The sequence below is a fragment of the Neolamprologus brichardi genome, chromosome 10 (assembly GCF_056152115.1).
Source record: "Neolamprologus brichardi isolate AB-2024 chromosome 10, ASM5615211v1, whole genome shotgun sequence".
Classification (NCBI taxonomy): Eukaryota; Metazoa; Chordata; class Actinopteri; order Cichliformes; family Cichlidae; genus Neolamprologus; species Neolamprologus brichardi.
Window position 1 is genome coordinate 7,150,859 of NC_142113.1, and position 144,179 is coordinate 7,295,037.

Genomic DNA, 144,179 nt, shown 5'->3' on the forward strand with positions numbered 1-144,179 from the left:
AACATAAGCTCATGGCCTTCATTTGATTGGCCATTCTTGCAGGAAGTGAGAAGAACTGGGATGTACCATTGACTGTAGAAAACATGGACGACGCGACAGCTCCCCAAAAATTAAGCCAAAACGTCTCTATCGCCCCCTGGTGTCTGGCTGCAGTATAGGTCATAAACCCCGCCTCCTCCATGCTAGCGGATGGGACTGGGGTCAGACTAAAATAAATTAATTCTCCTTAGATAATTTTTTTCCAAAGATTCTTTCTTTTGTTATCAATAGTTCTCATCACGCTGATTGATGTCCAAGGAGTCTCCTTTCCAATAAGTTTGATTCCAAAATCCTACCGCGGTGATGTTAAATTGGGGTGCAGACAGCTGCAGTCACGGAGAAACTTGCATATCTCTGTTCGCGAATAGCAGATAGTGCGTAGGCTCTGAGAGGAGGGCCAGCGTTTACGCTACGAAAACACGACCGAGTGTTTTAACCTGACAGCCTGAGGTGTTCTTCAGAAAACTGGACTACCCGACAGAAGGACCCGACTGTTTCGGTAAGTTAAACGTGTTAAAGTTAAGTTAAAGCTAATCCGTAACTACCGTCCTTAGCTAGCTCCTGAGACCTAGCTAGCTAAAATGAGCACTCGGCTGTCAGGGTTAGTTTAGCTGTGCAGGTGAATGAATTTACTAAAGAAATCAAGAGAAACGCTCCGGGCTACTCAGTCACTAATTACTGTTGCTGTACTTTTATTACAAGTATTATACTGTAAAAGCAACAGGCTGCACCCTGCTTCAGCTCCTGTGCAGAGCTAAATATTAAATATGTGCAAACAACAGCATGTTTTCAGTCTCTTGGCACATCTGTAAAGACAGTAACAATTTTTTTTAAAAGCTTGTACTTAAGTAACTCCTCATTAATCAGGAACTATGGACTAAAGTACTGTAGTGTACTGTAATACTGAAAAAAAATGTAAGAGAAGAACTTCAGATCCTGAGTGTGTGAGGACAGAAGAATCAGCTTTATTTCAATATTGAGGGATAAAATTTATATCTGAGTTTGATGGTTCTGTTCTCTTTGTGATTACAGGAGCTGCCCTCAGATTCAGACCTCAGCACCACCCAGTGACAGCAGACAGATCACCCAACATGTTCACATGTTAACTGCAAAATGAACTGATGAAAACAGTGCAAAGGTTAAAGTACCACACGTGCTGTAGTGAAAGCTGCAGCTTTATTGATAAAGTTAAAGACAAAAAAACAAAAGGATTAATCACTCATGTAACTGTGTCACTATATATCAGCATTAACAGGATCTCAGTTTGGTGTTTCATAAAGCTGCTGATCTCAGACCTGCACAGCTTCCGTTTTAAACACTTGATGTACTCGGCTGCATGAAGAACATATGAGATTTTCTCTAACACAATTAAATAAAACCTGATGAAGGTCAAAGGTCGTCACTTGCATGTTTAACTACAAACTTGTCATCTGGAATTTTTTCACAGTTTTTTTTACACATAGTGTGTTATTTACCATAAAGTGATTCAGAGTTATTCATACCAGAGTAACCAGAGAGGATCACATATTTTTAAATATATAACTTTCTACAGGATTGAATATAATATCTTTATGTAAAAGTCCAGAGCCTTTGGGGAGTATCTCAGTATTTATAACATTACACAAACCAAAGGTCTCATCACAGTGTTCATGAAATGCTGGGTTTATCCATCTCCTGGGGCGGGCCTACGGAGGAGGGCTGAAGATTTCCCTGTGAGGGAGCTGCTGGTGAAGATCATGAGTCCTGCTTGATCAATGCGATGAGCTTCGGTCTTCCTGGTGTTTCTTAAATGATGCCTCTTACAGCGGGTCAACAGAACTTCTGGCACAGGACAGCTGTGATGAAACAAAGGGAAGAAGTTTCTCCAAACCTCTGGACCCAGGAAACCCAGCTTGGTCCTGATGGTCTCCCTCACTAGTTTCTCTCCAGGGTGAATGTAGCTGTTGATATAATATGGACTCTATTATTAAATGAAAAGAACAAATTAGACTACATTACTGAGAGGTTCTGCTGATGTTTTTAAAGTCTCCATGTTACCAGGCTGTAGAGATTTAAACAGTTTTAGATCCATTACACTAACAGTCTTATGTTAAAATCTCAAAGGACAGCATTATATTTTTGATATTAACAGTAACTCTGGGCCTCTGTAGAGTGTGCAGCTGATCTAATCGCTGTCTAAAAATGGATAAAAAAAACACAAGTGTTGAACACTATTAAGAGTAGCAGGTGTGTAGCATCGCTAACTAGCTGGCAACAAGCCTCCGACACAGTGCGTATGCTAGCGGCTAATCTAACTAACGAATTAACAACAGAGTGATTTTAGAACTATAAGATACGGAAGCGTAGAGCTGCCACCCAGGCAAAAGAAAAATTGAAGTGTATCACGTTATAACGTGAAAAGTTTATTGTTCTAACAAGATACTTTTCCTGTTTGTACAATATACTATCATGTTTGTACAATATACTTTTCACGTTTGAACAACATAATATCACGTTATTACGATATACATAATCATCACGTTCGTACAATATAATTATTATATTGTACGAACGTGATGATTATGTATATTGTACAAACATGATAGTATATTGTACAAACAGGAAAAGTATCTTGTTAGAACAATAAACTTTTCACGTTATAACATGATACACTTCTATTTTTCTTTTGCCTGGGTGGCAGCTCTACGCTTCCGTAATAAGATGATAAGCTGTGTGTCTTTTTTATAACAGTGACATGGTTGTATTTACCTTAATTAAACGAGTCGTCAGTCGCGGTAAACCAGCAAAACAACTCGAACAGCCGGGCTACGTAAAAAGTGTAGGGGGGCGTGTTTGCGGTCACGTCCAGCGGGTGTGTGGGCGGGAGAGTTACACAGTCGCTCCACCTCAAGTCACTACTGCGCAGACTCTGGCTCCAAATTTGCAAGATGGCAGCCTCCACAAGCGGGATATTTTGGCTTCATTTTTGCACAATGGTAGGAGGCGGGGTCGAGTCGTCCATGTTTTCTACAGTCAATGGGATGTACCAGTCGGTGTTTTTTGGGAGTTCTCTGCATAACCCATTGTACAAGGCCACTATGTCAATTCAAAGATTCGAAGATATTTGCAGTTTCTTGCACTTTGATGACAAGAGGACCAGAGCCTAAACAAACCACATGGCAGCTTTCTGCTACATATGGGGCCTGTTCCTGGTCAACTGCAGGCAGAAATTCATCCCCACGTGATTGTGTTATAGTGGATGAACTTGCGCCTTTTAGAGGGAAGGACCCAGCTTCTGCAGTATATGCCGAGCAAGCATATAAAAGTGATACAAGCAATACAAAAACTGCAGTTCCTTAAAATTAATAAAACTAAATAAATAAAAATGCAAAGGGCCTCATGAGGAATACCTGAAATATAAAAATATTTCAACTCTTTGTTTTGAAGTACTAAGTTTATAGCAAAATGCACTGATCTTATTTGGAGTGTAGGTATTGGTAGGTTGTGCATCCAAGGGTTAAAACATTGTTTTAGTAAATTGGTTATATGAAATGCCAATTTTCTCCTTTTACCATTTCATAAATTGTCACTTAAAAAGCAAAAAAAAAAAAAAAAAAAAAGGGAAAGTTGAAGTGTATTGGTTAGAAATGTTGAGCCCATTCTGTAGATTCATGTTCCATAGTGGTAAATTAACAGGGAGGATACTTTCCATGGCTTGACCCTACCTACAGGTAAGCCACAGGAATTTCTAGTTTCGTTTCACATTTGACAAAGATAATCCTGAGAATTTTGCAAATTATTCAATAGAGCATTAAGACAGTGCCCACCCCACCCCAAGATATTTACAGATCCTGCTTTGAGATAAATTAGAGTTTCCAGTTGCAAGTTAAAAGTTCATGTACAACACATTAGGGTTGCAAGATTAATTTATTGTCAAGGCAGTTACATCTCCATACACAAAATACTTTGACATTTGAAGACTCTGCTCAATCATGCCAACTACAAGTTGTTCCCTTGCACCTGTGTTACAAACAATGGCCATAAATGACATCTCTGAACCCTGTTTTTAGGTCATTAAATTTCACTCCTGCATTTTACTTGTTCTAGGAGGGTTACTTTATTAGAAAACACGTCAGGTAAGCAGCTGGTATTGCTTAATGTTTAGTCGACCTCCTCAATGGTTGGTCCAGAGGATCCACCACCAGGAGCGGCACCACCGGCTCCAGGGAAGCCACCAGGCATGCCCTCTGGCATTCCTCCAGGCATACCTCCAGCACTCTGGTACAGCTTGGTAATGATTGGGTTGCACACCTTCTCCAGCTCCTTCTGTTGATGCTCATACTCGTCCTTCTCAGCAGTCTACAAAATATAGATAATGTATAAGCCCTTCACAGCAATCTATACTATTGTGATTTTTTTCTGGTGTGTGCTTGGGGGTGGGGTTACCTGGTTCTTATCCAGCCAGCTGATGACCTCATTGCACTTGTCCAAGATCTTCTGCTTGTCATCATCGCTGATCTTGCCGGCCAGCTTCTCATCCTCCACAGTGGACTTCATGTTGAAAGCATACGACTCCAGGCCGTTCTTAGCAGCCACTTTGTCACGTTGAACATCATCTTCTGCCTTGTACTTCTCTGCTTCCTGGACCATGCGTTCAATATCCTCCTTGCTGAGCCGACCTTTAAGGACAGCAAAGAGTCACAAGTTGTACCAGAATTTTGATGGTGATCAATCAAAACTCATCAATCAAAACCCACCTTTGTCATTGGTGATGGTAATCTTGTTTTCCTTGCCAGTGCTCTTATCAACAGCAGAGACATTCATGATGCCATTGGCATCAATGTCAAATGTCACTTCAATCTGGGGAACGCCTCGAGGAGCAGGAGGGATTCCAGTTAGCTCAAATTTGCCCAGCAAATTGTTGTCCTTTGTCATGGCACGCTCACCCTCATAAACCTGTTGAAATAGAGGCCAATAATTTTTCCACTCCACATCTACACAAATGCTAATATCTAACAACATGAGTCTCAATCTCTAGTGGAATGTGAATGGCAGAAATGAACATAACTGCAATTAAAAGGCCAAGATAAATAAGGCTACACTGACCTGGATGAGCACACCAGGCTGGTTATCAGAGTAAGTGGTGAAGGTCTGGGTTTGCTTGGTAGGAATTGTGGTGTTACGTTTAATCAGGACAGTCATAACACCTCCAGCAGTCTCGATACCCAGAGACAAAGGTGTAACATCCAGAAGGAGAAGGTCTTGCACATTCTCAGACTTGTCACCAGACAGGATGGCAGCCTGGACAGCTAAAACCAAAGAAAATTATTTCAAGATAAAAACTAAATTCAGATTATAATAGGGCAGCTATCATCAGTAGTTTTTTTTCACCACTGAAAACTTACCAGCTCCATAGGCCACAGCTTCATCTGGATTAATGCTCTTGTTGAGCTCCTTTCCATTGAAGAAATCCTGGAGAAGTTTCTGGATCTTCGGGATACGGGTGGAGCCACCAACCAATACAATGTCATGAATCTGCCCTTTATCCATCTTGGCATCGCGGAGTGACTTCTCCACAGGATCCAGGGTGCCACGGAAGAGGTCAGCATTGAGCTCCTCAAATCGAGCCCTTGTGATGGAGGTGTAGAAGTCAACTCCTTCATACAAAGAGTCGATTTCAATACTGGCCTGGGTGCTGGAAGACAGGGTGCGCTTTGCCCTCTCGCAAGCAGTGCGCAGACGACGGACAGCCCTCTTGTTGTCACTGATGTCCTTTTTGTACTTGCGCTTGAACTCTGCAATGAAGTGGTTGACCATGCGGTTATCAAAGTCCTCCCCACCAAGATGAGTATCACCAGCAGTGGATTTGACCTCAAAGATGCCATCCTCAATGGTCAAGATGGATACATCGAAGGTGCCACCACCAAGATCAAAGATGAGAACATTCCTCTCTGATCCAACCTGAAAACAGATTTGATAGTGCTTCAGAACAGACAGTTAACAAAAAAGTAGTATAATCCAGAATAAATTTTTACCCATTTACCTTTTTGTCCAACCCATAAGCAATGGCAGCTGCAGTGGGCTCATTGATGATGCGCAGAACATTAAGGCCAGAGATAGTGCCAGCATCCTTTGTGGCCTGACGCTGAGAGTCATTGAAGTAAGCGGGCACTGTGATTACAGCATTGTTGACAGTCTGAAATGTAAAAAAAAAAAAAAGGACATTAAATTACGAGTCATGTGAAAACTTGCAACTGTATTCCACAGAGGTAAATTCAGAGCATACTTTTCCGAGGTAGGCTTCAGCAATCTCCTTCATCTTTGTCAGCACCATGGAGGAAATCTCCTCTGGGTAGAATGATTTTGTTTCACCCTTGTACTCAACTTGAACTTTAGGGCGACTATTGTCATTGATGACATTAAATGGCCAGTGCTTCATGTCTGACTGCACAACTGTATCGTCAAACCTCCGGCCAATAAGACGTTTGGCATCTGAAAGAGAAAGTTATATTTTGTTTTTTTAAAAGATGCAATACACTTCTGCAATACTCTTATCATTCTTCCCTCAAATCCACAAGTCTCAAGACTGGTCTTTAACAGAGATGAGTTGCTTCAAGACAAGCTCATGGGTGGTAATACTGAGGTACTAACTTAATTTGGTTGATGAATACCAATTTTTTCAAGGTAGGACGGACTTTTACTATTAAGTAAAATTTTAACCCTTACCGAAGACTGTGTTTGTGGGGTTCATGGCAACCTGATTCTTGGCTGCGTCGCCGATCAACCTCTCGGTATCTGTGAAGGCCACATAACTGGGTGTGGTCCTGTTGCCCTGGTCATTGGCAATAATTTCAACTTTGCCATGCTGGAACACACCAACACAGGAGTAGGTGGTCCCAAGATCAATACCAACTGCTGGTCCCTTTGACATGTTTCCTAAAGAAATGCAAGAACAGTGTTACATTTATGTTTGTCTTCTAGTCATCTGTAACTTTTTTACTTCAATCCTTTATAACATGCTTAATGTCAAAGTAACTCAAGTGAACAACTACATTTTACCCAATTATTCAATTTAAGGCAATTTAGACTAACATAACTAGAATGCACAACAAAAACGTATGGTTTTAGTTGATTTGCTTTAATTATCCTTTGAGTTTAATTTAGAGTTGTCTTTTAAATTTATATTGATTATATTAATTTGATTAAGAGCTTTTATTTTCCCGCTTGGCCATAAAACATTAAGCATTTTAACAACGTTATTGGGCTAACAAATCCCAATTCCAACAACCCACCCACTTACAGAAAAAAATGAAAAGGAACCCGCCTTGAACGAGCGTGGCTCATGGCCAAGCAATAGCCATGCGTCAGTCATAAATCACGTGCACAGCAAACTGGTACAACCGGAAATCTAAAAGCTAGAGTGCTTTGATGCTAAAACTGTTGTATTAAAATGTGTATAAAGCACAAGAAAATATTTAAAGAATTAAATCTGAAACGATTTACAACACATTTTACTTTTGCTCTAGAGTAAAAAAAAAAAAAAAAAAAAAAAAAAAAAAAAAAAAAGACAACAAAAAACCGGAAGCCTGTATATTCCGGGTATCCGGGTAGCTTAACAGTTGTTCGAGAACATTCTCGAACGCGTCAGGATTTCTCCACCCCCCCTCCGCCATTATATAGCCTTAATGCAGCATTTGAGCCGATGATTACGCCTCGATAACAAGGATATGAATACCTTCACCTTCATAATTCACTATGCGATACATATTTGTTAAGAAAATAACCGTCAAGCATTTAACACGAGGAGAAAATTCAGCATTCCCCAGTGAACATGCACATCAGTCATACATAAAGCAAATCCTGCCAGCAAATTCAACTAATATACTAGAACCTTTTGCTAACACCAATGTATTTCAGAATGACTTACCGAGTTACTGAACTGAAGTTGATTGTGGGTATTGTTGGGCTGGAATGGACTAGCGCCACGGTGACTCAACCCTGCCGGTATGAGAAGCGAAAGGAGGGTGAATCTTTAGCCGAACCCTTTATATCACCGGCACAGCATCCAATCGGCGCAGTCACTGAGTCTTTCCTCATCGGTTCACCAATGAGGCTTTGGTGAACCGATGACGCGAGACACAATCCATCCCACTTCCTGCTTTATTGTGACTGTTTCATAATGGTTGTGAATACCCGCATGCCATAAGATGGAAGCTTTGTCTGAAGTGTAGAAGGCAAATCATCTCTCTCTTTCTTTTTTTTTTTAGATTTTACCGTTAAGTATGTCAGTCATGTTCGGTGCTTGATTTGGCTTCTGTTTTTTGTAAGCTACATAAAGCTCTTTAAGTTCATGCATAATTGATATATTATGGAGCTATTTTTAAAAATATGCATATTATACATAGACCTTAGTGTTATATTACCGTATTAATGCTCGACACGTTTTCAGAGACAAAGCCACAGAGTGCTGATAATATGTATATGATATGAATGTTTCCCATAGCCTGTTATCTATGCTCAAAAACAATATATTATAGCAAAATATAATTTATTGCTACATGTTCAACCCAAACATACAAAATATATACATACAAGGCAACATATATGCTATATTCACACAGTATATATTACAGATATCATGTTGCCACATTTGATCCTGTGTAGACATTCAAACAGTTCATTAGGAACACCTGCAGACATGCTTATTCTTGCTGTTGCTGGTCATCCGCCAGTCATATAGCAGCAGTGCTATCTACTATTGTAAATACAGGTCAGGAGCTTTACATATAATGTTCATATAAAACAAAAACATGGCATGACTGATGATGTAAGAAGGGGGGGAAATTAACTTGTTGTCAATTGTTAGACTGAATGGACCTCAACAGTTCAGGTTATGTATCGGTGTGGGGAAATGTTTTCCTTTGTCTGACCATGAGCATATGTTTATGAGATCTTCTACTGACCATTTCACACAGGAAATCTAACCTTCATGAACATAACAGTGAGTTCAGTGGACTTCAGTAGCTGTAGCAATGTAACAGAATGAAAACAAGGATAAATGTACAGTAGACAAATGATGTGACAAATAATGTCAACATAATGTAGATACTTTAAGTCATTTTTTTCAACATCTTGTGGCATTCATGGCACCAAGAATTGATGCTGCTGAAGATCAAAGGTAGGTTCTACCTACCATAAGTAAGCACATATTCCTAACAATAATAAGTGAATGATTGCCCTGTATTCTGCCATGCAAGTGCAGAAAAAAATGGAAAATTGCTGATATCATGAAAACTGTGTTTCCAAGACAGTTATAGCGATGTCTCCTTCGCATCACATTTGGCTAAAGTTTGTGCTGTAGTTTGATGTTGAGAAGTCGTTGCTGTGATCACAGCTGTGTTTTGCACTGAAGTCATCGTCTTCGCTGGTTCTTCAACAACATACTGTGTGAAGGCTGTATTGAAGAGGCCTGTAACAATAAAGAATACCAATAAATATCCCATTTTCTCTTTTAAGACAGGATAATGCAGTTTTTACAGTGTACTGGGCAAAATGTGTCAATGAAAGCACTCCCTGACCATTAACTGGGATTCAAAATACGTAAAGGTTAAATGGAATTTTGAGTTTGAGTTCCCTAAGTACGTGAACTTTACCCTCTGGTTGACAAGTGTGCTGTTTCTCTAAGCTGCTAACATGACCCTAGTCATGTTTTAGCAAAAGCTACATTTTATAATATTCACATTTAAACAGAAGGTATAATACAGTCATAGATGCGAACAACCATCTAATTAAAAGGTTTTGTACCTCTTCTCCGTTGTGCTTGTGAGGTCTTTTCTTCATGGCTGGATTTAGATTTACTGCTCTCCTCTGATGGATTAGATTCTTCATTTTCTGTAACAATAAAAACTGTCAAATCTTTTGTAAGATAAATAAAAATACATTTAGATAACAATTCTTGAAAGTACAACACACTTGCTGCAAGAATGTATGATTTTTAGCCAGACTATAGTCAAGTAAAATTGTAAATAACAGCAACTTTAGTCTGACATTAAACAGAAAACGTGACCTGCCTACCTCTTTTCCAGGCAATGTGTGCTCTCCTCAGCTTGATAGCAAAAAAAATGACGACCACTAGAAGGCCACAGATCAGGCATGTCACTAGCAAGACCAGCAATGATGAATTTTCTTGGTCTTTTCTATGCATGTTTAAGCCAAAATTCCCTGGAAATAGAGGAAAACCCCAAACCTTAAGGATTTTAAAACACATGGTGTTCTCTGTGATTCTCAGAGAAGAGGAACTATTATTTTAACTATTCAAGCTGAGTGTAAATGTACCTGTTGTGTTACTGTCCATGTTATCAATGGTGATGTTCTCTGTGGTTTCAGGGGAATATGTCCAGCCTTTAAAGGTGTAGTAAAGAAAAGAGGTACAATAATTAACACAGACTCTATGAAGCTACTACAGTCCAGGTCTATTATGTTTTTCAAATGGAACCATTTTTTGTAGTTTTCCAGAGTAACCAATAGGTGGCATCAAACACACATATTTGAAGAACCTGTTGGGCCTACTGCCTCAATGATGGTGTCATTGCTTACCCTGTTTGAACACGATAGGACTTTTTTTTTAAATTAATTTTTAGTGTTTGTTTTTTTTTTTTTTACAGTAGTTTTCTGAATATATAAAGCTCAGGTAAAATGCGAAAATGGAAGACAAATAACTGTTTTGCACACATTCTGCTTAAATTTTAATATTACACTGAATTTACTGTGTGAGTAAATTCACACATATATAGTGCATTTCTAACCAATTACATGTCAGTAGTGTTCAAGGTTTGAAACACTGAAGACAGAAGACGTAAACTGCTTTTTTTGGAGCATATCTGACGATCAGAGCAGATATGCTCTCGGAACAGTTTTTGTTTGCCCACAGAGCTGCAGCCTCCCAATCAGTGAATACATCTAACATGACAGAGTTTCATATAGCTCGAGCTCTCCATTGCAGGAAACACATCTGGTGTTATATCAACCACAGTAGTGGTTAAGAGACATTTTAGACATTGTATGAGATTGCTCTTGTTTCCACCCCATAGGCTCACAGTTAGTGTAATATGCTAAACACACAATACTAAGCAGTAACAAAGAGATGTATTGTAGGCTAATTTCTCCACTAAAGTTCACTTTCCTTTTTAGTGGATCGAGGGATTTAAGTTTCATTTAAAATATGATGTATGGCATAACTTAAAATGTAAAATGGTGTTTTATTCATTTTGAACTAAATAAAATGTATTTCTTTTTAAAACTTCCATTTCTCCACTACTTTCTTTTGTGTCCCTAAGCTCATCCTAAGGTGTGTTATCTAATATGAAACCTTATGTTTCTTGAAATCCACGGGGCATAAAAAACAAATAAAAATGCAGACAGTTTCCACTCACCACTAGTGCTAAGATGTGGGTCTGTAGGGCCTGTAACAGGGATCTGAGGAGATCTAGTGATAGACATCTCTGGGTCACTGGTGGAAGCCTGCAGACTGGAGGGAACCGTTGAGCTCTCTGATAAGGGCTTGTTCTCATTTCTTGTGGTGGAGTACACTGCTGTTCTATTATGTCTGATCCACATGGTTGTTGTCCCTGGCACTTGTGTTGATCCTTTAACAGTATGTGGACTGACTGTGGATGTGTGGTGGGATCCTTTTGCTGTGACAGAAATTGGACTTGTGTTACTACTGAGTAGAAACAACACTCAATTCAGAGAAAGTTAAAATTCATGATGTCATGAAAACTATCTGCAAATCACACTTCATTTTTATTAGAATAGAGGAAACTAGATTTTTTTTTAACAACACAGAATGAGGAAATTACATGGATTTGCCATTTTTTTGTTTTTATTTTTGGTCAGACAGTTTCACAGTCTGGTCCTATGGACTGTTTTGTGGCGCAGTTCATGAGTTAAAAACCCCCAGTGCTTTCCCTGTTCTGTGACGACACAACTACACAGTCACTGTTCCTCAAATTGAACATTTTATGTAGAAGTTCTTCACTGTACACAAGTCATGGATAATAAAAGGGATGATTTTACTCTTTTAATGTTTAAAACTGTTGCTATAATGTGGTGGTGTTGATAAACTAAATGAATGAAATATACTCACAGTCTTGTCTAATTTTTACAAAGTTCATCAGATGTTTTGATTTCAATGCAGGGTGACGAACAAGACACTTCACAGCAACTCTTTTCTGTACTGAGAGAATTTCAATCATCCCAGTGGAGATGTATTTTTTAGCTTCCTGTTGGAATTGGTTACGAGCTGTAAAATGGGATAGATGTCATTAGCATCAATTGCATCAACTTACACCATCACAAATGCAACACTTGATCAAATCAACCCTTTGTAACGTAAACTACTCTTCTGTGGAATTCAAAATAAAATTCAAAATCCCCCTTGTTTAAAGTCTTTTTTTTAAACATTTGAATGTTGTTCAGTCTCATCATAGTAGCAAAGATTCCAGAAAGTGTGGGTCATGCTATCATCATCACATGAGCCCACTCACTGGTTGCTGTCACTAATTTTAATACACCTACAAATGTCTAAATTCCACAACGTAAGTGTTAACACCCATGTTAACCTAACCCTAACCCATCCATCCACTCTTAACTGCTGTGGTTGTAAGCACAGTAGTTAAGTTTTAGGAAGAATACATTGCATTTATTTATGAAAGAATCAACCTTTCCTAGTATCAAATAAATTTACTTTTTGTGCTTATTCCTAGTTAACTTAACAATTTTTCTAACTAACACCTCAAACTATCATTCTCACTTTCTTCCAACTTACCAAGAAATTCTGACCCATCGTCGATTTTCCAAGAAATCTGAGGAGCAAAGTGGTTCCCCACAGCAGTGCATTTTATGACAGTCTTTCCTTCATGCTTTGTTTTTGACATTTTGGGATAACCTTCAAAAGAATCACAAAAGACAAAGTTTTATGAAACAAGATCAACACAGTGGTAATTGTTTTGGTAATTAGTATAACTGTCAAAGTCTGATCCCATCCCTAGTAAAGATGTGAAAAGAAAGTAAAAAGAAAGACGTAAGATAATATTTACCCAACACTGTCACCTCCACTATCTTCTCTTTTATTTGGTCTCCATAATGAGAACATGTGTAATTGCCTCCATCGTTAAATTTGACACTGGAAACACTGATGGAGAATTTTGACTCAGACAGTGTGTCGATTCTGTAGCGTTTGTCCTTTAAGGCTGGAAACAATTTTTTTAAAAGTTATTTAATGTTTGCCTTTCACCAAAGGTTGTTTGAATTTTGGCCCAAACATTTGCCAAGTTTTTGTTTTTACATTCATTAGTGTGACTGAATATGCCATTTTCACCTTGATTGCGATTGAAGAACATAACAAATCCTTCAGGGTTTTTCCAGTCCACATTGGTCTTGTCAGCATTGGTAACAGGACAGCTTAAGCTGAGTTTCTCACCTTCCATGACCGTCACATGTTGCAATACTGCAAGCGAAACTGCAATCAAATAAAAGGAAGTTTGACTTTATTAAAGTTTCTTTGAGAACGAAATGTGCATAACACATTTCCTAACATGGTAAAAACAAGTGAGTAACCATCTGCTGAAATTAAAAAGTCAGTGACACAGATGTCCAAGTTAAGTTTTAAACAGTTCAGTTAAACTTTTCACAGTCTGACTCATCTGCCACCACCTCTGCCACTGGCCTGTCACTGTGTATATAGTTGTGTGGAGGAGGTGTGACAGGAAAAAAATGCTGTTCATTGCAGCTACAAAATAAGCAGCCCCCCTGTTATACATCTAATGCATTTCTGTTCTAACAGGAAGTAATGTGGTCAGTGCTTTCAAGGTGAAAGAGAAAGTAGCGTGGGTGTGAGGAAAAAGTATATATTTGCTGTAGGTTGTTCATGGGGCCTTTGGGGGCTTTTTCTTTTCTGTGGGTTTCAAATAACACACGGAAAACACATTTGTTGGGGGCACACTGACACCACCGCAGAGGTCATAAAGCTATTTTTGCAGTTTGTGTGCTAGTCATGCCATTACATCAACTGACAACCACCAATATTTGTATTGATGACTTTTCATCAGTACAGTCATTTTTATGTCTCTCTAGGCTTTGGTTGTCTCTGTTTCTTTTTCAATTTTATTTGTATTGCCTGATCAATACAGAAAATGTAATTTCTCAGTAAGTTCTTAATGCTAACTAAAATATACACATTGTATACTGTGTATGTTATGTTGTTTGCTCTTATGCAAAGCTAAAGCCAGTCTCATTTGTCTATTTTGTCTCATTGTAAGGTTTTCATCTGTATCATTCCATTACTGACAACTATTAAAGGGCCAGTCTACATATATACTCTATGTCATAGAAGAAACTGTCCTAAAGAACTTTCATTTTATGTCAGTCATTTAACAGAGTTGAGAAGTTGTGAACTGGTTCAACATACAACCCCAGTTCCAACAATGCCAGGGTACTGTAACATGTAAATAAAACACAATGCAACAATTTGACACCACAAACCCTCATCTTATTTACAACAGAACAAAAACAATAACATATTAAAACTGAGAAAATCTATCATTTTAATAAAAAAAATACAACTCTCTTAAGAGCTGTCCATAAACATAGGAGGACTTAAGGGAGCAGTTACTGGACTTTGGGGGAGGAATGTTATCCTGTTCTTGTATGACAGGATTATAGCTACTCCTGCGACTTCTTTGTTGTATTTTTTGTTTCACGATATGCTACATGTTCTCAACAGGTGAAAGGTCAGGATCCAGGTAGGCCAGTTCACCCAGACCTCCTCCTATGAAGCCAAGCTGTTTTACATGCTTTTAAAAGCACTAATGGTGTCTTACCAGATGTGGTACGCATAGGGACTAATGTATTGCACGGTAGAGCTTTAACCTGCATTCATGGCAAACACAAATACAGTGATAGGAATTGTTCCTAAGTAATGTTGCTCCCATCAAATTCAAAATGAGTTTATTATTTACATGAAATTGTACAAAGTTTCAGTATAAACAATTGATATGTTTTCTATGTTCTACTGTGCATACAATATGGGTTTAGGAGATTTCCAAATTACTGCATTCAGTTTATATTTACAATTTATGCAGCATCCCAACTTTCTAGGTTCAGTTGATGTGAACACGAGCAAACAGAAATCCAAATGCAAATTCCTTTAATGCATAACTAATGCAACAGAGTCTTTTACTGAAAATTGAAGCACTTTCTGTGTGAAATATGAGAGCTTGTAATTGTACCATAATTTTCTCTATATAATAAATCATCTAAATGTAAAAGATCACAAACAGCCTCAGAAGGAAGTTGTTTACTCCAAGGCATAGTCATCCTCACTGTGTTCATTTGCTTTTTCCAGTCATGTAGGTTACGATCCTATTTCAGCACTTATCAGATCAAACACTGCCAAAGAGTGTAAAAAGTCAAACACTCACCCTCAATGTACAGCACAAAGACGCTAAGCACAAGTTTTAGTTCCATCTCTGTCACGAAGAAACACACTGACTCTGGTGCACTTCCTCATCACTCATCTATATGTACTCTACTACGGGACCTTCCATGACATCACAGCTCTGTGGTTTCCCCTAACTTTTTGATTTGAGAGATTCTCATGTGACTCCTTACAGTAGAAGTGCAAGCTGACCATTATTGCATTTTATTCCTGTTTGTAGTTTTGCTGCCCAACATGAGTTGAATGTTGAATTTACAACTTATCTATCTTGTGGATGGCTGTCGTTCATCAGAGCATGAATGTTACATAGAACGTGTGAATGAGACATGTTGTAAAAAGTGCTTTGAGTGTTTAAATAGAGTAGAAGAGCACTATATAAGGATCACTCCAGTTACCATTTATAGTAAAAGACCTGAGACAAAATTATACTTCCTTATTTTCCAAAATTATATTAATTCTGGAATTAGTAACTCTAGAAACAGTGGAGAAGCTTTATCAACCAAGTAGCCAGCTAGTACCTAACATTAGTAACTGTGGTTTGACCACAGTTACTAAACTTCAGGTTGAATTGCCACTGCAGTTTTAACTCACACATCAACAAGATTAACAACTTGCCACCAATTTGTGGCTTACTAAGAGGAAATGGCTACTTTCTAAACAAAAGATGTTTGAGCTGGAAACTTGTGTCAGGTGGGTACCGAGGGGAAAATGAAAGCCATAGCCCTCATGGTTTTATGATGTTTTCCGCTGTAGATTTGACACAAACATTTACTGAATTTAGTCAGATCAAAAATGTGGTATTGCAGTAATCCGGTCGTTAAGTGATGACGTGACAAATCCTACATCCGGGCCTAAAGTAGTCTGCGTTTAATATGGCTTCTGTGTTGTTAACATGTTTAATGTTATGTATTTTCTTCTATTTAATCTCAAAAAGCTCCTAAAACAGTCAGTGATCACTGTTGACCTCCCTCGGCTTTTATTATCGCTAATCATTTATTTAAGCTCAGTTTTTAAAACCTTGGGCTGTAACTACAGCCCAGCCCATGCAGCAGTGTATGAATGACTAACCTCATATTGTGGATGGATTATCTCAGTTGTTCTCCTGGCTGAAGTTTGGTCCTTTTACAGCATCCTGCCATGCGATTACATTTGTTCCTGACCACCGAGAACACTCACGTTAACTTTTATCGAGTGGAAAAAAAGGTTAGCTTGTTTATATTATGCTAACATAGCTCTGTCGCTAGCGGTCATGTAGCACATCATTATATACCAGCTAGCCAATCTTCAGTAACCTTACAAACGTCACTGCTGTTTAGTTTTCTGTCTTCATTTATGTTGGAAGTGATAACAGAGCTGTACGTTTTAATTTGTTTCCAAAACCCCGCAGACCTGGAGCGGAGTTTAGGCCCAGACACGGCTAGTGACGTCAGACTTAACGACAGGATTAGGTGCCATTACAGTCTCCAGAAGAAAATGGAAGAATAATTTAAAAGCAAAAGCAGAAACATACTTGTACTCACTAACTATATATAGAAGTGGAAACAAACCTGTATGAATTTCTTTTGGGGAGGTTTTACTATGTGTCATATAAGTCAGGTTGCTTAAAATGTTATATCAAGCAGTAACTTAAAACATTTATCATGTTCTGTTCACTTGTATGTGAACACAGAAATTAAATGCCTCTTACCCACTCTTAAAAGAACAACAGGAGAGGAATGGTCTTAGGGTCAGTCATCAAGTATGTTAAATCCTGAAAGACAAAAAAGTTAACTGGAGCCAGGGCAATTATAAAGGACCACCTCCATCCTAACCACCACCTCTTCAACATCCTGCCCTCTGGAAAAAGGATCAGATCCATCAGGTGCAAAACCAACAGACTAAAGAACAGCTTTTTCCCGTGGGCTGTCAGAACTCTTAATGCAAACTAAGAGTGTGTAAAGACTTCCCCAACGCATCCACCCTGACACTGCTTTTGATCATCTATGTGCAATATCTCAGTCTTACCATGTTCTGTGCAATATCTTTGGCTCATGTGCAATTATTTTGGTCCCAGTCTGTTTCAATGTTTCCTACACATACACCATGTATATAGTTCCACTCACATATGTATACATATACACTGTTTTTTATTTTATTCTATTTATTTAATTATTTACTTATTTTCTGCCTTCGTTGTATATTGGTTTCTCTTCTTCTTACTTTAGCACCTTTGTGGTTCAGCTACCCAATTTTGCTGTGCAAGAAACTGCACAATGACAATAAAAAGCTCTAAGTCTCTAAGTCTATTTCAATCATATCTTGTCATCAGATCCTGCTGATTTGAGGATGCCTGTAAGTTTTCACATGTCACATATGATTCATTAAATTTGACTGATTTTCTGTTTCTGTATGGGTTTAAACTAATAAAAGATCTATGGTGTGCATATAAATATAAATTTAAAGTATTTGTATGTTATTAAAATACATTTTCATTGCAATGAACTAGTGTGATTAAACATAATGTTTGTTGAAAATTGAAAAAGCATTTAAATTTTGCATTATAGAATATTTGCATCGAATTTTTGACAAATACGAATTTTAGAGCATCCAATTTGTCTTTCTTTTTTTTTATTCCACTATTTCTGTTTCATTTGCATGATCTTCATGTGAGTATGTAATTTTCAACCATGTACAAGAAAAAAAAAGTATGGTGTCCACTAGGGGGGTTTTTTATGGAAAAAGTAGGATGAGGTGAAGAAACTGTGATGGCCTATCTAATGTAACCTTATTTGTGAGGTCAACTATAATACCTGGTGAACAAGGCAAAAGCAGACAGCAACCACTTTGCATAAATAGAAACTTCTTCAAGAATACTGGTCCATGTTTTCCAGGAATTTCACATTTAAAATATATATGTTTCACTGGAATTTTACACTGTCAATTTAGAGTTTGTGGTCCTTAAATTAAATTGTGCGATTGATCTTTCTGAGTTAAATTCGGTAATCATTTCAAACCATCGACATGTCTATTCGATTCCATTCCTATAAGACTGTTCAAAGAAGTCTTACCAATAATTAATGCTTCAGTCTTGCTTCAGATATGATCGGCCTACCTCTATTAATGGGCCTCAGTGCAGCATTCAGTACTGTTAGCCATAATATTTTATTACAGAGATTAGACCATGCCATAGACATTAAAGGTAATGCAACACAGTGGTTTAAAACAAATCCATCGTATAGACCATAAGTGTCAAACTCTGGCCCGCGGGCCAAATTTGGCCCGCAGCCTAATTACATTTGGTCCACGAAGCCATACCAAATTACTATTAGAGCTGGCCTACTGGTATTATACAGCTAATATATATATATATATATATATATTGTTTAGTATTAAGCTTCGCTTGTTCCATATTCAGTTTTTCAGCAAAACGTGTTTGAGTCCATAGGAAAAGATTCATTCTTATATCTGGAGGAATAAATATATTTCAATAAATATTAATGTTCCAGTTTTGAATTTTGGCCGACTGTGTATTTGAGTTTGACACCCCTGGTATAGACCCACAAAGCAAACTGGAGCTGGCTTTGTCCTTGTATTTTGTTTTTATTTTTATTTTTTTCTCTGTGGGCAGGTGTGCTAGGGGTGGAGCTACTGCAAGTGAGGTGCTCACCTAGCTGTGTGGGATCACTCTCATTAAGATGGCAGCTGGCACAGCAGTTCTCCGCCCGATCACTACAACCTCCGTGATAACACTGTCTCATTTTCATGCCTAAACTAGTTTTTCTTTGTGAGTTTTCCAGTCATTTGATCCCCTCAGTTCCTGCATGCATTTTTCGATTTATACAGGAACCACTCAGTCACATAGGTGCTGTTAGTTCTTTCTTTCTATTACAATGTTATTCCTGTGATTTCCTTAGAGCACCCACAGCAAAGACTACATATTTTTATATTGGATTAATTTTGCTACTTTCTTTTTAATGCTATTATGCACATTATGCTATCATAAAATCTTGTAATGTAACTTTAGCTTTGTCCCAAAACCTAGACTGCATCCTTCGGAGGCTGCATTTGTAGACCGATTACATCACAGCCAGGCGACGAAGGCTGTCCCAATTCTAAGGCTGCTCCAAACGCGGCTGACAAATGCGTCCTTCATTTCCCCAAATTTGAAGGATGGGTCAGGTGTATCCATGGCCCAACCTTTCCCAGAATTCATAGCGTGGCCCAGCCAATTCCACTTTCCAACATGGCAGCATCTACTTAGTTTTAATATTATTCTTTCTGGGTCACAAAATAAACTTTTAAGATATTTTCAGCCGAAAATGTAGCTGTGTGAACTTCAAATACCTGCTCGGTTTATCAAGACATCACATGTTTGCAAAAGGGCTCCGACGTTTTCGGAGACGTATGTTACCCACCAGCAAACATTTTGCGAGATTCCGAGTTCATCTTCATTTTTTTTCTCCCATGTTCTTTGCGGGGCTCCATACAGAATAGACAAGCCTGCATAAAATCAACTTCATTAAGTAAAAACGATAAAAAGCCCTCAGATGGCTCCAATCCAAGAACATCAGACACTTACCTATTCTATTATACCAGCAATCACCTTAGAGGTGACAATGGCTGTCATTGTTGAAAATTCAAGGAAATCAACAGATTCCCATTGAAATAAATATTCCAAAATGAACTTCTATTAGTGTTTGCTGTTAACCCTCTCAGGCTCAAATTAAACTTTTTGTTGCTAATGCACAACCAAGTCCTGCAGTGGTACTTCTGAGTAAAAAAAACCTCATAAAACATGTATGTGGGGTAATCAGGTTGTTAGTTTTTAACTGTTGCAAATCTGCAACGCCTGCCTCGAGAGGGTTAAAACAGAAAATAGAAATAAAAAACCTAACACTACTACTTAAATAATTTTTCCAATAAGGAATGGCTTGTTTGCATTAAAGGCCTTTATCAGCCCCTGCTGGTATAATACATCTTATGAGCTTTTTAACTGTGTCAGAACATTCCTGTCCAAAGGGGCAGCAGTTGGAATTGATCTTGGGACCACCTACTCCTGTGCTGGTGTATTCCAACATGGCATAGTTGAAATCCTTGACAATGATCAGAGCAACAAGACTACATACAGCTATGTGGCCTTTACAGGTACTGAGAGGCTGATTGAAGATTTGGTAAGGTCACATCAAGGTGGATTTATATGGATTTTGAATTATTAATTCTTCCAAATGACAAAGATGAAGGAGATTGCTATCCAGAGTACATCAAAGTGTCTACTTAAAACATTTTTTTTCTCTTTTTTCAGTCTGTGTCAATTGCTGTAATGTTGTGCACAGTACCTGAATACTATAAGGACTCTCAATGTCAAGCAACAAAAGATGATGGAACTATGTTTGACCTAAATGTTTAGAGAACAATGACTATAGAAAACATGGACGACCTAACAGCTCCCCAATAATAAAGCCAAAATATCTCTATCTCCACCTGGTGCCTGGGGGCGGTATAGATTATAAGCTCGGTGTTAGGATGCCTGGGTCATTGACCCAGGGTTTTGAGTTTATTATATTATTTATCATTTCTAGTCTTTGGTTTCTTTGTTAGAGTTCTGTCTTATGGTTTATGTCTCTGTGTAATCCTTAGTTGCTGTCTCCCCTGTCTGCTATATGCCCGTGTCCAGTCAGTTGCTGTGTCCCAATTCGGGGTATGCACGCTTGAAGTACGCATTTTAAGTGCGGTTACGTCACCGCCACGCGACGACGGCTGTCCCAATTCGAAGTGTACTTGAAATGCATACTCCAAATGCGCCGTCGATTTCCCCAAATATCAAGCGTGGTCCGGTGCACGCTTCGTGGTCCCATATATCCCACAATTCATAGCGCGGCGGTGGGTGTGGATAATTTTGCCGCAAAATACGGCAGAAGGGAGCGGCCAAGAGTGAACTGTCAAAAGCAAGTACTGAATATGACGTCACTTATTCATGTGCGAATGTTTAATAACGAAGAACATTAAAACATTGCTGTTGGCCACATGTCGGCAAAGTTATGTGACACTAGTGATGTTTGTACTTTCAGCATTAACTTGGTTTTAAAGCCTCTACTTCTAAATATACATATAGTCGACCTTAATCTTACAGAGAATCTGATGATTTTATGGATAATTAAAGTCAGTCATATATCCACAAACACAACGAGCTGACAGTCAGTGATATAGATTATATATATATATATATATATATATATATATCATAATAATCTGACAATACTATAATATTGGCCATATTATATTTACATTACCATAGTGAGATGACTTTAGTCTCATGAACAACATTAACTAATTATTATTTACTAGCTAATCTTAAATGACTGTTCAGTACAGAAATGAAGCCCTTGAATCATGTTTTACAGTCCTGTGGTCTCAGCCTCAGATACTCAACTAATCAAAGTGATGTCATGACAAAAATGATTGACCAACAAAACAATTTTCTCCTTCATTTCTGTCAAACAAAGCTGTATGTAGCGTGTCTCGCGGTTAGTATCATGGTTGCTAGGCAACCTGAACAGCGCGACGAAGCATATACCGTCCCATTTCACAAGCCTCTCACTTCCGCACTTCTCGTACTTATAGTACGCACCGTACGTAGTACGCGTAGTGTGCGTACTTCAAGCGTGCATACCCCGAATTGGGACACAGCAAGTGTCTGTGTCTGCCCTGGTCCCACGTCTCTGTTCCCTCTGTTGTAGTGCCTGCCTGTGAGTCTGTTGCTGTGTCCCAATTCGGGGTATGCACGCTTGAAGTACGCATTTTAAGTGCGGTTACGTCACCGCCACGCGACGACGGCTGTCCCAATTCGAAGTGTACTTGAAATGCATACTCCAAATGCGCCGTCGATTTCCCCAAATATCAAGCGTGGTCCGGTGCACGCTTCGTGGTCCCATATATCCCACAATTCATAGCGCGGCGGTGGGTGTGGATAATTTTGCCGCAAAATACGGCAGAAGGGAGCGGCCGAAAAGTGAACTGTCAAAAGTAAGTACTGAATATGACGTCACTTATTCATGTGCGAATGTTTAATAACGAAGAACATTAAAACATTGCTGTTGGCCACATGTCGGCAAAGTTGTGTGACACTAGTGATATTTGTACTTTCAGCATTAACTTGGTTTTAAAGCCTCTACTTGTAAATATACATATAGTCGACCTTAATCTTACAGAGAATCTGATGATTTTATGGATAATTAAAGTCAGTCATATATCCACAAACACAACAAGCTGAAAGTCAGTGATATATATATATATATACATATATATAATCTGACAATACTATAATATTGGCCATATTATATTTACATTACCATAGTGAGATGACTTTAGTCTCATGAACAACATTAACTAATTGTTATTTACTAGCTAATCTTAAATGACTGTTCAGTACAGAAATGAAGCCCTTGAATCATGTTTTACAGTCCTGTGGTCTCAGCCTCAGATACTCAACTAATCAAAGTGATGTCATGACAAAAATGATTGACCAACAAAACATTTTTCTCCTTCATTTCTGTCAAACAAAGCTGTATGTAACGTGTCTCGCGGTTAGTATCATGGTTGCTAGGCAACCTGAACAGCGCGACGAAGCATATACCGTCCCATTTCACAAGCCTCTCACTTCCGCACTTCCCGTACTTATAGTACGCACCGTATGTAGTACGCGTAGTGCGCGTACTTCAAGCGTGCATACCCCGAATTGGGACACAGCATGTGTCTGTAAGTTCAGTCTGTGTTATGTTTCCTGTTTTACTTTGAAAGTCTGTGTCTCATGTAAATGCGTCTGGTTTGCTTCCTTTGTCTCGTTAGGCCTGATTTGCCCCAGCTGTGTTTCCCTCCTGTTGCCCATTCCCTGATTGCTCCCTCTATGTATTTAAGCCCTGTGTTTCAGTTTGTTTGTGTTGTGATCTACCCTCATCTTGCTGTGTGTTCTGGCTGCTTAAGCTTATTTTGTATTCGTAGTTTTGTTACCCTTTTGAGTTCAGCATTAAAGCTGTTTTGAGTTCACGTTTCATTTCTGTGAGTCTCCATTTTGGGTCCACCATTCCTGTCTGCACACAGCCGTCACATGACAGAAGATTGTGACCAGAACATGGACCCCGCAGACCTTTTCACTTCAGAGTCAGACGCTGAAATGGAAAGGCTGGTTAAATTGCTGGACCGCATATCCCAGTCCGACAGCCTACGGGCTATTTCTGTGGGACTGAGCACAGTGAAAGCAATGGTGAAAATCAGCCCCCAGCTTCAGCAGTTTGCTTCGGATGCCAATCTGGGCAGCACCATCACTGCATGGAGGGAGCAGGTCAGGGCACGTGAGCTTGCCCTCTCTCTCACCACGCCAATGCAGCAGCGGTCTGAGCTCGCCGTAAAGCAGCTTCCACAGCGGTCACCACAGCGGGACAGAGTTTCCGCGCCGCTGCCACGGACTTTCTCTCCCTCCCCACACCAGCGGGGATCTCGTTCACCTATCCATTCGCCTGCCTTTTTCCTAGCGGCTATGTGGTCGGAGGATCAGGAGGAGGTCTCCATTTCTTCACTGGTTCCTGTTCCTTCATCCCGAAGGAAACGGCGCTGTCGCCAGCGCCACTCCTCTCCTCAGTCATCTGTTCTGCAACCTGGTCCTGCTGGAGGGTCCGAGGGGCCCGTCCGGCCTTCATCTGTTGTTCCCGCTGGGGGTTCTGGAGAACCGCACCAGCCTTTGTCTCTGCATGAGGGACCGAGGGGCCCGTTTAGCTTCCTGTTCTTGCTGGAGAGTCCGAGGGGCCCGTCTGGCCTTGGTCTGTTATTCCTGCTGGGGGTTCTGGAGAACCGCTCCAGCCGTCTCCTGTCTCCGCTGGAGGGTCCGAGAGGCCTGTCCAGCCTTTGTCGCCTGCAGCGCCACCATCTGCGGCTGCCACGCCGTCGCCTGCAGCGCCACCATCTGTTTCGTTGCCGGCGGTTGCCATGCTGCCATCTGGTCCTGCTTCGTCTCTGCCTGAGGCCTTTGCACGAGCTGGTTCCGCTTTGTCTACACTGGAGGTCTCCGGCCTGCTCGTCCTCGCCCTCTCCGGCCTGCTCGTCCTCGCCCTCTCCGGCCTGCTCGTCCTCGCCCTCTCCGGCCTGCTCGTCCTCGCCCTCTCCGGCCACTTTCCAGGCCGTTGGCTGGACATCATCGCTGTCGCAGCCAGCCTCCGGACTTGCTGCATCGCCGCCGCTGCCCTCTGCGTGGCCGGCCTCCAGACCTCCTTCGCTTGCCTCGCTGCCGTTGCTTTTTGCACGGTCGGCTTCCTGAACTGCCCAGGTTTGTACTTTTGTGCTGTCAACCTCCAGGCTGGCCCCTGAACTTTTTCGGAACTGTTTTCCTGGCCGCCTGCACCTTTTTGTCAACCTTTTCTTGTTTGTTTGTTTGTTTGTTTTCTGGGCTCCAGTATTTGCTGTTTTTGATTTCTAGCTCCTTATGTTTAATTTGTTTCGTTTTTGTTTTCCTTTCCGTGAGTCTGCATTTTGGGTCCACCATTTCTGCCTTCACACAGCCGTCACATGACACTCGGCAGATGGAAATGGGGTAAACTAAAACAGTAAAGTTATCCTCAAATAAATATTTCTGCTAATATTAGTAGTTCTCATCATGCTGATTAAATGACAAAAAGACTTGAGGCCCTGGCACACTTTCTTGTAAGTTAAATGTGTGTTTGTAAGCTAATCAGTTGTTAACATTTTTAGCTAGCTAGCTAAGAATGATCAGGGAAAGCCATGTTTGGCAGCTATACCGTGCACATGAATGGATTTATCTTGACTAAAGAAATCACTCTGAGGTTGTATGTTCATTAAAGTCAGTGATGTAGTTTGGACATTAGAAGTGAGAATTAGAGCCAATAGCAGATGGAAATGCACTGGTATTTATATATAGTCCTTTTTGACTTTTTACACCACTTTATTCTGAATGCAGGGTCAACTTAGAGTACAGTATCTTGGCCAGGTCATTGTGGATGATTGCGGTCCTGAACACTTCAGGGAGAGCAATGTTGACATCCATCACACCTCCAGCAGGACTGGAGGTCATTGTAGATGGATAGCAAACTGAAAGTTCTTTCCTCCAGTGGCGCTGAGGGTAAAGAGCTGATGTAAAACCTGTGATTCAGTGGGTCAGACTGTCAATGTCCTCTCCATGTGGACTACAGTCTGTGGTTTCAAAGGGGTTCTTTAGCCTCTGTTTGGAGGGGGCGGCCCAAGATAAGATTCATGCTGAGTTTCTCAAGTCTTTGGATGTTGTGGGGGTACAGGGTGTGCCAAGGTACTGGAGGAGAGTGTTAGCATTCTAAAAACATTTGTTGGTGGTAGATACTATGAGGAAAGGGTTCACTGATTTGATTATCAGGTTGTTCATTTTTGTCTTTTGAACTTTGATGTTGTGTTTTGCACCTCAAGGTTACACAGTGTACTTCATTTAGTGGCATTAATATTAAGCTTTTCTAGTCAGACCAGGAGCAATTTGGAGTTCACTACTGTGCTCAAGAACACACTAAATGCAGCTGTTGAATCCAATCCTCTTTCTCAGTTCTTATTTTTCAGCTTTGCCATTTCTTTCCTCAAATCCTCTCCTTGCACCAGAGATCTCAGTGGAGGTTGAGACATGAGGTGAGACAAGTTGAGGCTACTTTAAATTAAATAAAATGTAATTAAATTCACAGCATAGTAAACTCACAAGGAGCAAATCATTTTTCTTTGAACTTGTACTTGTTGATATCAAAAATAAGCTCAGGTGCTTCTTGTGTATTCTGAGCAGGCTGGTGTTGGTTTCATTGTGTTATTAGCAGCAACTGTGACCTGTTTTGTTTAACTGCATGTAAGTAATCACATCTGTGCTGTACTTGAATCTAATCTGGCCAACTGTGGTTAGTTTTATGCATCATTTTTTTTTATTTTTTTTTTTATATTGATTATTTTAAATTGTTTGTATTTTACTGTTCTTTTTGGGTTTTTTTTTTTTTTTTTTTTTTTACTATTTTATTGTTGTATTACAAATATAAGTATATTAGTAATATAAATTACTAATCTCACTAAACCTCACCTTTTGTAAGGTGAAAGTAAAATGTGTACAAGCTGTGCAAAAAAAAAAAAAAGACGTTCACACTTTAACAAGTCAGACTTAAGTTCCCCACGAAGAAATCAGAGACAAATGAAACACTATATTAAAACATAACAGAGAGGTCCAGTGAATTAAGACATTCAGTGTAAGGCCTGATTCTAATGGAATTTATTCTCTTCATTCTCCAGTGCTGGTGCAAAAATTAAGAATTTGGCAAAGTAAACCATTGAACATGAGGGGGTTCACTAACCACTAACCCTTCCTACTTTGAATTCATTTTTGTATGATTTGGTGTTTATGCAGTATCTCAGAATAAAAATAAAAAAAATAACTGTAAATTCAGACATGTCAGATTATGCTGAAAAGAATTTTACCAAACAAGGGAAGGTAAATAGTTTTTAATGGTAAAATGAAAAGTAGTCAAAAATGGCCAGTTGTACCCTGGGCTCCATTACCTTTTCATTGGTGAAAAATGTGCTGATGACAGTGCAGATTTATGACACTTTGTGTAAATTTAAGTATGTAACCATCTGATTTTTTTTTTTCTAATGAAAAATAGTGTGAAGCTGAAATTAAACTTGTATTTCTAACTGACTGACCTCGTGTTGTGTAGCTGTCTGTAATATACTTATTGGGCTATACATTTTTAGGCAAGGCAAGTTTATTTATATAGCACAATTCAACAACAAGGTAATTCAAAGTGCTTTACAGAGACATTAAAAAACAAAAACAATTAAAAAGCATGATTTAAAATTGATTAAAACAGTAAATTAACAGTAGACAAAATCAGAACAGTAGATAAAATCAGTAGTTAAAATGTAAGTTTTGAAATTTAAGCTTACAAGTGTGGATTTGGTGTTTTATTCAAATGCAGCTGGGAATAGGTGAGTCTTCAACCGGGATTTAAATAAACTGAGTGTTTCAGCTGATCTGAGGCTTTCTGGGAGTTTGTTCCAGATATATGGAGCATAAAAGCTGAATGCAGCTTCTCCGTGTCTGGTTCTGACCTTGGGAACTGATAAAAAACCAGATCCAGATGACCTGAGGGATCTGGAAAGTTCATACTGGGTCAGGAGGTCGCTGATGTATTTTGGTCCTCATTCAGAGCTTTATAGACCAGCATCAGAACTTTAAAGTCTATCCTCTGACGGACAGGCAGCCAGTGTAAAGACCTCAGGTGGTCCACTTGTTTGGTCTTAGTGAGGACTTGAGCAGCAGAGTTCTGAATGAGCTGTAGTTGTCTGACTGATTTTTTTTTTTTTTGGTTAGACCTGTAAAGATGCTGTTACAGTAATCAAGCCTACTAGAGATGAATGCATGGACTAGTTTTTCCAGGTCCTGTTGAGACATCAGATCTTTTATCCTTGATATATTCTTGAGGTGATAGTAAGCTGATTTTGTTATTGTCTTAATGTGTTTTTCTAAGTTTAGGTCTGCATCCATCACTACACCCAAATTTCTCACCTTGTTTGTGGTTTTTAGGTGTATAGATTGAAGTTCTCTGGTGACCTGTAATCGTTTTTCTTTGGCACCAAAGACTATTACTTCAGGGTTTTTTTTATGTAACATAAACTTTTAATTATGTGGTCTAAAGAAAATGAGAAAGTTACATAGTGTTTATTGCTGCATTTGATGTATTTCAACCATATTAAATACATATTACAAAATGTAATGCCTGCTTATGTGTAAAACAATGGCCTTTATCTTACCGTGCCATTACACAAGTAAATAACATAGCTCTTTCCTGCTTTTTGCGCCCCCTTCTCTTATGGGTTTTGCTCACGAGAGCCTTTTCTGTGGCCCGGGATTACTTTTGCCGGCTCAGGCAGTTTCTCCGTCGCGTTGACTAAATCCTCAACACAGCACAGCTCAAAATACCGCCTCCTGCACAGTCTCCTATTTATAGCATGGCTATGTAAATCTAAGCGTGCCGATCCTTCTTTAGGATTGGGCCATTGCTCATCCGAGGACCTGCATTGCTAAAGGATGTGGTGTGCCATTGGTTCGTGGAGTTCAGTTCCTTTCGTCCAATCGGAGAACGCTTTCTGGTTTATAGCGCTATATTCACGAATGCATTACGTAAAGCTCTAAGGGCGTCATTGTACGGTTGTTATACTGTTTCCACGTCGTCAATAGCCACATTATCAAGGATGTCTGGCAGAGGAAAGACCGGAGGCAAAGCCCGAGCAAAGGCCAAGTCCCGCTCCTCTCGAGCCGGACTCCAGTTCCCGGTGGGTCGAGTCCACAGGCTGCTGCGCAAAGGAAACTACGCGGAGCGGGTCGGCGCCGGGGCTCCAGTGTACCTTGCGGCCGTGCTGGAGTATCTGACTGCTGAGATCCTGGAGCTCGCAGGGAATGCGGCCAGGGACAACAAGAAGACCAGAATCATTCCCCGGCACCTCCAGCTGGCAGTACGAAACGACGAGGAGCTCAACAAGCTGCTGGGGGGAGTGACCATCGCCCAAGGAGGAGTGCTGCCCAACATTCAGGCTGTCCTCCTTCCCAAGAAGACGGAGAAACCGACCAAGAGCAAGTAAAAAACAGACAAAACAAACTGCCTAGAGGTCTGGATTCAGCCGGGACAAAAGGTTCCCCGTGGGGCCTGCCACTTTTTTTTTTTAAATATTTTTTTTTTTTATAAACAACCTTTCAAACGGGGATGGTGTTGCTGTTTCTGCGTTATAACTTACAGTATCGGGACATTTTTATTGACTGTTGCGTTTTTTGGCTCTGGAAAATGGAGGCACTCTGCGGGCTGGGTGGTGATGACGGCCGTAGGGGGAAAAAAATCCATTCTTAAAGTGGACCAAGTATGGGCCGGAACATGGTTTAGTTTCGCAATGCTGCTACGTGCAAATGTGTTTTATTGTTTATGTCATGGTGTTTCAATAAAGAAATCTGTTAAGTCTTTATTTTTGTTGTTTTGCTGTTCGTCTCTTCGATGGAACAAACAAACGACAGCTGAGCAGAAATGGCCTCTCTGGCTGTGGTGTTGTGTTCATGGGTACTAAGTATTTTTTTTTTCTCTCTCTTCATTTAGATTCTTCCTTTCACAAAAGAGATTGGCCTTCAGTGGAACAATGCGAGGTGTTTACAAGATTTCACATTGACTCATATGTCAAAGTAGGTTGCTATGAATTTGAGTTCACATTACTGTAATAAACTAAAAATTTTGTTCTTTTATGATTATGAACATTTTCTCCCGATTTAAACGGAAGATGTAAATTTCTTGACCCTCGCGTGTATGCTGTTGTTCATTAACAAATACACATAGTACACTTGCACTTTGTGCCAGTATTAGTTATGCAAGGGCCATTTGAATTGAAAGTGAATGCATTTTCTCAATAATACGTACAATAATTTCAATGTTTGATTTTAAAATAACCAAAAATGAGAATCAGAAGGATCCTGTAGTTAGCCATATGCTGTTTACAAACGCTTGGCACGGAGTTTTTAGCTGTTTCATTGCAGCAGGGTATATGTTAACTGTTATTTGACTCAATATTATTGTCATTAGTATTCATGGAAAACATTTAATGTTATTACCAACATATAAGCTTACAAATATAATTAATGTTTATTACACAACACACAAATTAAGAAATGAAACCTGCGGAAACACCTGCCTTTAATCTTCAGGGTCCAAACATTTCATAAACTGCACATATAGATGTTTTCTTTGTGGTGAGTCATATATTACACATTCAATACAACAGCCAACCAACATAGTGTGTTGGAAAATGGTTACAGTTACATGCTGACAACAACACTACTGTGACTGATATTGACATACCAGCAATATTTGATGGTTTCCTAAATATGCCATAAGCCACAGATATGCATAATTCAAGAAAATAAGAGACCACCAGAATTTTCTGTCTGCATATTCTTTTAGCAGATAACCATAAATATTAAAATGAATTGAAGTGAAAACCACGAACAAACACAATATTAATTTGAGCTTTTAATTAGTTCCATATCCATTCATATCTGCTTGGCTTTCTTCCAGTCAGCTGATGACCTCATTGCCCTTGTCTAAGATCTTCTGCTTGTCAGCTGAAGCGCAACAAAGATTGTGTCTCGCGACACAGGATGTGATGTGAAAATCGCTACGTGACACAAGAGCATAAAACCAGCCTTGGAGTGGGTACGGCAGTGTACTCTGGGCATTGGTCTGAAGTGTAAGACTTTCTATGTGGTTTTGACAAATCAGAGCCACAAACCTGACCTGTAGTCTGTTTCCCACCTGATAAAGATCCTGGAGAGAATTATCCTCAGACACCTCCAACCTCTGGTGAATTTCATTTACTGTCCTGGTATTTGTGTGGGTCATACTTTGTGGAAAAAACAACAAAAAATGGCATTGCACAAAGTGTGGAACTGGAACAAAAAAACTGCCCTGGGATTTCTGGCCACCAGGGGTGATTTATATATATTCTTAAACCCCTCAGCCAGCCTCAGTTCTTAATGTAATAATCCTAATGACAGGAAGATTCATGTCACCTTTCACTTTGTTTTAGTTTTTGAATGAGCAGCCTCAATAATTACAAACCAAGCCACTTTTAAAATCTTTTCCTTAATTTAGTTGTAAAGGTACATATATTAAACACACACAGTATGGTAAATCAGGGACTATGCAGTTCAACCCCAGTTCAGCCTTACTAAGACACTTACAAAAACTGAGGAACATATACATTACTCTTCAAAGTGTCTTAAAATTACAAACAAAAATATTTTTATTAACAGTTTAGGAATACAGGAATTGTTTCCATCTCCCATTCCAAATTTTATTCTTGGTTCCACCCTGATTTCTTTTGCATTATTCAGAGTACAGAGAAGATATAGCAGACCCAAACCCCTTACCCCCATGTTCTAACAGGAAAAATGGTGCAAACATGTACACCACACTGTTATGTCCCAGTAAACAAAAAACTAAACACTTCCACTAGCAGCTTATATGAAGACTCTGAAAGCACTCAGTGTGACTGGCATCATAAAACAACATTGAAGCACTTTTCAAAAGCTTTATTAGCATCAGTAGAAAACGTCTTTGAAATCCAGCCATATCACGACAGCAGGAGGCAGATGCGTGAACTCACTGTTGAACTGTTAAATCATCACCATTTGGGAGCTCAGTATTTATCTTGTTTTGTCTGCACACACGGGGGCAGTCCACTATCAAAACTAAGGGCCACATAAAGGACACTACCATGTGAATATCTGTAAGTGCTGCTGGTGGATAACATGTTAATGTTGGAACATTTACCAATAAATAAAATGTCCATTGAGTAGCAGAATTTTAGGAAAAATGTTTAAAAAAAAAAAAAAGAAAAAAAAAGAAAGAAATAAGCCAGTTGTCCCTGAAGGGCAGGATCCCACCCTCTGCACATTACACTGGATGTTTCTGATAACATTGGCTTCAGAATTTTAGCTGAAAAACATAGGGGCTTCCTCTACAATATGTGTAGTTAAAGTTTCAATAAATTAACACGTTTTTCATTCTTATAGTTTTACATATGCTTAATATACTAGATGACACTTTTGACAGCAATTTAAAGGGCCAAAGGAATTATGGGTTGGTGTAAAAACAAGAACACTGTATCCGCGGTGACTGTAACCAAAACTGTTAAGTGCTGCACTAACTTGGTTTGTATATCCACCAACTTAAAACATCAAATATTGTCATTAAATTTATTGTAAACTAGCCAAACAGCTCCCTCTGGATTAGCATTGATAAGATAATGGTGGTGGATATGAAAAGGCATTTTGTCAGGAAGAATGCAGTCTGGGGCTTGATTCATGTGAAACTACTTCTCATTTATAGAATCCATGAAGATGAAACACTCAAGTGGAGACAAGGAGCAGAAAAATGTCCAGTTCCTATTCACCGTGTGTCCAGAGGTTCAACAAATGAGTCAACGAGACAAAAAAAAAAAAAAAAAAAAAAAAAACAGTCTGAGAGAGAAGCTGAACATTTAGACACTGTCAATAAATATTTTTTCTTCTACAGTTCCAGCTGTTATAATTCATCCTCTATGTGGTTTTCAGGTTGGGTTCTCTCCAGTTTTTCTGGAAAAAAGGACAGAGATCGGAACCATAAATATGCAAAGCAGTAAAAGCTCCACTATGACTATGTTCTCTCTGCAAGCTGCAGATACAGTGGTGAGTGAGTGAAATTATATTTTTAGGTGTTGAAGTCTGCCGGAGGTGTCTCAAGCCAGTCGATAGATATAGTCTCACCAGCGGGTCCTACTCGGGAGACGCCCACCTCAGCTTGGTTCTTGGTCAAAGTTTGTATACATGTGGTCACAGGTGGATCATTAGTTAATCAACTACATTTGATTAGGAGGATCTGACTGCTACTTTGGCTTCCAGTTTCTATGGAAGCAGTAAGATTGTCAAACCATTAATTGGCTCCATTAACTAACACTAATTAACAGGTGTGGTGTACAAACCTGTAGTTGCGGATTCTTCTTTAGGTTGTGATTGGCTGTCGATAGTACTCTCAGTGGATGGGGTTTCATCAGATGGTATCTCTTCTGAACTTCCTGTATCTAAATTTAAGAAAAAAAAGATATATTGAAGTTCTTTTAATACACTTGTAATTCGTTTATCAGAATAATGGGGAAAGAATGTGTGTTTTTCTGTTTGACCCACCACTCTTGGTGTCTGTGCTTTCCTCTATAGGAGGGCTGACATTTTCTTCAGCTGTGCTGTTAGCCTTGCTGCTTTTATCTGTGCTTGTACTGTTTTTGGCTTTGGGTTTAGGCTTGGCAAACTTGGCCTTGTTAAACAAGTAGTTGACCTCTCGCTCAAGAAGAGTCCGTTTGGACTCGATGTCTTTGGACAACAAGACCGGTCGCTCTTTTGGAGAGCGTTTCTCCTGCTCTGCTGTTGTCTCGTTCTTCCACACCTAAAGTAAGCAGAGATGACTTCACACACGAAGCTCAGTTATAAACATTGCGACAAATTCAGCCCATGTGAACAGGCATGTAAAGTCTGGGCAAGAAACCCTGGATTTCTCTCAAGAGGAAAGGCTTTTCAGATACACAGGCTTTCAGGCAAGAAAAAGCTTGTCACCACCTACCATTGTTTCATTGATGACTTTTTCTAGCATGTTTAGCTCGACGTCAGTAAAGATCTGATCATCTTCTGGGATCAGCCTCGCACTCCTTTAAGAGAACAAAAACTCAGTCAACGACTGGCTCATGACTAACTTTACATTTCCTTCCTTCTAACCACTTACTTTAAGAAGAAACTGGAGCTATTGAGCAGGCTTTCCAGGCGGGCCAGGTGCTCCGGCCACTTGCGTCGTTCGTCAACCCTGAAAAACATGTCCTTGCACAGGCTCTTCAGCTGAAAGAGTTTTTCTCTCAGCTGTTTGGTGGTGGCAGCATAGCCATCCTCATCCATCCACTCAGACACCTCTTTCAGCTTGGCTGAGATCTGTTCCTGCTCCTCCTCGGTTACCACCTGCTGGTAATCCTCCTGGTACAGCTTGTCCTGGAAAAAGAGCATACTGAACCTTACATGGGGAAATTTAATTTCTTATTTTGTTGTATATTTGTTTTTAACTTTGAAATTTTCACTCTAGTCCTAGTTCCCGGTTGCTTCAGAGCAGGGGTGTCAAACGTACAGCCCGGGTGCCACATAGTTTCATATGTCAATTATTAATCGCTGGTATACAAGTCTTTAGGTCTGCTGAGAATCCATGCAGGTGGGGGTGGGACTTTATTTTGATGGACACACCATGTGCCCAGTCACACTCAAAGTCAGACTGGGATCATACCATTATGTGAAAGAAGGAGGGGCAGACATTCTGAAGACAGCAAGTATAGTAGTACCAGCCAGCTACACAGAGAGACGGGGAGCCAGATTTAAATGCAAGCGTGTTGGGAAAAAGTGAAGAAACAAGCAAAAAACATAAAATTAGCAGCATCTGGTTGCATGTCAATGATACCGAGTGCCTGAGTGTCTAAGTGAGTCTTCATAGGCCTGAATGTGCGCTTGAAGTTATTTGGAATTCCTAACTTGCGTGATCTGTGCTCACTGCACACAGACACAAATGGACTTGTAACTGTATTTACAGTTTTTCATAATGATTAAAACTTCCCATATGGCCATTCACACTAAACAAAGTAATTGAGCAATAAACAATTAACTTATATTAATTGTTTAACTCTCTATATATTTAAATATAGACGTGTGGTATCCACAGAAACTTCAGAATCTCAGCAACAAAACCATTTCAACAACCACCAACCAGGTAAAACAGCAAACGATTAAAGAGCAGGAGATTCCATAAAAAGATGTAAACACGAAGCACATGTCTGTTTACCGGTGCTGTAAGCTGACATCACACAGATTCTGAAACTGCAGGTTTCATCATTCTTAGACCAAAATTCACTGAACCAGCAGCAAAGAAAGACCTGAGGATTCCAATTTGGCATAATTTGTGAAACACTGCTTGCAAAAGCTATGTCTCTAATAAAACCTTTCTAACTTTGTGAAAAACAGACTAGAAATTTCAAGGTTTTTTTTTTTTTTCCCCACAACTACAGTTTCAAAAAAACAAAAAACAAAACAAAGCTGGGCAGCCTCTGGGCAGTGAGCTACCAGAACGTTTTCATGCTGGCATTTTTCTTCCTTTGTCACAGCAGCTTTTTCTTCATTATGCAGAAAAACAATTAAACATGTAACTTCTTTACACTGACAGTGACGAGAGTTTCACTGGTCCGGCCTGCTTAAGATCAAAGTGAGCTACATGTGGCCCACCATGTAAAATGAGTCTGACACCTATGCTTTAGGGTTAATACAGAAACTTGAAACAACCTCTTGTGTACATTCATGCATGTGTCTGATTTCTCACTTAATGCTTTATTTTTAAGAGTGCCTATTCCTTGTGCTTTACTTTTAGTTTTGCTTCCCTGTCAGCCATATGTCCCTCTCCCCCGCTGTCACACGTTCTATGTATTTAGAGTCTTGTCCTTTGTCTGAATGCCAGTTCATGTGGACCCACTGTGTTGTTTCTATAGATTATAATTCTGCCTGCCTGTATTCGTGTCCTGTATTTGAGCTCTCACTCCTCACACTCCACCTAATGACTGTACACTCTGCCCAGAATGGACCCAGTGGACGCAGCATCCGAGGAGTTTCAAAATCAGTTCCTCATTCTCCTGGGAAGGTGGCTATGTTCCTTCTGCATGGGCTGCAAGGAAGAAGTGGGGCAAAGAATTAGCATCCTGCTACGCTCCTGCCCCCAGCAGTTATTGCCAAAATGGTAAGAGGAATTTGTCTTCTTTCTTTTATCCCTGTTGCTGTAAGAGCGGCCCTGGACTCAAGCTTTGCCATTGTCAGCCATCACCTTCACATCTCAAAAGACACAACAGCACTCTGCTTGGCATGTTAAAACCCATCTATTTGTTTATCATGACACCGTCTTAGTCTATTGTTTAACTTCTTTTTTTAAAGTTTTTGTTTACCTTATGTTTTTATTTTGTTGTAAGGTGACCTTGAGGTTAATAAGGCTACCACAAACGATTAGTTGACTAGTCGCCTTATTTTTGCGATTTGTCGACTAATCAGATAATCAATTGGACATAAAACGTACAGCTTATTGCACCAGCATGCATCTGCTCTTATATAACTATCATCAGCTTACAGCGTGAAGTGTTTAAGGTATGTGCTAACTAAAAATAAAGACAAGATGATAGTTTATTAAACTTTTAATGAAATTTGCAGTGGAATTTAATAAACTCAGCCATCTGCTCCTTGCTATCTTAAATATAACAGGACACTGGAGTAAATTCTCTACCATCTCACATTTCTTTTTAATCGCTTTTCTGTTTGACATTTATTCAGCTGTGTGAAAACTATAACTTTAATCTCAGCCAAACCAATTTACTCAGGAACAAATAAAACACTGAAAAAACACCAAACAATAACATTTATTTAAGTGACTTATATATCATGTTTAACCTGTGTAGCAAAAGACAGCGTGGGGTCTGAAAAAGATGTGCCGCTGTTCTCGCCGGCTCTAGCGAGCCTCGACTCCGTTGGAGGAGTCTACGAATTTGGACAGCCTTCGTCGCATCGCTGTGACGTAATAGGCCTTGGGAGGATGCAGCTTATAAATTTGGACACCCCTACTGTGTCTAAATTTAGGGGCCACATCCTTCGGCTTCAAACGAGACATCACATATTTGCAAAAATGTTCCGACGTTTTTGGAGATGTCTGTTACCCACCAGCTCAATAGCTAGCCGGGGCGAGAACAGCAAACTCCCGGCACATCGTTTTTAAACTCCCCGCGGTCTTTCGCTACTCAGGTTAAACATGAAATATAAGTCACTTAGATAACCTAAAAATGTTATTTTTTGGCTTTTTTCAATGTTTTATTTGTTTGTGAGTAAATCGGTTTGGCTGAGGTTACAGCTGAACAAACGTTAAACGGAAAACTGATTAAACAGAAGTGTGAGATGATCGAGAATTTACGCAAATGTCCTGTTATATTTTAGATAGCAAGGAGCAGACGGCTGAGTTTATTAACCCTTTAAAGCTGGTCGGAGCGGGCACACTCCGTTTTGCATAACTATTTTTAAATCCCGGTAGCACTGCAACCACGTAAGCTAGCGCAATAATCGTTTTTGCATATGAAACCGGAGGAGTTGCACTTACATCTTATGCTTGTCCTAGGTCACAGTTTCCTTCCACATATAGCTTTGCAAAAACTGCATAAAAAGCACTTGCAGCCAGAGATGGGCAGTAACGCGTTACTTGTAACAAGTTACTGTAATCCGATTACTTTTTTGAGTAACGAGTAAAGTAAGGGATTACTATTGCAAAAACGGTAATTAGATTACTGTTACTTTCCCGTAAGCACGCTGCGTTACTGCGTTACTAAAACTGTGATTTTCTTGCGAGAGTGTCTCATGACAATGACGTAAGCGAGTGCGACGTTAGTGGCAACAGCTGTGCGCAGATCAACAATGGATAATATATAGAGTGCGGGAGAGAGTATGAGCGTGCAGCGTTTAAAGCGTGGTAGTACTGACCTTACTTTGAGTTTGATTCCATAAAAAGTGACAAAAACATTAGCGTCCGTAGCGTAGTTTTTTGCTTGATGCATAAAGTTAAAAGATTAAAACTAATAAAACAAGTTTTAAAAAGAGACATTTCCATTTGATTACATTTTGTATGATGAATTATGCAGAAAAAGTAGAATTGGGCTGCAAGATCTATTGCTTTATCACCTCTTCAGGTTGTAAATCGTGTTTCTAAAAAGTAACTAAGTAACTAAGTAATTAATTACTTTTGAAAATAAGTAATCAGTAAAGTAACGGGATTACTTTTTTGGGGAAGTAATCAATAATTACTTACTGATTACTTTTTTCAAGTAACTTGACCAACACTGCTTGCAGCAACAAAAACATAATATTCCAGAAACACTCTTTGCCGATCCGATCAGCTGTTTGTAACACTTCCTACGTCCATCAGCGCGAACTATCGCATGTCCGCCATGACCTGCCCGAAACCAGAAGTGACATCATTTTGTGGAAATGTAGTTTTTTTACCATCGGGGCCTTATGAGCCTATACTGATGTTTTTAAAAATTATGTTTGACTTTATGACTTTCTGTGTCGTTTCTGGGATGCTTAGGACTCATATTGCACTGCTGGAAATAGTTTATTTTGATGCATATGCTGTTTTTTTGCAAATTTGCATTATAATATTTATTTTAGTTTTTCCTGCAGTATATAAAAATTGGTGTATTTCAAAAATAAAACTATGAAGACACTCAAAATAAATTTCCTGTGGTGGGAAACTATTTTGTGCAACTTTTTTGTATTTACAGTTTTGAGGGATAAGCCTCTTAAATTTCTCTAACTAGAAATATATGTTAAAAAAACCAAAACAATTTTACATTTTTTTGTAGTTTATGTAATTACTATGCACTTAATGCAGACATATTATTAAAATTTGGGCTATAATGGTTGCATTGATGTATATCAACTTGAAATGCTCCCAAAAATGGCACTACAACATGTAAAAATATAATATAAGCTCTGGCGGACTTGGTTCTATGGTAGGTCTTAAAGGGTTAAGCTCCACCGAGACAGCTGGTGACGCATATCTGAAGGCTAGTAGTGGTGGGCGGATTGATCCAAATTGATCCAAATATCGATACCAAGTCGGCATAGGTATCAGATCAATACTAGCCCGTTGATTCTTTACTTTAAGTTCCGCTCTTGTTTGTAATGCTGTTGTTTTGGCAAAGACAAAACAGCCAGGTCGCCGGACTCGCCGCTTCTGTGTCAGCACAGAGCAGGCACTCTTTGCTCCCCCTCCCCTCTCTTATGTTTAGATGTTGCGCCGTCACGTGACGTGACTTATTTCTTTAAAAAAAGAAAAGAAAAAAAAAAAGAGATGATATTCATTTTCTATTTATTACAAACTTTGGTTAAAACCCAGGACATAATTAGGACAAAGTTCCCTCTAGTTTTTCATGTGTCTGAATGAACACACAAACTCCTTGGACCACTGTGAGCACAGCAGACGTGTGCACTGTGGTCACGCCAGCATCGAATCCATCCAAGTTGCATGGTTTATTAAAATAATCAAATTACAGCATTTATGTTAGACTACTTTTAATTAACTGCTTTATCCCACTTACAAGAAAAATTAAAAAAATCTTGTTCATGACCTGTGTAGTATGTTAACACTATTGGAAGTAAAAAAATAACTTGAACTCCAATTTTGAAAACACAACTTTCTTTCTTTTCTTTTTATAAAGCTCTGACTTGTATTATGAGTATGAGTCTGTGGTCTGGGAGAGAGTCCTGCAACTCTGTCTGCAAAATACAGTAAATAATGACCAATGTTGGGCAATTAATTATATAGTTACTTCTTCAAAAAAGTAACTGAGTTATGCAAACAACAAAGTTTTTTGCAGCTGTTCACCTAAAAATGCAGCCAAGGCGTTTTTTTAAATAAACATTTCAAACTATTTACAGAACAATCAGGTGTTCTGCATCAAATTTGATGCCACACAAATTATTTGTGCCACTCCAAAAAATAATTTCTGTCCACTATGAGATAAAGGAGAACATCAGCCTCATACCTGCAGGCCTGACAACAGGACACGTATCACTCGTGAAACACGTGTAACATTCAGTAGTCGACTCGTTGTTCTGACACACACAACAAAACTATTGACTACACTACTATGGCGTTATTTTTGTGCCACTATTCTGAGCGGACGTAAAAAAAGTTTGCAGGTGCAAGTGTTGTATTTTGAGGAGAAATTTATTTTGAGCGAAGAAAAGCTGAATTTGAGTGAACAAAATTCATTCCTGCGTGCAAAAAAATCTATTTCAGTGTTTGCTATTATCCACACACACACACACACACACACACGCACACACACACACACACACACACACACACAAAATAGCAGCCCCTCTCGCTCAGTTTTTGCATGTGCTCATTCGCATTGTGTTGCTCGCGCTCTCAACGTGTTGCTCACGCTCTCAACATTTCTGCCCGTGTGCGCTCAACATTTCTGCCCGTGCGTGCTCAACTCTTTCTCTACACCCTTATATTTTTGTCACAAAACCAGCCAATCACAGACTTGGATGCAAAAAAAATCTGATTGGGTGTTCTGGTCTCCAATCAGCTCGAAATGACGAAATGCAATATCCCAGAATTTTGTCCAAAACTCAAACGAGGCAGTGGCAGAGGAACGCGGAGTGGCTGGATTTGAAATATTACTCTTTCTGGGTCACAAAATAAACTTTTAAGATATTTTCATGCGAGAATGGTGCTGTGTAAATTTCAAATACCTGCTCGATTCATCAAGACATCACATATTTGCATAAGTGCTCTAACGTTTTCGGAGATGCCTGTGCGCTCAGAATAGTGGCACAAAAATAACGCCATACACTACACACTAGATTTGCGCTAAATGTCGCAAATCTCTCACATCTCAAAACACCGCCGCAACTCCTAAAACTTCCCCCCTTCCTAAACAACTAAATGCCATGTTGCGATATCATTTTTTGATTGGTCGACATGGTACATTTTGTCTGTTATTACACTCTTAAGTCCTAGTACTTATTCCCACATCTTTCAAGATCTTACAATGCTTCAAACAATGCGTCGACTATTAAATTAGTCGTCAACGATTTTGATAGCCGACGTAATTGTGACTAGTCGACTAATTGTGGCAGCCCTAGTCTTTAAAGGTGCCTATAAATAAAATGTATTATTATTATTCACCTGTTGCCTCCAGCTCATTTTTTCACATCTCTGCAAGCTGCTGGTGCTCCGTCACTAATTCATTAACAGTTCCTCACCACAGCCCTTTACCACAGTCACTCAGTCGTGGCCTTCTTTCAAATGAGGCTCCGGTAATTAGAACAGGTTTTCTGCATCCTCGCTGCTTACAACTCACCAGCCTCAGAGTTTCATAGCCACACCCCTGCACTCAAACCCTGCCTATCAACAAGCCATTCACCTCACCACTAACCAGCTCTTCACCACCACTGCTGCCTGCCTCCCAATCTAGAGAGTGATGTTCCCAACAGCAGAAGCAAAACCATCAGCCCATGAACTACAACATCACTTCCAGCGAGCTTTCTTCAGCCCTTCCGGACTTAGCTCAGTATCAGCAGGTCCAAAAGCTAACAGGCTTTCAGCCTCCATGTCGCCATTCCCCAACACAAAAAAGTTTGGAATCAAAGTTGCTGGGTGATGGCCAGGGAGAGGGAGGGCTGGGGCATTTCTGTGTGAATGTCAGATAGAAAACACTTGCAGTAAATAAATAAACATAAACAGGTACACACAGGATGTTCGTGTTGTTTACCTGTGTCTCAAATATAAACGCTTCCAAGCTGTTGAGTGTTTTCTCTCGTTCCTGTTTGGCCAGATCTCGGTCTGTCAAATCCTGCAGTCTGAAATCACACAAAGACTCCTTTAGCTGAGAAAACCAGGAAACCAAAACAGAAAATAAATGAAAATCAAGCTGTACTTTTTCTTAGAGGATGTCAGGTCATCGGCCGTGGGATCAACAATGTCATTGATAAGGAGTTCCAGTGTGATTTCTTCAGAGATTTTGCTCTTTTTCTGATGTCTGGCCTTCTTCTCCACCTCAGTGTTTACAGATTTGTCTCCGTCTTTTTCCTCCTTTGCCGGGAGACAGATGGGTAATATCAATAACAGCTTTGTGAAGGCTAATCTCTCATGAATATACATTTTCACCAAACACCACACAAAATTTTAAAAAGGTGCACAGGCAGATAAATGTCAGCATTTGAATTCAGACCGAGGCATTTCACAGAATATTATAAATGAAGCTCTTACCTTGGCCTCGGTCGTGCTTCCTGCCTCTTTGGCTTTTTCTTGGTTTTTGTCTTCACTTGAATTTTTCTCTGAATCACTGGGTTTCTCGTTGGTAGCCTTGTCTTTGTGATTCTCATCCTTGCCGTCCTCATCCTTGCTGTCCTTCCCAGATTCTGGAGGTACTTCCTCCTCATCCTAGGCACAACAAATCAAGAGCCAATGCCATGCCGACCCTTTGCTCAGTGTTGGACAACCATGTATGTTCTTTATATAATGGTAAAGTTAAATCACACTTGGCAAGAATGTATTAAAATTCCTAGACCAGCATGTATTGCTTTTGATAGGTGACATTACCTGAACAGGTTCTGTTACATTTGGAGCAGGTTCTGACGATCCTCCTCCAAACAAAGTGGAAATGGTGTTACCGAGTTCTGGAAGACAGCAAATGGTTCCCTCGGTTAAATACAACAACTCACACGCTCTACAATATAGGCCATCACAAAAGTACATACGATGTCCAATCAATCAAAACGAGCAGAACTTCCTGTGTGCTGCATAACAGAAGTAGTGAAACATAAGTGAGTGGGGAAAAAAAAGGAGTTAATGATGGACAAGAGCAGTGAGTCGCCAAGGAACGAGGGTTCTCATCTACAGGTGTTTGCAGTTATTCTATAACAGACTTTAGGTCATTCAATAAAAGTAAACGTATTAATTTTTTATCTTAACATCAAAAATATTTAAGATGATCAACTTTTTAATTAAAAATGACCTGGCTGCTGGACTGCATAAACTCCTCTGCTATGACTGCAACTGATAAAGCTGGTCTTAGAGCTAATAATTTTGAACAGTTACTGTTACTGACACCAAAGGAGTTCGAGTTGTGACTAAATACTAGCTATCACATTAGCATAATGACCAAATAAGGCAGGAAGCAGAAAGTAAAGGGCACAGAGCCTTAATCAACTTATGTGCTAAACATCAGCAAGAATCCAACAATTTAACTTCTCTGTCAAGCTACATTTTGCTACTTTGTAGTAGAGAGCTTTTTATGTAACAGCGTCAGATGCTTGTGTCAGCTTTAACTGGATGTCTGGCTGCAGTCAAAGTTTCATCACAAGATATCAGTCTGGGGTTAGTCCCCTCATGTTAGCAGTATGAGTTGAGAATGGATTCAAGCACTGGCTCATGTTTGCAAGAAACCTACTAGTTAATGTTGATTCCTCCTCTTTCTCCTCTACCACGGTCTCAAAGACAGACTCCACCTGTGTATGAAAATGACATTTTTTTAAAACATTGTTTTGCTTAAATATCACACAAAGGTGTTTGAAAAGTTTTTCCATGAACACTAAAAGCTGTTATGTGAGCATGGAACGTCAATCCTCCCATGTTTGGATTTCACATTTGGAATCCAATGTTTTGGCTTGAAATTCATCAATCCTAATTACCAACATTACAGCCAAAAATTAAAAAAAGGAAATCCACATGCACAGTTATCTTCTTTTAATAGTAGTTGCAAATGATAGTACAGTAGGGAAATGCTTTGTTGAAACTCTGCCAGGAGGAGAAGGCAGAACTTGAATAAGTGACTGTCGTGATGCAGCTCATGTTAATTTAACTGACCCGGTCTAGCAGGAGCACTCCACTTTCATCCATGTTGAAGTGGGCTTTAATTCCTTTCGACTCTGCATCTGCATGCTTCTGAAAACTGCTCCCCACTCCAGACAGCTTGACTGTGGTCAGGTTCAGAGAGCCGAACACACTGTGACACACGAGCAAGAAGCACACAGCTTTGCCTTACACTTACATCCAATTAAAGCGTGAGGGCAAATACATTTAAATATTTTCTTTTTATGGGGTTTTGCCATAAACTGTTAAAATGAACCTCATTTCATAGTATTTTTCAAAGAGTTCCAACCTGAGGTCTTCCTGACTGAGGAAGCTGAGGTCACCGTAGTTGATGTTGAAAACAAAGTCATCGTTGTAACGGTTGAATGTAATGACCTTGCGCTGGGGGTAGGTTGCCATCCTCTGGAACAGGATGCGTTTGTTATGTTTCAAGGTTTTGACACCTTCCTCCTCCTCCACCTCCCGGGTAAACTCCACCTAATACAATGACATGTCACGCAGTCAGTCACGCAGTCAGTGTTGACATGGATTTTACTCTGGATTTCCCATTACTCTAATCAGACTAATCAAAGCTCAGTTAAGTATGATTGTACTCATGATGCACTCAGTTTGAGGCAGCAGAGGACATGAATGCTGACCTGAATGGGGAAAACAGCTGCATCTCGAACCAAGAAAGGTTTGACCTTAAAAGCTTTGCTCAGGGCAGCGGCCTGGTACACTGCACCCATGGCTGCTGCCTCATCTGCATTGATGTTCTTCCCCAGTTCCTCTCTGCACGTAGAGAAAACAAACTTAGTATAGTTTGGAAAATTAAAATTGTGAGAATGATGGAAACATCTCTATGGACAACACTTACTTGCCCACAGCTTTAAGGAGCACTTCTTGAACCTTTGGCACACGAGTGGAGCCTCCTACTAAAATCACCTGCTCAATATCCTCCTGTTGTCACAAACATAAAAGGTCTAATAGTCTGGTGATGACAGAACTTCTAATTCTGTTGTTGTATCCCATGTTTGGAGCCAAATCCGCCCACATCTTGTCACGTTGAGCATACTGACCAGTTTCATCTCTGCAGCAGTCAGGGCATCCTGCACTGGCCGAGGCACTCTTTCAAACAGATCGGCACACAGTTCTTCAAACTCACTCCTGGTCACCTTAGCTTTGAAGTCAATGTCATCCATCAAACCTTCCACCTGGGTAATTTGAAAAAAGAAAAAAAGATAAAGTAAGAAAGTGCAAGATTTCTGCGAGTTTAAGAGTGCAGTGTGGATTTCAGATTTTGAGATTCTGGCAAAGCGTTTTCATGTGTTGCAGTTTATCACAGTGACTTTAGCTACAACATAGACCATTACAATGACATACGCAACCGGTAAGACGGAGTGAGTGCTTCAAGTTCCTGTCTCTGGACTCACCTGGGCCATGAAGTCTACATTTGCACTCAGCACAGTCTTGAGCCTCTGAGCTTCTTTGAGAAGCTTGGCCATAGCCCGGTGATTTTCCCGCACATCTTTCTTGCTCTTCTTCTGCTCATTGAACAGTCTGGCCAGGTGGTCACGAAGTCGCAGGTCCATCTCAAAGCCCCCCAAGCCCCGATCAAACCTTAAGTTAGAACACATTTGCACACTTTAGTCTGGATGGATGTAAAGTGGGCAGTTATTTTATAGAGCAAATTACAATTTAATAGTTTTAATACTGACCAACAAATACAAAACCCTTTCTAGTTAGTAACAGCTACAACATGATAAACAAGCAAATGCATGAAGCACCAGCTCCCTGTATTCCAACTCCTGCCACTGCGGTGTCAGAGAACTTCTGCAGATGGCAGATATACTGGAAATCAGAGGCGTACAATGGAAACAGTACTGTCCTGTTTCCATGCAGCAGACAAGTAACAGCCATACCTACTCTATACTTCGACACCAAACTCGCTCATCTATGTCTTTTTGGACTTTGTAAGGTAAAAACCTTACAATATCACAGAAAAACTGAACAATCAGACGAATCCCTGTGAGCAAGCACTTTAGCGTCATGGGGAAGGAAAAACTTCCCACTGATGCCAAATAAACAGGTGGTTATTAACGTTAAGTGGAAGTAAAATGATCAGAAGTATGAATGCAGTATTTCATATACAGTATACAGTCAAAAACTATACCCAGATAGCTTACTGGACTGTACATAGAACGTGTATCTTTGTTAAGATAATAAAATAAGAGGCAAGTTTTGTGTCTGCATTTGGCATTCTTGTTATAGCTGCAACTTAGACTGTGATCAGGCTTATAGAATAAGAGAGCCAACAAAAAATATTTTGTAATCTCTGAATTACATTTTAAGCAGGTAGTTTATAACACAGTTTAACATCCTTTGAACAAACAAACTAGTGAGTAAGATGACCACTGTACATTTTATACATATCCCTGTACATTTTGTACGCACCTCCGTACAATTTTTGTTACCTGTATATACGAACTTCAGTTGCTTATGTATAGAGGACCATTTTGTGTCTTCTTTTTATATTTTATATTCCCCTTGCTATAAGAGCTGTGTAACACCAAAATTTCTTATCCGTGGGATAATAAAGGTTTATTCTATTCTACTCTAGTTCCAAACTCCTTTAGTTTAGGTATATCCAAGTTTTTTTCTTATTCGACCATTATCAGAATCAACTCTAATAGCTGCTTCTCTGTCAGTGGCAGTGCCACTGCATGGATCAATGGACTCACCCAACACCTCGGATCTGTAACTGGGGCTGAGTCCCGGACTCCTTGGTTTTGACAGTCTGATAGGTAACGATTGTGGCAGTGGTGCTGCCAGAGCCCATATCATAAAACATCACATGCTGGAAGGGAACGAGATCAGGCTTTCAGCAGTTTGTAATCACTCATCACATTTTTAAACAACATCAAATATCACCTCTGATCAATCAGCCCTGTAGTCAGACTTTTTCTGAGATTAATAAAGTTTTATGAAATAAATGAAATCAAATGGAAAGGGAATTTTCCAGACTGCAAGTTGTCATAAAATTGGAGATGTTGCTAAATCTAGTGTACCTGAAAGCTAAAGCATGAGAGACGAATCTGACATGATCACGACACAATACAAGCTCCAATCTGAGGAACAAGGATCTTTCTGCAAGTGAGGAAAACTCCAATTGCTGAATGTAGGAAGATCTACTCGAAGAGTAGTTGTTGATTATGATTGCTTATTTGCAGTGTCCGCAGAGATCGCCAGTAGGATGAGAGTTAATGTGTGTATTTGGGTATAAAGCTTGAACCTTTACCTTAGCTGTGGTGTCAATATCTTTCCTCCTGAAGACCCCATAGTTTAAGGCCACGGCCGTGTTGTCATTGATGAGCTGAAGGACCTTTAGACCTGCAATGTGTGCAGCATGCAGGACTGCCCTGCGCTCTGCCTGGTTGAAGAAGGCTGGGACAGTGATCACTGCATCTTTGATTGTCTGTTCTGTGAATTGAAGACAATGTTTTTTTTTGTTTTTTTTTAATATGTCCTGAACATATGTGAACATGCCTCACAATGATACATCATCTGCGTCAAGCAAACTAACCTGCAAAGTCCTGAGCCAGTCCACGAGAGTAATTAAGGACCATCCCCAAGAGCTCCTCTGGTGTGTACTGCATTTCTCTGACAGAAACATAATGCACTTAGGTGAGCCTGACTAGGAGAGTGTTGCGTTTCTGGTAATGACCGATTAATAACGTCGGTAAAATTCTGGACTGATGTGTTAGGCCAGGGGTGGGCAACTCCAGGCCTCAAGGGCCGGTGTCCCTTCAGGTTTTAGATGTGTCCTTGAACCAACACAGCTGATTTAAATGGCTAAATTAGCTTCTCAACATGTCCTGAAGTTCTCCAGAGGCCTGGTAATGAACTAATCATGTGATTCAGGTGTGTTGATCCAAGGTGAGATCTAAAACCTGCAGGACATCGGCCCTCGAGGCCTGAAATTGCCCACCCCTGTGTTAGGCAGAACTCTCAGCAACAAAACACAAAATCGGGTAATAATTTCTGGAGGAATGGCATTGACCAGTGAAATTCCAGAGATCCAAGAATCAATGTCAAAGCTGTGAAGCCACTCTGGTAGCACACAATAACACACTTTTGGTGTTTACTTTACATCTGTTCCTAATGTATAGAGATTTTGTAATATGAATATGCGTGAATGTATAGTGAATAAATAAAAACAAGGTAGCACATAAAGAGGCTCACTCTGAGTTTTTAAAGTGGACAGTGCCTCTCACTGGGTCCTCCTGCAGATGGTGTTCAGGAAAACGTTTCTGGTAGAGTGCCACCTGGAGGTTCTCATGCTTTTTACCCAGGAGGCTTTGGAGATGTCTATAAACACTTTTGGGGTTCTTGACAGACTGAAATGTGGTACAAAGCATGGAAACATTAACAGCATACATGGCAATATCTGAATATGCAGTTGTGATTTAGCTGATCAAGTCAATTCTGGAAATTTTAGAAGAAGTCTTACTACTCCCATTGCACTGTCTCCAAAAAGTCTCTCGTTCTCCTTGAGACATACAACTGTGGGTGTTTTCCTCCTCGACTCCCTGATGGAAAAGACAATACATACAATGGTAGCAACGCATGCTTTTCTTCTATTTTTGAGCATATACAAGAAATAAGGAACGCAATGGTGCCATTTTCTCGATTTGGGAATGTGCTCTCACTTGTTTAGAACAATCTCCATTGGCACGCCAGGTTTAACTATTGCTATTTTCATCCACTCGCTGCCCAGGTCAACTGACATGACAGCCACGGTCACTGGAGACAAAAAGATCAATTGTTTAGTAAAGCAGACAGACAGCTAACACCTACTTACAGTGTACTTTTTCTATTCCACTGCATGTGTTCATCAATGAGACTATATTTCAAACTGTGCTGCTTTTACCAGTAACCTATGGTTACTGTTAACCGTAAGTACCAGAAGAAAAGTCAAGCTAAATTATTATGTTACCTATGTGAGAAGGGAACATTGCCAGAACAAGACAGAAGAGAGCAGCCGGCACCAGCTTTCTACCCTCCATCACGAGCTGTATAATCAGAAAAGGGAAACATTTTAGTAAAAAAATAAAGGCATTAGCAGAACTGATATATACCCTAGCTGGTCCTAACAAGTATCCTCACATAAGCTTTAAGATGTTCTTTTGCTCATTTATCCTATACTTTTCTTGAACGTTTTTCAAGTGTGGAGTATATGTCTTGATAAAACAGACTTGTTTTATCTGCTGCGTGTCGGTTTTTAAACAACTGTCCAAAAAAGTTTTAATGTGTCATCGCCAGGTGATGACCTTGGCTTAAGGATATGAAAAACATGTATTGCACCTGATTCCATCCACTTAGGCAAAGACTATTCTGAACACGTGGCATTAATAGCATTATCAAACATAGTGTGCTGAAGCCACAGCTTCAGATCCACACCGAGTACCTGCACAATGCTTTTGTTAAAGGGAGAAAACAAAAAGGAACACGAATAGAAACTTCTAGTACCCATCGAGATATGACACATGAATGAAAAACGGATGTACACCAGAAAGCCTTACTTTTTCATTTTATTACATATTAATACGCCACCACTTTTTTAGCTTTTCCAAACCTCTATACGTGCTGGCTAACGATAAGATGACCAACACGCTCATGACCATTACAGAGCCAGGTGAGATACACACCAGTAAACGGTCTACTCAAGTACAGCTGGACCAGAAGTGTACGCTCTAAACAAAAGTACCGATACGCTGATACAAAGACCACAAACAGAAGTTGAAGACTACAGTTAGCTAGTATACTGTCTGCAAAACCAACACTATAAAAGCATACATTTATCGATATAATGCTACCGCGCTAGCATTTAATCCGTCTTCAGTCGGCACAAATAAAAGTGAAAGGCACCAACATACTGTGCTTTTCCAGGCGGGTTTTGAGGTTAGTTTCTCGGTTGGTATCTTTATTCAGAGCTTCTTTGTTGTCACACTCGGTAGTTTTGGTTCCCCTTATCACCGGCTTGTTCTCAGTTGTCGGGCCCGGAACGCGGCGTCACCTCATTGGATCCACTGAAGCCGCGACCGGGAGAAAAACTGTGATCAAGTTACTTAAAACCAAGTATACTGTAACCGGTTACCTTTTGGGATGAAAACCAATCGAAGACTGACGGTAAAGCGACCGAGCGCAAGTTATTAGTTTTTCCCCACAGTTGATTGAATTGGAAATAAAGAACACATTTATATTTATATATTAAAATTGTTATCATTTATATTTTCTAATTTCGCAGGGGGGTCGTATAAAGTTGGTGTTATTGATTAAAGGAGCTGAACTTGTTATGTGCTCTTGTTATGAAGGAGACACCTCTAAGCTTCCGGTAATTACTTTCCACCGTCTTGACGACTGGTCCCACTGTAACGCTAGAGCCAGCCCACCGTGTTCCACGCACTGCTTAGTGATTGGTCCACGCGAAATCCTGAACCCAAATCTCGATCCCATTGCTACACGTCAAGATAGTGGGCGTATCCGGAATGACGCAATTTCCAGGTAAAGCGTGAGCACGCCACGTGCCTCCATGGAATAAACTGTTTTATTGACAAAAGTGAGGACATTTTTGTCAATTTTTTAATAAACTTTATGTTGTTTGCTCTCACAATGGCTGTTTTAATGTGTTCATGTGTGATTTTAATATATACCCTATAGAAATCCGCATGCATGCATGGAAGTCAGTTGCAAATTACTACCTGATGTAAGAATAGAATTAGTGGTTTATAAGGTGCTTGCGTACAAAAGCTGTGTGCCAAGTCCAAATGATGAACACTTCAAAGCGAACAACATACATCTACATACTCAGAATGCCATAAACAGTAATGTCAAAGAGCAATGTTGATAGGTTAAAGGTTACAGAGCACACAACACAAAATATGTCAGGAAGCACTGAAACACTTAATGACGACTTTATTTTCAAATGTAATGCTCAGGTTATAGTGCCAGGCGTAATTTCAATAAAGATCAATGGCTGACTTGTTTTTGATTGCTATGTGCAAGACAGTACATACACATACACGCATTAGCTAAAGCCTCCAACACGTGACTATTCAAATCACAGTATGACCATTTTAAAACACAAATGTAGGCAGTTTCCAGTCATTGGCCCAAACTGAAACAATTATGTAAAAAGGACCATCAAAATTACTAAAAGCAGGTGGCTTTAATTTCTGATAAATAAAGAGGGGCAACACATGTAGCATCTTGTCCTGAACCTGAATAAGATGTAGCCTCTCAGGTAAAATTGAGATTGTAAATACAAGATTTCTAGCTGTTTCTCTTGGTGTGGATGAGAAGGTCCCTCTGCAGGTTGACTTCCAGATTCCCTACAGATTTGCTGCCAGGTGGGTCAGTAACTAGGGTCAATTTGTTGAAGACTCCTCGGCCAAAATAGTCAGCTACCACAGAGAATCCATCGTTAGAGCTGCGTAACTGTAAACCAGAGCAAAGACAAAAGAAAACTTGTATTTTCCAATATTCCTGTAGTGTTCAAATAAGCTTTTTAAATAACAAAAGCAGGTTATTAGACAATATTAAAGCAGACTACGCACATATTCAACATGAACACATTCTTTGGCTTTTGGTGTACGACTTATTGTTACCTGTCTGTTGAAGTGATCGTGCAAATCGCGTTTTTGGTCCTGGGCACGCAGCATGTCCATGACTTTACGGTTTTCTGGAGTGCAAGTTGGGCACTCCGCCTCGCTCTCAGCATAGCTTTCAAAGCAGTGTTGGTGGAAGGAGTGGCAGCATAGGAAGTGAACAGATGGCAGGTCCAGCGGGCTGTTGCACATGTTACACTTTGTCTTCTGGAATATCTTGGCACTGTGTGGAAATATTAAGGTTAAGATTTATGGTCATACTTGGCAGTTTCTATAACTCTACAGGACTCTACTGACATGAGCAGTAAGAGATAAGTTGGGTGCATAAGTAAATAGATGGTGACAATATTCTTTGTTATTTTGCTGCTGTACACTACAATAAGATTCATACATCTTACAATAGAAAGAAACATGATCGAGATGTGACTGGAGTCCAGACTTTTGAGTTAAATTTAAGGGGTTTACCAAAAATACGGCATTAACAGTTTCAGTTACTTTCATAATCTCAATGGGAAAATTAGTTCTCAGATACAAAATTGTGCTTGTATCGTGACATCAGAAGTTCATTACAAGTACTCAATCTGCGCATAGTAACTATTTAAAGGAATTTTTAAGTTGTCCACAGAGGTGTTGATATACTGTGCTGTGAAAAAGTAGGTGCCTGGTTCCTGATTTCTTATCTTTTGAATATTTGTCAGATTTACATGTTTCAAACTAATTTTATTAAAGATAACCCAAGTAAATACAACATGCAATTTTAAATTATTATTTCATTTATCAGGGTAAAAAAAGCTATCCAAACCTATCTGGCCATATAGAAAAGTAACTGCCCCCTAAAAATAATAAGTGGCTGTGCTATCCTTGACAGTGTGAGCTGGAACAAGCAACAGTAATAACAGGCAAATTGCTATGGAGGAATTTTGCCCCACTCTTCTTTCGAGAACCATTTTTGTTCAGCCACATTGGAGGGCTTTCACACATAATCTGTCCAAACTTTGACTAGGCTACTACAAAACCACCTTTTTTTCCTCAGGAATTATGAGGTGGACTTGCTGTTGTGTTATATTTGTTGCATAACCTAACTCCGCCTGAGCTTCAGGCCACAAACTGATGGCCAAATACTCCTTCAAAATTTTAGGATAGAGAGCAAAATTCAAGGTTCCATTAACTACAACAAGTCATCCAGGTCCTGAAGCAACAAAGCAGCTGCATACCACCACCATGTTTGTTTGTAGGTATGATGTTCTTTTTGTGAAATGCTGTGTTAGTTTCATACCAGATGTAATAGGGCAGAAACTTTCCAAATAGTTCAACTTTTCTCTTGTCGGTCAACAGAGTATTTTCTGCAAAATCTTTGAGATCATTGTGTAAAATGAGTCTTTGTTCTAAGGAGTGGGTTTCTGCCATTTTTGCCATGTCTGTTTTCCAATCCCAAAAGCCTTACAAATGTCTTTGTAACCCCTTCCAGACTGATCTCAAAACTTATTTCTTCTGTGAACTTTTACTTTGTCATTTAAGTGTTTGTTTGTTTGTTTTTTTTAAATTTAATAGGTGTTTCACTAACCAGACCTGGGTGTGTCTAGTGAAACTGAACTCATCTTTCCAAAAATGTGGTTACAGACAATTAATGATTTCACATTTGGTAGTGATTTAATTAATTAAATCATCATTTCAAAACTGTATTTTGTATTTACTCAGGTTATCTTTGTACTCACTCAGAAACATGTAAGTGTGACAAATACGCAAAAACAAAGTGAAATCAAAAAGGGGGTAAACACTTTTTACACAAGCTACAACAGAGAAGGAGCAGAGTAGGAGAAAGACAAAGAGTGTGACACAAAAATCAATAAATCCTTAAGGGGAGAGTTTTGCATCACCAAAACACCTGGAAAATAGGATGTGACCAAGTTCAGAAAACAAGTTTTACTGTCAAAGTCAACAATAAAAGACTTCTTCAACAATATTCAAACAATTTACCTCAATATGAAAACCTCTGTTTACACTTATAAACAACACATTTATATATGAAACTAAAATGAACTAGCAGACACATAAGAGATGGAAAGCCAATAACACTTCATCATACACCACATCAGCTGTGGTGAACACAGTGAAAGCAACTCAAGCACATTTCAAGGTAAATAAATGGAATGATCCAAATATTCCTCTCTTTTTTGAACTGAAGTCAAAACAGCAGAAAGAACCACAAACAAGCAGCAGCTGAAGTCAGCAGGAAGTCCAAAGAATTTGGCAATTTACAAGGATTTCAGATTTCACTCACTTGAAAGCATACAAGTAGCGAAAATAAAGCAGGTGTAACGGTGGGATTTGGCATGTTATTGCAGCTGCTCTCCGCTGCCAAACCTTTTTGAGGCTTAAAAAAAAAAAAAGAAGTAGGAAAACATCAAAGAAAATGGAGGGGCGGCATTTTTAAAAGTTGTATAAACCAGTCCATAAAAGCAGATGTGATATTACAGGCCACTGTCTCATGCACATTTGTACATTTTCATGGCTGCCATTTTTTAAATCTCTTCAAAGAGCAGTCCAATTAGCTGCTTGCATGTGTGCCTCTGCAATGTGGGCCAATTTTTTTTCTAGTGTGTCAAAACTGTATTATTTCAACCTCATTTTTTTCTTCTCTCTGGTAAATGACAAAGTTGCAGATTGTGCTTGTGTGCCAGGTCAAAATATGGTCAATAAACTTACAGCCGGAATGAAATTATATGCCCATTCAAGGATTTAGCCACTAGGATGTGAAGGAAATGGGTTTAAGAGCCTCCAGGTGTATTAAACTGTCCTCAATCAGGGCAAGGCTGTGAGACGCAGAGTTTTGAAAGAAGAGGCCACTCAAGCATCTCTGGGGTTCTGCTTCCCTCCTCTTGTTTATTTGGAAATTATTATTACGTTATGTAATTAAACACTGAGCTGTTTGCGGGGTGAGGAACCACAACTCAAGATTGACTGGACCAAGTGAGCTGGCCTAAATCTTAAGAGTAAAGACTGGGGAAATGGAAGCCTGGTTCGTGACTTTACAACGAGGGTCGCTGTCCAGGTAAGCTCACACTTCTTTCCATGTCTGGTCAACAATATCTTGTACCTGGTACGTGCAGTGTCACTGGTACGTGCAGTGAATGTTAGTTAGAAAGCACTTAGAAAATGTGTTTGTGAATGCACAAGTTGTGTAAAGCGCTTTGAGTGCTCAGTAGAAAAGCGCTATATAAGAACCAGTCCAGAACCAGAACCAGTCCAATTACCATTTACCATTCACTCTGCGGATTGTCGCTAGAGTGATGCGAAATTAATCTTTATGCACATAGACACAGATTGGCTTGGCAACCATGACACTGCAGTTCAGGTTGTTCTCTCTTAGTATTCTGCCTCAGATCAGGACCTTATAGCAGCAGACACGACTCTCCTCACCATTACACGAACATCAGGTCAGTTTGTCAGAGCTACAGTTGGATTTTTACACAATTTAGTAAAGTTCACAGTGGAAGCAGTCAGAATGGAACATATATCTGAGAAATGTATCAACTGCAAGTTGTTTGGAAATGTCCCAGAATATGACTGAATGTGAGATCTGCAAAATTCCTATCTGATGAAGTTTTTGATATTTATGGACACTTGTCTTCCCAGCATCAGCTGAACACATCATGAACAAAGAGCAGTCTGAGACTGTGTAGTAGGGCTGCCACGATTAGTCGACTAGTCATGATTACGTCGACTATCAAAATCGTCGACGACTGATTTAATAGTCGACGCGTCGTTTGAAGCTTTGTAAGATCACAAAAGACGCAGGAATAAGTAGTAGGATTTAAAGAGTGTAATAACGGACTGAAACAGAAGATTGCAGCACTGCATGTACAAGGATGCCAGCTGCCGTTAAACCCCGAAGAAGAAGCTGTGTCCCAGAATTCATAGCGCAGCCCAGCTCAGTTTCCAACAATGGCGGCAGCTAGTTAGTTTTAATATTACTCTTATTATTTATATATCTGCTCAGTTTATCAAGACACCACATATTTTCAAAAGCACTCCGACGTTTTCGTAACGTCTGTTACCCACTAGCTTGATAGCTAGCCAGGGGCAAGGCTCACTAGAGCCCGTGAGAACACCGGACTCCCGGCAAATCGTTTTCAAACCCACCACCGTCTTTCGCTACTCAGGTTAAACATATATAAGTCACTTAGATAACTTAAAAATGTTATTGTTTGGCTTTTTTTTAGTATTTTATTTGTTCCTGAGTAAATCGGTTTGGCGGAGATTAAAGTTATAGTTTTTACACAGCTGAACAAACGTCAAGCAGACAACTGATTATCAGAAGTGTGAGATACTAGAGAATATACTCCGGTGTCCCGTTATATTTTAGATAGCAATGAGTTTATTAAACTTCACCGAAACAATCTGCAAATTTCATTAAAATTTAATGCAATAAGCTGTACGTTTTACGTCCAATGGATGCATGATCTGATTAGTCGACTAATCGCAAAAATAATCGGTGACTAGTCGACTATCAAAATAATCGTTTGTGGCAGCCCTACTGTGTAGCTCCCCCTAAGCTGAAATAGAGTCGGACAAATACACACCAAGCAAATCACATAAACCCTCTTAGCAGGGTTAAAAATAATTGTTACTTTCCAAATACTCATAGGCATGGACTTGATGCATTAGCTATGAAAGAGTTACGTTTACAGAAAATCCCATCCTTTATGTGACCAACCTTGTTTTGAGCTCCTGGATTTCTGAGCGAAGGTGAGCCGTTTCATCGCGATACTGTCGGATTTTCCGTTCATCATCCTCAATCTGTTGGTTCTCTCTAAGCAATTTGTTGATGAGGTAGTCTTTGATGACGGAGAGAGTGGCTGTCGAGTTGTGGGCTAATGTTTGCACCACTACAGCAACAAAAGAAAAAAAAAATGACACCTTTAAAATTACATTCAACTGACATGATCTTTACCTGAACCTATACTGTAACGTGTGGATCACACTCTAAACAACCAATGCATGAAGATAAAAATGTACTTACCAAGTAATGGAGGCATCAGGTTGTTTTGATCAATGTGATGTAGGACCTCACTGATATAAGTTTTGCAGTCTTCTTCCTTTCTGGCAAAGTATCCCAGCGCCTGCTCCCAAAGGCAACACTCTTGGTCCCCATAACGTTTGCAGGCCTCCACTACTTTTCCATACTCCTCATTCTGCATGTGGTAGTGCATAATCTGCTGGTACCTGCATACAAACATCTCCAGTTAGTGATAAATAGTAAGATGTTCTAGCTTTACGCAGGGCTTTTTTTTCTTTTTAAATAGAGCAACAAACTATTTTTCTAGGCTATATGAACATCTTACAAATGAGTGAGACACCATTTCTGCTTTAAAGTGTGAGTTTATATAAGCAACACAGCACTTTCAGAAAGACATGTATTGTAATGAAAAGTACTCTCCGCTGCTGAGTAATCCATTATTGTAAATTTTAATGTTATTAAGAAATGATCAGACAAACGAGGGTTTTTGGGGAATACTGTTAAATATTCAGATCTAGAGTCTGATTAAAGTGCTGTGTGTTTGTTTTTATTTTTAACATTATGAGAGAAGCCAATTCAGTTTAATAAAAGATTACACTGTCGCCAAAGTGCTTGCTCATAGGGGGTCATATGATTGTTGGGTTTTTCTCTGTATCTATGAAGCGCCTTGAGGCGACTTTTGTTGTGATTTGGCGCTATATAAATAAAATTGAATTGAATTGAATTGAATTAAAAGCCACATTAAAGCTGTGATTTTTAGTATCTGCATGGATGTTAAAATCACCCACAATAATTATTTGATCTGAGCTGAGCACTAAATCAGATAAGTCTGAGAAATTAGATAGAAACTGAGTAAAGGCTAAGTAGATGACAGATAGCAAATAAAACTGTTTTTTGGGGGGGTTGACAAGATTAAGCATCAGGCTTTCAAATTAATTAAAACTGTCTGGGTCTTTGGTTTATTAATAAGCTTGAGGGGAGGATTGTTCCCAGTCCCCTGATAGTTAGAATGGCTTGGGGGTGTTGATTCATTTAAGTTAACATCCTGCTGTAACCAGGTTTATGTAAGGTAGAATAAATCGATTTGTTGATCAATTATTAAGTCATATACTAACAGAGAAGAGAGAGACCTAATATTTAATAATCCACATTTTACTGTTTTACTCTTTGGTGCAGTTATGGATGCTATATTGTTTCACAGTGGTTGTTGGTGTCTGTAGCTTCATATGTGTCAAAACAGAATCATCAATAACCATAATGTGGGCAAAAACAATTGATTGTGAAATCAACAGGGCTTCTGTTTAGAGGGAAGTCATTTTTAAGGAAGGGAAATAGAAAGGCTGAAGTATGCCAAACTGCACAAGAGCTGGACTCAAAATCAGTGCCAGCGAGTCTTATATATTTATAGGACATTTTTTATGATGAATTCCTTTGTGGTTTTCTTTTTTTTAGTTCAAATCATCATCGGTATGTACAGACAATTTTTCAAGAGGCCTCAAGAACTATTCCTGAAGGCTACTTAAAGAAGTGACAAGTCTGCCTAAGACAGTTAGTAAGTAAGTAAAGTAAGTAAGTAAAACTTTATTTATATAGCACCTTTCAAGATAAAAATCACAAAGTGCTTCACAGAAGCTAAAACCTAAAAATAAAAATCAACCAAAAGCAAGTTTAAAAAGATGAGTTTTTAGCTGTTTTTTAAAAGTGACCACTGAGTCCACAGATCTCAGGCTCAAAGGGAGAGAGTTCCACAATCTGGGGGCCACAGTTCCAAAAGCTTTGTCGCCTTTTGTTTTCAGCCTCGTGTGTTAGACATAGACAGCAAGCAAGCCCTGGTCACATGACCTCAGGGACCTGTTGGGAATGTATGGATGTAAAAGTTCACTTATATATGTTGGTGCTTGTCCATGCAGAGCCCTGAAAGTCAAGGTCAAAACCTTAAACTGGATTCTGAATTTAATGGGGAGCCAGTGCAGCTGAATCAGCAGGGGTACTCTTGCCAAATATTGACTTAAGGTTAATCACTGCAAATACAGTGGTCCCATGCTATAACACGGTTCACCTTTCGCTGATTTTTTTGTGTGTGCAATTTTTCTTTTCTTTTCAGTGCATCGTGTTCTGCATCTTGCTCGGCTGTAGACCATTGTCAATCGATCTCCTCCATGCCGTCTCTCCTGCACAGTACAGAATGTGTTCAGCTTGTCAAACTTACAGAAATCTTTGATCGTTGGCAGTGTGACTATGAAGTGCTGTACTGTATGTTTGTAAGTTTTCTCCCCAACAAACACAACAATGTCGACGAAACGTTTTGCACCATGAAGGGCACCTGCAGGTGCCTTTGGTTTCATTCTATAATACTGGACTTATTTTTCTACAAAGGTTTGAACTTTGAGAGTGTTTAAACAAGAGAGAAAAGTGTGAAAATGTTCATGCCTGTCAGAGAAAAGTGTATAAAGTGTGTAGTGAGGGTTTTACAACCTTAAAACACCTGTAATAATTGTAAAAAATAAAGTTGACTACTTTGCAGATTTCAACGATCGCAGGTTATTTTAGGGAACGTAAGTCCCGCATTAAATGAGGGACTTCAATTTTTTCTAGAAAAATAAAAAGAAATGAGAGATGACTCATTCCTCTCATGACAGATCACAATGTCATCTGGAAACACAGTGCAAGTCAGTACAACAAACAATCCTTACCACATTGTGTAGGACATCCTAGCTATGATTTGATGCATGTTGGGGCACTTTTGTGCAATTTTAAAACTTTATCTGGAAGGACATTACACAAAGGAAAAAGTCAAGTTAAATCAGCTAATCGCTCTAACTGTCTGGTATGCAGCCATGCTGGTACAGCTGTAACTCACAAGTCAGACCATTTATCAATTTGATGGAATGAGTTTCAGTTTCTTACAGATAATTATCCAAACCATCACCACAAAGAGAAGATCCAAGTATGGGGTTGGACTTAAAAGCTTGAAAGGAATTATCATGTTTTCACAAGAGACTGGAACAAGTAAATTACATCAGTTTTATAAAAAAGCAGTAATTTTACACAGGCAGGATCACTAACAAACAAACAACCTTTATTTGTCACATACACAATCATACACAGTACAACATGTAGTGAAGTGCTTGTGTCCGAACTGTGGACAGGCTGCAGACGTAGCCGCGCCATTCCAGGGGTTGGTTTTAGCATAGGTAGGTAACAGGAGTGACCTATAAGCGTCTTTTGCTGATGTACACATAAACTGAGGATGTATAATAAAGCATCCTTTATTGATAAAACATCCTTCAGTGATGTGTAACAATGATCCAATGTTTTGTTACACCTCGTTAGACGAGATATATTGATGAAAGCTGAGTGTCTTTTTAAGTGATTCATGACTAAAATTGCCCTCAGTTAGGTGGCTCTGGTGAAAAGATTGCATTATGCACTATACCTACACTATATCTGAATCCAGACCCAGATTTAGAAATGATAATTATTACATATGACTACTGTGTTAGATTCAATAACATGTTAGGGTTATGTTTAAAACATAAATTAACTCATGAGTGCATTTGCATCATTAATATTCAACCACAAACAGTGACACAATAACTTTATTTACTGAACTAAACTGGCTTCTGCTGATACTGACACATCTTACAGCTTTCATTTGGTTTTACCTATCACACTAAAACAGTGAATAATGAGATGTTGTGAGGTGGTGCTTGATAAGTATTCAGACTGTTTGCTCACTTACAGTTTGCCTTTCTCATACAGGTAGAGGATGCCTTCTTTGAAGTTGTGCATCTGGCACAGGACAAGGGCCTTGTCAAACACAGTGTTGTCACTCCTCAGTAGCAACACAGCTTCCCCCTGCAGGACCTTCTTTCTCTGCCAAAAAGAAAAACAGAATGAGAAGCAGAATATTACATATTCAATAAATATTGAGCTTTATTAGAATAACGTCAAATGCACACAGCAGTTGCCTCGAAGCACTGAAATGTAATATGTTTGTTTTTGTTAAACACTACTCTAATGAACTTTAAATCAAACATTCAGATCTGCAGATTATCTGCTTTAATTCAAGTGGTTTAACAAAAGTTTTGCGTGAAATGTTTATGAGTTAAAAGTGTTTTAGTCACTTACTTATTTTCTGAACAAAATAACATTATTTTAAATGTAATATGTATAAAATTGATTCAAGTGTTTTGCAGTTAACCGTTCAGTTGCTGCCTGAGTTTTTTCCTCAGTAACTAAAAAAATGCTTTGTTGGATTGAGATCAGGTGACCAAACACTTGGGTAGCTTTTGTATAACGCTTTAGGTCATTATCCTTTTGCACCATGAAGTGCTAACCCATCCGTTTCGCAGCATTTGACTGAATCTATGCAGAGAGCATAGCCTTGAACACTTCATTTGAATTCAATTCAAGAGTTATTAAAGTTAAGAGTTATTAAATTTAATAGTGATGTATAAACTAGAGAAGTGTGTGACTAGTTGACTAGATGACTAATTGTCGTTGTTGTTACTAGATGTACTAGTCATTTAATCTAATCGTTAATATTTTTTATTGATGCACAATTCTGGTAAAATGATGTATCTCAACTGTTATGCTGCCATGTACGACCAGATGAAGATGGAGCATCGTTTATGAGAAACGCCATGAATCTGTTAGTCTAGGCCTGATCTTTTTGTTAACACCATTAGAATGAGATTGTGCATACAAGCAGTGGAAATGAGAGTACAGTGGTCCCTCATTTATCGCGGGACTTACGTTCTAAATAAACCTGCGATAAGTGAAATCCGAAAAGTAGCCAAGTGTATTTTTTACAATTATAGATTTATTAAGGCTGTAAAACCCCTCACTACACACTTTGTACACTTTTCTCAGACAGGCATGAACATTTTCACACTTTTCTCTCTTGTTTAAACACTCTCAAAGTTCAAACCTTTGTAGAAAAATAAGTCCAGTATTATAGAATGAAACCAAAGGCACCTGCAGGTGCCCTTCATGGTGCAAAACGTTTCGTCGACATTGTTGTGTTTGTTGGGGAGAAAACTTACAAACATACAGTACAGCACTTCATAGTCACACTACCAGCGATCAAAGATTTCTGTAAGTTTGACAAGCTGAACACATTCTGTACTGTGCAGGAGACATGGCACAAGATTGATTGACAATGGTCTACAACAGGGGTCACCAACATGGTCCCCGCGGGCAACCCACAGGAGTCGCCCAACGCTCTTCTAACAATTGTTAGAAGAGTGTCGGCTATGTCCGGGAACTTGGCCGATCAGTTGGATCAGGATCTGGCAAAGTGCAGGCGGTTTAGCATCCAGTGTGACGAGTCTGTCGACAGCAGCAGTAGAGCACAGCTGATGGTCTTTATCAGGTAGTATTTGATGGTTTCTCCACAAAAGAAGAACTTCTGACACTACTGCCGCTAAAGACAACTACGAGGGGAGTTGACATCTATAACGCGGTGAAGGAGTTTTTCGCAAAGAAAAAGGTACCGCTGGAAAAGCTGGTATCAGTGACTACCGACGGAGCTTCTGCTATGATCGGCCGACATGCAGGATCCATCACTCACTGTAAAGGTGACACAGAGTTCCCAAACTTCATGCTTTATCACCGCATCATTCACCAGCAGGCGTTATACGCAAAGGTGATCGGCTTCGAGCACGTCATGACTCCCGTTGTGAAGATCATAAACAGCATCCGTTCCAGAGCTAAACAGCACAGAACATTCAAGGTGCTACTGGAGGATCTGTCAGCTGAATATGGTGACTTGCTACTACAAACGGAAATCCGATGGCTCAGCAGGGGATGGATTTTGCTTCGTTTTTTGTTACTTTTGGGTGAAATCAAAGAGTTCATGCAATCCAAAGGGGAAGACTCTGCTGGAGGACACTGAGTGGACACTTTGACCTTGCGTTTTTAACGGACATTACTGGGAAACTGAACCATTTGAACTGTGAGCTGCAAGGCAAAGGTAAGACTGTTGCTGACATGATTAGTGCTTTAAATGGATTTAAAGCCCAGATGAGCATCTTCTCTGTGCATTTACAGAGAAAAAAGGTGCTGCACTTTCCCTCTGTGCAGATGGTGCTGAAAGACAATGCTTCTTCATCTGAGACTTTTGACAAAGTTGCAGAAAAGTACACAAGTCATAAACCGACTTGGTCAAGAGTTTGAGAATAGGTTTTGTGACCTTGATCAGCTTGAGCCATGCGTGTCATTCATTTCCAATCCTTTCATGAATGTGGACACAACATGCATTGCTGAGCAACTAAGTTCAGTGTTCAGCTTGGATGCTGGACAGGTGGAAATCGAAATTGTAACATTGCAAAATGACCTCCACCTAAAGCCTATGAGGGTACACCAAACTTTTGGTGCCTTGTTGACACAGAAAAGTACAGTGGTGTATGCACAGCAACTACAAAAGTTGCCAGCCTGTTTCAACCTATCTTTGTGAATCAGCCTTTTCTGACATGAACTTCATCAAGTTCGAGACCTCACACCGAGCACATCTACTGTGGGTGGGTTGCCTGTTATCGGACCTGGAGTTAGCAAAATACCGGTTTGGTACTGGTATCGGATAAAACCTAAACGATACCCATCCCTAGTCATTGACATGTTTGGTGTCAATTTTTGAACAACATGCATCATTCAGAATACATGGCAATTGCACCACACCTTTTCATTCGTAGTTTATCAGTATTTCCAACGTTATTTTTGGTCATGCTTTACGAACATCTTTTGTTGTTTTCATATTATATTGGTTTATTTTAAGGGTTTTTATGCTTCGTCATCTTCAGTGTCGTAACATTGCTCCCACCATGTTTAACAGAAGATGTGGCATGCTTATGACCATGATTTTTTTTTTCTTTTGGGGGGGGGGGTGGAATCCCACGCTAGAATTTTGTCTTTGCATCATTTTGGTAGAAGTTATTCTGTCTAAAGATTTATTTTTGGGATGGCTTAGGAGGTAGAGCATGTCATCCACTAATCTGTTGGTGGTTCGGTCCCTGGCTGCTCCAGTCTGTGTACCAAATATCCTTGGGCAAGATACTACCTGAAGTAACTCTCCGATGCATCAATTGTTAGATCGAAAGCACTTCAGAATAGAAAAATGTGCTGGTGTGAATAAGGTTGTATAAAGCACTTTGAGTCCTCAGGCAGAGTAGAAAAGCACTATACAAGAACTGTGAGGGTAACCAGTCCTTTGCGTCTTGCTACAAACCCTCTATATTTCCATTCATGAGAATCTGTTTCCGTTTCTTTTGGTACATTTTTAAGAATGGATAACATTTTCAATCATTTTGCCAATCCAGAAGTTTTTATAATATTCCATATAGGTTTGTTTTGTCTAAATATTTATTGAAATGCTTTTATCCATATAAATAAAGTTTATTATAAGGATTTTTTCCTTGTTTAAAATAAATAAACAAGTAAATGAAAAACAATTTCCTGAAATGACAATCACACTCGATTTTTAAAATCTTCATGGCAGCTTGTATAACTGTCTAAATTTTATGCACTGACCTCAGGATCTTGTTCATGTGCCCAGTCTTGCAACCGTAGTTCCAGTAGTGTGTCATACACACCCTGGGGAGAACGGGGGTCCACCTCAATCATGTGCTCCAGGAAGGCTTTGAGCTCCCGAGGGTTATTGGCAAAAATCGGGATGAATTCCTCCGAGTTTGCCTAAAATATACAAACAGTAGTGGAGGAGAATATTTCTGATAAACACTTCAAATTTATGATCAATATTAATAATTATCTAGGAGAATAACAGTATTGCTCAGAGACCTTATTGACCACACTCCTGTCCAGGCTGTCTTTTTCAGCAGTGTCTCCACTGGGTTGGTAATTAGTGCATAAGCCCTTCAGGAGGAGCGTGGTACCTTCAGGGACATGGTGCATCAGTGTCTTGCCATAACGCTTCATGTTGCTTTCAGCTTGTTCAAAAGGCAGACGCCCAATGTAGCGCAGCCCTTCTTGATAATTCTGTGGGAAAATAATAACAACAAGCTTTTTATTATTTGTCACATACAGTATCATACAGAGTACAATCTGTAGTGAAATGTTCTTGTGTCCGTACTGCGGACAGGCTGCAGACGTAGCCGCGCCATTCCAGGGCTTTTTTTAGGTTAGCAAGAGGGGTCTAGCCTTACTGAATACTGGGTGGGAATCGAACTTGCAACTCCCGCTCCAAAAACGTGCAGTCTTACCACTAAACTATCCAGCTGCCACTCTCTGCCAAATATCCACTCTCCATTAGAAAGAGAGTTAACATGTTAAATACTATTTTATTTTTGATGTGGTATAAATTCTAAAATTCTAGCTGACTTTCTTCTTGAGTAATTGCATTCACAAGATTTTCAGAAAACTTGACATCTGACCTTACAGACACTAAAGTTACTAAAATTCCAACTTGTTTGAGCTTTTAATAGTAGATGCACCTATGAAATGAATTTGATAATACTACGTTGCCTCCTTCGGGTGTCCACACTGCCCGCCCAAGGTTGGGTGAGGACACTACCCCTCATTAATTGCCCTTATCTTAATTCCCCCTTTCAGATAAATAAAGTCTCTCTGATTCTGATTCACCTTTTACAGTGGAGGGGTAAAAAGGACAGGACTGTGCACAAGTTCACAAATAACTTTTACAATGTTAAAAGGTCTTAATTAGCTTTAAAAAAAAACTTATATCAATAATAATCAGCCATGAGCTGCTCTAACCAGTTGTCTAGCACTGCTTAGAGAATATAATACTATGGCTATGAACATAGCAAACCAATTTGTGGGAGCCACTCATAACAGAAATTTAGCGTCAGTAGATCCATTTTGCAAAGAAGTCCTGTAGTGGAATGGAAGAATTCTGAATACAAATATCACAGTGATCGTAATCCAAATCCAAGATATGCCTTACCTGAAGACCATCTCAAATCTAAGACCACAAAAACAGTGAATGCAAGTCCAGACAGTCTAGGAACGTCATAGAAACAGAAAACTTTGAACAAAAAACAGACCAAAATCTTCCAGACCAGAACTGAAAGACTCTTAGTTGCTAATAAAAAAATGTTTACAAGTTGCAATGTTTGCCAAAGGAAACGTTAGTAATGCATTGGATGGCTTTTTAAGGTTAAGAAAAAAAAAAGAACAGGACAATTCCTAGTAGCCCAGAGAAGTGATGAACATCTATCTCTAAAGAAAGGTTTGAACATTTGTACCTTCAAGTCCTCCAGCTGGATCTTTAGGTACCACTCGTGGTGCATATGTTTCTCAGCCAAGAAGACAGCGTGGCTGTGGTAGCCAGCCTGCCGGAGAACCTTGATGGCGATTTCAACATCAAAGTGTACTTCATTTTCACTGCTCTGTTTAAATACAGTGTGGGAAGACAACACATTTATGATATACCAACCATTATTGACTCTTGCCAATCTGGGTTTTAATGACAGTCCGAATTAAATAGCAGTCTTAATCATCAAAAGCCCAACACATCAGTGCTCACGTTCACCAGTCAGTCACCTTAATGAACTCTTCCAGCTTGGAACTGTCCTTGAGCTTGGTATAACAGTTGAGCAGCAATGTAGTGTGATCTGCATTGGCCAGTGACTGCCTGTGCAGGGCTTGCAGATAGGCTGTCAGATTGTGGATCCTCTGTGCATCTAGAAATTTCCTGATGACATATGATGGCTCCAGCTTCCCAATGGTGCTGTGTGAGAAAACAATGTATTTTTAAGAGGGATTTTATTAATGGCTCATTTGATCTGTAATGTATATATCACTAAATATGTTTAGTGACTAAAACACTTGAAAATTAAGAAATAATAATAATATCATCATTCAATAATGAAATTTCTCAATTTCAGCACTTGCTATCTTTGCACTCTTTTCAATAAATTGAGCCTTTGAATAATGGCAAAACTCATTCTCATCCAGCGAGTTCCAGTCCTGGCAAATGCAATTACCGAATATACTGCTGAATGGCACCGTCGTGGTCCCCCTTAAGGTACAGGTGATCACCATATTGTCTGAAGATATCTGATACCCCATCACTGTCCAGGTGCTGACTCTTAGCCAGGTTTATGGCCATCACAAACAGATTCTTCTTAAACAGCATCTTTAAAGACAAACATTCAGGTAAAAGTTATTCTACCTGAACAACTAGATTTATAGATGATTCAATTCACTGTTCGTCACTGCTTTTAAACAAGTCCTCAATCAGCAGTTACAGAGACTGAACTGACCTCCAGTTTGGTCTGTGTGTCTTTCTCCTGGAGAACAAACATTTTTCCATCTCTAGTCAGAATGTAGAAGGAACCCCACTCTGCTACCACGTCAATGACATCATCAAAAGAGGCACTGTAGGCAATGAATTTGTTGTCCAGGTCATAGATAGTTAGCAGCTGTTTGTCTGATGGCGAGCTCTCCCCACTACTGAAGCATGTCCTGAATTAAAAATGAATAGAATCATTAGACTCATAGGACATGTATTTTTCTAAGTCACCTGATGAATATGGATTATTGAATCAAGATTTGTGATTTAAAGATGGCTTTGAATAACGGAATATTAAAATTCAATATTCTCTTCTTTCAGATGAAATACTCCGTGAATATTACTGTCACCTCATTCTTTCAGTCCTGTTCTTACTTGTTGGGTGACTTTACATCCCTTATGAGTAAAAACAGATATCCACGGTGCCAGTGGGCCAATAGTTTGTGTCCATCAAAAGCAAAACAGGGCCCTCGTTCATCAGGCTGATACAGGTACACACATTCTTCACCAGCTACAATGAACTGAGAATCCTGGGATGGATCTGCCAGGGATGAGCAGCGCAGTGCACAGCCGTGTGTATCCAGCTCCACTTTTGGATACTCCTTGATGGACAGGGTGTAACACTAAACAAATAAAGATGACAAAGAGTACTTCAAAAGACTGAAAGACTGTATGCTCACCTTCAAACTATGAGAACTATTCTCTTTAAAACCTACAGGATAAACAAGGTAATCCAATATAAAACCAAAATGAGCACACCTTTGTGTAATATCACTTAAATGTCCAATACTTCAAATAATCTCAACTCTTATGAACAATAAAAACATTTAGACAACATCAACACCACATTTACTGCATGTGTTCTTTTTGACTCCACATGATGATTGTCAGCCTTTGTAATGACAGAACATCAAGATCACTGACCAATTAAATCCCCAGTGGGACCAAAGCTGCATCAGTAAACCATTGAAAAGACAATACAGACTCTGCACAATCTAGCACTCAATAATAGATGGGTATGTGTCTTGATACACGCTCAATAATCCGAGAAATTAATTAATGGCCAACAAACAACAATCTCTGAATCACTGAGGGGGACTAAGGGTACATCTTTCACCATCTTACAATACCGTGATCCCCCAACTATATGCAAATAGTATTCATGACTTAAGGTCATGACAACTGACATATTAATGATCATGAAACTGATCTTGTGGCTGAAAGCTATGCAGTAGTGCTGATTTTGATTGTTCTTTTAATAACTCTGAAGACATCACTTGGATGAAATTTTTCTTCTACCTCCTCTTTTCTCCATCCTATATCCAGGTGAATTGAATCAACTTCTTAAGATGGCTAAGTGCTATAGATATTGCATAGTATCACAAAAACCATATTTAATCTTTGGCACAAAAGTGAAAGATTAAACTTTCTTAGCAACCTAATGCATATTGGAGAACATTCTTTGGTTAAATAAGCACAAAACAAATTTGTCTGGATCAGACGAGCATATCTAGATTACTAAAGTGAATGTAACAGTGTTGACAGTCAATTCAAGTCTAGTCATTTCTGCAGGACATTTAAAAACAACAGCTGGTGACCAAAGTGCTGTACATCAGCGGTCCCCAACCTTTTTTGCGCCACGGACCAGTTTATGTCCGACAATATTTTCACGGACTGGCCTTTAAGGTCTCGTGGATAAATGCAACAAAATAAAACCAGTACACCCCCCCCCCCCCCCGTTTTGGTTTTAAAATCCCTTAAAACCATAAATTTCACACCCGAGCCTCAACTCTCGTGGCCCGGTACCAAATGACTGGCCCGGGGGTCAGGGACCACTGCTGTACATGTAATATATTCTAACAGCATAAATCACAGAACAAAATAACAGTATAAGATAAAATGAGAAAGCACGAGTAAAAAACAACACAAATAAAAGTAGTCTGAACTCATTCTGATTTGAAAGCAGAGAATAAAAATGAGTTTTCAAATGGGTTTTGAAAGCAGCTGATGTGGGAGAGTTCCTGATCTGAAGGGGTAGTTCGTCCACAGTTTCAGAACACAAATTGCAAAGGCCCAATCCTTTAATCTGGACCTCTGGATGGCGAGGAGAATTTGCTCAGCAGACTGTGTGGTTTTTTTTGTTTGTTTGTTTGTTTTTTACTGTGGGTCCTGTACTTTTTCGATATTAGTAAATGTAAACCTTCACTTTTAAATCTTACATAAAAGCAGGGCTATAGAGTGCGACCAATGTGGTTTCAAATGCGACCAAATTTTTCAATGGTGCGACTAAAAAAGCATCCTAGGTCACACCGGTGCGACCAACAGCTGTTCAAGTCTCCGTGTGGTCAACAACATACACACATTATGCCCCATATCGTGGTCTAAACCAATCAGAGATAGTCAGGGGTGGGACCTCTCTGATTGGCCGTGGTCCAGATATTTCTGTAGTCCTTCGTGTGTACGTTCGAAAGTGCAGGTGGATAGAGAGAGGTGAGTAGCTTGAATAAAGCAATATCGATTCATTAAATCCTGAATCAACTTTTAAATATAAATGTATTTTGCCAGAAATGCCAGAATCTGAGGTTAAAGATCACAAAACTATTTCAACAACCACCAAACAGCAAATGAGAGCAGGTAAACGGATTCCACACAAAGACGTAAACACAGAGCGCGGACCCGGCGCATCAGAATCAGCGTTCTCTTACTCTGCTTTCTCACCCAACACGGACACGGCGTCGGGGCTGAAAGCCGACAGCTCACTGATTCTGATGCGTCGGTGGGTTCGCCCTTTGTGTTCACGTCTTTTTTGCGCTAGATTCTGAGCTGCAGGTTTTGTCTCTCTCCAACCAAAATTCACTGAACCAGCAGCAAAAGAAGATCCAAACTCCAAACTATGCTTCACATTTGATAAATGTCTTCATTAATTCGCTCTGACTTCTGCTATTTTGCTTCCACCACGAAGCAAAACGGCATTATTCATACCGTTGTTTACAGCGCTGTTGGCCGCTGTCATATATATATATAGATATATAGATATATATATATATTTTTTTTTTTTTATAACTCAAATGAGCCTCGGACAAGAGAGCCTAATTTCTGCTGTTCAATACTGAAGAAACTATACTTTTAAAATTATGCAAAATTGCAGAATATTTTTAAGGTTATATGATATAAAAAGCCAGGCCAGGAAACTCTGCTTCATGTTTTTCTGTTTTATCCTCAATTACTTTGACACAAAAGCATCTGCTGTGATGCTCACACCTCTGATGAAGTCTCACAGTGTCAGTACTGATAGATGATCAGAATTATAATATTTCTGTATGTCTGAGGCAAAATTGAATCGAATCAGCAAACAGCTCATCAGAGGAGGCAGAGATGATGATTAAGTTTAACATTGTCTACAATACTACCAAAGACTGCCAAAGCACTTTAAGCACAAACACTTTTTCAGTAACTTATCTTTCTTGTAAAACTGTGCTCCAAATAAAGAACGTTGTGCCGACAAGATTGTTAGTTAATCATTTACAAATGAATATTGTCTGTATGGACAGCAATTTTCCCCATAAAAAAGTGAACATGTAAAACTGCAGTGTTAAGCGATGCGGTTGAAAAATTTGGGTGCGACTTAACTTTTGTGCTGGTGCACCTAACTTTTTTTGTTAGGCGCACCAGTGTAACCGTGGCTAAAAGTTAGTCTAGAGCCCTGAAAAGCAAATGCCAAAGTGTTCAACTTTGAAGGAATGTAGCGGCTGTTAGGTCACTTCCATTAATTGACATTTCAAAGATATTGCACAGGATGGTCCTCATTTCTGTATAGCACATGGTGACTTACGTAGACTTTCTCCAGGGTGGCAACAAACAGATGGGTAACTTTTGCTACTTGGCGGAAGGCGAGGCCAGTGACAGGGCTAGCTCCCTCATGCAGAGTCAGAGTTTTACTGTGACGATCTCTGGTGATGTCACCTTTGGTCAAAACCACACTGCCATCTGTGAAGCCTGCCAGGAAACACAAAATCTGCTATAACCTTTCAGAATGACGACTGGGTCAGTAGACCAAAATAACCTTTCTTCGAGTCTTACCAATTGCCATAAAGTTCAGGTTTTCGTGCACACTGAGGCAAGAAACTTCAGTTGGTTTGTTGCCGGGAATTGCAGGAAATATCCTAGTGCAGAGAGGATTTCCACTGTCCCTCTTGTCCAGGTTCCAGACCTTTACCTAAGAAATAAGAATTATTCAGTTTAGCAGTGGTTTCTGTATGTGTGTTTTGAAAATGAGACTTCTCTGGGAAACATCAGGCTTACTACAGGGTTTATTCCATGTTCATCCTGACCCACTGACACAAGGATGCTGTGTTGCTTAAGCTGGTAGAGATGTGTAACTCGCAACTTGTAGGCCTGAAAAGACATCAGCTGCAAGGAGCGCATCAAAAGCCAGATCTTACCTTCCATATGTAACACTACAAAGGTTAAGGATAATTATATTTACAAAACGATTTCTAAAATACAAAAAAGCTGTTTATAAAATTGCTGCAAAATTAATTAAAAAACAATACCCCGTCCTTTTCTCTTTTCAATATACTTACATAAATGTACATGCTTACATACTATATGCACAGTATATTTTATTTTAATATTATTCATCAAGACCTGGTTCGAAGTAATTTCACAAGTTATATTATATTGTGAAAGTGTCATACTCCTTTCCTTTGTAGTTTCATACTTGTGACTGATGAGGAAATATCTGAATTTATTAATAAATCTAGGCCTTCTGCCTGTCATCTTAACCCACTTCAACGCAAGTGGAAGTCCTGTTTATCCCCTCTCCTGACGTTATTCACTCTTGTCTAATTTAACTGTTCCGCTCTTAAAACAATTGTGATAAATTCAACACTTGAGAAACCTGGTGCAGACCCTTTCACCTTAACTACCTTTTCTTTCAAAAGAAAAACTTACTATCACCTTACTAAACAATGTTTAACCTGTTTAAACAATTGCAGTCTCGTTTTCAGCCACAGAAACTTAAGATCATTTGTGATTTTAACTATACTTGTGCTGCTCCAGTTGTCAGTGGTTTTTCCCAGGGGTCTTTCTTAGATCTCCATTTTATTATTTATGTTTTGGTGATGATTTTTACTCAGGCTACAATTTCATTTCTATGCCAATGACATAGTTTCATGGCCATTCAATCGAGTTTCAACTTTTTCTCTCACTAAAACAGATGTTCTTCTAGTAGAAACCAAAAATCTCTACGTGTACTGAAATTAGGGCTGTTCGATATAACGATATATATCGGATGACGATATAAAAACATCTATCGTTTCATTTTACGCTATGGTTTGTTTTGTGGTGTGGCAAAATAAACTGTTTACGGCAATATTTTTTCATGGTTTTGATGGTCACTGTAGTGGCTATATTAATTTCTTAAAGTTCACTCTTTCTCTTATATTTAATATAACCACATTATGGACGGACAAGCGCCTGTTTTTATGAGTTGTTAGCAACAATGACGGTATAACCATCGCGTGTCCGCTAGTTTATTTTCCACATAAACATTTCACAATAAAGCTCAAGATCCTGTTGAGACTTTTCAAAATAAACTGAATCACGTGAAAGACTATGCAGAGTATTTATGGATGAGAAGGAAAAAAAAGCCGTCAGGTGGTAAAAAAAATAAACCTTATACTCAAACGTTAGAACAGGCTTTTCCCAGCAGCAGGCTGTGTAATAAATACTTACACAAAAAATGGTGGCCGTTACAACTTATGTCTAAAAATGTAGTTTCACACAAAGGTTAAAAAACTTGCCTCCAGGTAAACAACGCCCAGCTGGAAACACTTCACGCAAGTCGAGCTGCCCGAGAATCACAGAATTTACAGAAAATGTTACATTTTTGTGATTTATATTGTTATCAGGACGATAGATGTCTTATATCGGGATATGAGATTTTGGTCATATCGCACTGCCCTAGCTGAAATTCTCTAATCTTTCCTCCCTCCCAGGTTAAAATGATATCAGACCGTCTGGAGATTTACATTTATGTAGTTGGCTAAGCCCATCTCTTACAGCTCTTGTTTATGCTCTGGTTACAGTAAATCCATCCTCTCTGGCTGACCACAGACACCTCTATTGCCTTTAACTTTCCAAAATGTAGGTGCTCATGTCATTACCAGAAACACTTACAGAGACCATGTGTACTCCTGTCATTCAACTGGCATCATGTAAAATAGTGAATCAATTTTAAGATTCTGCTTCTTAATTGAACTTTTTCCACAGTCTTGCAGCTTCATGATTTTCTGAACATCTCAGCTGAGTGGCCCCTAATCTTTGGAGCTGTCTCCCGCATCACATTCCCAACATTTATTTAACATCTATTCATCTTAAAAGACAGTCTTAAAACACATTTTCATTCCAAGGTGTGTCTTAAAAGGTGCATATTAAAAAATGCAATATTATTATTTATGTAGATACAATGGATATAGGCGGATACTAGGCCAGTATTAATCATTTTCTAAAGCCCTGTGGGTCTCCATCGGATACCCGCGCAAGGCGGTTATAATAAGCTCGATTAGCATCTAACGTGCTGGTGTGCATGTCAACCCGTTCTGTTGTATACTATTTTTTTTACGAACTTTGCGCGGCTTTTCCCTTACTTTTTCTTCCTGGAATAAACACGATGACTAACTACAAGTTCCCAGTAAAGCTAAAGATTAAGTGGGAAATACGTAAAATGTAGCTTTAGGCGGAAATAAGTCCACGAGGTTTCGTGGAGTCTCAGACAAGCAGTCGAGCCTAAACTCCAACGATAACGTATACATTTGCATGTAGATTGATATGGCGCAGAAAACGAAGCCAGCCTAGCTCTGTCGCCGCCTACAACCTACTGCTTCAATAACCTGCAAAGACAATAGTTACTTATCTCGAAGATATGCTCTACATTACCTGAATTTAAATTTTACTGTCACGAATTCTGGGTTATTTAGCGTCAGTTATCAGCAAGCTAGCATCACATCAGCTAATGTAGCTAACTGTTGCCATTTAAGGATATCTCCGAGAACGATATGACCCCGACCGGAGTCAGAAGCCGAGATCCCTTTTGGGAGAAGAAAGTTTTTCCCATTGTCATCTGGGTCCTTCACCGTATCCTTATCAAAGAAGACAAATTTTCTCCACTGTAAGAACGCTGCCATTTTGTTAGTATTTGCAGACTGGGGTGCTGTCATGTGATACGTGAGTCACATGACCAAATCGCTGGTTCTCCATTTCCTGGCATGAGACAGGCATGCAGAGAAAAAATGTGTATATTTGTTTATATAGCAGCGGTCAGGACTGGACTGGGACAAAAAAAATCAGCCCGGACATTTTGACTAGAGAACGGCCCACCAGGTATTATAGGAAAAGCCATAAAGCCTTTGAATGAAAACAAATGCTGTTGTGACAGTGTACACTGTCTTGGTATATATGTATCAATCGAATAAACTTAAACCTACACCATCCTCCCTATTCTGGTATTTTAAACAGTACTTACCAGAAATAACAAACAACCTAATCAATAATTACATATACCTAACTAGCAGGGTTGCCAACTCCCAGCAAAAAAATAGGGGACAACCCCCCCACCCACCCTCCGCCTCATGATGCTTAATCGATGTAATCGACTTTAATTTATTGCCAGGGTAAAACAAATGCACAGAAACCAGTTATTCTTCTACAGTAATTAAATAGATTCAATATCTTTCTGCAACAGAATTGCAGACTGCACACATGGTACTATAGCTTATTAGGGCATATTAGACTTAATATTTACTATATACAATAATGAATTTTTATATATTTTACATCAGATGACCACTTTGGTTGTAAGATTCAGTTGTATTTATTAAAACCTAGACATTTTAAATGAGAATAAGAAAGAAAAGTATATGGCTGTGGCTCCAGCAAACATCAGCTGATACTAGAAAGTAAATAAATAAATAAATTATAACAACAGCTTATCAAGCTTAAACGTGTTGCTGTTGTTTAGTGCGACATCCGCTGGTTTCGTCTTTCTGGCGCAAAGTGGGGGATAAACAAACGAGACGGGACTTAGGACAGCAAAGCCGATCAGCTGATCATTGATCAGTTTCATGATTGAAGTAGCAACAGGAGCTGGAGGGGGAGAGAATGAGAGAAGAAGAGGCAGCTATGCAGCGTAAAGACACAGAATAACTCCAGCTTTGTGTCTTTTTTACATTTTTTGCTGAAGTTCGGGACAAATGACGTTCCTTTACACCTAAATACGGAACTTTAACGTTCGACCTCATCGGCTGTAATTGGTCCAGCCCACAGTCGATCATGAACATTTGGCCAATCCACCACCTTTCATTGTTTATGCCGTTACAAACAAACAAACAAACAAACAAAAAAACCGTCGGCCCATTAAAAACGAAAAATCACGCCCGGTATGCCCGATGGCCAGTCCAGCTATGGCAGCGGTTATACAGTTTACAGTTATATATGGTACAGATGAAGGTGAGAGGGGGGTTACTGGGGCTTTGTTAGGTACACCTGTTTAGCAGATCCTACAAAAATATCTAATCAACCAATCAAGTCACAGTACCTTAGTGTATTTAGGAATGTTGAAAAAACCTGTTTAAGTTCAAATCGAACCTCAGAATGAGGAAGAGAAGTGGTTTAAGTGACTTTGGCAAGGTTGTTTGTGACAGATGGACTATTTCATAAAGTGCTGACCTTTGCGCCACTAAGCCTAATCTTAAAAGTAGAGATAGTGTCTGTCTCCTGAATCCAAATTGGAAGCTGGCTCCACAGAAGAGGAGCCTGAAAGCTTTGCTTCCCATTCTACTTTTAAATGCCACAAGTAAAGTCACAAGCAGTTAGCATACTCTAGGATAGTAGAAAAGTGCTATATAAGAATCAGTCTATTTACCAAGTAAGCCGGTAATCTGAAGAGTGAAGTGCTCTATTGATAGGGTACTATAAGGTCTTTGAGATAAATGGGGCTGAGTGAGCATGCAAGTGCCAATGCCAGGGATTCTTACTGCAACATTTTGGATCAGGGAGTTTTAGGACAAGGAATAATCTGATAATCTGACTGATAATAATGAATTACAGAAGTCCCAGAAGTAATAGTTCCATGAAGTAGTTTTTAGCATTACTTAGAGACAGAATGTTTCTAATTTTGGAGATATTGTGGAAATGGAAGAAAGCAGTCCTGCATATTTGTGTAATATGTGCATTGAAGGAAATATCCTGATCAAAAACAACTCCAGCATTCCTCACAGTGTTGCTGGAGGCCAATGTAATCTTCCAAAAATATTGGAAATTGAATTCCAGTCCTATTAAAAAAGTGAATTCTTTTTGTACATGATACACAATAAAGAGATATTTGACATATTCTTATTTAATTACAAATAGAATATTTGATATCTTACAAAGGTACCTAAAACAAAATCAGTCATTGAATGTGGAGAATAAACTAAAAGAATGCAAGACCAAATCAAACTTGTGTTTTAAAAAATATCTTGCAACGGTGAGTACCAACCAAAAGTGGTCCAAGGAAGGGCTACCAGTAAACCGGTGACAGGGACATAGGCGCCCAATGCTCATTGATTGGCGCAGGGAACAAAGGCTGGCCCATGTGGTACAATATTAAAAAAAAAAAAGAGCTAATGTAACAGAAATAGCAGAAAAGGTTTTCATATAAGAGTCCAAACACAATGCACCACAGGTTGCTTTGTATGGGATTGCAAAGTCACAGGTCAGTCAGAGTCCCTTTGCATGTGAGCACCAAAACTTGACCTTGGAGCGCTGGAAGAAGGTAGTCTGATCTGGTGAATCACGGTTTCTTTTACGTGATGAGGACAGACAGATGCATGTGCAGCATTTATCTGTGGAAGAGATGGTAAATGGACTGGTTCTTATATAGCGCCTTTCTACTCTGAGCGCTTTACACAACTTGGTTCGTTCACCCATTCGCACAAGCACTTTTTTCTATGCTCTGCTATGTAAGTGCTTTTTATCTAACATTGACGTGCATGGGATTAGTATCTTGCCCAAGGATATTTGGCATGCAGACCAGAGAAGATGGGGACTGATCCACAGCTGTGTGACACTCTGGGCAAAATTCTCCTGAGGAACCCTGGGTCCTGGACTTCACGTGGATGTCATTTCTAGACATAGCACATACCTGAACATTACTCCAGACCATGTACACCCCTTCGTGGCAGTGGCCTCTTTCAAATGGATAATCCTCCCAAATCCCAAGTCTGATCAATGGAGTCCCCTCCTCTCAACTTGCATGACTTAAAGAACCTGCTGCTCTCGCGGTATTGGCAGATTCCACAGGACACCTTTAGAGGTCAGATCTGTTTTAAACAACAATGTTACTATGGTGGTTGTGCTGTGGTCCATGTACAGTTATCAACTATTTTTTTTGGTATATTTATTTATGTTTGTGTACACACACACACACACACACACACACAAAACAGGGCACTAGCTGTTCATTATAAATATAATAAGGCAATGGAAAAATGTATATAAAAACACTTATTCCACACAGATGTAGTAGATGTTATTTTAATAGGTGTTCAAGAAGCAAAAGTTGCGTCAGAAGAAAGTGTCAAAGGAATAACAGTTGCATCAGCAAACAGTGTCATGACATAGTTTAGGACGATGTGGGGTATGGAAGGTCGGGTGGCTAAGGGATCCCACACTAAGCAGGGGTTCCAGTAAGGCAAGGCTGCATGTAACAACTGGGCTTTAACAATCAAAAACAGACGTTTCATAATGATTACAGTAACATAAATTAGAGTAAGCACATGATATACAACCCTATTGGAGGAAAGATACTTAGAAGATCTGACAATCTCTTCATCACAAAAAAGTCATGATCTACATCCAGTAAAGGGTAAATAACCTTATACATGTGCATGTATAAACAGATGCATATTCATTTCTATATTTCACTGTTTGTTTGTTTTTTTATTTGACTAAAACTATAAAAAGGAGCAGTAATAAATAAACCGGGACTCAAGCATTTCATTGTTGTGATTGCAGAAATGTCCCAGTTGAACTCTTCTGAACAGACTTTTACTTTTACTGCAAAGGAAAAAAGTAACAAACCGGGGAAAGAGATTTTCCAACCACTCAATATGCACAAATCTTTCTTTTATCAGTCTTATGGATGGTGACATGACAGTCCTTTGGACTTAAAACTGCCCCACATTTCCAGTGACTATAAGGTGCAGCAGCTTTTCTGTCATGAGAACTGTTGGTTGTAACAACTATGTACCTTAGAAACAGTATACCATCATAGCATACAATACAGTACAATCAAGACTGAATTAGAAAAATACAGGTACAAAATGATTACATTCAAGAAGACAGTGCTAACACAAAAGGGTATTATAATCATTTAGGTCATTAATATAGGAATTCAACATTATAGAAGCATTTTCTAGGTAGAAAAAGTGAGGGAAAATGACAAAATTATGGCTGTATTGTAGATGTGTGGTTTTGTTACTGACACACACACATAGTGCCTTGAAAAAGTATTTGCCCCAACATGTTACATAATAAATTGTGATGAACCACATTTTTAGAAACCCGAGTTCACTTTCACTATCCACACTCCTGCCAGACCTGCTGAATTAAGACATTACTTAAACAGAACCTGTCTGACAAAGAAAAGTAGGCTAAACGAAAGGACATCATCCCATAACTTAAAGAAAAAGATGACATCTATCAGACTGGAAAGGATTTCTATGGCTTTGAGACTCCAGCGAACCACAACGAGTGCCATCATCCAAATGGAGAAAACCTGGAACAGTGGGATTCTTTTTCAGGAGTGGCCAGCCTACCAAAATTACTGCAAGAGTACACTGAACAACTTGTAAAGAACTGCAAGGCTCACTTGCCTCAGTTATGAAGCAGTGTTCATGATTCAACAATAAGGGATATCTATGGAAGAGACCCAAGGTCAAAGCCACTGCTGTCAAAAAACAAATAAACAAAAAAACTCCAATTTGATGATCCAAGAATTTTGGTAAAAATACTCTATGGACTGACGAGGGAAAAGTTGAACTCTTTTGGATATGATACATTTCGTAACATTTAACATAAAACCAAAATAGCATTTCATAAAAAGTACATCATACCAAGAGTTAAACAGTATGATGGTAGTGTGAGGTCTGGGACCCAAATGACTTTGCATGATTGTTTAAACTATTAATTCTGCTCTCTACTAGAAAATCCTGAAGGAGAATTTGGACTTACCAGAGACCACACTAGAAAGTCCACCTGTGAGGGGTTTGGTGTGGCCTAGTCAAAGGTTTTTCATTCTTAAAACCCTCCAATGTGGCAGATTTAAATCAATTCTGCAAAGAAGAATGTAACAAAATTTCTCCACAGCACTATGGAAAAAATCACCAGTTATCAGAGATGACTGAGTGCAGTGTATGAGTTCTTGCCACCAAGGGTGATACTTGGATCTTTGTCTAATATTCGTTTTGTTTAATGCTCTCAAACCTCTGTGTTTCACAAACAGGCAAAGAAACAAAGAAATTAGCAAGGTGGCAAATACTTTTCCATGACACTGTATACATATATCATTAAAATGCATAATTTCCACAGAGTGGGTAAAATTTATATATGCTTCCAAGACCATGACCATTTTGCCTTGGGTCATAAGGTGCAAATACTGAATATATACAGGCATTTAGTGGTGCCTTTTTGTTGCACTTAATTCCAACTCTGTATCCCACACAGGATGAATTGTGCTGATAATGATACCTGAATATTTAAATACCTAAAAAACAAAAAACAAACGAAAAGAAACAATCTAGAGCACCCCCCCCCCCCCCCCCCAAAAAAAAAGAAAAAAAAAAAGCAGGATTTGTGGCTGAATATACCTTTCCCTTCTTTGGCAAATGTCAACATACTTACTTGCTACAAGCTAGTATCTGTCTCTTTTTTTTTTCTCTGTGTGGTCTGGGGGAAGACAACTTCTTTGTCTTTACAAAGAACTACACTGATTTCCACCAGTGGAAGAACTATACAGTTTACCATTGTACCAAGTGACAGAAATGTAACTTCCTTTTATATAAGAAAAAAAAAACTACATACATCCATTCTTAGGATTATCATAAAGCATTTTGGGGTTCCTTTAACTTTTTTTTTAAATAAAACAAGTTCTTAGATGAATTAAAGACTTGTTGCATGTACAGGAGTATTTGCATTGTAAGGCCTATATAAGATATGAATGACTTTGAAATAATGTATTTGATTTAGAAAAAAATGACTTCTCTGAGATCCAATATTACAATATTTCTGTCTCCTGTCATTAAGTGTCTGAAAGCACTGAAAGACACCTCATTATTTGAAGACAGTGCATTTTTTGGTGCCTCCCTGTTTATCACAGTAGAGACACATTTGTCATCTGTGAGCTTAATTTTTTTTTTTTAACAACAGTCCTAATCCAGTAAACTTCACCTCAGGAAAAACAGTGAAGTTCTTAAGGGACCTAGTTGAAAGAATATCATAAACACACACCCAAAAAAGAACGATCAAATAGAAAGCTAAAAGCTATAAAAGTTATTAAATGTGACTGAATCTAAGTATTGGTCTCCAAAGAGGAACAAAAGGCTCCTCGTGGTACATACATGACAGGAGTCGCAGTGGAATATATATATATATATGTATGACTGAGGAATATATATATATATATATAAATATATTCCTCAGTTGCTCAGTGGAATATATATACACACACACATACATATATTCCACTGAGACTCCTCTCATCTATGTTGAAATTGTGGCTGGTTTTAGCCAGGTCCTGAGGGTGTTAAAGATACTATTGACTCAAGTGAGAACACTGCCTCTGGTGGAGATGATGCATTTTATTACCCCATTACATGAGCAATTTAAACTTAAACTTATGATTAGTCTATTTTTATGGTATAAACAAGCAAAACACTTCTTTCATGAAGTAAGACGTACACATAAATTAACCTTTCTAACTGCTACGCAAACTGCAATAAGATCAAGTATTGACAAAAACTGCATTCACTTTTCAGAAATGTTTGCACTGACTTTGGGACACTGAGCAAGAAGCTGCTTGAGGGCTTTCTGGTGGCAAAGAGGGTGTAGGTGGGAGGGTTAAGACTATAGTTTAAGCACTTTTCCTCAATCTCCCCATCACAAAAATGTGTTTTTTCCCCCACAAGCCTCACAGCCACACTGTGATTCTACTGCTAGAAATTAGACAGGGCTCCTTGTTTACATGCAAGTGATGCACAGGTCTACTTTTCAGATTCAGGCTATAACACATTTATTTGCGGTTACCACATACTTTTGTAGTAAAGCATCACAATTTTAACACATATCCAAACCTCAACCAAGATTTCTTCAGTGTTTGAGTACACCGTAAGACTAAGTTAGTAATGGTCTACCAATCGTGGTTGGTTACCCTGGTTTAAGCCATTTTGGGTTGAAGCTAAAAGGGATTAAGAGCTATTTAAATGCAGAGGTATTGTAACAGAGGTGGAGGGAACTCTTCAGCAGGTGTATGTGTGAGGTATAAAAGATGAGAGAAAGCTGATTTGTCTCTAAAACAAATGCAGTTTCTTTTTTCTTTCCATCTAAAATGCCTTAACTTTAAAATGGCCTCTGTTTGATAAACATGTACAATAAACCCATGACATCCATCTCTATAAGAGAAGCCATGCACTGGTTGATAGCTTGATACTTTCAAAGGCCCTATTAGCATATCTGGGAGTGGGGGTGGGGATGTATGGACTTAAGAAAGGCATCTTTCCCCCAAACCAAAAGAAGGTTTAAGGGGAAACACTGAGATAACGAGGAGGTGGAGGAAGAGGAGGAGGAGGAGGAGGTCTCCTTCTCCTTCGAGGAAATTTACCACAAAGTGGAAGGTGGAATATGTCCAAAGCTTCTCGATCAAGTCTTCATTCAGTGTGGGGCTACCACAGAGGAAAGTTGAGATCCAATGCAAACCTTCATGTTGTGGCTTCTCAGAACAGCAGAAGAGTTTCACTGATCAGCGCAGGAGATGAGAACTGGAGTCTGGGAAAGTTCGTTATTCTGACTCTCAGCCAAGCCTCTCTGACCTCTGAAACAAGACAGTAAGAGAGACTGAAGAGTATGCTTCATTTTTCAAACTAGTTTAAAGGTTTTGCTTTCAAGCACTAGGCCCATTGTCTTTTAATGCAAAGTTCTTGGAAATTCTTTCACGTTCTCTGAATTTCCACCATAGTCTAAAAGACTATATGACATATGAATAGCATTTTTTTTCTTTCCTTTTTTCATGTCTTCATTCTTGACAGAAGACAAATCGGTCATAAAACCAAAATAACACAATATACAATAAAAAGAAAGAGTATTAAAAATGCTATAACTGTCCAAGCTTGGTTATTGCAGTGCCGAATAACACAAACAAAGAGTCATTTGACATAAAGCTGAAGCAGAGAGTAGAAATGAAAATAAAAATACTGGGTTGCAATAAGTCATATGCATGCGTCGTATAAATAAAGCTGAACTGAACTGAATGGTTCATATGAGATATCTAAATTCTAGACAGCAGTATGTAAGGGTGCTAGCAGTGCTATCTATTTTTGTAAATGGTCAAATTTATAACATTTGAGTGAGGAATACCCCCCGTCCCCAAAAGAAAAATGACCCCATAAATAAAACCTAACTAATCTCTGGTATATTACAATTCTTAAGTGTTAGCAAAAGAATAACGATCACAAGCCAAGTCCATGCATACGGTAACCGGTCTCTACCTGTGAATATTTTCCATGGCTGCAACCTCAGCGAGGGCAGCCAAGCTGAACAAGGCAGGCAGCTCTTGTGATATGGTGCTTCTTTCTGCCTCCTCTCCTCTGTGACTATAGCACCCCATTTCATTGCATAAATTCTGTTGTGGTAATGGCTTCTTATCCTGGTCCTGGTTCAGGTCCCTTGTTTTGTCTTCTGTTGTAACAAAGCACAAATGTACAATTCTCAGGAACATAACTGAATATTTTTCAGAACATGTCATTAATAGTTTCTGCTCACATATTAAGTTTCAAAATAATTTTACCAAAAACCGTCATGACATGAGATGCCAGAGTGTATCGTGCCACCAACAAGTAGAAATGGTTGGATCATATAAGTAAATATTAGCTGATACTTGTGGTACGTAGAAATGAATTTGGTAAAATGTGCTCTCACTCAGTTCTTTCACTATCTACAGCACATGTAGCATCACACATCACAGCAAAGGGTGTACTAAGAAGGAAGGAGCTATATTCAAACACTTATGTTTGGGGATGCTGTGACTCAGAATGGGTCATCTACCGACTGGAATTTCGGTAGATTGAATCCCAGCTCCTTATGTTTGTGTGTAAGAGTATCCTTGGGCGAGAACCTCGAGTTCCCCCTGATGCATCCGTCAGAGTACGAGTGCGTGAATATTTTCGCTAATTCTTTTATCTGAAGAATGCTTTAAGCAGAGTAGAACAGAATAAAATAGCCCTTTATTCCTTTTGTACATGTACAATGAAATTGTGGCCGATACAAAACGTGAGATACAAACTGCTGGATACATTTTAGACACTCACCTGCCATTCCCTTCTGACCTCTGGCACAAACAAGGCATTTTTGCCTAGACAAACTGGATTTTATTGAAAATCTGGAAACTGTTGTGCAGGAAAATCCCAGCAGATCTGTTTCTGAAATAGTTGAGTATTACTCAGACTAGCTTTCTTCCTCATTCTGATGTTAGGTTTGAACTTCAACCATCTCTGCATGCTTAAACTGCTGCCATTTGATTGGCTGTTCAAATATTTGCATTAACAAGAAGTTGAGCAGGTTTATCTAATAAAGTGGTAAATTTAAGAATAAAATTATTAGTTTTCACAAAGTCTGTGGATTCAGTTTTTATTATGCCAGTTTGCATAAATGCAGTGGTCCCTCTTTACCATAAAACTAAACATATGACTAAATATTCTATTTCCACTGCATTTCAGCTCTGCCACAAAAAGACTGTGTGATTGTTACACAGGAAGCATGTAGAAACAGCTTAGAAAAAGAGTTTGGGTGACTGCACAAGTTGAGTGCTCAGGCTGAGTAGAAAAGTGCTATATCTTGATTAGTGATTAGTAGGGATGGGTACCGGTATCCGGTGCCATGATGGCACCGGTTCTGACATAAACGGTAGTAACCAGACCGAAAAGCAGCGCACATTTCGGTGCTTTATTTCGGTGCTTTTTTTTTGTTGTGTTAAAGTTGTGATACACTTTAGATTCTAGCCAATCATTTTACGTTTCGAGGATAGTAGGCGGGTCCAGGTACGTACATTCTTTTAGAGAAGAGCTACAGATTAAAAATGCCCAAGGCAAAGCGGTCAAAAGTCTGGCTGTACTTCACAGCAAAATAAGCAAACTCAGCAGCCTGCAACAAGTGCTTTAAAGTGATACTGTGATACTGTCAAAGAAGGTAACACCTCAAATCCGATGAAACACCTGGCGCATAGCGTTTTTTTAGAAGCCGAGAAATGCGCCGTATTTGATAGCTTGCTGCGAGACCTCACACCGTGCACATCTACTGCGGGTGTGGTGCCTGTTATCGGACTCGGAGTTAGCAACATCCCCCAAAAACCCGAAGAGGAGAGTCCTGGCCCCTAGCCCTGCCAGTGTAGCAGAAATGATGACGGATGATGATGGCAGCAGCAGCCGTTCTTCTCTGCGTGAGTAGCTTAATGTTCGTGTGTAATTTATGTTGAGTAGGCTAACCACGTTATTACATTAATGCATGTAAGGTGAACTAGCAAACACCATCGTAGTTACATGCGGCTGTCTTCTTGTTTGATGGCAGATACTCCCTTCACCCTGGTCAAAAAGGCTAAAATGACCAAAGAAAAAGTGGAAAACAGTGAAACAGAGGTTTTTGGACAAAGTTTGTGTTTTTTCGATTGTTTAAGCACTGCTTCCAGCCAAGAGTGATGCCATAAATCCCCTAGAGCTGCAGAAAAGGCTAACATTGTTATCTTTTTTTTTTTACAAAAAAACAGCTAAACATGAGAGGTTTTTGGACCAATTTTGTGTTTTCCATTCTTTAAGCACCGATTTGAGCACCATTTAAGCACCGGCACCGTTTCAAAAGTACCGGTTTGGCACTGGTATCGGATAAAACCTAAACGATACCCATCCCTAGCCATTAGTGCTGTAAACAACAGTAGACTGGTGGGTAATAAGCAAATAAATAACGCCGAAAAACAAAGATTTGACATGGGAAAACTGTTCTTGAAGTACACAAAGAGAGAGAGAGCTGTGCATGAAGTGTGATTTTTATCGTGGTGGAAGCACGACAATATTTATCAAATGTGAAGCGTAGTTTAGATCTTCTTTTGCTGCTGGTTCAGTGAATTTTGGTTGGAGAGAGACGTGTCCGTGTACGGGCCGTCGGGTGAGAAAGCCAAGAAAGAGAAAGCTGATTCTGATGCGTCAGGTCGGCGCTCTGTGTTTACGTCTTTGTGCAGAATCCGTTTACCTGCTCTCATTTGCTGTTTGGTGGTTGTTGAAATAGTTTTGAGAGCTTTAATCTGAGATTCTGGCGTTTCTGGCGAAATACATTTATATTTAAAAGTTGATTCAGGATTTAATGAATTGATATCGCTTTATTCAAGCTACTCACCTCCCTCTTCCACCTGCACTTTCAAATGTACACACAAAGGACTACGGGACAACTACAGGACCACGGCCAATTTTAGAGGTCCTGACTATCTCTGATTGGGACACACGATAGCGTGATGTGTGTCAGTTGTCCACACGGACACTTTCAGAGTTGCGGAGACTTTGAGAAATACATTGCTGCCATTTTCAATTTACAGTTTAATGCCAAGATACTGTATACGAGAATGATCAGACAATGTAGGTACAGGCTGCTACAAGCTAATAAGCTTTTAGTTCCAGTTTCCTTAATATATCAGTCTGGGTGGACTGAGTATCTTACTAATTAAATAAATTAAAATATAATATCAGCATAAGACAAATTCTGGACTATCAAGTTGGACCTGCCACTTTCAAAATGACATTTTTTTTTTCATGTATATTGATACATTGAGCTAAACTGCAAAAAGAAAATGGATATTGACATTACTCACCCTCACTTGGAGACACACTGCCATGTGCCGTGCGCACCAAGTGTGTGATCTTAGTCTTCCTTGCCTTTCGTTTCTGGCTACCAACTAGTATCTCCATGCTAGCAGTGCCCTGGACATCTGGGCACATTATGGGAACGGGAGCACATAATTTGACTTCCGAACCTATATCCAGTGTGGAATCAGTCTGTCCCACTGCTGTGGAGCACAATCACCACAAGGGTTTCAGTCATTTGACCATCGCACAGACATTAAAAAAAAACTGAAAATCACCGGCACAGACATTTGAGTCCTCTTAACAATGACTTAACGATTACAATTTTATCATTCATTGTGACCAAACAAAAGCATACTGTTTACAAATAATTCTCTGCAGAGTATTTCATAGATATCCCCTGTGTCCTTTAGTTACAGTTTTGTTTAATAACTTAAAAATCACAAAAACAGGTAACTTTTGAACATTTTCATCCCCTGTGTTTCAGTTTTAATTTGAAAATGGTTCATGGACCTGCTATATAAAGCGCAAAAATCAATAATCTATTTCACCTTTTTCCACTGCACCTGGTTTCTCCTTTTTGTGTTTGTGCAATCTCGTCCTAACAATCTTGTGGAATGTAGTCTTTTTCTGAGATGGCCCTGATATAGCAAAAAAACAAAACAAAAAAACAAACAAACAAACAACAAAAACAACAAAAAAAGAGATAGGTAAAGAAAGGAAGATCATGGAAATTCAATGTTATGGAGTCCAAAGGTTTCTTTGGTTTGTTTCTATTTTTTTATACATAATGAGAACTGGTCCTTAGTACCTGGACAGGACTGTATAAACAGGTATAGAGTGGATTATGGATGATAAGTGAGGGTGTAGAAATGGGTGACAAATTAATAAAAAAAACCTCAACATCAAGATTTAGTGCCTTAATGTCCATAGGTGTCTAAAACATTGATCAAAAATATATTTATAGTTAGATGTTTTGATGCCGGCAGTGGAAATTGCTGTCTAACAACTGGGCCAAATCTTCAGTTAGGGTACGGTCCAATGACTGTGAAGGCCATAGAATGTCATTCAAATAATCCTCATCTAATCACCCAATAAAATGTTGTGAACTGTTGTGTCCTATACACTGGGATATCGTGATCCTCAAGAGACCACATCCAGTAACCATTCAATCTTCAGTCAAAGGGAACACAAACCCCCCAAACAAAATCCACCAAATCTTCAGGGGCCAAGGGTTTGAGTGTTTCTTTAATTTGTCACTCATATGTATATCACATTATTTATTTTAGTGTAGACTGGACCTCAAACTTTGTTCCTACCTTTTCCGGTCTTAGACTCATCTCTTTGGATGGTGGTGCTGTCTGACTTCTTTTTTTTTGCAACAGCAGTGCCCTTTTTATCAAAGGTCATCGGGCTATACTGTGGCAGGCTGTTAAACTTCTTCTCAAACTCCTCCTCCAGTTTACCTAGGCTGACAAGTAAATTTCAGAGATTTACAAAGGGTAGCTTAACAAGCTTTAAAAAAAAAAAAGCCAAATGTCAGTGATCTTGTAAATTCTTCATACACCAGCACAGAACAATAAACTGGACACAGGGAAAGAATGGGCATTACAACTACTTGCACAACAAAATTTAGGTGCAATGAACTATTGAGTGTGGTTTCCATTTTAGTGGTTCATTATGGCCCTCGACATACTTGACTATTATATATGTGTAATTTATTAGCTAAAAATATCATTTATGTATTAGCACTCTAAAACAGCGGTCCCCAACCCCCGGGCCTCGGACCGGTACCGGCTCAGGTGTGAAATGTATGGTTTTCAGGGTTTTTATCGGTTTTCAGCGTTATTTTGTTATCGTTTTTATCGTTAACTCGGTTTTCCTGGGTCTTTTCACGTGTGTTATGAATAAATCTTCTTTTTTTCGGTACCGGTACTAGTTTTATTTTGTTGTATTTATCCGCGACACCTTAAAGGCCGGTCCGTGAAAATATTGTCGGGCATAAACCGGTCCGTGGCGCAAAAAAGGTTGGGGACCGCTGTCCTAAAAGCATTCCTGACAGGAATTCTATTACAGGTGCGTCAGTATTACATATATATTATAAAACCTTTTAATTATTCACCAAAGGAAATCTAAACACATACACACAAAAGTGGAATAGTGCTAATATGATGTATAAATACAGGCAAAATTATTACACCCCCCGCCCAAAAGTTTATTTCAAACTTTGACTCAATTGACCTCTCTTTTTATCTGTGACCAATATCACAAATATATATATATTATTATTATATTTTCAAGTTACTACGGGCCACAAGAGTGAGAATAATACTTGGGTTAAAAATGAAGGATTAGTTACTTGCTCCTATTCCTCAGAATGACTGTAAGAAAAGCCAACTCACCCCTGAGAAGACTCGTCTTTGGACTTGGACTTCTTGAGCTTCTTGGGACAATTAGGTCCTATCTGTGAAACTGTCCAGCTATCATCACTCCAGTTAGCGTCATGATCAGACGTACGGAAAATACCTCTTTTACCTGCAGATATTTGCAAAACACAAATTAAATTCTGCCCCTTACATGTATCAGTCACATCGTTCTTGAATCAAAATAGATACCTCGGTCAATATTGGCTCTCAGTGAAGTCAGCATTCCCTCAGAGACCAGAGTTTTATATAAGGCGCCTTTACAGGTTCGCTCTGATTTCCTGGACCCACGATTTTCAGTGTTAGACTCACAAGTTGCATCGCTTGACCTTTCCTTTCCTTTGTCATGCTCTTCAAGATTAACAAGTGAATGATTGCAAGAGGACTTATGGGGTTCTATTGTCTGTCCTTGGAAATCAGTGCTTTCCACGTTTGCTGCTTCTGTCCTGGAGCCAATATCAGACAACTTTTCTTTCATTTCTACCTCAGGGGAGCTGTGCTGTCCACTCTGCCCACTGCTGTCATCCATCTCCTCTTCATCTTTGACAAAGCTCTTGATTTTCAGCTTACTCTTCTTTTTGGGCAACCCACCACTAAGACAATTGTCATCCTTCTTCTTGGACTTTTCCTCTGTGTCCAAACAGGCCCCTTTAGCCACTGACTCGATTGTACTGAATACACTGTCCAGGCTTTCTGAAGGGTTAGCCTTCTTTATAACTTTCTTTGATGAACACCGGCTCTCATCATTATCATTTGACTTGGTCACGTCTCTTTTCCTACCTTTTTTTTTGACAAGTGCATTTTGGCTGCTGAATTGTGGGAGAATGGCATTAGTGGAGGTAGACGTGAGAGAGTAGAGCGAAGGTAAGAGCGCTGCTTTGTGAGGAGAGGCAGGGGAGAGGTCAGTGTCTGCTCTCTCCTCCTTGACCTCTGGCTTGATAGCAGTTTGTTGGAGAGGGTCTGTGGAGGAGCTGTCCTCTGGCTGAGATGCAACTGTGTCCATTTTTCCAGCTTCAGATGCTAAACACATCTATTTGGAAGAGAAAAGCTTAAATCAAAGACAAAGACTGGCAACAGTTCACTCAAATACCACCAACAGCAGTTTTTCCCTCTCAAATATTATCATTTCCTCATGCCTATCGATGTAGTCTAACATTTAAAGATACAGCCCCTTAAAATGACAGTACTGTGTCTTTGCCTGGTTTATGACAGTAACAAAATTCCCCATCAGTGATGTAGTCATTTTATTTACTGCATGCTATCATGCATTTAAATGTATTAAGATCTTCTATAATTGTCATGGAATCATAATGCCCAACCTGTCTTTAAAACAATTATTTGTGTATGTAGGCCAGTGATGCTTTTGCAAGTTCTTCATTTCGTATTTAGTGGTGATTGGATCAAATTCTGTTGCAGATACAAATTTTGGTGACTGTTATGTTATGTACTGGCAAAGTACATTTAAAGTGACACGTGTAACAAATGCAAACTGAGGACATAACATTGCGTTTGCAGATGGATGATGAATATGAAAATCAGAAGAAATAGCATTTACAATACAGCTGGTTGGAAGGTTGGTGGTTCAATCCCTGACTGCCCCAGCCTGCATGCCAAAGTATCCTAGGGCAAGAGACCGAACCCCAAATTGCTCTCCAATGTATCCATCTGAGAGTGAATGTGTTTGAATGCTAGACAGAAAGCACTTAAGCAAAGGAAAAAATTGTGTTTGTGTGAATGTAACATGTTGTTTAAAGTGCTTTCATTGCTCAAGTAAAGTAGAAAAGCAGCATGTAAAAACCAGCCCATTTACCATAAAAAAAACATATAGATGTTAATTAATGCTGTATGTATGGCAATGATTGGCACACCCATTAAGGAGGTGAGATGGTATAAAGAGGTATATGTGTATATGCCATGATCATTATAGTAACAGGAGAAAAGCTAAAAGAAGATACATGTTTGTCGGTGTAGTTTTGTTTTTATATTTGTAGCAAATATAAACTGAAAGTTGTTCAAGTTGAAAATCATACATGATTCCAAACATTTTTTACAAATAAATAACTGCAAAGTGGGGTGTGCGTAATTATTCAGCCCCCTTTGGTCTGAGTGCAGTCAGTTGCCCATAGACATTGCCTGATGAGTGCTAATGACTAAATAGAGTACACCTGTGTGTAATCTAATGTCAGTACAAATACAGCTGCTCTGTGACGGCCTCAGAGGTTGTCTAAGAGAATATTGGGAGCAACAACACCATGAAGTCCAAAGAACACACCAGACAGGTCAGGGATAAAGTTATTGAGAAATTTAAAGTAGTGATGGTGAGATGAAGCCTCATGATGAACTGAAGCTTTCCACCCAATTGGTCGACTCATGGTTCGAAGCATTGTGATGATTCATTTGCTCTACTGCGCCATCAAGTGGACAATTCAAGTGAAGCGGGCTCTGTGATTATAATGATGTGTAAACCTCTAAACTGAATAAATAAATTGTTTTCTTGGTTATTTATCCTGAATATTGTCTCAGTATGTGTGATACAAAAGAGAAAGTGGAAACTATCAGGACAGAGTTTTGGTATGTTTGTGTAACTGTTAGCCTCAGACAGTCAGTCAATAGTATAATTCAGATCATACATCAGTACATTTGCATATTTTTATAACTATAAAAAGAAAGCTGACACTTTCGAGACTTTATCTAATGTGTAAGCATCACAGCAGATGTCTTAGATTAGAATCAGTGAGCTGTCGGCTTTCAGCCCCGACCGTGTCCGTGCTGTCTGGTGAGAAAGGCGACATTTCACTGATTCTGACGCGTCAGCGCTTTGTTGTTTTTGCACGTCTGCACGTCTTTGTGCAGAATTGGTGTACCTGCTCTCATTTACTGTTTTAGCTGTTTGGTGGTGGTTGAAATGTAGTAATATTTATATTAAAAATCGATTCAGAATTTTAATGAATCGATATCACGTTATCCAAGCTAGAATCGATTTTAATCGATAATCAAAACCCGCTAGTACCTGTGTAATCATGCTTATGTACATCTGGATAATGACACAAACTAGTATTTGGCACTTCACTTTTTAATAAACTAAAAGACAGAAATCAGTTTATAGGATCTGTAGTGTTGTTTATTTATATTATGGTGCTTATCATTTGTGATATTTATTACTGTGTGCATACTTTATTAGGAGAGATAAAATAAAATAAAAAATCTCTTCCTTCCTGGTTCCATCGATTAAGGAAATGCTCAAGTAACTATGTAACACGTACGTAATCCAATTCCATAACACAGTGTGACGGGAAATCAGCTGTTTTTCTGTCCATTTTATTTCGAATCTGGCGCGAACCGGTGAACCAGTCCCTGAATCAGTCACGTGGTACGGACTGCCCGCGAGGCCTCGAACGTCACTGCATACGTAATCAAAGCAAGCCTCGATACGCGCTTCACAGACACGCCCCCGAGATTACCCGACACACGATTCGACGCTTCGACACACAGGACACATCACTAATTTAAAGCAGGCTTAGGCTACAAAAAGATTGCCCAAGCCTTGAACATCCCACGGAGCACTGTTCAAGCGATCATTCAGAAATGGAAGGACTATGGCACAACTGTACCAAGACAAGGCCGTCCACCTAAACTCACAGGCCGAACAAGGAGGGCGCTGATCAGAAATGCAGCCAAGAGGCCCATGGTGACTCTGGACGAGCTGCAGAGATCTACAGCTCAGGTGGGGGAATCTGTCCATAGGACAACTATTAGTTGTGCACTGCACAAAGTTGGCCTTTATGGTAGAGTGGCAAGAAGAAAGCCATTGTTAACAGAAAACCATAAGAAGTCCTGTTTGCAGTTTGCCACAAGCCATGTGGGGGACACAGTAAACATGTGGAAGAAGGTGCTCTGGTCAGATGAGACCAAAATGGAACTTTTTGGCCAAAATGCAAAATGCTATGTGTGGTGGAAAACTAACACTGCACATCACTCAAAACACACCATCCCCACTGTCAAATATGGTGGTGGCAGCATCATACTCTGGGGGTGCTTCTCTTCAGCAGGGAAGCTGGTCAGAGTTGATGGGAAGATGGATGGAGCCAAATACAGGGCAATCTTGGAAGAAAACCTCTTGGAGTCTGCAAAAGACTTGAGACTGGGGCGGAGGTTCACCTTCCAGCAGGACAACGACCCTAAACATAAAGCCAGGGCAACAATGGAATGGTTTAAAACAAAACATATCCATGTGTTAGAATGGCCCAGATCTATTTCCAATCGAGAATCTGTGGCAAAATCTGAAAACTGCTGTTCACAAACGCTGTCCATCTAATCTGACTGAGCTGGAGCTGTTTTACAAAGAAGAATGGGCAAGAATTTCAGTCTCTAGATGTGCAAAGCTGGTAGAGACATACCCTAAAAGACTGGCAGCTGTAATTGCAGCAAAAGGTGGTATTGACTCAGGGGGCTGAATAATTACGCACACCCCACTTTGCAGTCATTTATTTGTAAAAAATGTTTGGAATCCTGTATGATTTTCGTTCCACTTCTCACGTGTACACCACTTTTCATTGGTCTTTCACGTGGAATTCCAATAAAATTGATTCATGTTTGTAGCTGTAATGTGACAAAATGTGGAAAAGTTCAAGGGGACAGAATACTTTTGCAAGCCACTGTACATGCTCACAGTGGTATTCAGTCAGTATCATATCGGTCTGATTTTTAATTTCAAAATAAAAGCCCTCAAATAATTGTTCTTCTTAATTCAGCATTCAGTCACAAAAACTACCTCATACTGAACATCTCTAAGACAAAGGAAATGTAAATAATAGTAGATTTACCAAGTTTCAGGCCCCCTCCCCAGCATGTTAATGAGGTGGATGTAGAGGTAGTAACAAAATATTAGGTGTACACCTAGATAACAACTTAGACTGGTCCCTGAGCACAGACGAACTATACAAAAAGGGGAAAGTCGCCTCTTTTTGTTAAGAAAACTAAGATGTCTTGACATCTGCAGTAAAATGCTGATGGTAGCAGTATGGATGCTGTGTTGTCTTCTGTGTCCATTTCATGGACGAGGTATTCATTGCAAAACGTGCATAAATTCAACAGCCTGTGCAGGTAGAATTCAGCAGCCATGTGCATGTGCTGCTATAGTTTCATGCTCTTGTGGTTTGCTCTTTGAGCTCGGAGAGAAATACTGCTTGCTCAAATCAACTGACTTTTGACTGCTTGGAGGCAAAGCCCAAAGAAAGCGAGGCTCCTAATGTGAACTCCTAATGTGTCAATCACTTTGATGGACAGCAACATAGGCATTCTTTTAAACCATTATGTATTTATAATTCAGGAAATAAGTTTTGACAAATGAATTATCACTAGGGATGAGTACCGGTATCTGGTGATCTGACATAAACGGTAGTAACCAGACCGAAAAGCAGCGCACATTTCGGTGCTTTATTTCGGTGCTTTTTTTTCCTGAGCTGTGATACACTTTCTTCTTCCTTACATTTGTATTGGCGGTTGGCAAACAACTGAAAGGTGCATTACCGCCACCAACTGGTATGGAATGATACACTTTAGATTCTAGCCAATCATTTTACGTTTCCGAGGATAGTAAGCGGGTCCAGGTACGTACGTTCTTTTAGAGCAGAGCTACAGATTAAAAATGCCCAAGGCGAAGCGGTGAAAAATCTGGCTGTACTTCACAGAAAAAGATGCAAACTCAGCAGCCTACAACAAGTGCTTTAAGCTGATACTGTGCAAAGGAGGTAACTCCTCAAATCCGATGAAACACCTGGCGATGCATAGCATTTTTTTAGAAGCCGTATTTGATAGCTTGCTGCGAGACCTCACACCATGTACATCTAATGCGGGTGTGGTGCCTGTTATCGGACCTGGAGTTAGCAACATCCCCCAAAAACCCGAAGAGTACAGTCCTGGCCCCTAGCCCTGCCAGTGTAGCAGAAATGATGACGGATGATGATGGCAGCAGCAGCCGTTCTTCTCTGCGTGAGTAGCTTAATGTTGTTCGTGTGTAATTTACGTTGAGTAGGCTAACCACGTTATTACATTAATGCACGTAAGGTGAACTAGCAAACACCGTCATAATTACATGCGGCTGTCTTCTTGTTTGATGGCAGATACTCCCTTCACCCTGGCCAAAAAGGCTAAAATGACCAAAGAAAAAGTGGAAAACAGCTAAACATGAGAGGTTTTTGGACAAAATTTGTATTTTTTCCATTGTTTAAGCACTGCTTTCAGCCCAGAGTGATACCATATATGCCCTATAGCTGCAGAAAAAGCTAACATTGTTATCTTTTTACAAAAAAAACAGCTGAACATGAGAGGCTTTTGGACCAATTTTGTGTTTTCCATTCTTTAAGCACCGGTTTGAGCACCGGTTTGAGCACCGTTTAAGCACTGGCACCGTCTCAAAAGTACCGGTTTGGCACCGGTATCAGATAAAACCTAAACGATACCCATCCCTAATTATCACCATTTATTGTTTGCTGGGAAGCAGCGGAAATACTAACAACTGTCACTGGATTGCTAAAGTGCTAAAGAAATCAATCAAAGACAAGTTCTGAAAACTCTAGACCTCAGTTGCATACCTTTTATGATAAAGAAGAAAAGAAAATCATCACAAAGAGCACACATCATTTCCAAGAAAAAAAGAAAATGTAGTTCTTAGTCAGCTGAATAAACTTCATTTTATAAAATGTCAGTAAATATAAAATGTGCTTATGTTGCTGCCAGATAGCCACTCAGTGAAGCACAGTTGTGAAGTCAACTCACTGTGGGTTCAGACTGCAATAGTTCATCTAGATAATATCACAAGTTCTCTGAGTAAGCTTGAGTCTGTGTAGTGGAAAGGAGAGGAATATGTGACAGGCTCTCTCATTTGTTGTTTTTAATCAAATGGTTCAGGTTTTTGCTATTATTTTGTGTAAATGTAAAGGGTCGTGTCTATCTGTTGTCTGTTGTCACTGATCAAATATTTGTACAATTTTCTTTAAATTCTTTTCATTTTAGTTTGCTAAGTTTACATATTTCTTTATATAAAAATCCTAATAGTGTTCATAAAGAGACTAGCAAAAACAATATTCAAGAGCAGTTTCTGGTAAGTACTTTTGTAGATATTAGTAAAATGTTTACTAACTTAACTGTTTCAATAAACAGTGAACAAATGCACTGATAAATGCTGATTATCAACTTTTTACAGTTGCAGAAGAAGTCCATCCATCCATTTTCTTCCGCTTATCCGGGGCCGGGTCGTGGGGGGAGCAGCCCAAGCAGAGAAGCCCAGACCTCCCTCTCCCCAGCCACCTCCTCCTGCTTATCCGGGGGAACACCAAGGCGTTCCCAGGCCAGCCAAGAGATATAATCTCTCCAGTGTGTCCTGGGTCTGCCCCGGGGCCTCCTCCCGGTGAGACATGCCCGGAAAACCTCACCCAGGAGGCGCCCAGGGGGCATCCTTGTCAGATGCTTGAACCACGTCAACTGGCTCCTTTTGATGCGGAGGAGCAGCGGCTCTACTCTGAGCCCCTCCCGAATGGCTGAACTTCTCACCCTATCTCTAAGGGAGAGGCCAGCCACCCTTCGGGGAAACCCATTTCCTCCGCTTGTATTCGCGATCTCGTTCTTTCGGTCACTACCCACAGCTCGTGACCATAGGTGAGGGTAGGGGCGTAGATCGACCGGTAAATTGAGACAGAGGTTCCTAAAGTGTGGGGCCAGCCCCCTAGTGGGGGGCGCGCGGTATGAAAAGAGAGAGAAAAAAAAAAAAGAACGTTTGGACACTGCTAGCGTAATGGACAGGTTTTTGACGGGGCTTCCACACAAACGCAAAGCAGGATATGAAGCATCGCCAAATGTGTTTCCAAACCAACTTCCTTCCGAGCCAAAGACTAGAAAATATGGTGAAGCATATCTTCCCTTTGGCTTCACCCTGCAGAATTGGTTTTCCTTGCGTCGGGAGCATGCGCTGAGCTCTCCAAATCACGGACACACAGTATCCCACATTCTTGATTTTTAGTTCACAAACACTTCTTATAATGAATAACTACTCCTGAAATTTTGCTCTTTATACAGTAAATTTACAGTGGGATACAAATAATATCAGGCTGATCCTGCCACGATTAATTCCCCCTGTCCAAATCACGAACAAACAGCATCCCACAGTTGTTTATGTTTTTGAACCTATTTTGCACAGAGAGGCATTTTTTGAATAATGTATTCATAGCAATGTTGAATATTATTACACAGGAAAAAAACAACTACACATAAAATAATTACACCATGACGCCTCTGCCTTTCTAAATGGAGGGACAGTAACTGCGTGTGTATATGTACGTGTGTAAAAACTGAAGATAGTAAGATTAACAGTAACAGTATTTTATCTCTATTTGCAATTCATCTCATGTAAACAATAATGTGGCGCACAGCGTGACGTGAAAAAAGGCACATACCTTTGATGTTACATGACCACTTTCTGTATTCCTCGTCCACACGTAAATGCAAAAAAGGAGTTTTGAAAAAAATCTCCGTGTTTGGTGAGTCGAAACGCCGTTTACGTGTGGACGAAAGGCCCAAACGCATAGAAACAGCTGCGTTTTCAAAAATACCCTGTAGGTGTAGACGTAGCGTAAAAGAGTTAGTAGTGTATTTTATTACTACCTGTAATTTATTGCAGTTGACTTGTATTTGCTTAATTGTTTACTAAATGTTTGAGGTGTGAAATAAACCGCAATTGGGAACCACTGAATTGAGAGCTTCGCTTTTACACTCAACTCACTCTTCCCATTCCCATTCCGGGTACTGAACAAGACCCTGAGATACTTAAACTTGTCCACTTGGGGCAGGGTCTCGTCCCTTAACCGGAATGGGCACTCCACCCTTTTCCGGCTGAGGACCATGGCCTCAGATTTGGAGGTGCTGATTCTCATTCCCACTGCTTCACACTCGGCTGCGAACTGTTCCAAGGCGAGCTGGAGGCCATCACCTGATGAAGCCAACAGGACCACATCATCTGCGAAAAGCAGAGATGAGATCCTGAGACCACCAAAGTGAAAGCCTTCCGCCACTTGGCTACGCCTAGAAATTCTGTCCATAAACATTATGAACAGAATCGGTGACAAAGGGCAGCCCTGGCGGAGCCCATCACCCACCAGGAACGAGTTCGACTTATTGCCGGCTATGCGGACCAAGCTCTTGCAACGGTCATATAAGGATTGAATGCCCGTAGCAATGGGCCAGACACCCCATAATCCTATAGCACCCCCTACAGGACCCCCCGAGGGACACGGTCGAATGCCTTCTCCTGGTCCACAAAACACATGTAGACTAGTTGGGCAAACTCCTATGCGCCCTCGAGTATCCTCGAGAGGATAAAGAGCTGGTCCAGTGTTGCATGGCCAGGATGAAAACCGCATTGTTCCTCCTGTATCCGAGGTTCGACTGACGGACGAACTCTCCTCTCCAGCACCCTGGCATAGACTTTCCCAGGGAGGCTGAGGAGTGTGACCAGAGTGTGTGCTGGAACACACCCTCTGGTCTCCCTTCTTAAAGATGGGGATCACCACCCCGGTCTACCAGTCCAGGGGTATTGCCCCTGATCCCCACGCAACATTGCAGAGACGTGTCAGCCAAGACAGCCCTACAACATCCAGAGCCTTCAGTAACTCAGGACCTCGTCCACCCCAGGGGCTCTGCCACCAAGGAGTTGTTTAACTGTATACATATATATACATATACATATACATACATACATTTTCATATATATATGTATATGTATGTATGTATATGTATGTGTACATGTATATGTATGTATGTATATATATATATATATATATATATATATATATATACTAGGGCTGGGTATCGTCACTGATTTCTAGAATCGATTCAATTCCGATTCACAAGGTCCCGAATCGATTCGATCCACGATTTGATTTAATTCGATTCGATTTGATTCGATTCACTTCGATTTGAATCTGGGAAATTTTGACAGTCAGAAATATTATAATTCAGATCAGTACAGTTACATATTTTTGTATCTATAAAAAGGAAGCTGACACACGCAAGACTTTATCAAAGGTGTGAGCATCACAGCAGATGCCTTTGTGTCAAAGTAGCTGAGGATAAAGCACAGAAAAACATGAAGGTGATTTTCCTGGCCTGGGATTTTATAAAAATATTCTGCAGTACATCAAAAACGAAAGAAAACCATTAATCAACACATGAACATTACCTCTGAAGTTACAGCGGTTTTATTAGAGACACGGCTAAGCGTTTTGCATTTTGCATAATTCTAAAAAGTTTAAATTTGTTCAGTATTGAACGGCAGAAATTAGGTTTTCTTTCCGGAAGTATATAAAACGAAAAAAAAACCCATCGGCCGACAGTGCTGTAAACAACGGTAGACTTGTGCAACAAGCAAGCTAATAATGCAGAAAACAGTACAGAGAGAGAGAGGGGGAGAGCGAGAGAGAGAGCTGTGCATCGTGGTTGAAGCAAAACAGTAAAAGTAAGAGTGAATACATGACGATGTTTATGTGAAGTGTAGTTTGGATCTTCTTTTGCTGCTGGTTCAGTCAATATTGTTTGGAGGGAGATAAAACTAACAGCTTTAGAATAAGCGCATAAAGGGCATGAACATAAAGCGCGGACCCGCCGACAGATCAGAATCAGCGAGCTGTCGGCTTTCAGCCCCGACCGTGTCCGTGCGGTCAGGTGAGAAAGGTGACATCTAACTGATTCTGATCCGCGGGTTGCGCTGTGTGTTTAAGTCTTTGTGCAGAATCCGTGTTCCTGCTCTCATTTACTGTCTTAGCTGTTTGGTGGTTGTTGAAATTTTGTGAGATTTCACCAGAGATTCTGGCATTTTGGGCAAAATAAATTTATATTAAAAAATCGATTCAGGATTTTAATGAATCGATTTTACGTTATCCAAGCCAGAATCGATTTTAATCGATAAATCGATTATAAAAACCCACCCCTAATATATACATATATATACACACACATATATACACACACACACACACATATATATATATATATATATATATATATTAGGGGTGCAACGATACTCGTATCGATATCGAACCGTTCGATACAGTGCTTTCGGTTCGGTACGCATATGTATCGAACGATACAACATTTTTAATTTATTTTATCAACTTTCCTTCTGACGATGCTGTCTGTGTTGAGTGCTCAGTGGATCTGCGCTCGACAGTGCAGCCTAGGCGGAGTAGTCGAACACAGATTCACTGAGCGCAGGGCAAGCTAGCTAGACAGAAGTTAAGCTCGTTGCAACATGGCAAATTGAACCTCCCCCACCCTCATTCAGATCTGGCGTTTGGAACTATTTTGGTTTTCATGTGACGTATGACCCTGAAGGTAAGCACGTCATGGACAAAAGTAAAACAGTATGTTGGATGTGCCAGCAATGCTCAATTGGTGGGAACTAGTGTGTTAGCGCAGTTAGCTCGTTAATGTGTTGACGTCTTCCAGCCCCACTCATGAGGCGATCCGCGGTAGCTCGTTAACGGAGATTTGCCGTGTTGTGACCTTAACGTCATTTCAGATTAACGCTGACAGCACTAGTGGGAACACAACCAATATGACTGCACATTTACTCCGACATCATCCTAGTGCAAAGACAAGTGGAAGCAGACAAAAACAAGCACGCATGCTACAAACTTTACCCGAGTCATTTAGACAGCCGTTAGCACATGATTCTCCTTATGGGGACCTGATATGTTTAATATGCTGCTGAGAATATAGCCCAGAAGAAGCGTATAGTATAGCTTTTATTTTGGAAAGAGACATTTCTCCATAATAAACTCTCTTTTCCAAAGATGAGTGATTCCTCAATCAGATACAGGGCTCGCAAAATCGCTAGCCCGACGTCCTGGGGCTTTTTTCCAGTCGGGCTACCAAAATCTATCTCTGCCCTGCCCGTCGGCCTATCGTAGGAAGGAAAAATATATGTCAATGCTTTTGCATTCTTTCGGAAATGTAGCTGGGTAATTATGTCATTGGCATCGGCCACTGTCAATATGTGACATACTGAAATCGCGTTTGAATTTGCGCTTGTTTTTTGCTTTCACTTTGCAATCGCGTGAACTGTGTATAGAAAGCGACAGTACTGATTGGTGAGTGATGATAATTTGCGCACCAATTCCTCTGACATCGTCTTATCAATCGTTAGCTTACTATGCAAACATGACAAGTGAAATCTCCTGCAGCTTAAACATGTGAGAGGTTGATCACGCAGAGAATCGCTGAGCGTTATGTTAGTGCATGTGTAAAAGCAGCAGGATATATATTTTAGTTCTGCTGAGCCAAATAAGACAGGTCAGGGTGAAGAAGTGACAAAACGGAAAGGTTATGACAAATCAGACTATAAGGCAAAAAGAAAGTGCAGCTTTATGGTTTCATGGACAAAAGAATTTCTGTGGCTGCAATATGACGAGCTAAATAACCAGGGCTGCACATAAGTGGTCCGCAGGTGCGCATTCGCTGTCAAAATAAAAACCCGCACAAGATAAGAAGTTGCAACGCGTGTTTGCGTACATAAGATTTTAAGGAAGAGGACAGACATTTGTTTAGAACTCTTAAAGATGTCGAAGAAGCTCCTTTAAGCAATTACTGTGATGTTCCTCCACCTCCAAAGAAATGTCAGAAGGAGTCCGAACCACAAAAGAAGCACGTATTCTCGGAAAAGTGGTTGCAGGAGGTGAGCTGGCTTCAAACAAATGATGAACGCACAGAGATGTGGTGCAGAATGTGCCGTGAAAATTTAATAAATGACAAATTAATAAAAAGGCATGAACATTTTTTTTGTATCGAAAAAATATCGAACCGTGACACCAAAGTATCGAACCGAACCGAACCGTGAATTTTGTTGTATCGTTGCACCCCTAATATATATATATATATACACACACACACATATATATATATACACACACACACACATATATATATATATATATACATATACGCATACATATACATACATACATATACATATACACACACACACACACACAGAGGGGAATTATATGAAAATGGATGAATATGTAGATGCATATGTAGATCACACTTCTTGTTGTACCTGTTCAAAAAAAATCTGAACAGGTACAACATAGGAAACAATAAATGAAAAATTTAATTCTACCAGTCAAAAATACAAACCACATTTGCTTTTGAATCTATAGCACAATAGTGTGCAAAAATATTTTTTCTTCATTTAAATTTCTATTAAATGTTATCTAATTATTGATTAGATTGAAATGGATGGAAGGATATTTACTGCGAATGGTTTTGTTGTTTTGCAGTGCATCGTTTACTCTTAATAAGTCTTAATGTCTTAAAAAATTCTAGTCATCTATTTTATATTAGTAAAATGTAATTTTTAATAAGTCTAGGTCGAAATATTTTAGCATGAAAGCTATCAAGACAGTTTAAAGCTTTACAAGTCAAAGTTTTTGTGAAGAAACTGCCACCTCTTGGTAACACAGCAAATGAATAAAAGAGGTGTTCCTATTGAGAAGCAGAAACATCACAGGAGAAGAAGAGATTCCTAGCAATTGATAACTGGATAGGAACTGACTGAGAGTTTTCTGTCAGTCAGCTGGGAACGGCAATTGAAATTGGCTGCATCTGTATTTCAGTTTTCAAACGAAGTCCAGTTTGGTTGCTCAATTATACTATGAAAATTCTTACCTCGGCAAGCTGGAAGAGAGCAGACTGTCTGCATAACTTTCCTTCAGGTGCTGCAGACAGCGATGACTGTGAACACACAGTAACAAGTGTGATCACACAGTTCAGCTTTCTGCTGATACCATTATTATTCAGCAACAACAACTATGAATAACAAATACAACTGTGTTGACAGTAAACCTAGAGCATTCGAAATAACAAGCATTGCCGGTGAGAATGCCAGTTATCACCAGTTTGGTTTACTCTTCTTTGCAGAATTGTTTTAACGTCCTAGGGCCTGGCACCCACATATGGGCACATCACATTTGGGTTGTCTTTGCTCTTTCAAATGAGCCATATTGCTCAAAGGGGCACAATTGTTGTTTCTCATTTTATTTTTATACTCAGGAAAAATTTAGCTGTGTTCAGACACCAAATAAAGAGTTTTGCACATCATTATTCAGTTGTGACTTTATAGTGTTCTATCAACAGTATAAAGCCCAAATAGCAAAGAGAAATTAAAAAGGCATGCCATGAAAGAGTTTGGGTCTTTGGAGGTTAAATCAGCTACATTGAAGGGTTTTCAAGCATAAACATGAGACCAAAGCATGTAATCTGTGTCCAGACTTTGAGTCTAGGGCAATAAAAAAAACGTACATTTGTTTTTTTGGAATTAATCACAAGTAATTAATTATGTAAATACTGGGGGAAATTTCTCAAAAAGCCAAATGCGTTTGATGAATTGACATGTGCCAACACTGTTAGAACTCCTGCCATGACACAAGAAGCACTGCAAAAGTGCTACATGTTTTCATTTTTTTCACATTATCGTAACCTCTGGAAAAATGATGACCTAAAATTTTTCAGTCGTGTGATTAATCAGTGGTATTGCTGGCTGGTTTTGAGTTCTAGGCCATGCAGAGCACTTTCTTGTGTTTTGGAGTAACTCCTCCCACATCTAATGACTTAGTTATGATGATAGGTACCTCTTTCATGAACTAAAATTTCAGCCTACCTCAGCCACTGGTGAAAGGGCTGACTGGACCCTGTTTTCAGAAATGTCAGGCACTCTGTTTGGTATTGTCCCAGAAAACATCTGTGCACCAAATAAAGAGGGTAAAAAACACATAAAACTAAATAACACATCAGCATTAAATGACTTTTCGAAAATTCAAACCCGAGACAGTTGTCGTTTTAATCAGATAAATTTAAAACTAATTAATGACGCAATTATATGTGAGCAACACTAATATGCCAGTACCCCAGTTGGTAAAGTAAGTTTTATTTTTTGACTAATGTATAAACTGCTATGCAGCTTAATCTATATTAGTATGTACATTACTATTTGTTGACTTCCTTTTCTATTAATAATATAAATCAGCAAAGCAAATAATATTAACTAGATATTTAAATTAAATTCAGTAAATGGTTTCCTTCACTGACAGGGTCAGGTGCTTTCAAATACACACACACACACACAAACGCAGCATGGACACCTAGGTTGTCAATACAACAAGGAATGGTATGATTTTCAATCGGATATACATGGTACATGGTATCAATTTGAAAGTCATACCATTCCTCGTACTCGACTTGTTGTATTGACATCCCAGGTGTCAATGTTGGGTGACAACAACACCTCATCAGCCTTTTAGGGCTTTGGGGTAATGAAAAAATTATTAGTATTGAAGGCCATCTACTGGGGAACTTGTGCATTATCACAGTGCACCTAAAATTATACTGCTTCACATTTCAAGTGAGAAATCTCAGCTTCCATTTCGGAGTGCAAAGCCCCCTCAATTCAGATTTGACTTAAAGAAAAGGAAGAAAGGAAGAAAAGCCCCCATCATCACTCACTTCACATGATCAGTCGTAAAACTGAAACGTTTTTAAATCTGTATGACTACTGTTGTGTATTTGTGACAACCCTATTCATGAAAATGCTGAAGCAGTGTTTTTGGGCTGGCTTTGGGCTTTATTGCTAATGATAAATGACTGTCTCTGCCTTGCTTAAAGCAAAAATATCCTCTTTTATTGCTTTTCCTAATGGAACACATTTAACTTGGAAGTGACATCACTGCCAGCTATGACATTTGACTTTTGGTAAATGGAGCACAGCATTAAGGCAATAATTTGTTAGAGAAAGACATTATTTGTTGTTTTGCTGTACACCACACAGTGAAATTTAAACCAAACAATGAAAATGTGATGAAGTGCAGATTTCCAGTTCTAATTCAGTTTTAAACTTTTAAAAAAGTTTGCATTAACCGTTTATGAATTCTAGTCATTTTTTAATAGTCCCACATTCTCAGAAGCTTGGAAATAATTGGACAACTGTCTGGCAAGCAGTTTCATAGCCAAGTGAGGGCTGTTCCCTTGTTATTTTATGACAAATGAAGCAGATATAATATTTGAAGCTTAATTAATCTGCTAAATTTATATTCTAGAGCTTTTTACCCTACTTTTAAATATGAACCGCAAATATATGTCAGTGCAAGTGAAGGAGGCCATCACTAGCTTGAAAAAGCAAAATAGACAGTGAAAAAGAGAGAGTGAAAAAACTTAAAGAGTATCCAAAATGAACAATCTGGTACATACTTAAAAAGAATGAATGCACTGTCAGCAACACAACACGGTCTGAAAGACTACGGAAATCAAAGTGGATGATTGCAGAATTCTTTCCTTGGTTAAAAAAAACAGAAACAAAAGCAAAACAAAAAACCCCAAAAAGCTTCATAACATCTAGCCAAATCAAGAACATTTAATGAGTGATCATTGTCAAAATCTACAACCAAGAGACGCCGTGATGAATATAAATACAGTGGGGCAAACCACTGGTTATTGCCAAGAACAGGAAGGCTACAGAGAAAGAGAACCAGCTCATGATCCAAACCACAACATACCAAATCATTTGTCAAATATGGTGGTGGGAATAGTTATGGTACGTGCATGTATGGCTGTAAAACATGGGTGCGGGGGACTCCAGGCCATAAGGGCTGGTGTCCTGCAGGTTTTAGACGTGTCCTTGATCCAACACAGTTGATTTAAATGGCTAAATTACCTCCTCAACATGTCTTGAAGTTCTCCAGAGGCCTGGTAATGAACTAATCGTTTGATTCAGGCATGTTGATCCAGGGTGACATCTAAAACCTACAGGACTTGAGGCCTGGAGCTCCCCACCCCTGCTGTAAAATCACGTCACTAGTACTTCTTGATTATGTGATTGTTGAAAGAAGAAGCAGGATGAATTCCTAAGGGCAACTCTCTGCTGTCTTCCAAAAACGGATCGGACAGTACTTTACAAAGCAAATGAATAATGACCCAAAGCATACTACAAAAGTAACCCAAGGGTTTCTTAAGGAAAAAAATTGAATATTTTTCAATCTCCAAGTCAGTCAAGTAATTAGATTAGAGCATGTTTTTCCACGTGCTGAAGGCAGAAAGAACCACAAGCAAGCAGGAAATGTAGGCAACTGTAGTAAAGGCCTGGAAGGGCATCTCAAGGTTTGAAGTACAGCATTTGGTGATATCCATGGATTCTGGGCTTCATTGACTACAAAGGATTAAAAACAATCCTTATATTTAAAATTATGCTAGTTTGCCCAAGTAATTTCAAGTCTCTGAAAATGGGGGACTAATTATAAACTGGCTGTTTTCTGAAGAGTTGAGGCAAAACACTCGCACAATTTCTTGAATTGAAAAATGTTGTCTGCACTTACATTGATTGTTTGATTTAAAATCCACTGTGGTGGTGGACAGAGGCAAAACTGCAAAAAGTATGTCGCTGTCCAACAAGTTATGGACCTAACAGTATCTGTGGCTTATCGAGTGACCTACCTCTCTGTTTGTGAGGGCATGTTCCCCAGCTAGCAGCAACATGCTCAGGCCCCCCATCTTTGTAGGATCTAGTGAGGAATAGCATTAATTTACAAAACAGGCCAATATTTTATTATGTTACACTATAATAAATAATGTTTAATAATACACACCTGCCATGGCAAAGTTCAACTGTGGCATACTTTCCGTTTTGGGCACTTTTTTGGCAGTGGAGTCCTTGGATGAGTTGCAAGAAAAGGACCAAACTTTTTTGCGGGGATTGCTGACTGGCTGACAGGAAGTGCTCTTAACTGGTTTGCTGGTGGTGGGACACCACTTATAGCCTGGGTTTGCCTTCATAAAGGCATCCTTGTACTGGAAGAACATACAGAATGAATTTGGTTATAAGCAAACCCTATAAGCAATTTAATTTTTATTTAATTGATCATTTCATTTTTATACTTTAACAAAGTATTTCTATTTCACATTATAAACTGACAAGTAAAAAGGATGGGTAAAAAAAACACCTTTATTTTTTACAAGCACTTCTTTAAGTACTACTGGCCTAGGATAGAGTACCACAGGAATGAGTCTTAAAATTCAGAAATTAGTTTTCATTATTGTACTTTTAAATCAGAGGAAATTGCATTAAAGTTTTAGAATTCATTCAGAAGTGGCACCACTTTGTATAGTTGACCCTGCTGAACAAAACATGGAAATATCATGAACTTCAGAGTCATAAAGTAGCCTCACCTCCTTGGCCATGTCAGTGTATTTCTGTTTCTCTTTGGGTTCCAGGACAGCCCACCAGTCAGCCAGGATTTTGGTGGCCCCGCGATTGTCCAAGCGAGGGTGTTCTTGCCGCACCAGGGAGCGGTGGCGTTTGCAAAAGAGCAGAAAGGCATTCATTGGCCGGCGTGCCCGCTGTTCGTTTGTGTCCTCCTCCACTTCCTCTGTTGTGACTTCACACTGTGAATGCTGTGTCTGGTTGCACAGCCCTGCCTGCTAATAAAAATTTAATAAATTCTTTTGATTTAATGTTACACCATAGTTTCTGTCTGATTTATTTGTCATAGTCTGAAATATTAGTTATTCAGTTGGGCAGAAGGTATTACAGGAACAACCTGTAGTCGAAACCCACTAACCTTCACCAGCTCCTCTTCATCTTCTTCCTCCTCCTCCTCAGAGAAATCAAGAGCCTTTTTGGAGAGAAGCGGGTGCCACTGCAGGCATTTGCGCTTGGGGCGTTTGCCAGTGACCTCCCCTGCAACAGGTGGCTCCTTGCTCCTTCCTCCACCCTTCATCGTACTACTGCACCTAAAGCAAAAGAAAAGAAAAAACACATCAGAATGGGCACTATAAGTTTGTACAAAACACACAGTGAAAGCATCAAGCATGGAATCTGTGATAATTGCTGACAAAATAGATTTTACTGGAGTGTTATAGTAATAAGATACTGTGAACAAATAGGTCAAAGGTTTACTTAAAGTTGGTGTGCCCAGGCATGCAGTGCCAAGAAATAGTATTTGCGCCCTTTCTTATTTCTTTGTTTTTTGGCTATGCTTCACACTGCTGCATCCAATGCTTTGCGCTGTGCTTGGGGATGTTAAGCTGCTAAGCCATAGAAAATCATTTCATGAAGATCTCTATGCACTGTTCTTGAGCTGAAGGTCATATGAAATTTGGAGGTCTGTAGTGAATGACTATGCAGAATGTTGTCAACTGGGGCGATCGTGGCTCAAGAGTTGGGCGTTCGCCTTGTAATCGGAAGGTTGCCGGTTCGAGCCCCGGCTTGGACAGTCAGTCCTTGTGTCCTTGGGCAAGACACTTCACCCGTTGTCTACTGGTGGTGGTCAGAGGGCCCGGTGGCGCCAGTGTCCGGCAGCCTCGCCTCTGTCAGTGCGCCCCAGGGTGGCTGTGGCTACAATGTAGCTTGCCATCACCAGTGTGTGAATGTGTGTGTGAATGGGTGGATGACTGGTTGTGTAAAGCACTTTGGGGTCTTTAGGGACTAGTAAAAGCGCTATACAAATACAGGCCATTTACCTATGTGTATGTGCCTCAGCCAGTGTTGGGTACTGTAATTAAATTACTTTTCCACTGAAAAAGCAGAACAACTGATTATTGTTCATTTTTTAATTACAGTTACTTACAATGTACTTGTGTTAAATTGTAAAATAATTGAACTCGCTGAATATCATTATTTAATTTCATTATTTTATCTTCTAAAAGGTAAAAGTAAACTCTGCCGCTATAACATTGATGTAGTGCAGGTGCACGTCATTTCACACCAGTTTACTGCATAATTGTATCCTGAAGTGGAAGATGTCAGACTTGGCTGAAGCGAGTGGCTGTTTTATAAAATGGAAATATTCCTGTCACTTCACTTTTCTGAAACAAGCAGACAAGAACATTAAAGTAATATGTAAGCTATGTCCTGGGGAGAAAAAACTATCGGCCGCTGTCAATAGCACGAGTAATCTACTGAAGCACCTGACACGGCAGCACAGACAACCCTTCTGAGTGATCCTTGTTCATCCTCCACTGATCATCATCCATTGATTTTACTTCAGCAGCACAGAAAGTGTCTGAAGGTGAGCTTAAAAAATGATTGCAGGCTACATCGTGGAAGAGATGCTACTGCTGCGTACTGTAGAGTCTCCGTCTTTTAGGTGCATATTAAACAAAATACCTGTGTGTGGCAAAAAAGCAGCACCGCCCGTTCAAAAAACGTTTTCTACTTACTTAGATAAGTGTTATGCTGACGTGGAAATGGAGCTTAAAGGGACATTTGAGAGTTTGGAATATATTTCCACGACTGCTGACATTTGGACCAGTCATAACAAAAGTTTTCTCGGAATGACGGCATATTGGATTGATCCTTTTACTTTTGTACGAGGACATGCAGCGCTAGCATGTAAAAGAGTTAGAGGTAGACACACATATGATGATGAGCAAGTACATTCGGCTTATGGACTGAACTCTAAAGTGACAGCCACCGTGACAGACAACGGGTCCAATTTTATCAAAGCTTTTAGAATGCTCCAAAAATCAGACTGATGAGGAATCCGAAGAAGATGAAGAGGTGACATTTACTGATGTTGAGCAGTCCTTCTCCACAGAATCTGAAGGACAGTTTTCTCTCCCTCCACACTTAAGGTGTGCATCACACACACTGAACTTAATTTTTCATGATGTTGAGAAATGGCTTCAAGCAAATGAGGCAAAATTCATCTACAGAAGTGCAACTTCAAAGTGTTCTGCAATGTGGACAAAACCAAACCATTCTTCTGTTGCTTCAAAGTTAGTAGATATTTTTTTCAAGAAAAAACTCATAGTGCCTGTTTCAACACAATGGAATTCATTTCACGACGCCCTGTCCAGGATCACTGACATTCCCCTTGCTGACTTAAATACTGTCTGTACTCAGTTTGGAATCAAATGCTTCACTGATCGGGAGTATCTGTTCCTAAAGGAGTATTGTATTGTGTTGAAGCCACTCACTGTTGCGCTAGACACATTGCAAGGAGAAGAGAACTGCTATTTTGGAATCCTTCTTCCAACTCTGGAGGTCGGTGGTTCGATCCCAGGCTGCTCCAGTCTGCATGCCAAATATCGTTGGGCAAGATACTAACCCCATGTTGCTCTCCGATGCATCCATCGGAGTGTGAATGTGTATCAATGTAAGATACTTAGCACTTAAGCTTAGAATTGCTTGTGTGAATGGGTGTGATTGGGTGAATGAATTAGCTGTATAAAGCGCTTTGAGTGCTCGGACAGAGTGGAAAAGTGCTATATAAGAACCAGTCCATTTACCATTTACCATAAACTGGAGCTACTCGCCCAGTTTAAGGTGTCCCTGTCCCAAGCCAAATTACCACTAGTCCCCGCTGTTGCCTTCATCCTACACATCTTTTAACTCCTTTTTTAGCCCTTGGCTTTTTTAAGCTTCTTGTGTTCCTTAGCTAACTGGCACAGATGTTCCTGTATACTATGCCACCTAATTGGTTATGGCATTCCATGTATGCCCTCTCTGCTAGCATCTTGAACCCTACTGGTATCTGAGGTCTGGTGTACCAACATCTATGTATCTTGTACTTAGAAGCTGTTCCAGTGCTGCCACTATTACTGCCTCTGTGTTGTCTTTCAGTCTATTTAGTGGTTGTGGCTAGCAGCCTCTTCATAACATCCATTTGCCTGTGGGACTACAAGGTACTTGTAGCTGACTTGAATTTCTATAATCTTCCCTTTCTGCTCCCCCCTCAGTTCTGACTACTTTTCCTCTCTTTGTTACCATCCAACTAAACTTCTCCATTTCGAATGGTATTCCAATGTCAGTGTCATTGCTGTAGATCTTAATGATATGAAACACTGAAACAATGTCTCAGTCACTCTTGGTATACAGCTTTGATATTCCAGTGTCGTTGCTGTAGATCCTGGTGGTTTGGATCAGTGTATCGATGTTTCATTCACTCTTGGCTTGATGTCATCCATGTAAAGAAGGTGCCTGATAATTGCTCCATTCCATAGTTGGTACCCGTAACCAGTCTTGTCAATGACCTAACTAAGGGAGGTTCAGGCCTAACCTTTGCTGCTCCTGTTTTTCCATCAGTCTCTCCAGTACTTGAGGCTGATCCACTATCCCATAATGTTGTCTTCTTCTGTAATTTTATTTTTATGAATGATAATGGTAAGCGCTAAGCTTCCTGACAAACACATTACCTTTCTTGCAAGTAATAAAAGTAATAATAAAACTATATGTTTGTATCAGTGAGATGAGTCACACATGACTGAGCTCATCTAGTCTTGTTTCCTTCATCTAAGAAATACTGTAAATCAAACCTTTACTGTTATCCAAGTATTTAGACGCCAAGAGCAGGAATGACGGCTGAACACTGAGAGTCCAATGATAAAGGGGACTGATAGTTAGTTTAGCACTGTGATATGTCCAGCATGTTACATATATTAGTAAAGATTTCTGTATTATGAATCTGGGTCTTCATAGGGTCATAATAGAGACCCCACAGCACATTTCTTTTTCTTGTTGTTCAATTAAAATTAAGGGTTTGCTGTATGGCTGATGTTCTGGACAGCTGTGATATTTATTTAATGTTCACATATTTAGGTTCCTGGAGTGGACTGTTTATACTGGGGTCTACTGCCTAAAGAAGAATCAAACAGTCGTAGCATGGGTAGTGGCAGGATAGACGTTTTTTCATTTAGTGTAAATGGTCTGTTGAACCAGATAAAAAGTAGTAAAATTTTAAGAAAAATGAGGAAAGAAAAAGCACATATAGTTTACCTACAAGAGACCCACCTAAACTATAAGGAACAAGAGAAATAAAAAAGAATGGATTTTACAAATGTATTTTCATTTGTAAACCTTCTAGTTTTGGTGCAGTACCACGTGATATAATATAGGGTCTCTATAATAAAATTATTTATTATAGAGACCCTAATAAATAATTTTTAAACTTTTCCCATATTTAATATGACCTATAACCTGTACATTTCAACTGGAAAAAACAAACACATCTTTTAGGGAAAAAATATAAAATGAAAAACATACAATGAGCTGGTTGCAAAAGTGTGCGTATCCTTAAAACAACACTTTGTTGAAGCACCTTTTGATTTAACCACAGCAATCAGTCTTCTTGCGTACACACATGCCATCAACTAAAGACAGCCTGATTCCCCACAAATAAAGTTCAGCTGTTCTAGTAAGATTTTTCTGACATTTACTCAGTTGTTTGATACAGGAAAAGGCCATGGTTCACGGGGAATTCACAAAGCATCAAAGAGATCTTGAAGGTATCAGTAACGTGAACGATACAGAAAAATAGAGCTGTTCGATATAACGATATATATTGGATGGCAATATAAAAACGTCTATCGTTTCATTTTACACGATCGTTTGTTTCATGGTGTCGCAAAATAAACTGTTTACGGCAATATTTTTTCATCGTTTTGATGGTCACTGTAGTGGCTATATTAATTTCTTAAAGTTCTCTCTTTCTCTTATATTTAATATAACCACACTACGGACGGACAAGGGCCTGTTTTTATGCGTTTTGGTTAGCAACAATGACGGTAACACCATTGCGTGTCTGCTTGTTTATGTTCCACATAAACTTTTCACAATAAAGCTTAAGATCCTGTTGAGACTTTTCAAAATAAACTGAATCACGTGATAGAGCAGATTATTTACGGATGAGAAGCAAAAAAAGAGCCACCAGGTGCTAAAAAAATAAACGTTAGACTCAAACGTTAGAACAGGCTTTTCCCCGCAGCACGCCGTGTAATAAATACTCACAAAGAAAACGGCGGCCATTACAACTTATGTCTAAAAATGTATAGTTTCATGCATCTGTTAAAACACTCGACTCCAGCTACATGACGCACAGCTGGAAACACTTCCCGCAAGTCGAGCCGCCCGAGATTCACAGAATTTACAGAAAATGTTACATTTTTGTGATTTATATCATTATAGGGACAATAGAATTCTTATATCGGGATATGAGATTTTGGTCATATCGCACAGCCCTACAGAAAAATGTTCATGGTGCCAGTTTAGCTCAGTGGGTGAGCAGACATCCAGGTGGCACCTGGCCAGAAAGTAGTGGCCTGAGACCAACCTGCACCCCTTTGTTGCATGTCTTCCCTGCTTTCCTGTCTTTCTACACCGTCTCTATCCAAAAAAGGCTAAAATGCCAAAAGAAAATCCACAACATTGCATATATCATGGAACACAGTGAAGACAGTCAAAGTTAAAAGTGGAAAAAATATGGAAAAACAGTAATATTGCAAAGAACTGGATGTCCCCAAAACTGATGAAACAACAAGACGAAAACTCATCATAGAGGCTGCTAAAAGAACTACAACAACACTGAAGGAGTTGCAGCTACAGAACTGGGAAGTGCTAGTTGTGCACTACATGTGACAGAAATTTCCTGTATTCTCCATATGTCTGGACTATGGGGTAGGTTTGCAAGATGGTAGCCTTTTCTAAAAAAACAAACAAACAAACAAACCATCTAAGCCGGGCTACAATTTGCAAAAAAATACTCAAAGTCTCCCAAAAGCATATAGTAAAATGTGTAATAGTATGATAAGACCATGGTTGAACTGGTTGTACGCTTGGCTCTGACAATGCTATCCATAACCAAAAGACCACCATACACATGGTGGCAGGGTCATGATTTGGGGTTGCTTTTCTTCAGTTGGAAATGCAGCTTTAGTCAATTATGTACAGTTACAAACACCAGTCGCATTTGGATCCAAAGTTTTTGATGTCTGCCATGAAGATGACAATGAAGAAGACTTTCAACTTTAAAGACAACAAAACTCAAGGATCCCACAAATGCAAAAACAATAAAAGAATGATTTCACCAGAAAAAAGTAAAGTTTTGAAATGGTCCACCAGTACCCAGAGTCTGTGGGGCAACCTAAAGACATAAGAGATGACCTCACAATCCCAAAGATTTGGAGCATATTTGCAAAGAAGAGTGGGCAAATTTTTTCGAACTCGAGATTTGCCATGCTGATAGACTCTTACCAATAAGACTGAATGATGTGAATACAACGTATCAGTTTAAGGGTGTGCAAAGTTATGTAACCATTTTTAAACAATAAAAAAAAAAACATTTAAACAGATTTGTTTTTCAATTCAACTGAGCAGGTTATAGGTTACATTTAAACAGGAATGTGTACATTTTTTACATGTACTGTACCTCCTTGGGACCAATTTCTCTTAAAAAATTAAAAATGACAGTCTAATTATTTTTTTCATGTAACAATTTCAATGTCACCTTCTTATTCTAGTGCACTGCTGGTATTTGTAAATAAATATAATGACATCATAATCTCTGGTACAAATTCTAATTCTGAAGTTCTATTTCATTCAAGGGGAGGTGCACTCTTAGTTGTAGACTATTATGAAGAGCTATTATCGTTTTAATAAAATGGCACCCCTGTGTTCAGCTGTAGTTCTCTTCCTACATTTTAATGTTTTACACACAAACCAGGCAAATTACTGAACATTATAAATGTATCCTCTCTGTTTATTTTCACTTGCTGATGTTTAATTTTTCCACATGTTTGCACTTCTGGATGTGTATCAAACATAGGGAAAATTAAATTACCATTCAATGAATGAATGATATAATGACTGTGAACCACAGTTAGACTAGATGCCAGCAGTTGCTTTTATGAATGTTGTGTGGAAAACAGGAATACTTACTGAAGAAAATTATAGAAATGCTGTATGAGTGATGAAGATGAATCTGTCACAGCCTTTGTCATGCAATGACGATGACCTATAAAACACAAGACACCGCTCTCAGTGATCTTTTACACTTCCATCTCTGCAATGATTCCGCAACACCATGAGCTTGATTGAGTGAAAAAATGTATGCAAAACAACTTTAACAGCGCATTAGTGAGTAAACATTGCATAGCATGAGACCCCACCGGCGTCAAAATATCGAGGGCCATTGTCTCATTTCAATGAATTCGCCCTTGTAGCCAGAACAAGACATGTAGGCCAAAACCCTTTGACCATCGGGTTCATTTCATCTAACTGCCCCGAATTAAGGAGGCACAGTTGCAGTGACTATTTTGCTACGCAGTGGTCTCAGGTAAATCTGCAGATGCCTGATCGGACTATCTGTGTTGAGGGTACCGATGTACTGTGTCGAGCCTCGTGAACAGTAACGCCACAAAATATGCGAGCTGCGTGAATAAACGACCCGTTCGTCCATTTAACACGCTTCTACCACTAAGCACACATTTGTTTTAAAATCTGCGTGCAAAATGTCGACGTAAGCCTTGACAAGACAGACAAGCAAAATGCGAGTCCATCTTGCTTTGGTTTAGAGGAGGAAAAAACCCAAGTACGGTACAGTAGTGGGGATATTTCACTCCTGTCAAACTCCCCGACAATGTCGCCGAAAATGCCTCCCACCCCAAGAAGGAAAACAATCTCTCTGGTTAATTAAAGTGGGAATTTTTTGACCGGGCACATGCATCTGTGGTCAGTGTTTTGCACAGCAGTAGTTCTATTTCCTCACACTGTTACTAGGAATAAAAGTAGCTAGTTAGCTTGCTAGCTGTGCTAACTGGACGAGGTACGCTTTTAATGTGCAATAGTTTCCAATACTGTAAAAAAGGTATCGAGCAGCTGTTACCAAAGACACCGACACAAACTGGATTTCACGTATTTGTGCTGTTTCAACTGTTCCTTTACATACAACGCAGGTCTGTGGCCATGTATTTGATGCGGATAGGAGGAGGAGGAGGCGGCGGGGGCATACCACCTCACCGTGAAACAGTTGCCATTTATTTTACACGGCGATTTGAAACAGAACTGAGGAAATATCTGGCGGCACCCTAACCGTGACAACACTGTATGCTTTCTAACAATGGTAAGCAATGAGATGTGGACGAGGGAAAAACATGAAAAGGACAAGCCAGCAGGCGGACATCATGTCCAAACAGCGATTAGAACAATTTTCGGTGTGAGTGACTGAGAGGCTGACAAAACAGCGACTTCTTTTTCACGTAAAAAACATAGAACCACACGTTCTCTGTCATGACCACTCCCTTAACGTCTGAACATACCTCCGGTATCCTGCTCAAGTACCGAAGGGGGCTCTCATCACTGGCGCCGTCCACCTTTTTAACTTATTGACACATCATAACAGTTCTGCACTGGCTGTACGAAAGCAAGCGAGATCAAGTCGATTCAAAGAACACCAACAGAAACAGGAAGTGGTGTTATTTATCATTAAAATAAAACTTCACATATTTCAGCAAAAATATATCAATCTTTACTCCAGGTACTTGAAAAAGTCTCGAAAACATGCCCTGGACAGGATGGACAGGACAGCAGATCAAGGACCAGGGTTGTAAAATTTTTCTGGAAGAATCTGCCAAAAGTCTGGGATAATGTTGTAATAGTTCATATAAAATAATTACTTTGAATTAATTATGGAAAGGCTGTATGAGTGACGAAGATGAATCTGCTACAGACATGACGTATGAATATAAAATACACTGTTCTCAGTCATTTTTTTTTACACTGCAACAATTCTGCAACAACATTAGCTTGATTGGGGAAAATGTATGTAAATGACATTTAACAGCGCATTAGGGAGTAACAAGCCCCACAAGTGAGCACAAGGCCCCACTAATTAGCTTTTAATTTATACACACACACACACAGAGAGAGAGAGAGAGAGAGAGAGAGAGAGAGAGAGTATATTGCCAAATACTTTCTTGTCATAGGAATTATTAACTTCTTCAGTTTTACTTGTGACCCATTAATAAACAAAAACTTTCCATTTTGCCCTAGGACTTAACAACATCCATCTTTCTCTAAAATATTTAAACACTATCCTCCCCTTGTCTTGCGAACAGCAATTTTATGTTATAAAAATATAAAACACTACCGTCAATTGAAAGCTTTTATTTCATAACACAAACCGGATGTCAACCTTGTTATTCTCTAGAACTTTATTGTGGTACAGAAACGCAGGACTTAACCAGATGATGAATGCTACTGTCGGCGAAGGCGACACATTAAACTGCTTCAACCCACCATAATAACACCGTTATGGGTTCAATCTGGGGAAAACACACACTTTTTCAGTCACTCAATGTAACAGAAATCACTTTCGTTTTCCTCGAGGTGGGAGAAAATTCATATCATCTATTCCCTCCCCTCCCCCGGTTTCCGAAGTGCTCATTCACAGACTGGCCTGTACTCGCCAACACCATCTTTCACTTAACTTTATATCTTTGAGCTCAGCCTGGGTGTCAAAGGTCACCGAAAAGCTGCGGTTGCACGTAAAAACACCGATAACTACGTACTTACCGCTGTTCCAATCAATATCGTCCGAGTACCTACTTGTTATAAGCTTCCTGGGCGTTTGCGCGTGATAACTGATTCAAAAATGTTCTATTGATATATACCAGCGGGGTTAAAGATACGTACCTGTCAAAAGCACCACTTGACACGGCTAGTCAGCTGCATGATTCTTCTTTAACAGCTTTAGCCGAGAAACTATCAACAGTTTTACAGAATTCTGTACGGACCGAAAAGAGCCACCCCGTCATGCAATTCCGTACGTGAATGGACACCGTTTTTGATTGACGGGTTGTCTTCGCCAATTAGAATCGTTGTTATATTGTAGCGTTTAGAGACTGTGCAAAGTCCTCAAGATTAATATGGATAAAATTACTCATAAACAACGCAAAATATCGTTAATATCGTCACAATGAGTTTCTGTAGTATTCATAAGAGGAAGCGCACTGCTCTGTGGTGTTTTATTCTTCATTTTGTGGAAATGTAGAGAAAACATGTAGATACGTTGTGTGTGTGTGGCAAAGATAATAAAGGATGACTGATGTTACAGTAACGGGACAAATTAGAGAGAGAAAACCCCTCAACCTTTAACCTTCCAAACACACACGCACATGCACACACACACACACACACACACACACACACACACACACACACACAAGCACACACGCACATACACAAACACACACAGAGTTAGGGGTTATTATTGTAATAAACAAAGTTGTGACATGTCAGAAAACCAAAAATGAGACACTGTCACACAAGTTAAGATCAGAAACCCTATTTTACAACCATAGCTGGACTGGCCATCGGGCATACCGGGCATCTGCCTGGTGGGCTGATGGTGATTTTTCGTTTTTAATGGGCCGTTTTTTTGTTTGTTTGTTTTTTTGTAACGGTATAAACAATGAAAGGTGGTGGATTGGCCAAATGGTCATGATCGACTCTGGGCTGGACCAATTACAACCGATGAGGTCGAACTTTAAAGTTTCGTATTTAGGTGTAAAGGAACGTCATTTGTCCCGAACTTCAGCAAAAAATGTAAAAAAGGCACAAAGCTGGAGTTATTCTGTGACTTTACGCTGCATAGCTGCCTCTTCTTCTCTCATTCTCTCCCCCTCCAGCTCCTGTTGCTACTTCAATCATGAAACTGATCAATGATCAGCTGATCGGCTTTGCTGTCCTAAGTCCCGTCTCGTTTGTTTATCCCCCACTTTGCGCCAGAAAGACGAAACCAGCGGATGTCACGCTAAACAACAGCAACACGTTTAAGCTTGGTAAGCTGTTGTTATAATTTATTTGATATTACTTTCTAGTATCAGCTGATGTTTGCTGGAGCCACAGCCATATACTTTTCTTTCTTATTCTCATTTAAAATGTCTAGGTTTTAATAAATACAACTGAATCTTACAACCAAAGTGGTCATCTGATGTAAAATATATAAAAATTCATTATTGTATATAGTAAATATTAAGTCTAATATATGCCCTAATAAGCTATAGTACCATGTGTGCAGTCTGCAATTCTGTTGCAGAAAGATATTGAATCTATTTAATTACTGTAGAAAAATAACTGGTTTCCGTGCATTTGTTTTACCCTGGAAATAAATTAAAGTCGATTACGTCGATTAAGCATCATGAGGCGGAGGGTGGGGGAGTAGTAATACAATGGCACTTTCCCCCCCCCCCCCCCTCCCCCCACCCCACCCGTTTGGTCGGATTCGTGCGTGTGCGCATGCGCGTTCAGGGGTGCTCGGCGCATGCGCGTTCAGGTGTGAAAACACACCCTCTGGGCGGTAACGACTCCTCCTAGTGGGATGGCTTAGGTTATATAGGTATAAAAGTGATCCTTTCACATTCTAAGACCATCACCGCCACGGCCTAAGGAGCACACACACATCGCGCTAAGGACCCCACCGACTCATTGACCTAAGGAGCACAGAATACCATCTGTATCAACCATGACACCCAGCCAGGACATCGCCCATGCCACAGGCGTTCTAGGTATGTCTACAGGAGTATGCAGCCGGGGTCCTCAACGTAAAAAGCAACGCAGTGAAAACGCCGTAGATGGGACTGTATTTAAGTTAGAATATCGCGGCGCTGAAGGGTATGTGTATACCATTAAATATACCGAAGGGACAGTTGTGCTTGGTGTAGATTGTGGCGAGGGATTGTTTTGGGGGGAACCCCAAAGCATCTCTACCAAAAACTGGAAGCTCTTCCGGACCGTAGTGTGTGCGGACCTGGACAATGTGGGCTTCCCAGAGGTGCTGTATGTTTCCCAGTGGAACAGTGCATCAGGCCCTGAGCTTTACAGGGTTGAGGCTGATCGTTTCAATCGCAGCCCTGAAGACTTTATTTTTCTCAGTGTATGTGATGACAGGGATAGTCTTATTGCTTCCAGAGGGCTTGAAAACTGGAGGTTAAATCCTTACCCTCTAAACCTTGAAGAGCGCACAAGATGGTTTAAGGACTTGTTTTTTATACAGTGGTGCGACTGGAGAGGTTTGTCGCGTCTGTTTAGCCAGATTGACGACGCGATCAAGAGGGACAGACTCAACACTGCGTACGAGAGTATTAGAAAACGCCTTGTTTTTGACGATCTGGCGAGTTGTCCGAAGACTGGTTTGCCTGCTACCCTGTGCAAACCTAAAATCATAAGGCCTTCCGACAACTAAACAATAAACTGGTAGGTTTAATGTGCGGGGTGTGTGTGGGGTTGCGTGTGTATCTATGTGACAAATTAAGAGCTTGTGGTTTTCATTTTACAGAGAATGACACGCCGTCGTGGGACCTGTCAGAGTCACCATCAATAGGGCTGCTAATCCCGACCCCCCAGACTCCACCACCCTCACCATCATGCTCGCAGGACCCCCTCATATCAGACCTGTGGGAGGAAACTGTAATCGACATCAAACTCGCAACTCTCCACCTGTTGATGTTGGCGCTGAATGAGTTTCTACAAGAGACATGTTACGGATGCCAAACAGGCCACCCCAGTCAGGTGCAACACAGCTGCTTGCAGGAATTGTCTGAGTATTTCTTCGACACCTACTATGACGATGTGATGATAAGGCTCAAGACTGACCGATTCATCCCAGCCATCCGGCTGTTTGTACGCTCAAACACCACAGATGGGACTGGAACACAAATCCGCAGAGTTGCAGAACACCTCATGTGTGAACTGAGATCAGAGCGAAATATAGTATGCGCCATTAATGACAACATTGTGGACCTGCTAGAAGCAAGTACTTGCGCCCGACGTGTTAAACCTGCCATGCTCCGCATGATTGGAAACTACTGGGGTGGGAGACACCTGGTTTAATGTGTGGTGTTCAAGTATCCATTGTCTGTGATTGTGTCTGTGTGAAAATTAAATAAAAAGACGTGTTAACACTAAGTTCTTAGTCATTTGTGGTTTGCACAGTCATGGAAAGCACATTGCATAAAATATATCATGATCCAGCCCATCCTGCGGGGTTGGCCAGTTTAAATAAGCTACGTATAGCGGCAGGGGAGGCATCAGGTGTAACACCTCCAATATCTCAGGTCAAACATTATTTAGAACAAGACGACACTTACACACTCCATAAACCTGTGAGGATCCATTTCCCCAGAAATAGAGTATTGGTGACAGGGATCGACAAACAGTTTCAAGCCGATCTGGTTGACATGTGTGAATATGTGGCAGATAATGATAATGTGAGATATCTGCTAACATGTATAGATGTATTCTCAAAATACGCATGGGTTAGATGCCTAACAAACAAGACAGCGAATGTTGTATCAGCTGCTTTTGAGGATATACTTAGTGAGGGTAGGATCCCTGTGAAACTACAAACAGATGAAGGCAAAGAGTTTTATAATACAACCTTTAAACAGCTAATGAAGCGATATAATATCAAGCATTTCTCAACAGCTAGCGAGGTTAAATGCAGTATTGTCGAGAGATTCAATCGTAGCTTCAAGGGTAGAATGTGGAAGTACTTAACATCAGCCAACTCCCGGAGATATGTAGATGTCATACCAGATCTCACACAAGCATATAACAATGCTTATCACAGATCTATCCAAATGGCTCCGGCAGAGGTGAATAAGGATAATGAGAAGTTGGTCTTTAACGCGCTGTACAAAACGAGGCCTCAGAGGGAACTGCGCTTTAAATTTAATATTGGCGACACTGTACGAATATCAAAACTGAGAGGAAAGTTTCGAAAAGGATACGAGCAGACCTACACCGATGAGATTTTCACAGTCAAGGAACGTATAGGGAGACAGCCCCCAGTGTACAGACTAGCGGATCTAGCAGGAGAGGTATTGAAAGGGTCATTTTATGAGCCTGAGATACAACGTGTGGTTGTTGATGAAAACAAAACATTTAAAATTGAAAACATATTGGCTAGAAAAAAAGTGGGTCGGAAAAAGCATGTGCTAGTGAAATGGCTAGGATGGCCCGACAGCTTTAATTCGTGGATTCCAGAAAAAGACATCGTTGAGGCGTAATTAACTCAGATGACGCAGCTCTACACACATTCATTTAACACTGAGCATAGACTGAGAAAGCATGAATAAAAAGAACAACAACAATGCAGGCTTCTATGTAAGCCTCTTCTCGAATGCTTCGGCGCATGTTTACCCGGGTAATAAGATATCTAATTTTAGAACAAAGTTAGCAAAACCTATTGTTTTGGATCAGCCGTATGAGGTTGCTGTTATAGAGATACAGTACCCACGCATATGGATGTCTTTTCCACAATCAGATTCGCAAGTGGAAATTCATGACCCAGTCAAAGATGGAACCATCGCCGTAACCATGATCGAACTGTCTGTGGGTCATTATGCATCTGTGGAACAGATAATAAAAGAATTTAATTTTAAATGTCAGCAGTACCAAACCACTGGAGACCTTAAAATGCAATACAACACAGTTACTAACCATGCATGTGTTATGGGACCTAGGGGCACTATTCTCACATTTAGAGGGAGACTGGCGGAAATCCTAGGATTCGAAACAGGAGAGCCGTTTGTACTTCATTATAAAAACACATATGCCCCGCACCCCGCAGACATATACGGGGGAAAATATAACATCTTTATTTATGCAGATATCGTTGATTACCAGCTTGTGGGTGACGCCCACGCGAGGCTATTAAGAGCTATAAATATCACGGACGATGACCGCCGCCTGCCTATTCTACAATTTGACAGCCCACACTACACACCTGTGTCAAAGACACTGATCGACGACATAGAAATTGATTTGAAAGACGATCGAAATCAACACATACCCTTTTTATACGGCAAGGTGTTTGTCAAGTTACACTTCCGACCGATAACCCACCATTTTTGAAAAAAAAAGGATGGCCGTCTACAGCACTGATGACTCAAAATATGTAAAATACTACTTATCACAGGCTGGTGGAGAGCTCGGAGGGTATGTTGGGACCAGTACGCAATATGGGTCAGGGCTGGGTGGGTTGTTCCGCAGCTTGTTTAGATTTGCTGTACCACTGTTTAAAAAAGGAGTTAGCATAGTCAAACCACACCTAAAAACAGCCGCATCGGGCATAGTGTCTGATGTCATAACCAACATAACCAGACCCTCAACCACTAAGCAGGACGGTAGCGGATTGTATGTGTATACGCCCAGACCATCTAAGACCCCACCCCCAGGGCAGCCGTTGTCTAAAAAGCGTAAAACCACAAAACCTAACAGGAGAGCTAACAAACGGACACCGCCACGCAGAGTGAAAAGACCCAGAACCAGTCGTTCTAAAACTGCAGCGTTTGACATATTCTAAATGGCACTGTTACACAGTCATTCTGGAGAATGTGTAAAAACAGAGCTGGACCTGTTTACTGTTCCCTACACACAGACTAGCATTGAGAAAAGTACATTTATCGAAATCCCACCTGTATCTGCAATCACTGATGGAGGGCCGATCGAGTTTTACATCTCATCGTCCGGTGAAGATTACCTGGATCTAAATGACTCATATATCTACACACGTGTGAGAATCACAAACGCTGATGGCTCAAACCTGGCTAGGGACGCTAATGTAGGATTTATTAATTATCCTGGATGCAGCATATTTAGTCAAGTTGATGTTAATTTGGGAGACCGACTCATTAGTCAATCATCCAACACATATCCATACAGAGGTGTGATAGAATGTCTTATCAATTATAATAAGGACACTTTAGACACACAGTTCAGCACCGGGTTATTCTGTAAGGATACATCATCACACATGAATGACACATCTATAGAAGGAGAGAACCAGGGCCTGGTGACCAGAGGCGGCTACACAGCAAATAGCAGTATTGTTGAATTGATTGCACCAGTACATGCAGACCTGTTTTTTCAAGAAAAACTGTTACTTAATGGAATCGACCTGTCACTGAAATTTGTGCGCTCTAAAGACGAATTTGCTCTCATGACAGCGGATGCCAATGCATACAGAGTTAAAATTGTCTCAGCCAGTCTCTTTGTCAAGAAAGTTAGTGTATCACCGACCGTCAGACTTGCACACAGCAAGGCATTGCACCATGCAAACGCAAAATACACGGTAGACAGAGTGTCTTTAAAGACCTTCTCCATACCCGCAGGGGCTAGAATATCAACAAATGACAATTTATTTATGGGTAGGATACCTAAATTTGTGATCATTGCATTTATAGACAATGAAGCATACACTGGCTCCTACCAGCGTAATCCATTTCATTTTGAAAACTGTGATATAGAATTTATGTCTTTATATGCTGATAGTCAGGCTTATCCTGCTAAACCATTCCAGCCAAATTTCCAGAGAAAACACTATACCAGAGAATTTTACCAGCTGATACAAACCACAGGAAGACATTTAAAGGACAGATCCTTAGCTATTACACGTGCAGACTTTGGTAACGGCTACACTTTATTCTGTTTCAATCTGGAAGCTGACGAAGGACATTCAGGGAATGTGTCGTTAATTAAAACTGGGAACGTGAGATTGGAAACCCGTTTCAGAAATCCACTACCCCGTACAGTGAACCTCTTGTGTTATTCGGTATTTGATTCAGTCATTGAAATATCCAACATGAGACAGGTGCTCTTGGACTACTATTGAGACAAAAACGGTCATGAACACTATAGAACTATCAGCCGTGATCGGCAGCATTATCAATAAAAACACACATTTCCTAGGCGTGTTAGCCTATGATCAGCTAACCACTGAACGGCTTCAAAGACTCCCTGCTATGGGTATTGTAAACACCCACCCTTCTACGATGCCCGGGGAACATTGGCTTGCTGTTTATATTTCGAGAGACAGACGCGGTTATTTTTTTGATAGTTTTGGTCACTCGTTAGACAGTTTTCCCCCAGCAATAAAGATGTTTCTTCTAAAAAACTGTTCCACTGTTTTATATTCAGGAAAACAAGTGCAGAACGACTTCTCCATCACATGCGGTCAACATTGTGTATTTTTTTTATATCATGTGCAAAATGGTGTATCTTATGAGCGTCTGCTTAACATGTATGGGTCTGATTTAATTTGTAATGATGCTATGGTGTGTCGATTTGTCAACAACATACAACCTGTTGCTGTATGCAGTGATTACGTGTGTGTGCAATGCGGATACTGACATGTACTAATGAGAATAATAAAAACAACATGAGAGCATGATAATCGAGTCAATGGTATTTATTATCAAATCTCGTATATATATATATATATATATATATAGATTCACAACATACATTGTTTAAACATAAATAAAAGAAATCAAACATTAAACAGTAATAAAAAAGAAAAACATATATTTAACAGTAATAAAGACATAATATATTTAACAGTAATAAAATAAAACAAAACAAAACAATTTAGCAGCAATAAGTGAAAAAAAAAAACATTACAGTAGAAAAACATCAAACAGCAAATATTTTTAGCAGAAAAACAATTTCAGGTGCAATAAGAAAAAACCTGAATTCAAAAATCCAACCACTCTACAGGACCCCCCTTTAATTTGTTTTTTTTATTCTTTATTTTTTTTAGTGTACTATGTCGCAGCGGTCCACCAGGGGTGATCTTTTTTGGTGTGTGTTTTAAAAAACCAGGGTCTTCAGACAGTGTGTGATCGGTTTTATACATCGCGACGGTCTTACGTATGCCTGTGTTAGATATGGCTGATAACGGTACGTTTAAATCTGAGACAGCTTTTAAAAACTCTGTCCAGCCGATAGGTCTCAAACCCTCAGAGGGTGTGTGTGTGGTTGTGACGCCTTTAATTAGATCATAAATGTGTGAACCAGGGATGGTGTGTTTATCAACAACAATTTCGCCTTTGTCGTTGTAAGAGATCAAGTGTGGCGAACGGCTCACCGCTGATAGAATAAGTTCTGCATTCCTCCTACTCCTTTTAGGTATGTGTGTTAAAACATTCTCCGCAACAAGATCCCTCACCCCTGCATCACCATGAACAGGCGATGTGTCCGCCGACTGGGGTTGCACATCCCTGTTAAATTGTTCAGGTAATGATAAAGACAATACATTCTTTTCACGGGCACCTTGTCTCACAAGGGTAAGGTATCTTTGGAGAATATCGCTGTATTTTTTAGCCTTCTCATACACATCTATGTCAGAATCTTGTAACACTTGTAACATCTCCTTGTCCAACTCGTTCTGAGACTGTTGTCTGATGCTGCCTGTTTGCTGCTGCTGCTGCTGCTGCTGTTGCTTTATTAAGTCCAACTGGTGTTGGGGTACCAAAAACATCTTTTGCACATGTTCCATTTTCACCTGTTTGCTATCAGACTGGTTATGAAAGGGATTGCAGCCCCTAATAGCGGTAGTAAAAACCCTCCAGATTGGTTGATTGTCTTTCTCTTTTTCAAAGTTTTTATTTTTTTGTCTGCAATCAGTCTGATTATTGATTTTTTCTTTTTCAGCTGTCTGTACTGCTGATTGGTCAGTGGAATGTTACCATGCAATACATTAAAGGCTATCTCACAAGCGAATTAGCCTGTGGAGAGGGTGGTGTGGAGGATTACATAGCGGAATTTGTTTCTGGTGGGCCAAAATGCTACGCGTATCACACATCGCTGGGCAAGACCCAGGTCAAATGTAAAGGCGTGACACTGAATGCATTAAACTCAAAAGTTGTCACCCACGACTCCTTGAAAGGTTTAGTCCACAAGTTTGTAACCAATCAGACATCAGACGCGCACCTAGTTGCCGTGTCTGATAGCATCAGACGCGATAAAAAGAAACTTCATTTGAAGAATAAAACCATTGTGAAAAAAGTTAAAGTTGTTTACAATAAGCGCCGTGTGCTCCCAGACTATACAACCGTACCTTATGGATTTTAAATTAGAACAGGGGTTTGACGCGCGGTTGCAGCACCCGTTCAGTATGGTGGTCAGCGGTCCCAGTAACTGCGGCAAGACTTTTTTTGTTAAAAGCATAATTGAAAATTCTTCCAGGATTATATCATGCAGCATTGACAATATTGTATATATATACTCATGCTGGCAGCCATTATATGACCAGCTTCTTAAGATAAGAGACATAAACTTTGTTAACGGTATACCCGAATCTCTTGCTGATGACACCCTTCTTCCTGCAGAAAAGAACAATTTGTTAATTATAGACGATGTAATGAACGATGCAGCTAACAATTTAGAAGTACAAAATGTGTTCACAAAGTATGTGCATCATAGGAATTTGAGTTGTATATATCTGGTTCAGAATTTGTTTATTCAAGGAAAATCCAGTAGAACCATTTCCTTGAACACTAACTACCTAATATTGTTTAAAAATCCGAGAGATAAATATCAGGTTATGCTTTTAGGTAGGCAAATGTTTCCGGGTAATACTAAATATTTTATAGAAGCATTTAATGATGCCACATCCACAACATACGGGTATCTTTTAATAGACTATAAAGCTAAGACCCCGGACTATTTAAGACTCAGAACAAATTTACTATCAGAGCGTCCGGTTGTTTACATTCCAAAACAAAAATCAGCAAAGAGGTGAAAGGATGTCATCACGCATGCGGAGGAATCTGTCTCTGTTGGAGATGATATACAGGGCTCCTCCTACTCTACGCAGAGTTATTATTAGTAATTCAAACTTAGATTTTATCAATGCGCTGTGTGAGATAGCCTTTAATGTATTGCATGGTAACATTCCACTGACCAATCAGCAGTACAGACAGCTGAAAAAGAAAAAATCAATAATCAGACTGATTGCAGACAAAAAAATAAAAACTTTGAAAAAGAGAAAGACAATCAACCAATCTGGAGGGTTTTTACTACCGCTATTAGGGGCTGCAATCCCTTTCATAACCAGTCTGATAGCAAACAGGTGAAAATGGAACATGTGCAAAAGATGTTTTTGGTACCCCAACACCAGTTGGACTTAATAAAGCAACAGCAGCAGCAGCAGCAGCAGCAAACAGGCAGCATCAGACAACAGTCTCAGAACGAGTTGGACAAGGAGATGTTACAAGTGTTACAAGATTCTGACATAGATGTGTATGAGAAGGCTAAAAAATACAGCGATATTCTCCAAAGATACCTTACCCTTGTGAGACAAGGTGCCCGTGAAAAGAATGTATTGTCTTTATCATTACCTGAACAATTTAACAGGGATGTGCAACCCCAGTCGGCGGACACATCGCCTGTTCATGGTGATGCAGGGGTGAGGGATCTTGTTGCGGAGAATGTTTTAACACACATACCTAAAAGGAGTAGGAGGAATGCAGAACTTATTCTATCAGCGGTGAGCCGTTCGCCACACTTGATCTCTTACAACGACAAAGGCGAAATTGTTGTTGATAAACACACCATCCCTGGTTCACACATTTATGATCTAATTAAAGGCGTCACAACCACACACACACCCTCTGAGGGTTTGAGACCTATCGGCTGGACAGAGTTTTTAAAAGCTGTCTCAGATTTAAACGTACCGTTATCAGCCATATCTAACACAGGCATACGTAAGACCGTCGCGATGTATAAAACCGATCACACACTGTCTGAAGACCCTGGTTTTTTAAAACACACACCAAAAAAGATCACCCCTGGTGGACCGCTGCGACATAGTACACTAAAAAAAATAAAGAATAAAAAAAACAAATTAAAGGGGGGTCCTGTAGAGTGGTTGGATTTTTGAATTCAGGTTTTTTCTTATTGCACCTGAAATTGTTTTTCTGCTAAAAATATTTGCTGTTTGATGTTTTTCTACTGTAATGTTTTTTTTTTTCACTTATTGCTGCTAAATTGTTTTGTTTTGTTTTATTTTATTACTGTTAAATATATTATGTCTTTATTACTGTTAAATATATGTTTTTCTTTTTTATTACTGTTTAATGTTTGATTTCTTTTATTTATGTTTAAACAATGTATGTTGTGAATCTATATATATATATATATATATATATACGAGATTTGATAATAAATACCATTGACTCGATTATCATGCTCTCATGTTGTTTTTATTATTCTCATTAGTACATGTCAGTATCCGCATTGCACACACACGTAATCACTGCATACAGCAACAGGTTGTATGTTGTTGACAAATCGACACACCATAGCATCATTACAAATTAAATCAGACCCATACATGTTAAGCAGACGCTCATAAGATACACCATTTTGCACATGATATAAAAAAAATACACAATGTTGACCGCATGTGATGGAGAAGTCGTTCTGCACTTGTTTTCCTGAATATAAAACAGTGGAACAGTTTTTTAGAAGAAACATCTTTATTGCTGGGGGAAAACTGTCTAACGAGTGACCAAAACTATCAAAAAAATAACCGCGTCTGTCTCTCGAAATATAAACAGCAAGCCAATGTTCCCCGGGCATCGTAGAAGGGTGGGTGTTTACAATACCCATAGCAGGGAGTCTTTGAAGCCGTTCAGTGGTTAGCTGATCATAGGCTAACACGCCTAGGAAATGTGTGTTTTTATTGATAATGCTGCCGATCACGGCTGATAGTTCTATAGTGTTCATGACCGTTTTTGTCTCAATAGTAGTCCAAGAGCACCTGTCTCATGTTGGATATTTCAATGACTGAATCAAATACCGAATAACACAAGAGGTTCACTGTACGGGGTAGTGGATTTCTGAAACGGGTTTCCAATCTCACGTTCCCAGTTTTAATTAACGACACATTCCCTGAATGTCCTTCGTCAGCTTCCAGATTGAAACAGAATAAAGTGTAGCCGTTACCAAAGTCTGCACGTGTAATAGCTAAGGATCTGTCCTTTAAATGTCTTCCTGTGGTTTGTATCAGCTGGTAAAATTCTCTGGTATAGTGTTTTCTCTGGAAATTTGGCTGGAATGGTTTAGCAGGATAAGCCTGACTATCAGCATATAAAGACATAAATTCTATATCACAGTTTTCAAAATGAAATGGATTACGCTGGTAGGAGCCAGTGTATGCTTCATTGTCTATAAATGCAATGATCACAAATTTAGGTATCCTACCCATAAATAAATTGTCATTTGTTGATATTCTAGCCCCTGCGGGTATGGAGAAGGTCTTTAAAGACACTCTGTCTACCGTGTATTTTGCGTTTGCATGGTGCAATGCCTTGCTGTGTGCAAGTCTGACGGTCGGTGATACACTAACTTTCTTGACAAAGAGACTGGCTGAGACAATTTTAACTCTGTATGCATTGGCATCCGCTGTCATGAGAGCAAATTCGTCTTTAGAGCGCACAAATTTCAGTGACAGGTCGATTCCATTAAGTAACAGTTTTTCTTGAAAAAACAGGTCTGCATGTACTGGTGCAATCAATTCAACAATACTGCTATTTGCTGTGTAGCCGCCTCTGGTCACCAGGCCCTGGTTCTCTCCTTCTATAGATGTGTCATTCATGTGTGATGATGTATCCTTACAGAATAACCCGGTGCTGAACTGTGTGTCTAAAGTGTCCTTATTATAATTGATAAGACATTCTATCACACCTCTGTATGGATATGTGTTGGATGATTGACTAATGAGTCGGTCTCCCAAATTAACATCAACTTGACTAAATATGCTGCATCCAGGATAATTAATAAATCCTACATTAGCGTCCCTAGCCAGGTTTGAGCCATCAGCGTTTGTGATTCTCACACGTGTGTAGATATATGAGTCATTTAGATCCAGGTAATCTTCACCGGACGATGAGATGTAAAACTCGATCGGCCCTCCATCAGTGATTGCAGATACAGGTGGGATTTCGATAAATGTACTTTTCTCAATGCTAGTCTGTGTGTAGGGAACAGTAAACAGGTCCAGCTCTGTTTTTACACATTCTCCAGAATGACTGTGTAGCAGTGCCATTTAGAATATGTCAAACGCTGCAGTTTTAGAACGACTGGTTCTGGGTCTTTTCACTCTGCGTGGCGGTGTCCGTTTGTTAGCTCTCCTGTTAGGTTTTGTGGTTTTACGCTTTTTAGACAACGGCTGCCCTGGGGGTGGGGTCTTAGATGGTCTGGGCGTATACACATACAATCCGCTACCGTCCTGCTTAGTGGTTGAGGGTCTGGTTATGTTGGTTATGACATCAGACACTATGCCCGATGCGGCTGTTTTTAGGTGTGGTTTGACTATGCTAACTCCTTTTTTAAACAGTGGTACAGCAAATCTAAACAAGCTGCGGAACAACCCACCCAGCCCTGACCCATATTGCGTACTGGTCCCAACATACCCTCCGAGCTCTCCACCAGCCTGTGATAAGTAGTATTTTACATATTTTGAGTCATCAGTGCTGTAGACGGCCATCCTTTTTTTTTCAAAAATGGTGGGTTATCGGTCGGAAGTGTAACTTGACAAACACCTTGCCGTATAAAAAGGGTATGTGTTGATTTCGATCGTCTTTCAAATCAATTTCTATGTCGTCGATCAGTGTCTTTGACACAGGTGTGTAGTGTGGGCTGTCAAATTGTAGAATAGGCAGGCGGCGGTCATCGTCCGTGATATTTATAGCTCTTAATAGCCTCGCGTGGGCGTCACCCACAAGCTGGTAATCAACGATATCTGCATAAATAAAGATGTTATATTTTCCCCCGTATATGTCTGCGGGGTGCGGGGCATATGTGTTTTTATAATGAAGTACAAACGGCTCTCCTGTTTCGAATCCTAGGATTTCCGCCAGTCTCCCTCTAAATGTGAGAATAGTGCCCCTAGGTCCCATAACACATGCATGGTTAGTAACTGTGTTGTATTGCATTTTAAGGTCTCCAGTGGTTTGGTACTGCTGACATTTAAAATTAAATTCTTTTATTATCTGTTCCACAGATGCATAATGACCCACAGACAGTTCGATCATGGTTACGGCGATGGTTCCATCTTTGACTGGGTCATGAATTTCCACTTGCGAATCTGATTGTGGAAAAGACATCCATATGCGTGGGTACTGTATCTCTATAACAGCAACCTCATACGGCTGATCCAAAACAATAGGTTTTGCTAACTTTGTTCTAAAATTAGATATCTTATTACCCGGGTAAACATGCGCCGAAGCATTCGAGAAGAGGCTTACATAGAAGCCTGCATTGTTGTTGTTCTTTTTATTCATGCTTTCTCAGTCTATGCTCAGTGTTAAATGAATGTGTGTAGAGCTGCGTCATCTGAGTTAATTACGCCTCAACGATGTCTTTTTCTGGAATCCACGAATTAAAGCTGTCGGGCCATCCTAGCCATTTCACTAGCACATGCTTTTTCCGACCCACTTTTTTTCTAGCCAATATGTTTTCAATTTTAAATGTTTTGTTTTCATCAACAACCACACGTTGTATCTCAGGCTCATAAAATGACCCTTTCAATACCTCTCCTGCTAGATCCGCTAGTCTGTACACTGGGGGCTGTCTCCCTATACGTTCCTTGACTGTGAAAATCTCATCGGTGTAGGTCTGCTCGTATCCTTTTCGAAACTTTCCTCTCAGTTTTGATATTCGTACAGTGTCGCCAATATTAAATTTAAAGCGCAGTTCCCTCTGAGGCCTCGTTTTGTACAGCGCGTTAAAGACCAACTTCTCATTATCCTTATTCACCTCTGCCGGAGCCATTTGGATAGATCTGTGATAAGCATTGTTATATGCTTGTGTGAGATCTGGTATGACATCTACATATCTCCGGGAGTTGGCTGATGTTAAGTACTTCCACATTCTACCCTTGAAGCTACGATTGAATCTCTCGACAATACTGCATTTAACCTCGCTAGCTGTTGAGAAATGCTTGATATTATATCGCTTCATTAGCTGTTTAAAGGTTGTATTATAAAACTCTTTGCCTTCATCTGTTTGTAGTTTCACAGGGATCCTACCCTCACTAAGTATATCCTCAAAAGCAGCTGATACAACATTCGCTGTCTTGTTTGTTAGGCATCTAACCCATGCGTATTTTGAGAATACATCTATACATGTTAGCAGATATCTCACATTATCATTATCTGCCACATATTCACACATGTCAACCAGATCGGCTTGAAACTGTTTGTCGATCCCTGTCACCAATACTCTATTTCTGGGGAAATGGATCCTCACAGGTTTATGGAGTGTGTAAGTGTCGTCTTGTTCTAAATAATGTTTGACCTGAGATATTGGAGGTGTTACACCTGATGCCTCCCCTGCCGCTATACGTAGCTTATTTAAACTGGCCAACCCCGCAGGATGGGCTGGATCATGATATATTTTATGCAATGTGCTTTCCATGACTGTGCAAACCACAAATGACTAAGAACTTAGTGTTAACACGTCTTTTTATTTAATTTTCACACAGACACAATCACAGACAATGGATACTTGAACACCACACATTAAACCAGGTGTCTCCCACCCCAGTAGTTTCCAATCATGCGGAGCATGGCAGGTTTAACACGTCGGGCGCAAGTACTTGCTTCTAGCAGGTCCACAATGTTGTCATTAATGGCGCATACTATATTTCGCTCTGATCTCAGTTCACACATGAGGTGTTCTGCAACTCTGCGGATTTGTGTTCCAGTCCCATCTGTGGTGTTTGAGCGTACAAACAGCCGGATGGCTGGGATGAATCGGTCAGTCTTGAGCCTTATCATCACATCGTCATAGTAGGTGTCGAAGAAATACTCAGACAATTCCTGCAAGCAGCTGTGTTGCACCTGACTGGGGTGGCCTGTTTGGCATCCGTAACATGTCTCTTGTAGAAACTCATTCAGCGCCAACATCAACAGGTGGAGAGTTGCGAGTTTGATGTCGATTACAGTTTCCTCCCACAGGTCTGATATGAGGGGGTCCTGCGAGCATGATGGTGAGGGTGGTGGAGTCTGGGGGGTCGGGATTAGCAGCCCTATTGATGGTGACTCTGACAGGTCCCACGACGGCGTGTCATTCTCTGTAAAATGAAAACCACAAGCTCTTAATTTGTCACATAGATACACACGCAACCCCACACACACCCCGCACATTAAACCTACCAGTTTATTGTTTAGTTGTCGGAAGGCCTTATGATTTTAGGTTTGCACAGGGTAGCAGGCAAACCAGTCTTCGGACAACTCGCCAGATCGTCAAAAACAAGGCGTTTTCTAATACTCTCGTACGCAGTGTTGAGTCTGTCCCTCTTGATCGCGTCGTCAATCTGGCTAAACAGACGCGACAAACCTCTCCAGTCGCACCACTGTATAAAAAACAAGTCCTTAAACCATCTTGTGCGCTCTTCAAGGTTTAGAGGGTAAGGATTTAACCTCCAGTTTTCAAGCCCTCTGGAAGCAATAAGACTATCCCTGTCATCACATACACTGAGAAAAATAAAGTCTTCAGGGCTGCGATTGAAACGATCAGCCTCAACCCTGTAAAGCTCAGGGCCTGATGCACTGTTCCACTGGGAAACATACAGCACCTCTGGGAAGCCCACATTGTCCAGGTCCGCACACACTACGGTCCGGAAGAGCTTCCAGTTTTTGGTAGAGATGCTTTGGGGTTCCCCCCAAAACAATCCCTCGCCACAATCTACACCAAGCACAACTGTCCCTTCGGTATATTTAATGGTATACACATACCCTTCAGCGCCGCGATATTCTAACTTAAATACAGTCCCATCTACGGCGTTTTCACTGCGTTGCTTTTTACGTTGAGGACCCCGGCTGCATACTCCTGTAGACATACCTAGAAAAAAGTGCCATTGTATTACTACTTGGGGGGGGGGGGGAGTTGGCAACCCTGCTAGTTAGGTATATGTAATTATTGATTAGGTTGTTTGATATTTCTGGTAAGTACTGTTTAAAATACCAGAATAGGGAGGATGGTGTAGGTTTAAGTTTATTAGATTGATACATATATACCAACAAGACAGTGTACACTGTCACAACAGCATTTGTTTTCATTCAAAGGCTTTATGGCTTTTCCTATAATACCTGGTGGGCCGTTCTCTAGTCAAAATGCCCGGGCTGATTTTTTGTCCCAGTCCAGTCCTGTTTACAACCCAGACTTTAAAATGAGGACTTCTCAAATCAAATCACTTTTATTGTCACATCACATTACTGCAGCACATGTGAGTGAAATTCTTGTGTGCAAGCTTCACAAGCAACAGTGGGGTGCAAAATCCAAGAAACTTATTGTGCAAAAGGAATGGCATACATGTACAATATGGAGTGCATAAATGTCTGGTAAGAGAAAGTGAGGTGTTTATGAAGTGTTCAGCCGTCTGTTGACCTGATGGAAAAAGATGTTCCTCAGTCTGCTGGTTTGGGACCGGATACTGCAGTACCTTCTGCCTGATGGAAGTAGTTTGAACAGTTTATGGCTGGGGTGACTGGAGTCTTTAATGATCCTTCCCGCTTTCCTCAGGCACCACTTCTTGTAGACTTCATGAAGGGAGGGAAGCTCAATGGCACAATGGCACAGTGGTAGAAGGTCCTGCCAATGTGGGGGCTCATGCTGAATCTCTTCCGTCTCCTGAGACAGAAGAGGCCTGCTGCGCCTTCTTCACTGTTTTGTTTGTGTGAACAGACCATGTGAAATCCTCTGCCAGATGTACACCTAGGAAACAGAAGCTGCTCACTCTCTCCACAGCAGCGTCGTTGATGGTGATGGGGGTGTGTGCTTCTCTACATCTTCAGAGGTCTACTATCAACTCCTTTGTCTTTGTGATGTTGAGGGTAGGATGGTTCTCTTGGCACCAGTCTGTTAGGGCGCTGACCTCCTCCCTGTAAGCCGTCTTATCACCAAAGGTGATAAGACGGCTTACAGGGAGGACGACACAACAGTGGTGGTCTTATCACCAAGTTGATAAGACCAAAGGTGACCATCATAAGACCATCATTGTGAAGTTTGCGGACGACACAAACTTCACAATGATGTTGGAGTTGCTTGTGGCGGTGCAGTTGTAGGTGTATAGTGAGCACAGGAGAGGGCTCAGTACACACCCCTGTGGAGCACTAGTGCTTATTATGACGGGGAATGAGGTAATGCTGCCCAGTCTGACCACTTGGCATCTGTCAGACAGGAAGTTAGGGATCCAGCTGCAGAGAGAGCTGCTCAGTCCTAGATCCTGCAGTTTTCTGTCTAGCTTCAAGGGAACAATGGTATTGAATATTGAGCTGTAATCTACAAACAGTATTCTCACATACGTGTGTCTTTTCTCCAGGTGCGAGAGGGCAGTATATGTAGTGTCAGGGCATCATCAGTGAACCTGTTGTGGCGGTATGCAAATTGTAGAGAGTCCAGTGAGTTGGGTAGTGCAGAGCAGATGAAGTCCCTGATCAGCCTCTCAAAAGATTTGCTCACGATGGGGCGCACGTCAGGGCTACCGGTCGCCAGTCATTCAGTGATGAGATGGTGGAGGATTTGGGTACATGGTGGCCGTTTTGAAGCAGGTTGGCACTGCAGACAGACAGAGAGAGGGAAAGGTTGAAGATGTGTGTAAACACTCCAGCCAGCTGATCCGTGCATGACTTGAGGACTGTCTGCACCACTTCTAACAGAGACTGAGAGGGGGCTATAGTTCCCGGGAAATGACAAATATGTCCATGCCAGTTATACAGTTTAAAATACACACCACTCTAAAAAGGGATCTATACACTACAAACCAACTACATGGAATTTAATGACACTGCACTCGGGCTGGGAATTGATGGGAATCAATAGCACTTATCAATTCAATTCCTTGTAGATTCTCATTGGGTTCTCACTGGCTCCACTTTGAGAGTCACCACTATCTCTAAGCAGCACAACAAAGAAATTGCATTCATGCAAATTCATTGCATGCTCTGTGGTAAAATGTTTGTTCATGTTGGAGGCATTTTCGCTCTTTCTTGTGATCAGTGTTGGGGTCGTTACTCAAAAAAAGTATTAACAGATTAAACAGAAAACTGTGATTAAAAGTAATGGAGGATATTACTTAATTAGTCACAGGAGAAAGTTCATTATACTACTCGTTCGATTACTATTGTTTTACTCTGTAAAATGTCTTTAAAGACACTCTTAATACTATAAATCTTAGGCTGCGGTCCCACACACCCACACAAATCCCAATACTAATGACGGCACACATATGATCTTTGTCTTACTATTTAGGTATGACCACAAAACCAGCAGCACAAATGAAAGATTAAAACCAGCACAAAGATACTTTAAAGCGATCGCCACAGGGATTCTACTGTAGAAACACAAACTGGTAGAAACAGAGACTCTGGCCTGACTGATCATCCGTTTGTTAACTGTTGAAATTCAGGGTCTGGCTGCTGGGCTGGGGTTTATTCAGCTTTAACATTACTCTGGGTTCTTGGCTAGCCTAGCATTAGCATATGCATAAGTTGTGTTTGTTGCATAATGCTGTTGTTTCTGTCCTGGATGCAGTTTCCACTTAACTGCGCTCCCATCCTAAAAGCAATGTCCATATTCACGCTGCAGACTGCACCACCATCTTCCTCCTGAACACACAAAATTAAATCAACTGACTGTAGCGCAAGTGAAAGTGGAACCAATAAGCTGAATTGATAGACAAGCAGATTAACTATTCCAAGAAACTGGACTACTGGGAACTGGTTCTCTACAAGAACTGGTTCTTGATTCCCATTCCTACATTACACACAGTAAAAACGACTCTTTGAAAACCCCAAAAGGAGGTGGGACTCAGATTACGCCTCCCAAAACTGAATCTCGGTTGACCACCCCTCAGTTTCCCCATCAACAATCAAAGCCTATTGCTTCATTTTAATCAAATCCTGCCATCTGTCTGCATGATTAGATGCGCCAGATGTTGATCAGTTACTCCTGCTTGGCCAGTGACAAATCCACATTTCATCCCGATCACTATGTGGTTGGGTGACATTTTTGTGACAATTTTTAGGGAGGAAGAGCTCACTGAGAATAGTTGAGTTGTAAATTGCAATGCAACTTATATGCTTTAGCCATCACAGTCACCAGATCTTGTCCCAACGGAACACCTGTGGGCGATTTTGGACTAATGTCAAGAGGTGTCTGTAGCTATGAAATTAGCATAGGTCATCTGCTAATCGGAAGGTTGCTGGTTGGTTGGGCAAGATACTAACCCATGCATCGGTTGGAGCATGAATGTGTGTGAATGTTAGATAGGAAAAAACTGTGTAGAAAAAAACAGAAATAAGGGCTGGTGTGAATGAGGCAAGTTGCATACATTAGATGAGCCCTATATAAGAACCAATCCACCGTTTAATGTGGTAGACAATGGGGTGCTTGTTGCTAAGAAGGTAGAACATGACTGTTTCCAGTTACCAGAAGAAGATAATTAAGGACCAGAAGAGTCACGTTGGCTGTATCCCAATTCAGGGTCTGCAGCCTTAAAGGCTGCATTTTAAGGCTGATTACGTCACAGCGATGCGACAAAGGCTGTCCCAATTCGAAGGCTGCTCAAAATGCGGCCCTTAAATGCATCCTTCATTTCAAGGATCCAGAATTTGTTGCGCTGGCTGCTGAACCCTGTGGGTTTTTGCAGCAGCTCTACCTGTACTAGATGCACCTGCTCCTTGTCGTTTCTATCTCTGACTTTATGTCCTCTACAAGAGTTTCTGTTTTTTTTGCTGGTTCCTCAAATGTTCAATAAAAACATGTATGCTAATTCATAACGAAGGAAAGCTTTGTAAGTATCCTCACTAGTGAAGACTGTCATTTCCACAACACCATCCCCCCGCCGGAGGTTCGCAGCGCTGTTGAAAAGGTTCAGGAGGTCCCTGTATTAAGCATGTAAACCTGTGACACAAAAATCACAAAATTCAGACCACCACAGACTGTTTTCCTTCGTGGTAATGAAGGAAAATGCTGGGCTGGCATGTAAAAGGGCATTTTTTTCCCTTTGAAGACCTGCAGTTCAAAAAAGCACCCCTCAAACAGCCAAACCCATCTGTTCTCTGATTGGATAGTTAAATTTGTGATTGACATGACATTGGCCAATCAGATGAAAGGAAGAAAAATAGGGTCAAAATTCGTACTTGTAACTTGAAACTTGAGTGCAGACTTTCTCACGTAGTTTTTTGGCTAAGTCCACACACAAATCTTTTTTACGCACACACAAATTCGTTTTACACATACAAATCTTTTTTACACACACACAAATTCTTTTTACACATACAAATCTTTTTTACACACACACAAATTCTTTTTACACATACAAATCCTGATTTACAAGTACAAAATATTTATGACCACAATTTGAACCCATAGGATACAGCCGTTGTCAGAGCCATTTTATGTTTATAGTGCTATTGTAACTTGTCAGCACAAGAGGGAGTAGTAACGCTACTTGCACATGACTCCACACCCATTTAATCCAGGTTCAATGGTGCTCAAATGTGATGAGATGGAACAGAGGCAAACAGTTTTTTGACCTTGTATTATCATGTAAGGTTGTGTTGGATCATCTTGGCATATGAAAAATTGAAATAGAGGCAACTGTTTTATGGACATTGTAAAAATTAGAAGAATAAATGATACATCTTTTTATTTCAAAGAAATGGTTAATGGATACTTATTTTGCATGTGTCACAACAACTGTCATTTCATCATCTGTGGTGGTTGATCTTTCATTGGCGAAAGCTGGTCCTACATAAGCCAAAAACTGCCTCTTTGGAGAGTTTTGGAACAAAAGAGACTGCGCTGAATTGTGATGCTGTTATTGTTGTCCTCCAACTGCTGCGCACCAGGGCTGTTGGAGCTACGTGTCATGGAGGTCAACTGGACATCAGTGCATCTATGATGGCCAGTGCAAAGGTATGTATATTGCTACAAAACCAGGGAATGGCCATTCATGTTTAAAGTGTGCACACATACCTTAGCATGCAAAAGAGCAAATGCATTGGCTACCGACTGAGTGACTCTTAATCTTGAAGGCAAACAGATTAACAAAGGTATGATTGTTTAAAAACCATAGAAAAAGACTGCGATTCTGATCCAGAACCTTTGCCTGTGTCTGATACTGAACCCAAGGCTGGATCTTCTGATCTAGTGCCTACTGTTTCAATGACTGAGAAAAGACTCATGGAAACCATATTATATCGCGATATTTCATTTTCTTATCGTTGCCTAACATTGTACCGGTATTACCATGAATGGTATAATATGGCCCAGCCCTACTCCAGGATCACAGGGCCATCACAGGTGAGCCCTTGCACCCTGCCCACGACCTTTTTGACCTACTGCACTCTCTTCTGTGCCTAAGATCAGTTAGGTCCCACACCTCCAGGCTAACAAACAGCTTCTTCCCCTTCCCAATTCAGGCTGTCAGCAAACACTATCCCTCACACCCCACCCCCTCCCACCCACCTCATTAATATGAGCCATGGTCTGAGTCAGCGGTCCCCAACCCCCAGGCCACGGACCGGAGTGATTTGCTACCGGGCCATGAGAGTTGAGGCTCGGGTGTGAAATGTATGGTTTTCAGGGTTTTTATTGTTAACTCGGTTTCCCTGGGTCTTTTCCAGTGTGTTATGAATAAATTTTCTATATATTTTCATATACTTTATATTTGTTTTGTAGTTATCTTATTTTGAAAGAAATGTTTACACATTACCATAGCAACCAAAGAGTAAACTTATTATTATGATGTTGATGATGATGATGATTATTTTAGGCTTACATATAAATATGGCAATTTGCAGATACAAAAGGTACAATCAATTACAACAAGATTACAATACTCAATACTAAGAAAAATAAAAACAAATGGTGAATATGGACATTTATGCAGATGTAAGCAAATGAACAGGATGTAACACTAAATTAAATGCCACAAATGCGAAGCCAAAAAAGAAGGAAAAAAACCCAAGGGGGAGATGTATTTTATCTCAAATTAGTGGGAAGATGCTTTAGAATATCATGTAGTTTTTGTGGTTTATTTATTTTAAGTAATATCAAAGATTTAATAGATCATTTAAATTCCTTAAAAAAAATAAATAAAAAAAACAGGCTCAGGGCATGATTTTGTAATCCTACTTTTGTGTATGAAAAATGTAACTAAACATAAAACAGTTTTACAACACAGTTTGTCATTCTTATCTTGTGAAATCAAACCAAATGTTATATTGTCTCTAGAGAAAGAATCATGGATTGATTAAATCTTTGGTTTTATCCATTAATGAACATCAAACCAGAATGTCTGTGTAAAAGAATAAAAGAAAAATGTATGTATTGTGCTTTCAACTTGATTTGTATAAAATGAGTACATGTTGTCATTATTATAAATCTTAATATTAAATCTTATATTAATGCTGACATTAAGCAATTCTTTAGAGGGATAAATGTCATTCATTAACTTAAAATGTGTTTTTTCTTCTCATTTCTTGTTTAAAAGGGGTGTTCCTTCAATTGCCAGTGAGGTGCGCTGTGGCACCATAGGTTGTTGTGCCTTTATATTTTTAGTTAGAAACACAAACTCTTTTGTAGTGCTTTACATAATTTAGTGAAATTATTAGGCATTAAAATTGTATTCAGTAACAAAATTATCACAATCCAATAACTCAGGAGGGTTTTCTCCAAGCATGACACCCCGGTGCATTTCAGACCCAGCAACACGCTCAGACAAAAACTGGTTCACCCGAAAGACAAAACTCCTAAACACAAACTTAACAACATGGTGTATGCTGTACAGTGCAGCGAGGAATGCCCAGACCTCTACATTGGGGAGACCAAACAGCCACTTCACAAGCACATGGCACAACACAGAAAAGCCACCTCCACAGGACAAGACTCAGCAGTCCATCTGCATCTTAAGGATAAAGGACACTCTTTCGAGGATGCCAATGTTCACATTTTGGACAGAGAGGACAGATGGTTTGAAAGAGGAGTGAAAGAAGCCATCTATGTCCACTGTGAGCGACCATCTTTGAACAGAGGCGGTGGTTTACGACACCAACTCTCTGCCATCTATAATCCAGTTTTGAGTTCCCTTCCCAGACGCCTTAACGCCCACTCACATCCTGGGCCATCTGACCTCAGGAATTCGCATGATAAGGTGGGGCCAGGTTTCACAATGAACTCACCCGAAACTCTGGCTGATTGGGACCCACACCCAGTTTCACACCTTGACTCGGGCGATTAGAGGATCATCAGGGGGTCCCTTTGTCCCTCTGTGGGGGGATACTCCCACTAGGTTTATATCTGGGACTCTCCACCATTTGACCTTAGAACTGAAGAAGCTTCTCGGATGAGAGGTGAAACGTCTTCAAGTAACTTAAAGAAGTCCAGACGCTTTTCTTTGCAAGCTCCTTTGACTACGATGACCTGGATGACTGAGAACCTTCACAGACATAATCCAATAAGTTACTATTAGGGTCCATTAGATCACATGTAGACCATATATTTTACTCAAACCAGCGTTTGTACAACACAGTCTTTTTGCTATATAGAACATATCTATTATTCGATATTGTAGTGTTGTGAGGCAAAAAAGTTATTAACATGTAACAGAATCCAGTACAATAGTAGTTGTCTGTAGTATTCTGACAAAGAGAGAGGAAGCTTGTTAACATCAATGTGATAAGAAAATTTAAGCCATCAACTTTACTGAAGAGGTGATTTTGGTCAGTGTATTTGATCTTGGATCTCAACCAGTTTATTTTCAAAGTCCTATTAAGGCAGTCAAAGTCAATAGCTTTCAGTCCTCCATTTTTAGTATCTTGGATCAAATGCTTCTTTTTCATGCAGTTAGGTTTATTTCTCCAGATAAAATTAAAGTTTTAAAATTTGATTAATAGCTTTTCCTAATTGATCTGGAATGGCATTAGTGTATGTTGGATAGATACATCTTGATAAGCGTTCCTTTTTTGTTAAACAATTCTCCCAAAAAATTTATAAATCTTTTTGAAGCCAAGAGTTCAGTTTGAAATTGTGAATTGATATGTTATATTTTAACAGCTCCTACTTTTTGACTGGTGTTATTTCCCCAGAGTTAATAATCTCATGAATTAGCGCCTGAATGTTTTGGGGTTTTTTTTGCTAATAATTCTTATTTTTTAGTAGACTGAAATTAAACTTCCAATATTTGCTTTAATGGATTTCTTTGTTTTTTGGTTTTATATAGAGACTTAATAAGTGGTCTGCTATTAAATCCTTGATTTGGGCTAAACCACAAGTATTTTATTAATTCCTGAGCATTAGTCAGGCCCTGTTTACTACAGACAGTGGCGGTCCTAGCCTGTTTGGTGCCCTGGGCGAAAACTCCCTCTGGCGCCCCCCCCCCCCCCCCCCCCCACACACACACACACACATACACACAGACAAAACATATTAAGGATTGTACATTAACATAAAACTGTTGTACACACACACACATATGAAGAGAGAGAGTATGCATAGTATCCAAACAGCCATCATAATTCGTCCTACGAGAACAGGACAAATCAACAATTGACAATAACTAATATTAAAATCTGTAACATAATGTATTGTTTGCAGTTTAGTTTGTTACTGTTGCTATTTTTACCATTTCTTCTTGGAGCAACTGTAACACACATAATTTCCTTAGTGATTAATAAAGTATTCTGATTCTGATCAGGATACATGACCTGCCATTATCCAATGACACATCTGCTTACCTGTATCTTTTGCTCGTTTCTCTTCCTCTTCTTTTCTCTTTTTTTCTAAACTGAGGACCTGATGGCTTTGAACTTTTCTTGTCCATCTTCCATTGGTTTTAATTTTGCACTCCAGTACACCCATCCCTCAACCCGAGGATCACCACAACATAATCAGTTGATCAAATCTCAGGTGCATTTCTGAGATTTCACACAACCCAGGATTCAAATCATGAATACATAATGGACTTGGATTTACAACATTATGAATGAAAGGTGCTCTATTTGGAAGCAGCAGGGCCCCCCTCCCCTTTTGACGGGTTGTGTGTGAGACTTTAAATCATCAAACTGAAAATTTTAAATTGTTATTGATCCCTTTACCCCGAGTCCTAAAGTGTATATTTATTTTCTTACTCTTCTTATATATATTGTTTGTTTACTTGCACTGCTGTAACTGTAGCCTCGTCGTCTCGTCTCTCTATATACTGGACTGTATGTAGCGGAGATGACAATAAAGTTTACTTTGACTTCAGCAGCAAGCAGGTGCACCGAGGGCTCTCGCGCTCACTTTTCGTGTATAGAATTTCGAAAAAACATCGGTGCAAATTATAAGTCTGTATTATAATGTCTGGTGTTTTTGTGTTTGTTGGTTTGTTTTTATTTTTGTTTTATTTTGCGAGTAGGTTATTAGATGCTGCTCCAGCCGGTCAGAGAATCCCCTGCCGCCCGCCCTCTCCTCTCTGCGCACCTTGCAAACGGAGGGCGCCCTTACTCCCAGCAAATGGGCGATAGAAAACCAATCGATGCCTATGCCATTCCCATGGCATAGGCATCATGCGCTGGCTAACGGCGGGGCAGCATGAGTACGAGCATTTTTATTTTTATTTTTGCAGATGCCCGTGATGCCGCCCCCCACCACGATGCCGCCCCGGGCAACCTCCCGTGTCGCCCATATCTAAAACCGCTACTGACTACAGAAGTTAGTAAACGTGGTATTGACTTACAAATACCACATAAATACCTACTTGGATCAACTCACCATGACTTGACTTGGATGGACTGGTACACAGGAAGAGCTCAGGTCCTTCAAGAAAGAAGTATAAAAGGCAGTGGAAGGTTCTATATTCAGAAAGAGTATGTAAATATCAGCACCAGAATGTACTTGAAAATGTCATATTGTTTTCTTCAGTAATATGAAACATGGTGTATTTTGGATTAATAGTACTGCAGTTTGTTCCTTGTATTTGCTGTAGATCTTTATTTGCTTTATATATTTTAAGGTAAGTTCATCTATAGTGTTACATCATTTTTTTAAGGATGCTAAGAGTTTGCATCACCTCTGTCCTGTTAGACCCATTTAGCAAAAATCAGCTTGATTACGGCTTATTTTTTAATCTATTCTATAACATTATCATTGATTGGGGAGATGAAAATTAATGATATAAGACAGTTGACGATATGGTCTGACTTTTCTCACCCAATAAATGAATCTTTAATATGTTATTTAATATGTTATTTTATCAGAAACTAGTGCTGTTGAAATTAACGCTTTAAAGCAAATTAATCCGCCATCACGGTCAACACGATTAAATTTTTTAAACGTAATTAATGCATCTGGAGTGCAGAAGGACTCAAAATCCCTGAAGGAGAGAACCTGTGCTAAAAGATTGAGGAAAACTATTCAAATTCTCTTTGAATTTAAGCATACATTCTTTGTGTTTATTC

At 39.8% G+C, this 144,179-nt stretch overlaps 9 protein-coding genes and 1 pseudogene across 14 annotated transcripts; 3 read left to right on the forward strand and 7 right to left on the reverse strand.

Moving 5' to 3' along the window:
* Nucleotides 1-3,926: 3,926 nt before the first annotated feature.
* On the reverse strand, nt 3,927-8,099 carry hspa8 (heat shock protein 8). The gene is made up of 9 exons (XM_006800520.3): nt 7,946-8,099; nt 6,745-6,954; nt 6,305-6,510; nt 6,062-6,214; nt 5,424-5,979; nt 5,125-5,327; nt 4,776-4,974; nt 4,465-4,697; nt 3,927-4,377 (listed from the first exon to the last, which is right to left on the reverse strand). Exons 2-9 carry the CDS (start codon nt 6,947-6,949, stop codon nt 4,180-4,182), a joined length of 1,953 nt encoding a protein of 650 aa, XP_006800583.1. The 5' UTR covers nt 6,950-6,954; nt 7,946-8,099; the 3' UTR covers nt 3,927-4,179.
* Nucleotides 8,100-8,683: 584 nt separating this feature from the next.
* crtam (cytotoxic and regulatory T cell molecule) lies at nt 8,684-15,552 on the reverse strand. Its single transcript, XM_006800521.3, has 10 exons — nt 15,498-15,552; nt 13,397-13,537; nt 13,116-13,268; nt 12,845-12,964; nt 12,164-12,319; nt 11,451-11,711; nt 10,354-10,419; nt 10,093-10,239; nt 9,823-9,909; nt 8,684-9,487 (listed from the first exon to the last, which is right to left on the reverse strand). Exons 1-10 carry the CDS (start codon nt 15,541-15,543, stop codon nt 9,330-9,332), a joined length of 1,335 nt encoding a protein of 444 aa, XP_006800584.1. The 5' UTR covers nt 15,544-15,552; the 3' UTR covers nt 8,684-9,329.
* Nucleotides 15,553-28,644: 13,092 nt separating this feature from the next.
* On the forward strand, nt 28,645-29,509 carry h2ax1 (H2A.X variant histone family member 1). The gene has a single exon (XM_006800522.3). The coding sequence runs from the start codon at nt 28,748-28,750 to the stop codon at nt 29,132-29,134; it is 387 nt and encodes a 128-aa protein (XP_006800585.1). The 5' UTR covers nt 28,645-28,747; the 3' UTR covers nt 29,135-29,509.
* Nucleotides 29,510-31,607: 2,098 nt separating this feature from the next.
* On the reverse strand, nt 31,608-49,717 carry hyou1 (hypoxia up-regulated 1). The gene is made up of 24 exons (XM_006800523.3): nt 49,476-49,717; nt 48,536-48,611; nt 48,249-48,342; nt 48,050-48,128; nt 47,782-47,936; nt 47,123-47,199; nt 46,838-47,019; nt 46,281-46,396; nt 44,973-45,159; nt 44,619-44,753; nt 44,417-44,499; nt 44,199-44,331; nt 43,850-44,037; nt 43,555-43,693; nt 43,139-43,196; nt 42,289-42,365; nt 41,956-42,129; nt 41,624-41,778; nt 41,459-41,546; nt 33,844-34,100; nt 33,685-33,769; nt 33,255-33,510; nt 33,053-33,151; nt 31,608-32,666 (listed from the first exon to the last, which is right to left on the reverse strand). The coding sequence occupies exons 2-24, from the start codon at nt 48,603-48,605 to the stop codon at nt 32,617-32,619; spliced, it is 2,937 nt and encodes a 978-aa protein (XP_006800586.2). The 5' UTR covers nt 48,606-48,611; nt 49,476-49,717; the 3' UTR covers nt 31,608-32,616.
* A 780-nt stretch (nt 49,718-50,497) lies between these two features.
* On the reverse strand, nt 50,498-73,754 carry vps11 (VPS11 core subunit of CORVET and HOPS complexes). Its single transcript, XM_087847122.1, has 16 exons — nt 73,538-73,754; nt 70,799-70,943; nt 70,577-70,712; nt 70,329-70,492; nt 66,872-67,119; nt 66,468-66,669; nt 66,189-66,340; nt 65,746-65,932; nt 65,448-65,591; nt 64,024-64,221; nt 63,757-63,918; nt 59,969-60,102; nt 56,230-56,432; nt 55,924-56,095; nt 51,207-51,429; nt 50,498-51,036 (listed from the first exon to the last, which is right to left on the reverse strand). Exons 1-16 carry the CDS (start codon nt 73,714-73,716, stop codon nt 50,872-50,874), a joined length of 2,814 nt encoding a protein of 937 aa, XP_087703248.1. The 5' UTR covers nt 73,717-73,754; the 3' UTR covers nt 50,498-50,871.
* A 5,599-nt stretch (nt 73,755-79,353) lies between these two features.
* Nucleotides 79,354-116,706, reverse strand: bbx (BBX high mobility group box domain containing). Of its 5 annotated transcripts, none has more exons than XM_035911930.2 (15): nt 116,575-116,706; nt 113,821-113,896; nt 106,727-106,898; nt 106,335-106,586; nt 105,755-105,956; nt 105,603-105,670; nt 102,781-102,861; nt 101,790-101,855; nt 88,266-89,103; nt 88,053-88,185; nt 86,970-87,121; nt 86,202-86,291; nt 85,659-85,853; nt 82,297-82,486; nt 79,354-81,623 (listed from the first exon to the last, which is right to left on the reverse strand). In XM_035911930.2, exons 2-15 carry the CDS (start codon nt 113,880-113,882, stop codon nt 81,545-81,547), a joined length of 2,580 nt encoding a protein of 859 aa, XP_035767823.1. In that variant the 5' UTR covers nt 113,883-113,896; nt 116,575-116,706; the 3' UTR covers nt 79,354-81,544. The 5 variants fall into 5 exon arrangements, with proteins under 5 accessions (XP_035767823.1, XP_035767824.1, XP_035767822.1 ...); XM_035911931.2 differs by lacking the exon at nt 116,575-116,706 and adding an exon at nt 115,200-115,319 and having other exon boundaries at nt 106,335-106,583; XM_035911929.2 differs by lacking the exon at nt 116,575-116,706 and adding an exon at nt 115,200-115,319.
* On the forward strand, nt 108,216-109,215 carry LOC148100837 (uncharacterized; annotated as a pseudogene).
* A 1,633-nt stretch (nt 116,707-118,339) lies between the features above and the next one.
* Nucleotides 118,340-119,836, forward strand: LOC148100838 (uncharacterized). 2 transcript variants are annotated; one of them, XM_087847124.1, is made up of 2 exons: nt 118,340-118,448; nt 119,219-119,836. In XM_087847124.1, the coding sequence occupies exons 1-2, from the start codon at nt 118,406-118,408 to the stop codon at nt 119,770-119,772; spliced, it is 597 nt and encodes a 198-aa protein (XP_087703250.1). In that variant the 5' UTR covers nt 118,340-118,405; the 3' UTR covers nt 119,773-119,836. The 2 variants fall into 2 exon arrangements, with proteins under 2 accessions (XP_087703250.1, XP_087703249.1); XM_087847123.1 differs by having other exon boundaries at nt 118,340-119,136; nt 119,219-119,272.
* A 12,351-nt stretch (nt 119,837-132,187) lies between these two features.
* LOC148100839 (uncharacterized) lies at nt 132,188-132,892 on the reverse strand. The gene has a single exon (XM_087847125.1). It carries the CDS (start codon nt 132,876-132,878, stop codon nt 132,252-132,254), a length of 627 nt encoding a protein of 208 aa, XP_087703251.1. The 5' UTR covers nt 132,879-132,892; the 3' UTR covers nt 132,188-132,251.
* A 6-nt stretch (nt 132,893-132,898) lies between these two features.
* LOC148100840 (uncharacterized) lies at nt 132,899-134,345 on the reverse strand. Its single transcript, XM_087846958.1, has 2 exons — nt 134,261-134,345; nt 132,899-133,575 (listed from the first exon to the last, which is right to left on the reverse strand). Exons 1-2 carry the CDS (start codon nt 134,343-134,345, stop codon nt 132,899-132,901), a joined length of 762 nt encoding a protein of 253 aa, XP_087703084.1.
* Between the last annotated feature and the right edge of the window lie 9,834 nt (nt 134,346-144,179).

Excerpts from the sequence above, each read along its gene's own strand:
- hspa8 (XM_006800520.3), bottom strand. The coding sequence starts at position 6,949 with ATGTCAAAGGGACCAGCAGTTGGTATTGATCTTGGGACCACCTACTCC. Across the intron at positions 5,328-5,423 it reads AGCTGTGGCCTATGGAGCTG|CTGTCCAGGCTGCCATCCTG; the intron begins GTAAGTTTTCAG and ends CTTTGGTTTTAG. Across the intron at positions 4,975-5,124 it reads AGCCTGGTGTGCTCATCCAG|GTTTATGAGGGTGAGCGTGC; the intron begins GTCAGTGTAGCC and ends CTATTTCAACAG.
- crtam (XM_006800521.3), bottom strand. The coding sequence starts at position 15,543 with ATGGAACTAAAACTTGTGCTTAGCGTCTTTGTGCTGTACATTGAGG. Across the intron at positions 13,269-13,396 it reads GTTCTTCAATCGCAATCAAG|CCTTAAAGGACAAACGCTAC; the intron begins GTGAAAATGGCA and ends AATTGTTTCCAG. Across the intron at positions 12,965-13,115 it reads AGTGGAGGTGACAGTGTTGG|GTTATCCCAAAATGTCAAAA; the intron begins GTAAATATTATC and ends ATTCTTTTGAAG.
- h2ax1 (XM_006800522.3), top strand. The coding sequence starts at position 28,748 with ATGTCTGGCAGAGGAAAGACCGGAGGCAAAGCCCGAGCAAAGGCCAAG.
- hyou1 (XM_006800523.3), bottom strand. The coding sequence starts at position 48,605 with ATGGAGGGTAGAAAGCTGGTGCCGGCTGCTCTCTTCTGTCTTGTTCTG. Across the intron at positions 34,101-41,458 it reads CGTTTATATTTGAGACACAG|GACAAGCTGTACCAGGAGGA; the intron begins GTAAACAACACG and ends CTCTTTTTCCAG. Across the intron at positions 33,511-33,684 it reads AAGTCATCAATGAAACAATG|GTGTGGAAGAACGAGACAAC; the intron begins GTAGGTGGTGAC and ends TGCTTACTTTAG.
- vps11 (XM_087847122.1), bottom strand. The coding sequence starts at position 73,716 with ATGACAGCACCCCAGTCTGCAAATACTAACAAAATGGCAGCGTTCTTA. Across the intron at positions 65,592-65,745 it reads AGCTGGAAGAGTTCATTAAG|AGCAGTGAAAATGAAGTACA; the intron begins GTGACTGACTGG and ends GTATTTAAACAG. Across the intron at positions 51,037-51,206 it reads ACGATCACTTCAACAGACAG|TTACGCAGCTCTAACGATGG; the intron begins GTAACAATAAGT and ends TCTGGTTTACAG.
- bbx (XM_035911930.2), bottom strand. The coding sequence starts at position 113,882 with ATGACAAAGGCTGTGACAGATTCATCTTCATCACTCATACAGCATTTC. Across the intron at positions 87,122-88,052 it reads AAAGACGAGTCTTCTCAGGG|CCTAGGTAAACTGGAGGAGG; the intron begins GTGAGTTGGCTT and ends TTTACTTGTCAG. Across the intron at positions 82,487-85,658 it reads CAGTGTGTCTCCAAGTGAGG|AAGACAAAACAAGGGACCTG; the intron begins GTGAGTAATGTC and ends TTGTTACAACAG.
- LOC148100838 (XM_087847123.1), top strand. The coding sequence starts at position 118,406 with ATGACACCCAGCCAGGACATCGCCCATGCCACAGGCGTTCTAGGTATG.
- LOC148100839 (XM_087847125.1), bottom strand. The coding sequence starts at position 132,878 with ATGTGCGGGGTGTGTGTGGGGTTGCGTGTGTATCTATGTGACAAATTA.
- LOC148100840 (XM_087846958.1), bottom strand. The coding sequence starts at position 134,345 with ATGAGCCCCCACATTGGCAGGACCTTCTACCACTGTGCCATTGTGCCA. Across the intron at positions 133,576-134,260 it reads CATGAAGTCTACAAGAAGTG|GTATGTCTACAGGAGTATGC; the intron begins GTGCCTGAGGAA and ends ACTTTTTTCTAG.